Source organism: Lolium perenne, chromosome 4 (genome assembly GCF_019359855.2).
Source record: "Lolium perenne isolate Kyuss_39 chromosome 4, Kyuss_2.0, whole genome shotgun sequence".
Taxonomy (NCBI): domain Eukaryota; kingdom Viridiplantae; phylum Streptophyta; class Magnoliopsida; order Poales; family Poaceae; genus Lolium; species Lolium perenne.
This window is the reverse complement of record NC_067247.2, coordinates 28,863,484-29,007,662: the sequence shown is the minus strand read 5'-3', so window position 1 is coordinate 29,007,662 and position 144,179 is coordinate 28,863,484. Positions and strand designations below refer to the sequence as shown.

General features: G+C 45.9%; 6 protein-coding genes, 1 long non-coding RNA gene and 1 other non-coding gene across 8 annotated transcripts; 5 read left to right on the top strand and 3 right to left on the bottom strand.

Annotated features, from left to right (window-relative positions):
- Window positions 1-20,152: 20,152 nt before the first annotated feature.
- LOC127292033 (uncharacterized) lies at window positions 20,153-21,409 on the bottom strand. Its single transcript, XM_051321381.1, has 4 exons — window positions 21,204-21,409; window positions 20,964-21,085; window positions 20,750-20,853; window positions 20,153-20,671 (listed from the first exon to the last, which is right to left on the bottom strand). The coding sequence occupies exons 1-4, from the start codon at window positions 21,256-21,258 to the stop codon at window positions 20,545-20,547; spliced, it is 408 nt and encodes a 135-aa protein (XP_051177341.1). The 5' UTR covers window positions 21,259-21,409; the 3' UTR covers window positions 20,153-20,544.
- A 12,735-nt stretch (window positions 21,410-34,144) lies between these two features.
- LOC127348294 (uncharacterized) lies at window positions 34,145-35,290 on the top strand. Its single transcript, XR_007879725.2, has 3 exons — window positions 34,145-34,317; window positions 34,433-34,797; window positions 34,919-35,290. It is a non-coding gene; the product is annotated as an uncharacterized lncRNA (long non-coding RNA).
- Window positions 35,291-51,261: 15,971 nt separating this feature from the next.
- Window positions 51,262-52,434, bottom strand: LOC127348292 (uncharacterized). Its single transcript, XM_051374366.2, has 4 exons — window positions 52,278-52,434; window positions 52,069-52,202; window positions 51,841-51,965; window positions 51,262-51,662 (listed from the first exon to the last, which is right to left on the bottom strand). Exons 1-4 carry the CDS (start codon window positions 52,330-52,332, stop codon window positions 51,566-51,568), a joined length of 411 nt encoding a protein of 136 aa, XP_051230326.1. The 5' UTR covers window positions 52,333-52,434; the 3' UTR covers window positions 51,262-51,565.
- Window positions 52,435-57,599: 5,165 nt separating this feature from the next.
- Window positions 57,600-59,854, top strand: LOC127292032 (large ribosomal subunit protein uL18c). The gene is made up of 3 exons (XM_051321380.2): window positions 57,600-57,868; window positions 58,475-58,636; window positions 59,522-59,854. The coding sequence occupies exons 1-3, from the start codon at window positions 57,677-57,679 to the stop codon at window positions 59,669-59,671; spliced, it is 504 nt and encodes a 167-aa protein (XP_051177340.1). The 5' UTR covers window positions 57,600-57,676; the 3' UTR covers window positions 59,672-59,854.
- Window positions 59,855-72,276: 12,422 nt separating this feature from the next.
- On the bottom strand, window positions 72,277-73,771 carry LOC127346649 (uncharacterized). The gene is made up of 6 exons (XM_071828898.1): window positions 73,762-73,771; window positions 73,464-73,654; window positions 73,174-73,368; window positions 72,920-73,093; window positions 72,726-72,817; window positions 72,277-72,367 (listed from the first exon to the last, which is right to left on the bottom strand). Exons 1-6 carry the CDS (start codon window positions 73,769-73,771, stop codon window positions 72,277-72,279), a joined length of 753 nt encoding a protein of 250 aa, XP_071684999.1.
- Window positions 73,772-95,419: 21,648 nt separating this feature from the next.
- On the top strand, window positions 95,420-95,494 carry TRNAP-UGG (transfer RNA proline (anticodon UGG)). The gene has a single exon. It is a non-coding gene; the product is annotated as a tRNA-Pro (tRNA).
- A 3,869-nt stretch (window positions 95,495-99,363) lies between these two features.
- LOC127292030 (mannan endo-1,4-beta-mannosidase 4) lies at window positions 99,364-101,247 on the top strand. The gene is made up of 3 exons (XM_051321379.2): window positions 99,364-99,836; window positions 99,962-100,186; window positions 100,287-101,247. Exons 1-3 carry the CDS (start codon window positions 99,474-99,476, stop codon window positions 101,142-101,144), a joined length of 1,446 nt encoding a protein of 481 aa, XP_051177339.1. The 5' UTR covers window positions 99,364-99,473; the 3' UTR covers window positions 101,145-101,247.
- Window positions 101,248-125,849: 24,602 nt separating this feature from the next.
- Window positions 125,850-131,163, top strand: LOC127292029 (cation/H(+) antiporter 19-like). The gene is made up of 2 exons (XM_051321378.1): window positions 125,850-126,085; window positions 128,733-131,163. The coding sequence occupies exons 1-2, from the start codon at window positions 125,864-125,866 to the stop codon at window positions 131,013-131,015; spliced, it is 2,505 nt and encodes an 834-aa protein (XP_051177338.1). The 5' UTR covers window positions 125,850-125,863; the 3' UTR covers window positions 131,016-131,163.
- The last annotated feature ends 13,016 nt before the right edge of the window (window positions 131,164-144,179 follow it).

Below are 144,179 nucleotides of genomic sequence, written 5' to 3'. Positions count from 1 at the left end.
TGTTAACAAATACTTTTTATATGCATAGAGGAGGTAAACAACATCTTTTTCTTCCTCCACTTGCTCTAGTTGCTGTAGCACTTTTGATTTGCAAATTTCCTTACTTAATTAGAGTTTTCAAAAAATTTCCTGGCCAGTAATAAAAACTTAATACCCAAAAATGTGCATTTTTCAAAGTTTTCAAAAATTCACAAAAATTATACCGTTGGTCCTATTTTTCGACGAGGCACCTGGGAGCACCAGAGGATGACCTGTGGGGCACCCCAGGGTGCCACACCACAGGCCGGCGCGGCCAAGGAGGGGGCGCGCCACCCTGTGGTGTGGGCCCCTCCTTGCCCCACTATCTCATCTCTTTCTCCCAGCATCTTCTCTCTCCCGAAAAAACTCGAACCAGCTTTCTCTCACTCGCGTTTTTGCTCAAGAGCTCAGGATTTTTCGATCTCTTTGCTCAGCCCAGATTTCTGTCTGAAATTTGGCACATTTGCTCTCCGGTATGTGACTCCTTCGCCTATCCAAGTAGAATTTTGTTTGGTTGAGTATATCTTGAATATTTTGCTGCTGTAGGTAACATGTTTAGTGAGCTTGCATGCTTGTTCTAAGTTGTATAAACTAGTTTTGATGCATGATTAGTACTCTAGCAAGTTCCTATAGTAGTTCCCCTTGATTATATGTCACCAAATCAAGTTTTATATCACTTGTTGAAAAATTTCAGAAAAGAAAGATGAAGAAGTTCAACTTTGGAGAATTGTTCAAGAGAGGAACAACCAGCACCGGGAGGCCTTCTAGGGCCGCCACCCGGCTTAGGCGATCGTACAATGAGGATATCATCGCGCCTAGCTTCGCGCCCGAAGAGGACAACGGGGCTCCTAATGCTTTATCTTTTCCATGCTATGATTTTCTGAGAAATGCAGGGATATTGGATGATTTCTTCACCCTTGTCAATAGGGCGGGCTTAACCACCTACGTGGAAGACGAAAGGGAGCAATACTATATGCTCACCAAAATTTTCGTCGAGAGCTTCAGGTTCAACAACACGCAATACGAGCCGACAGTCGCATTCAAGATCTATGGTAATCCTGTTACTATGGAATTGGAAGATTTTTGTCGTGCATTGGATATTGCCCCTGTAGGTACAGCAAGGAGGATTGATGACAACCCCCGGGACTTGTTGGAGCTCTATCGAGGGATCACCGACGATGATTGTAGCACCATTCAGCGTGGCAAGATAAGGAACATTCAACTCCCCGCCATTAAGTATTTTGCATATTACATTGCTACTAGCATTCTTGGTAGGGAGAACACTAGCAATATTTCTAGTTACCATCTTGCTTTCTTGAATATTGCACTTACTGGTCGGACATCTTATCACCTTGGTTCTCTTATTGCTCGCCGCCTGTCTAATAGGGGGCCTATTTTTGGAGGAACTATTGCATTGCGCGTTTTAACATATTTAAGACTTCCCCTTGATCCTAATGATGTGCCATTGACCCCTAGGAGACTCGATATTGCTGCTATGAAGAGTCATCATTTTGTTACCGCTGATTCTACTTTAGATAATATGGTCTATAGAATGTTGTTTGCTGACGGGGATGAGAAGGAAATCCCTCTTCCCCAACCAGGTTTGTTCAGTATTGACAGGCAATCATGGTCGTGCACTAAGGAGGAGGTGGATGAACATATGAAGATACAAGATTTCCACCAGCAGCATGACTCCGAGGACGCCGAGGCCTCCCACGACTACACCGTCACGTATCCGGGTGCTTCTTCTAGCACATGCCCGGAATATGATCCATCTTCGTCGTACTACGGAGATACTACCTCATGGTCTCGATGGGATTGAACTCCACTTAGGCCAAAAGCCTAAGCTTGGGGGGAAGTATACTGGCATCACTCATTCCTTGCATATTATGGTTGCTGGATACTTGTACATACTTGTTTAGTCTCTTTGAGTGGTTTTCTAATGAGAGGGAGATGATATTTGGGGAAGTGCTGCCTGAAAACAGATTCTGGACTGTTACTAGAAAAATTCGTGTGCACAGCCAGAATGTTATTTTGAGCTGCCAATTTTTGTGCAGGTTCCCCAGGTTGTTATCTAACTTTCATTAGTTGAACACTTTTCGAGCTGAGCAACGTAAGCTTTTTGTAAAAATCGATTTCTGTACTGCTGTCAGGTTTTGGCAGATTTCTGCCATCTCGCTTTTCTGTGTTTCTTCTAGTTTGCTATTTCTTGTTTTTTCTTTGTTTCTTTCCCAAAATACAAAAAGACCAAAAATATTTCTGTTGTTTCTCTTCACTATTTGTTTGTTTTGGTTTCTTGCATTTGTTTCGCTTTATTTGCTATTGCTAGTTTGCTATGAGAAAACCCAAAAAGATTTTACTTTGTTTGCTTGTTTTCTTTTGTTCTTGTTTCTAATTCGAAAACACTAAAAATATTTGCTGTTCTTCTTTGGTTTGTAAAGTTCTTTATGAGTTCAATGGTCCTCGGTGGCTGGAGCATGGTTTTCATTTCATATTATCCAAGCTACACAAGTGAAAGGCAATAATGACGATCTACGACAATCTGATTGTGGTGAGAGGTTGGTATGAACTCTATTTGTTTTCATTTTTGTACATATACTCATCCATGTGAGCATGCTTGGTTGGTTCATGTGAGGTATATGTCATTTGAGAAAGTCTAGTAGTTTATGATCTCTCATGTTTGGCTCCAATTTATTAATATGAGTAGCATGTCATGGATGTTTGTTGCATTGTTTTATTCATAAGTAAGTATGGCATTGTGGTATCCTCCTCTGAATAATTCATTTATATCGACTTGGCACATGCTCACGCATGCATATGACTGAACCAAAGTCAATTAAGCCTCGATGATTTATATTGCTTCAGAGTTCTTGTATCACTTTTATGCCTCCGTTAATTTATTTTGCCGCAAGCATGATTATGACAGTTACTGCTCTCTTGATTTGTCGCTCCCTAGTCTTTTGCTAGCCTTCACTTGTACTGAGCGGGAACGCTGCTCGTGCTTCCAAACACATGAAAACCAAGTTATTCCAGAGTGTCCACCATAAATACCTATTCATGGCATTTCAAACCATTCCAAGTAAATTCTCATGCGCTACCTTTAAAACCTTCAAAACGCTTCTCAATTTGTGTTTATGTTTCATAGCTCATGAGGAAGTATGTGGTGTTTAGCTTTCAACCTTATCATTTACTTTTGACGGACTCTCATATGGACTAGTGGCACATCCGCTTATCCAATAATTTTGCAAAAGAGCTGGCAATGGGATTCCCAGTCCCGAATTAATTAACTTAAATAGACACTCCTCCATGGTATGTGATTGTTGGATGGCACCCGAAGGATTCGGTTAGCCATGGCTTGTGTAAGCAAAGGTTGGGGGAGTGTCATCATCATAATAAAACTAAAATAAAAAGGCACTCCTTCATGGTATGAGATTGTTGGCAGGCACCCGAGGATTCGGTTAGCCATGGTTTGTGTAAGAAAGGTTGGAAGGAGTGCCACATAAACATGCAAATAATTCATGGGAGCCGCTCTTGAAAGTCCGGTTGGCAAGGTACACTGGTGGAAAAAAGGGCTTTGGTCGCGGTTGGCAACTGCCATTAGTCGCGGTGGCGCAACCGCGACCAAAGCAGCGCGACTAAAGGCCCCCCCCTTTAGTCGCGGTTCCTTACGAACCGCGACTAAAGGCCCGTCCACGGGGGCCGCAGGCGGCGCCAGGCGGAGGACCTTTAGTCGCGGTTCTTCCGGCCAACCGCGACTAAAGGCCTCCGCAGGTTTAGGTTTTAGCCCCCTCCCCCTAAATCTGGTTTCTTTTTAATTTGTATTGTTTTATTTCTTTTGGGTTTTAATTTTGAAGGAGTTTCACATATTCTACGGTACTGTATACATACATGCATATGAATGTACAATTTCAAACAAATTTGAAATTAGAACCAAAAAGAATTCAAGAGGAATATACAATATATATTCAATATCGGATGACCATATACAATATATATTCAATATCGGATGACCATATACAATTTTGAACAAGTTAGTTACAAATTCTGGTGCATATAAAGTTCTACGTCATCGTAATAGAGTGGTCGGAAGCGAGCTTCTGGACTAAGCGTCTTCCGGAGGTTATTCCTCAGGATGTTGTTCTCACACGTCTGGTCCCGCTCATTGCAGTATCTCCGGATCCTCTCACAAACATAGTATCCACATAGATTGGTCCCCGGTGGCTGAATATCCCCAGTCGTCCGCACTGCCATTTTAAAATGTAGCTCTTTTTTGAATTCACCGACCTTGGTATCTACGAACCGTCTCCAAACCCTACGAGGCAAAGAAAATTAAATAAACAAGAGAGTTATTAATTAGTTACTTGATATTAGGAAATGATGAACGAAATAGGCCGATCGATATAGAGCGCAAATGAATGAAAATAATTACTTTTGCATCATTTTTCTCATGTCGCCCCAAAGCGCCGGATCCATATTCAGAGAGTCGTGGACAAGAACTGAGGAGGTCTGAACTTTAATTACCATAAGAATCCAGTGGAACCTGCGGACACGATACATGCACAGTCATGCATAACTCATCGATTAGCCACATACCATGCATGGAGTAAACAAAAGAGAATGTGCTCAAGACAGAAACACTCACCCAAAATGGTAAGGAAATAGAATATCACTTTTCTCGTTGCTTTGTTTTCTAATAAACCGCCACAGGTCATCCTCCACGTCGGCGGGGTGGTGTTCTAACACATATGAATTAACGATTTGTGGGTCAATGAACCCAACATCATGGATGTTCCTTATTCGCATTTCCCGCTTCTTCATTCTGCATAATAGCGTACACAACAAGATAGTTAGGACGGTGCGAGGTGCAATGAACGAGATGGGGTAGAAATTAATAAATCACTTACGTAACGTAGCAACCGATGATAGATTTGTCGAGGTCGCGCAGATTGAACAGCTGGAACAATTCACTCAGATGACTTTGTACCCCGTAATGTTTGAAGTGATGCTCATATCTAACTTCCGCATAGATATACTCTTTGGCGTTTTTATGTTTTATGTAACCCTTGTACCAATTTAGCAGACCTTTCATTTGTCGAGGTAGATCCTCTTCCTGCGCAGGCTCGATGAGAGGGCCATTCTTCACATATGTAAATACTACGTCCTTCATTGGCGCCTCATCAAGGCCTAGCAGTGCACGAAGAGTGATACCTAACTCGGCCGCTTGTTCTCTGGCACTCGTTACAGTCAATCCATGTGCTGCCGCAGCTGCTATGATATCGGGGGCATCCGGATCGGCGGCTTGCACTATGAGCGGGGCGATCGATTGTTTACTTTGTTCCCCGAGCTGGGCAACTTCTTTCCCCCTTTCTAATTTTGACTCGGCCTCGTCCTCCAAGGCTTTCTTCTCCGCCAACTCTTTCCTGTTCTTGAACGCGAGTGCTTGCCTACGAAGTTCACGTAAATAGTCGTCAGGCAGATTCTTCGCGGCTTGGGACGGTGTGTTCAAAAATGACTTAGCCCACTGCTTTTGCTTGTCAGAATATACTGGCTTGGGCTCGCCCTCTCTTTTCTTCTTGCACTCCTCCTTCCATTTCTCATCTTGAGCAGCCACGGCCGCTGCATTTTCCTCGACACTAAGTTCCCAAGGCCTCGGGATGAGAGGCTTCGGTGATGGCTCGTATCTTTGTTTTCTTAGGTACATAAGGGTCCGGGTTAATAACCCAGGACTGCTTCTGCTTCTTCGCCGGAGGTGGATTGGGGGGCGGTGTCTGCTGATCACCCGCCGGACGAGGACTAGGGGGCGGCGTCTGCTTACCCGCCGGACGAGGACTGGGGGGCGGCGTCTGCTTACCCGCCGGACGAGGACTGGGGGGCGGCGTCGGCTGACGTGAAGGAGGTGTATTAGGTGAAGCACCACCACCACCGCCGCCACCGCCACCGTCACCGCCACCGCCACCGCCACCGCCACCGCCACCACCACCACCGTAGGGGGGTGGACTTGTTGGCGCCTCGCCTGGAAACTTGATAAACTTCTTCTGCCATAGAATGAACTGGCGCTTGACATCTCCAAGTCTTTTCACCCCTTCAGGTGTAGCAATGTCAATGTCCAGGTCCTCAAACCCTTGGACTATCTCCTCCACCGTCACACGAGCATAGCCATCTTGAATGGGGTTGTTGTGGTGGAGTGCTCCAGGTGGCAAAGCACTGCCGATGGCTACCTTCATGGACATGTTCCCGATAGGATAATACAGATGACATGCTTTCATCTCCTTTATATCGTCCACGGGGTAGCGAGGAGGCTCCGGTGCAGTAATTTCGACCACCAGAGGCTCCGGTGCAGTAATTTCTATCGTCGGTGCACCAACCGGTGAGGCCTCCGTGGAAGCCACGCTGCTTCTTCTCCGCTGCTGGCTTCCGAGATCCATTGGATGATCTTCAGCATGCTGCGCCCGAGCTACATCTCTTTCGGCGACTAGTACACTCACGGTTTTCTTCATCACATCCATTTCCGTTACCAACTTCGCCACAACATCTGCATCCCGATCCATCTTTCTCTTACGGCTTCTGTAACCGTACGGGTCATCGTTCTGGGGGAACCCTACTTTCCACGGAATGGGCCCCATGCCTCGTATACGTCCTCCGTGTTCAGGATTCCCGAGGGCTTTTGTCAGGGCGTCGTTCTCTCTGTTGAACCTGATCCTCCCTCTTGAGCCTCCCTCATTGCCTCAATAAGCTTTTTGGTGGGTGTAATTATTTTGCCCTGGTAAACACACTCCCCTGTCTCCGGGTTCAGCGATCTCCCATGCCCGTACCACCAGCTTTTGGCCCTTGGGTCCCATCCCTCCGTACCTGGACGGATTCCTCGCGCCCTCAGCTCGTTCTCCATTTTCTCCCACTTAGGCTGCCAAAAGCGATACCCTCCTGGCCCCATTTTATGATTGTACTCCTTCTTGGCCGCATTTTCCTTATTTTTTTTCGATAGTTCAAGGAACTGCTCCGATTTCTTTTGCTTCACAAATTCTGGCCAATCATGTTGCAGTTTCTCATATTGTCCTTTGAAATCCGGAGTCTTGCCCTGGTTGACAAAGTCATGGGCTAGATTTTGCTTGTATTTCCGGAATGCGTTGGCCATCCTAGAAAGAGCGAACTGTTTGACTAGCTTGCGCCTCTTCTTGTTTTCCGCAATCTTGTTACCCTCCTCATCGTATTTGCGGTATTCCGGAGGTAGAACGAAATGTTCCATAAGCTTGTTGAAGCAATCTTTTTTTTCTCTCTTATCGACAAAAGTGAAACCAACACGTGCCTTCTTTGGCTCATTCCACTCCTGGCGGGTGATCGAGACGTTGTCTCTAACAACGGCTCCGCATTGGCTGACAAACTTGGTGGCGTTCTTGCTGGGCTCCAGCGGCCTGCCGGTTGCTTCGTCGACAACATCGATGGTGCATGTTTCTCCTGCTTTCATCGTCTTGGTTGCGCCACGCTTTGACGACGTACTCGATTTTTTCGACGATCCGGCCGAGGGCTAAAATAAGAAAGAGAGTCGCGCGCGTTAGTACACACATATTTATTCAAATCAGTTAGTTTCTATCACCAGACGCTCAATATGTATATATATATACCTCGACGCCGGAGGTGGTTGCTACTTCCAATTGAAGATCGTCGTTTATCGACGTTTCTTCGGCATCATCTGCTTGCTGACGGCGCCCTTCATCTTCACACTCAAGGTTCAGATAAGAAGAGATATCATCTTCTTCTTCTCCGGTCGGCACATATGGAATATCGCCTTTGATGATGCCGAACATATGGTCTTCAGCGTCCGGATCATAGTTGTCCAGAATTGGGTCAGCTCTATCGTCCGCCATATGTCAGTCTTGAAAACATGTAGTCAAAACAAATTAATTGTGTATATGCCAGCATTATCACATCTCTTCTACATATAAAGAGAGACGGCGACGAGGGAGGCGAGAGAGGGGGGACGCAGTGACCGCGTGACCGAGAGAACGGTGGCGGTGGCGAAAGGGCGGTGGCGAAAGGGCGGTGGCGGTGACGAGGACACATAACCCTCGCGGTGGCGGTGGCGCGTTGACGGCGTTGGCGTTGGCGCGTTGAATAGAGGCGGTAGCGTTGACGGCGTTACATTTTTATGAATAGGTAGCGTTTGACGGCGTTGACGGTGTTGGCGACGGTACGGCGGCGACACCACGGCGACAACGACGAAGGAGTTATAGTTAATTATATAGTTAAAATTAAAAATAACAAACATAATTACAAAATTACAAAATTTTAAGTTTTTTAAGTTCTTTTTGTTAAGTATATAGTTAAAATTTAGTTCTTTTTAAGTTCTTAAAATTTAGTTCTTTTTAAGTTTATAGTTCTTTTTGTTAAGTATATAGTCCCGAAAACTTTTATGATAAGTTCTTTTTAAGTTTATAGTTCTTTTTGTTAAGTTTACAAAATTTAGTTCTTTTTAAGTTTATAGTTCTTTTTAAGTTCTTAAAATTTAGTTCTTTTTAAGTTTATAGTTCTTTTTGTTAAGTATATAGTCCCGAAAACTTTTATGATAAGTTCTTTTTAAGTTTATAGTTCTTTTTGTTAAGTTTACAAAATTTAGTTCTTTTTAAGTTTATAGTTTTTTTGTTAATTATCAAATTTTACCGTTTTCTAAAACTAATTAACTAGTTAAAACTAAAAAAACCTAAAAAACTAAAAAAAAAAGGCGGCCGGCGCCCCACACGATCTCTCTGTACCGCGTGGCCGCGCGTGCATGCGCGGCAACACAGGCGCCGGCGCCGGCGGTCGAGAGCGGCGTTGGGCGGGCGAGCGAGGCGGCGCCGCGCGCTGCCGTGGGCGAGGCGCGCGGCGTTGGCGCAGCGAGAGGCGGGCCGGCGCGCGCGGCCGGCATGGCGAGAGGGGAGGAGCGGGCGGGGAGACGCGCGCGGCGACGGCGAGAGGGAGGAGCGGGGGCGACGGCGCGCAGCAACGTACGGCGGCGGCGGAGGAGTTCGGCGCGGCGACGAGGGCGTCGAGGAGGCGCGGCGGCGAGCATGGACTCTGCAGAGAAACGAGGAGGCGCGGCGGAGAAGAAGAGGAACTAGCGCGTGGCGCCGCGCGCGTATTTATAACCCCCCTTTAGTCGCGGTTGGGGAGGCGACCCGCGACTAAAGGGTACCCTTTAGTCGCGGTTGGCCAGACCAACCGCGACTAAAGGGTTTTTTCGCCGGGTTTTTCGTTCCCGCGCTGAAGGACCCTTTAGTCGCGGTTGGCGAGGCCAACCGCGACTTAACGTCTTTTTTCAAATTACTTTTCTTTTCAATTCAGAAAATAAAACTAATTCATTTCAGAATCATAAAATACAAATAATATATCAAAAAATTCAGAAAAATAAAACTAATTCAATTCAAATTCTTAAAAATACAAATAATATATCAAAAAAATCAGAAAAATAAAACTAATTCAATTCAAATTCTTAAAAATACAAATAATATATCAAAAAAATCAGAAAAATAAAACTAATTCAATTCAAATTCTTAAAAATACAAATAATATATCAAAAAAATCAGAAAAATAAAACTAATTCATTTCAAAATTTTAAAAATACAAAGTATATATCAAAAAAATCAGAAAAATAAAACTAATTCATTTCAATATGTTAAAAATACAAATAATATATCAAAAAATTAAGAAAAATAAAACTAATTCAATTCAATATGTTAAAAATACATATAATATATCAAAAAATTCATAAAAATAAAACTAATTCAATTCAAAATGTTTAAAATACATATAATATATCAAAAAATTCATAAAAATAAAACTAATTCAATTCAAAATCTTAAAAATACAAATAATATATCAAAAAATTCATGAAAATAAAACTAATTCAATTCAAAATCTTAAAAATACAAATAATATATCAAAAAATTCAGAAAAATAAAACTAATTCAATTCAAAAATTTAAAAATACAAATTATCAAAAATTCATAAAAATAAAACTAATTCAATTCAAAAGTTCGTTGGCCCCCTCTTCCCGCCTCTTTCCGCCGACCCCCTCTTCCCTCCTCGTCTTCCCGCCATTTCTTCCCTGTCTTCCCGCCTCTTTCTTCCCGCCAATTGTTTCCCGCCAATTTCTTCCGGCCTCTTTCTTCCCGCCAATTTTTTCCCGCCAATTTCTTCCCGCCACTTTCTCCCCGCCTCTTTCTTCCCGCCTCCTGTCTTTCCCGCCTCCCATTTTTCCCGCCATTTGTCACTACATATAGGTAGCCCAGAAGCTTGGCCAGCATCACATCTCTACAATCTCTCATCACTCTCTCATGGCTTCCACCGCACCCACTCTAACCTACCGGCGGGTGGAGGAGCTTTGCGCCTCGAACTACCCTTGCCCTCCGGGCTACCGCGTCCCTCAGAAATTTGGAGCCTAAGCGCCGGCGGCGTGCCGGTCCCTCCCGTCCTCGAGTGCTGCGCGCCGGGCGGCCATCACGAACCACTACTACCTCGACCTCACGCCGGAGCAGCGGATGAATCCCCGCTGGCATCCCGATAACCAGCATACTTGGGACGCCTTCTTCATCAATCGGCGTGAGAGGGCGCTCGCCAGGTATGAGGAGGACGGTCGCCTCCCGGAAACTTCCACGAGGCCGGCCGTCGGCTATGGTGGTACGGCGGACTCTCGCAGAGCGTCATGGACTACATCACGGCTGGCGATATCCCCGCTGCGCTACCCTCGATTCGAGCCACGAGCGCCGCCCGACGACGGCAGCACGACGGCAGCGACGACGACGCCGGCAACTTAGAAGGCGACGACTACCGGTACAATGGCGGCGGCTACGAAGACTACGAGTATGCATATTATACGCCTAGGCAGGAGTATGACTAAATCACTCCAAATTTCATGTATTTATGATTATGACTTAGTCACTCCAAATTTCCTATATGCAGGAGTATGACTTAGTCACTCCAAATTTCATGTATGCGGGAGTATGACTTAGTCACTCCAAATTTCATGTATCATCGGTGCTATCTCGAGTCAATTGAATCATTCGAAAATGGACACCAAACACATCACGGGTAATATAATTCACATGATTCATTCAACAAAGTTTGGTACAATAAATTATTACACATCATTTCTTCCCTTGTGTCCCCGCTTGCTTACGATTGTGCCGTATCCATGGAGCATCCTCATCATTTAACTTAATGCTTGGGTCGGTGTTCACTTTGAAGGGCGGAATTTCAGCAAACATATTATAATCTTCGACATGTCCGTCTTGTCCTCCACTCCCACGATGTTTCTTTTCCCTGAAAGAACAATGTGGCGCTTTGATCATCGAACGATGTACCGATCGTTTTCTTATCTTTCCGTTTCCTCGGTTTGCTACTCATGTCCTTCACATAGAAAACCTGAGCGACATCTTTCGCTAGGACGAATGGTTCGTCAAGATAACCAAGATTGTTGAAATCCACCATTGTCATTCCGTATTGCTGGTCCACCTTTACCCCACCTCTGTTAGCTTGAACCATTTGCACCGGAACAAAGGGACCCTAAAGGAGGGTCCATAGTCAAGTTCCCATATCTCCTCTATGTAACCATAATATGTGACCTTTTGCCCATTCTCGGTTCTTGCATCAAAGCGGACACCACTGTTTTGGTTGGTGCTCTTTTTATCTTGGGCGATCGTGTAAAATGTATTCCCATTTATCTCGTACCCTTGGAAAGTCGTTATAGTCGAAGATGGTGTCTTGGCCAACATGTACAGCTGATCTACAACCTTATTGTCACTCATTAAATGTTTTCTCAACCAACCGCCGAAAGTCTCCATGTGGGCCTTCCTAATCCAGGATTCGGGCTTCCCAGGGTTGTCCGAGCGTAAAATATTCTTGTGTTTCTCAAAGTACGGAGCCACCAAGCTGGAATTGGTCGAAGCGTGTGGTGTGCTTCGATCGAGAGAATGGCCGTCCATACATATCATTGAATTCCTTCCCATCGTGCCTTTTCCACTTAGTCTCCCCTCGTGCAGCGATTCAGGAAGCACAATCGGCTTAAGGTCAGGAACAAATTCAACACAAAACTCAATAACCTCCTCATTTCCATAGCCCTTGGCGATGCTTCCTTTCCTCGGCCTAGCACGGTTACGAACATATTTCTTTAATACTCCCATGAACCTCTCGAAGGGGAACATATTGTGTAGAAATACGGGACCGAGAATGGAAATCTCATCGACTAGGTGAACCGGGAGGTGCGTCATAATATTGAAGAAGGATGGCGGGAACACCAACTCGAAATCGACAAGACATTGGATCACATCGTTACGTAACCGTGGTAGAACTTCCGGATTGATTACCTTCGAGAGATTGCATTGAGGAATGCACATAGCTTCACAATGGCTACTCGAACATTTTCCGGCAGAGAGCCCCTCAAAGCAATCGGAAGCAATTGCGTCATAATCACGTGGCGGTCGTGAGACTTCAGTGTTTTGGAACTTTTTCTCCGCCATGTTTATTATTCCCTTTATATTGGACGAGAATCGACGGGACCTTTCATACCGCTCGTGCATTCAAAAAAGATGACCTTCTCTTCTTTGGTCGAGCGTAGCTGGCACGACCTTGAAACCGTTACGTATGCTGGTAATCAGTGTCTTTCAATCTTTGCTGGTCCTGACGTGCTTCCTTTGTATCATTTGACTTCCCATACACGCCCAAGAAGCTTATGATGTTCACGCAAATATTCTTCGTAACGTGCATCACGTCGATTGCGTAGCGGACTTCTAGGACTTTCCAATATTCTAGCTCCCTAATATAGATTTCTTCTTCCACATGGCTACGTGCCCGTCGGCTCCCTTCGGAACTGATTGTCCGCCAGGACCCTTTCCAAAGATGACTTTCAAACCCTTGACCATATCAAATACCTCGGCACCGGTGTGTTCCGCAGCTTCGGCCGGTGATCCGCCTTGCCGTTGTAATGCTTGCCTTTCTTTCTTCTTGGATGACCTTTCGGAAGAAATCGACGATGCCCAAGGTACACGTTCTTCTTACAATTTGGCAAATGTACACTTTCGGTCTCATGTAAGCGGTGCGTGCATGCATTGTATCCCTTATTTGACAGTCCCGAAAGGTTACTAAGAGCAGGCCAATCGTTGATGGTTACGAAAAGCAACGCTCGTAGGTCAAATTCCTCTTCTTTGTGCTCATCCCACACACGGACACCAGGTCTGCCCCACAGCTGTAAAAGGTCATCAACTAATGGCCTTAGGTACACATCGATGTCGTTCCGGGTTGCTTCGGACCTTGGATGAGCACCGGCATCATAATGAACTTCCGCTTCATGCACAACCAAGGAGGAAGGTTGTAGATGCATAGAGTCACGGCCAGGTACTATGGCTGGAGCTCTGCTCGCCAAAAGGATTCATGCCATCCGTACTTAGACCAAATCTTATGTTCCTTGCGTCAGCTGCAAAATCTTTGAACTCTCTATCGATCTTTCTCCATTGCGTTCCATCTGCGGGGTGTCTCAACTCCCCGTCCGACTTACGGTTCTCTTTGTGCCATCGCAACAACTTGGCATGCTCTTTGTTCTGAACAGACGTTTCAACCATGGTATTATAGGAGCATACCACATAACCTTGGCGGGAACCCTCTTCCCGGGTTTCGGCCCTCAACATCGTCACCGGGGTCATCGCCTCGATCTTATAACGCAATGCGATGCATACTAGGCATTCATTCAAATTCTCGTATTCACCGCGGTAGAGGATGCGATCGTTGATGCATGCATGTATCTTCGAACCTCTAAACCTAGAGGGCAGTACAACCTTCTTTGCTTCGTACGTAGTGGCGGGCAACTCGTTATTCTTTGGAAACATATTCTTCAACATTTTCAGCAAGTTTTCAAATGCCGAGTCAGCTACACCTGCACTGTGCCTTCCATCTCAAGCAAATCCAGTGTGCAGCCCAGCTTTTTCAGACCATCATCGCATTCGGGGTACGGCGCCTTCCGTGATCCTCTAACATGCGATCCAAATTCTCCCTCTCTTTTTCGGTTTGGCAGCGTCTCCGTGCATCGGCAATGGTCCGACCAAGATCATCAACGGGATCATCACGTGCCTCTTCTTCACCTTCCCCTTCACCTTCCCCTTCACCTTCAGCATCCTCCATGAAAGTATCACCGAAATGAGCAAGATAGCTTTCATCGATGAAATCATCCCCTTCTTCATCTTCTTCCATTATAACCCCTCTTTCTCCATGCTTGGTCCAACAATTATAGCTTGGCATGAAACCGTGCCGAAGCAGGTGCATGTGAACATCTCTTGAGGAAGAGTAACCCTTCGATTCTTACATTTAACACATGGACAGATAACAAAACCCCCACCTTGTTCGCATTAGCCACTACGAGGAAATCTTTCAAACCCGCACTGAACTCGCCGGAGAGTCGGTTACCGTACATCCATTGTCGATTCATCTGCATTATTATAATATAAAATATATAATTAACCATCATGCATTTGTTAAACTAACTAGCTACAAACAATATAAATTAAACAATGAACTACACACACATGCACATTTTATCAACGACACATCAAAGGTTCAAGTTGCTAACCGCGATCGAGGAGGAAAAAATAAATGAGAAAGCTCAAGTGTGGCTCCAACACTTCATATCATGTTTGTTTCATGCTCTTGGGGCATTTCATCAAACACCTTATGTGCATAAGAGGAACCAAAAGCAAACCTAACACCCACTTGTGAAGCTTGTGAAGAGAATGGCACCAAATGGCTAAGTGTTGGCTGCTGGATGGGTATATATAGGGGAGGGGCTTTAGTCCCGGTTGGCCTGGCCAACCGCGACTAAAGGCCTTCGGGCACCTTTAGTCGCGGTTGGCCTGGCCAACCGCGACTAAAGACCCCCCACGTGCACCGGCTGGCCACCGAGCGCCCTGGGCCCAGGCCTTTGGTCGCGGTTCTCCTCCCGAACCGCGACTAAAGGTACCATTAGTCGCGGTTCCTGCAGCATCGCGACTTATGGGGCTCACCCGAAGCCTGTTTTTCCACCAGTGGTAGTTGGTGTACCCATTACCATTCGTTGACAACAAGAAACACCTCTCAAAATAATTTTACTCCTATTTTAGAAATGAAAAGCTCTAGCGCATGTTAATCCCTGCTTCCCTCTGCGAAGGGTCAATCTTTTACTTCTATGTTGTGTCTCCATTATTTCTTTGAGCACTATCTTGAGAGCACAACTGTCATTCTTAGTATAATATGCTTGTCTCAAAATATGATTGATTGTGGTATAACTTTGATGCTTTTATCTTTGACAATCACTACTTCTAGTCTTTCTATGAACTCCAGAGGTGCCTGGGCATTTATGTTTTGCCGATCAAATACGGGCAAGCGAGATACCACTTTATCATACTCTCTTATGAACATTGCAATCCTGCTTATATACATGATTCATGATGCTTATTATTAATTGTTGGTACCTCTCCATGATTGACATAGCTGTTAGATGATCCTATTTGCGTATATCTCATTATGAACTGCTTAAGTATTAGCCATAGCATGAGAATATATACATCATATGAGCAAATGTGTTCGTGAAAGTTCTTTTATCGCTCAGTTGTCAACTGAATTGCTTGAGGACAAGCAATAAGCTAAGCTTGGGGGGAGTTGATACGTCCAAAACGTATCTACTTTCCCGAACACTTTTGCTATTGTTTTGCCTCTAATTTGTGTATTTTGGATGCAACTAACACGGACTAACGCTGTTTTCAGCAGAACTGTTCTGGTGTCTCGTTTTTGTGCAGAAATCCAACTTTCAGGAAAATCCTCGGAATTTATGCAGAAGGCCCTATTTTCCCAGAATACTGACGGAGCCAGAAGGACAAATCAGGTGGAGGCCCGAGGGCCCCACACCATAAGGCGGCGCGGCCTAGGGGGGCCCGCGCGGTCCTATGGTGTGGCCCCCTCGGCCGGCCTCCGACGCCCTCCTTCGGACTACTTATTGGCCTCGACCTAAAAACGCACGGGGGGAAGTCGAAATCGCCAGAAAGCCTCCAGAACGCTGCCACATCGCGAAACTCCGTCGCGGGAGCCAGAAGTCTCCGTTCTGGCACTCCGCCGGGACGGGGAATTGGAGGAGATCATCGCCATCATCACCGCCAACGCCTCTACATCAACCAGCCATGTTTCCCCCATCCATGTGTGAGTAATTCCCCCGCTGTAGGCCGAAGGGGATGGTAGGGATTGGATGAGATTGGTCATGTAATAGCATAAGATTGTTAGGGCATAGTGCCTAGTGTCCGTAATTGGTACTTTGATGATATTGTTGCAACTTGTTATGCTTAATGCTTGTCACTAGGGCCCGAGTGCCATGATCTCAGATCTGAACATGTTATTGTTTCATCATGATATTCATTGTTTATTGATCTTACCTGCAAGTTGTATACACATGTCGCTGTCCGGAACCGATGGCCCCGAAGTGACAGAAATCGGGACAACCGGAGGGGATGGTAGTGATGTGAGGATCACATGTGTTCACGGAGTGTTAATGCTTTGCTCCGGTACTCTATTAAAAGGAGTACCTTAATATCCAGTAGTTTCCCTAGAGGCCCGGCTGCCACCGGCTGGTAGGACAAAAGATGTTGTGCAAGTTTCTCATTGCGAGCACGTACGACTATAATTGGAACACATGCCTATTGATTGCTTTGTACTTGGACACCGTTTTATTATTATCTGCAAATGCCCTGCTATGATTGTTACATGAGTTTCTCTCATCCATGCAACGCCCGTCATCCGTCCCCGTGCCTACAGTATTTTAATCCTGCTGTTTACTATAATCACTACTGCTGTCTTTGTTACTCTTTCTTTGTTATTTCACTACTACTCTGCTATAAATCGCATTATCGATAAACTCTTGCGAGCAAGTCTGTTTCCAGGTGCAGCTGAATTGACAACTCCGCTGTTAAGGCTTCCAAGTGTTCTTTATCTCCCCTTGTGTCGAATCAATAAATTGGGTTTTACTTCCCTCAAAGACTGTTGCGATCCCCTATACTTGTGGGTCATCAACGTACAAGTATACATAGACGATGTCGTTATAACAACAAAGAAATGGTCAACATTGATCGAGGATCTGAAGAAAACCTTCGACAACCTTGACAAGTTATGCCTCAAGCTGAATCCGACAAAGTGCTCTTTTGGCGTTCCTGCAGGAGAACTTCTCGGGTTACTAGTGTCAGCAAGAGGAATCGAAGCCAATCCAGAAAAAATTCAAGCCATCGTAACAATGTGGAAACCAACAAAGCTGAAGGAAATACAACAGCTCACTGGGCGAGTCGCAGCTCTAAGCAGATTCGTCGTCAGGCTAGGAGAAAAGGTGTTGCCATTTTACGCTTGAATCAAACAAGGCGACAAATTTCAGTGGAATGAAGAAGCAGACAGAGCTTTTGAGGATCTCAAGCGCACAATCTTGAAACCACCAATCCTGGTGGCGCCTAAGGAGAAGGATCCTCTCCTGTTATATATAGCAGCCACGCCTCAGGTGGTCAGCACAGTCCTTGTGGTCGAAAGAGAAGAAGAAGGAAAACTCCGCGGAGTGCAGCGGCCGGTATATTTCGTTAGCGAAGTTTTATCGCCTTCAAAACAGAGGTACCCGCAGTATCAAAAGTTGGCATATGGAGTGTTTATAACCGCAAGAAAATTGCGACACTATTTTTCGGCACATCCGATAATAGTGGTCAATGAGGCGTCCTTATCCAACATACTAAACAATCCAGAAGCTACGGGTCGTGTCTCCCTTTGGGGAATAGAACTTTCCCCTCGGGACATCACATACGAGAAAAGAAAAGCAATAAAGTCACAGATTTTACCAGACTTCATCGCAGAGTGGATGGAGTTACAAAACACGCGACCTCCAGATTTGTCGAGAACTTGGACTATGAATTTCGACGGGTCCAAAAGATTAGAAGGAGCAGGAGCAGGCGTCATATTAGTAACACCTCAAGGCGACAAGATGAAGTATGTGCTACGGATGACGTTTCCAACTGCATCCAATAATGAAGCAGAGTATGAAGCATTGATACACGGGATGAAGATGGCGAAAGCTTGTGGCGCAACTCGATTAAAAATCTTTGGCGATTCACAATTGGTGGCTCAACAAGTGATGAATCAATGCGACGCAGTCAATGATAGCATGATAGCATACAAGGAAGTATACAATGAGCTCGAAAAGCTGTTTGATGTATGCGAGGTAAATCATATTAGTAGGCTCAGCAACGACGAAACCGATGTTCTCGCAAACATCGGGTCGCAGTGTCTCGCAATTCCACCTAGCGTGTTTTCGGAGGATATAGCTGAAAGATCAACCAAGGTGAAGAAATAGCAAAAGGAGAAGGTCGAAAAAGCCTCGGGGGCTAAAACAGTACCATCGGAAGAAGAGGAAGAACCACACGTGGTAATGGTGGTGAAGATTCCCTGGATGCAGGCTTACATAGCGTACATCTTGAGAAAGGAACTGCCCGACGATCCAATCGAGGAAAGGCGAGTTATCAGGCGTTCTAAAACCTTCACTGTGGTAAAAGGAGAGCTTTACAAACGAAGTATTTCGGGAGTGCTACAAAGATGCGTCATACCCGAGGAGGGAAGGCTAATCTTGAAAGATGTACACGAAGTAGTGTGCGGACATCACGCAAGCAATCGAGCTATAGCAGCCAAGGTTTTCAGAGCAGGGTTTTATTGGCTAACAACAATCGAGGATGCAAAGGACATAGTACGTACTTGTGACGCGTGCCAAAGGTTTGCTGCAAAACCGCACTCTCCGGCAGCGGAGTCGCGCACCCGAGAGAAATAAAAAAAACTCAAAAAAGATGACAATATAGCGACAAGAAGCGTGAAAATGTTGAGCCTACAACCAAGTACAAGTCCTTGGCTGTAGCCTCGGGGGCTACTCCCATCGGGAACGCTGTTCGCGTATCCCGATGAAATTATAAAAAGTATGATGAGCATATTTCGAGTTGTACAAATAACTCTTCATATACTCCCATCGGGAAGGCAAGATAAGTCATCCGTTGACTCGACAAAATGTGCTATTCCAACAGACGAAAAAGCACCCGACAATATATTCTCAGAGCGCCTCAGTCGTGAATAATCTCTGAATGCCGCAAAACTCTGCGAAGGTAAGTCCCCGGATCCGTCCTGAGCGGCGTGGCACCTTCTCTGACATCGTTTTTCTACTTTTTCCGTATCAAAAGATACGAAGAAAAATCCTAACGGACGCGTTAGGTACCCGATTAAACATGACTGGAACTCGACATATGGTAAGACCTTAAGCGGCACATGTCGAGTTACGCCAGTATCCCGAGATCATGTCCAGGGACGTGATCTTGAAGTAGGTTTTTGCGGATTGCCACTAAAGAAGTTAACTAGTACATGATCCGTCAAATGAACTAGCCCCAATTACCGTTATCCCTGTACAATATATGACCGTTTATTTAAAGAAATGTGATAACTCGAAGAAGTTATATGATGATTATAAAGTTGGATATTTTCTCTGATTCTTCGATTCAAGCAAAATCTCGGGGGCTACTGATATAGGTATCCCCAATGGGCCTGCCGAAGATAGTACCCGGTGTTTACTGAAGGCACACAGGTCGAAGAATACGAAGTTCGGAAGCCCAATTTGTTAAGGAAAGATAGAGTTGTATTAAGAAATATAGAGATTTGTAACTTTACGGGTTGAACTCAGAGAGTCTCCCAGAATCTGTAAACTTGTGTAACACGGTATCCTCGGCTCTGCCTCCTATATAAGGGGGAGTCGAGGGACAAAGAGAGAATCGAATCCATTGTCAATAGAACGCTAGTTTATTAATCGTCGAGTACTTTTTGGCTGAAACCGTCGAGATCTACTTGCCCTCTACTTCCAACTAAACCCTAGTCTACAATCCGTAGGCATTGATAAGTTAATCCCTTGTCACCAAGAGTGAGCGTTCGTCAAGGTTTAGTTAAAATAGTCATTGCTTATTGTTTAGTCGTTGTTTTGTTAAGTCAATGTCGAACTTGGTTTAGTCGAAATGTCATGTCTAGTGTCAACGTCTCAGTATAAATGGAAATCAAAGTTAAAGTGCAAGTTTGATCGAATTTTGAGTGTCGATGCTGAATTCGAAGTGTAAAAATTTGATTGAAGTTTGCGGAATGTGCCCTATTTTACATTATCTACTTCAGCACAGGTTCCCTAAAATACACCATATTGTAAAACAAAACAAAAAAAAAAAAGCTTTCTAGAGGCACCTCTTTTAGTTGTCCTATTTCACATCATCTATTGGAGATGCTCTTAGATGGGCAGTCCTTTATGCGCCACTTCCTAGTAGAAATATACATTATTTACCTTTTTTACATACACATCACTCACATATGTGTTTGCAAATATACTGAAGTACGTATTTACACGGAGGACAAGTAGCGAGCCCGTGGCACATCAACACGGTGCACACAGTGGGCCGTACAGATAGTCCATCAGCGTAGCGTGGTACTAGTCTGTAAATCCAGTCAGACGTTGCCGGTGGCGATCTGGCCTCCGGCGGCGACATGGAACTGCGGCGTGTAGCTGTGCGCCGTGCCCGGCGCCTCCTCCAGCGGCGGCTCGTTCAGGAACGCCCAGTTGCTCCTCGTCCACCTGCACACGCCACCACGTCAGAATAAAGTAGAGTGTCATCACGGGCGACTGGTTGAGTTATTGGTCACGGCCACGTACCAGTCTCGGCTCTTGCCGGGACTACCCTCGGCGTCGTCGGCGGCCGCGTCACGAGCCACGGGAGACATGCTCCTCTGTTTCGAGCTCCCCAGCGGGCTCTTCTCCTGCATAAGCAGAACAAAACCAGATTGATGCAACCAATTCAGAGATGTTCAATTGGCAAGATTTCATAAGAGCAAACGGCCGGGCCATCAGTTTTGGAAGTAGTGCATACCATGGTTGGACGAGGGGAGGCAAGCGGCGAGGTGACGCCTTCCTCCGGCGCCGGCTTCCCCTGCTGCCGCCAGAACGCCTCCACCTCCTCCTTCGTCAGCGACCGGCTCCTCATTCTACGAGCTGCTTTGTTACGCATACGTGCAGCATGCATACAGTTAGTTTTTTCACGACTAGAGCAACAGAAGTACATCCATGGCTGCAAAGCAGCAACTGAATCGTGTACTCGCGTACAGCGTACCTTTGGTGTCGTCGCCAAGAATAGGCGAATCCCAGCCGGCCATCAGAGACCCCATCTAGCAGGAATCCTGTGATAGCTAGCAACTTCTTCTTTCGAAGCACAAAGAACAGAGATCAAAATATTTCGGACAGATGACAGAAGCTTGCAGCTTGTATGTAGAATTGGTGAGTACTGAGAAATGAGTAGTGATAAGCATCATCGATCTTGTCGTCTTATATATGTATGCAGCGGGGCTTGAACCCTTGACTTCGGAAGGGTTAAGGCGGTGTACCATACCGGACCAGCAGTGAGCACACAGATTGTCGATCTTATCCGGACTGTCGTGAAGTGGCACTGGGCTTGTGCAGCGGTTTCAGTTCGAAAACCTGGGGCCGAAGTTGTCGCTGTGCTTATCTACCATGCAATTGGCTGCTGATCAAAGCGTCACTATCAGATTCCATTAATTTATCATATACTTAAGTTTAGTTCTACAAGCGATCGATCGAACAAAGGATTGCTGACCTTTTTTTGAGGAAGTTACCACGCATACATTAATCAACATTTGGTTACAACGCAGCAACAACACGAACAACCCAGAAGCACCAGCTGGGCCTACATTTTGCACAAAAGACCTTGCGAAAAAAGAAAATTACATTGAAGCCCTGAAGATCTCTGTGCAAGACGCCGATGAGCATCTCCCGCCGCCGCCGCCGTCGAAGACACCGGAAGGGAAGGAGAAGGAATCCACACACCAAAACTCGGAGGAGCACCCTCGCAGACACCGCTGCTTTGTGGACCTCAAACCGCACCCACCGCGCCCGGCGGGATTGCCTCCTTTGGGGAACGTCGGCCGGGGAGAACCCCGTGCTCATCCGAGTCGCCACGCCACCGGAGCCGATCGACAAGGTCGATGGAAAACCAGCGCGTCGCCCGCCCGCAGCCACACAGCCCGCGTCGGCCAAGCCAGTCTCTGGATCCTGCCGGCAACTAGTACCGGCGATACTCCTATACAAATCCCCTCGCACCCCACGCCGGAGATGGAGAAGATGCCGGCGAAGAGGGAGCGGAGAGAGGGGAACAAAAGTCCCCAGCCGAGCCGCCGCCGCCACCTCAACGACTCCGCCTGGACACACACACAGGCCGGCCAGATCTTCGATTGACAAAGGCAGACACCACCTCACCAACCTCAGATCTGGAGGCATATTATTGAAGCCCGCCACCGCCGCCGCCGGAGCAGAGAAGCAGGGAGGGCATACTCTAGCACCGAAGACTGTACCTAGTCTACTGCTATACAAACCCGGACGCCGGATCCGGCCACTCCTCCACCACCGACGAGCACGAGGCCCTCGGGACGGAGAAGCAGCCGGAACCGGCGCCGGAGAGTTGGTCGCCTCTCTGGTCGCCTCTCTCAGTTACTGTGGAGAGAGATAGGGACGAGAGAGAGAGAGAAAGTAAGATAAGGATTGCTGACCTGATTCAGTGTTGGAGCAGATTGGTTACACAAACAATATGCATGCATCCTTATCCAGCAGCGTTGTCATCGCCATCCTCTCGCCGAGGTCCCGGGGCTCCGTAAGTGGAGCCGAAGCTACTAGAAAATGGACAAATATACGAGCATCTGGAGGGGCTCGCCAAATGCTCTGCCACACCGCTCTGCTAACTTTTTTTAAATGAAGTTAATCCAAACACTAACCACCACACTAACCTACACCCAGCTTAACAGGAGATCCGAACAACTGCCGCACCTACTAATGCCAATACATGAGACCACGTAGCCACACGAATAGACACGGTACACCTACACCATATCGATAAAGATATGTCATGTCCCGGCAACTACTCCCATCGAAAATGCTGAACGCATACCCCATAGAAATAAGAAAAGTAAAGACAACTATGAGTAAAAGGGTTTCAAGCTTATACTTTACTATAAATACTCAAGCACAATCTCGGGGCTACTCCCATCAAAAATGCTGGTCGCGCATCCGATTGAAAGGAAGCTTCGACAATTCAAGTATAATGTGAAGTACAAAATATTATAGTTTCGAGTACATGTTCAGTGGTAACCACTTACGAACATCATCTCGTCCTTTACTCCCATCGGGGCTATAAGCACCCAATAAAAAAACAACCTATGAACTTTGGGTAATGCATTAGCCAAACAAGACATCCGGACCGTGTCCGTCGTGATAACATGTCCGGAAGTCGTGCTTTTCAGCATGAAGATAAGATTATCACGATCCATCCCGCGAGGTGTAGTATCGCCCAAGACTAAGATATGCTAGAAAATTATCCATGTCGTCGTCGATATCATCAAATATCCCGACGGACATGTCAGGTACCTTAAATACTTTTATTGGAATTCATAACTCGATAAGACCTTCGTGGCCCGGGCTAAATTACACCAGTTATCCAAATTCATGTCCGGAGACTCGAGTTTGAAGTAGGTTTACTCAAATTTGTTCAGACAATTAACTCATTCCCGATCCGTCGGATGCATCAGACTTGTTTACCAATATCCCTACGATTATGTAACATTTAATATCGTTTGAAATGATAAATCAATTACAGATTCAAGTTATGAGGAAAGAAGTGAAAGATTTAGACTCGACTCGAGTCTACGACTCAAATAGAGTCTCGGGTCTACTGACATGGGTATACCATATTAGGTACTCGACGTTATCATCCCTGGTGCGGATCCACGAAGGAATACACGAAGCCAATAACAATATAGCATGGAGTCGAAGCCCGAGAACTATGTTAAATAGGCAGGCTAGGCCCATATCGGGTAAACAAAGACACCGCCATGTAACCAACCCGAGTGCAGACTCTGAGACCTAGCTCACTATGTAATAGGTAGGAGGAGCCACCGGGGAAGAAATCTAGATAGACAACCGCACAACACCTATGTAACCCTAATTCATAATACAATATCGGCAACTTTGCCCTTGGTCATACTTTTTGTCGGCTACCTAATTTGGATGATCGGTCTTCGAAATCACCAGCGCTCTTCTTTCCTAAAAACTCAAGTCCATCATCTTTGGGCATTGCCAAGGTTACTGAAAGTGCATGGAGCCCACATGTGTGGTTTTGGTAATTAATGACAATCCCTATGGACTAATGTTTGCATTGAGTTATATTTGTAGGAGTTGTCCATAGGCAATTCTTGAACCATATGTTGGCTTTAAGGTTGCAATAAGAAGAATTTGATGAAGGATATCAAGTGTCAAGTATGTCTTGAAGATGAAGATGAAGTGAGCCCTCAAGTTACTTCAAGACATCAACATGATGAAGAATGAAGAAATGAAGTGCAAGTTCAAGATGAGCCAACTCGAAGAGATCATAAGCTTGAAGCTTGCCATGGAGAAATGAAGTGCTAGTTCAAGATGAGCCATCTTGAAGAGATCCTTTGATTGACTCTTGCCATCCATATGGTGATCATGGATATGTGAAGTTGCGCCGAAGAAGAAGCTCTCCCATGGTGGTTTATGGGGGAGCAATCTACAAGACTTCGTCAAGCAAGCACAAGCAAGAAAGGCGTTCCATCTTGTTGCGGTCAAGATCGTCATCATCGAGCTCAAGTGGAATGCGCAAGTATAAGGTTTGCTCTTGATAGGGTTTCTTTCTCACCGGTCTCATAGTGTTGTTGGACACCGGTTTATAGTTTAGTTGCCGTACTATCAAGAGGGCTCTCGAGTGAGTAACTCGATCGTATCCTTCGGAGAGATCAAACCTTTGCATCCTTGCATCATCTTTCTTGGTTGTTATTTGTATCGTATCCATATGGTGTTTTAGAGCTTGTTCTTATTCTCATGACAAGCTCTAGTTCATCGAAAACGGATTCCGCATGAATCACTTGTTGCGTTTTCGACATTGGAGTTTTTCTCGGTTTCTCATATTGAGAGGTTTCACTCTAAAATACATAGAAAAACCTACCCCACTTGTTATTAAGCTTTTCACTCTTTGTGGGGTAGCTCTTGACATCTTCTTTACAACAAAATTGGTTTCACCCAAATCCGAGTTTCCTAACTCAAGTTGTTGCATTTTCGAGGTTGGAGGTTTTACCGGCATGTCTTTTTTAGATAGGTCAAACCTTTCATCATTTATTTCTATCCTACCTTACTGGACTATGATGGTTCCCTGCATGATCTTGTAGAGCTTGTTACTAGCTTCGAAACGAGCCCAAGATCATCAAAATCGGAGTCCGGATGTAAAAGTTATTCAAGTTTCCGTGAAACCGTTTTTTGGCCGGAAGTTGGCCGGAAGTTCCGGCCACACTTCCGGTGAACTTCCGGAAATGACGAATCTGCATGCAGAAAACATACCGGGAGCATTCCGGGGGCGCCCTACTTCACCCGGAAGTTGGCCGGAACTTCCGGGGGGCGGAAGTTCCGCCCCAAATGACCGGAAGTTCCGGTTTTGACGAGTTTTCTGCATAACGGGCAGGTTTCTCTTGCCCTATTTAAGGGGGTATTCTTCCCCAAAGTTTCCCAACCGTTTGAGCTCGTTTTTGCCTCCATTGTTGACCTTCTTTGAGCTTGCTATCTCCCTCTCCCTCCCATGAATCTTGCATCTATTTGAGAGAAAGATAGAGGAGATCTAGATCTACATCTTCACCAATCAAATCCCTCTCTTTGTTAGGGGAATCCACTAGATCTAGATCTTGGAGAAATTTGGTGTTCCTCCTCCTATTTGTTCTTCCTCTCTTATTCCCCCAATAGCTTTTGTAGCTTTGTTGGAATTTGAGAGAGAAGGACTTGAGCATCTTTGTGGTGTTCTTGCCATTGCATTAGTTGGTGCATCGGTTTGAGTTCTCCACGGTGATTCGTGGAAGTGAAAGCAAGAAGGTTGTTTCTCTTGGGTCTTTGGACCCTAGACGGCTTAGTGGCCTTTGTGGCATCTTTGTGGTGTTCTTGGGGACTCCAATTAAGTTGTGGAGAATCTTCAAGGGCAAGGCCTTTGTGGCATCTTTGTGGTGTTCTTGGGGACTCCAATTAAGTTGTGGAGATTCTTCAAGGGCAAGGCCTTTGTGGCAATTTGTTGGGAGCCTCCAATTAAGTTGTGGAGATAGCCCCAAGCTTTGTGCGGGTTCGGTAACCTCCCTAAGGTTACATAGTGGTTCGAGGAAATCCCTTTTGGTGGGAATTCTCGAGGAGAATACGGTGGCCCTCGTGCATTTGGAGTGACTTGTCCTCCACACCGCTCCAACGGAGAGTAGCACTCGCAAAAGTGTGAACTTCGGGATACATCGTTGTCTCCGTATCACTTCGGTTATTCCTATACCCGAGCTCTTTACTTATGCACTTTACTTTGTGATAGCCATCGTGCTTGAAGTTATATATCTTGCTATCACACAAGTTACTTGTATTGCTTAGCATAAGTTGTTGGTGCACATAGGTGAACCATAGTATATAGGCTTTGGGCTTGATAAAGTAAACGCTAGTTTTATTCCGCATTTGTTAAGCCCATCTCGTAAAAGTTTTAAATCGCCTATTCACCCCCCCTCTAGGCGACATCCGTGTCCTTTCAGTTACCCCTTGTCAAATGCCGCTACCACACTGCCTCCGTTGGCCATCTCATCCTTGTCGTGCCAGCCTCCGGTCAGCTCCTCCAGGTGGGCTTCTCGCGCGTGGTACACCGAGCTCCCTCGCTGCTCTGGCCTCCCACGTATGGAAATGTATGCCATGCCCAGGACTGGCCCATAGGACGGGGCAGAGGGGCGCTCGCCCCGGGCCCTCAACAGTTAGGGCCCGAGTCCAAGATTTGTTTGTACACTTAGTACACTTATATTTATACTCTTTAGGCAATAGAGTTTGGAATAATTCTAGAAAATATAGAAGGTTGAAGTTGTATCTTCCTATACTCCGACTCCTTCTCAAATGTGCAGAACAACGCCGACCCTCATAATTTTTTCTCTTCTCTGATTATTTCTATTTCTCGCAAACAATACACGTGTACACAAGTAGCTATTGGTAGAAATAATAATCATGGTATATAGTTCGTGCGATCAATAGAAATAAATAGTTTCATACATCTTCACCAATATTCTGAAGACCATGGATCTTTCAAAACTAAATATTATTTTGTTTTTTATTGCATTACCCTAATATTTATCTTGCTGAATAATATTTTTTTTTAGTTTTTGTGTGTGTGACCAAGTGGTGAAGCTTGACTGAGATTGTTAAGGGGCCTAGAAAACTAATCATGCTTAAACTTTAAGTAAGATATATAAATTTAATATAAATGAATATCTTTAAGGAATTTTTCAGAGTAGAGGGGCCACCGCCCCCTGTCCTAGAAAAGCTTAGCCACTATGAAAAGGGGTTCTTGGTGTCGTTTCGCCCTAGAGCCACAGAAATCTATGGACCGGCCCTGGCCATGTCGTCGACTACATTGCCATGTAGGAACATTTACATATCTCCTCGCATTCGTTTGTTTTACCGATATGTTTAAATTGTTTTTGTTATCTTTTCACTAAGTTAGAATGGCTGAGCGGAACACTTAACCTAGACTACTATGTAACCCGGCAGAAAACTAAGTTTCACTTATCATGGACATGTGATGCTAATTCGACTTGCACTGACTCAATCAAAGAGTCAAGCGAGACGGATTGAACCAAGAATTTAGGCACCATGGGTAAGTTATCATGTGGTAATCCTCAATCAATGAAATTCTTAGAGCTAAGGCTATATGCTTAGCTAAACACTTATGCAAATACAGTTTTAAATCTCAATTTTATTGCATGTCAGATACATCATATATATACATGCATTGGTGAAAGAAGAGAAAGATACACAAAACAAGACAATCTGTAGTATTTCTTGGTTACGACTTTGTCTCGGTGAGCAAATGAAGGTGGAAATTTCTTTCAAGTCATCATCTTCGCGAGGTTACTAAATTTCTCCACTTATCATTGCGGAGACATGAATGAAGACAAGACATATCTTCGAAAGCATAGTAGATTTATCCATTTATCCTTGCGAATACATGAATTGAGAAGTTAAAGGTGCGCTTCCTTTTTATTTTGCAACGATGTTTCTTCCATGCTGTTGCGATAATACCAATAGAAGTTTTGTAAATAATTAATAAGAAGGTGAGCAAAGGCTAACAAGAAAAAAATTAACAATAATTTAAGTTCAAATAATTAGTAATCATACTAGAGAACACTGAGGAAAAGCGATCGAGAACACGAGGTCGCACACCTTTGCTTCTCTTTATCTTATGCAGTGTTACTAAACAAGATCGTTATGACCGTGTGTATAGAATAGAGATGTAGTTAGCTGTGGTTTAACATAGAAATATCAAAAGAACGAACACGCATACAAATTTTGATGTACGTAGAAGCATAGTTGCTCGAAAAAAGTAGGTAGATGCAGTTCATATCGTTAACATTTAATCATCGACATTATAAACCAGTGACAAGAAGGAAGCGCATATAACTGAAGGCTTTGTATTTTTTTTGAGAATGATCAGTGGGTTTTCCCACTGTATATTTTTATTTATTTTATTTATATGAAAGAAAACAAGAGTCTACAACATAAAACAGTTGCTTGAGAGAAGCAACAGAAAACAGAAGGCAAGAGGCTCCAGGCCCAAAGGAAAAAAGCAATCTAAAATTTTCCACCCAAAAAACTATGCCATGATAGGACTTTTTTGCTTGATGAACTAGAAGGGCAAGCTCATTTTTAAACTTCTTCCGACATCTGTAGACACCAGGAGGAGCAACCTTGAAGATAAAGTTGCGTGTGATCCAAATAGACCAAGTGACCAGCATGATAATCTCCATGAAGAACGGCTTGCATATAGACAATTTCAAACTAGACAAGACTTCTTGGAGATCAAATTGTCCAGATGGAGGGGGAACCCAGAGAGGAGAGAGGTATTGCCAACATAATATAACAAAGGGGCACTGAAAGAACAAGTGATCCCTTGTTTCCAGATGTTGCTGGTTGAACATGACACAAAAATAGTCAGCCATCACAAAATTCTTTCGTTGTAGAAGGGCTCTGGTGTTAAGCCTATTGTGAATAAGAAGCCAAAAAAAGACCTTATGTCTCTGTTGACAACATCCTTTCCACATCCAATTCAAGTCTGGAATGGCCACCACATCTCCCATGAGCCTCTTATAGACCTTTGAGACTTGTACTGAAGAATTGCCCAACATAGTCCAAGATTTTGTGTCTGCACTTGGCAATAATTCTTGCAGCAGTGCTTGGAACAAATTCAATTGAACCAGTGCTTCCTCAGAGATAGGCAAGTGAAACAACTCTGGAACATGAGGAAAAGCAAGAGCCTCCTTAAGGGAGATGGACTCATTCTTGGCAAAAGAGAATAAATGTGGCCATTTCTGTTGCAAAGGGACATCTGTCCAGCTATCTTTCCATAAGAGAATTGAATTACCCTGTACAAAAGAGCATATATAAAAATTCTTATATGTGGGCAAGGTCTTCAGACAATCTCTCCACCAAAAGGAGATATCCCTGGACCTAGCAGGTGGTAGTGTAGTGGTATAATAGCTCCCAAGCAAGACTAACCCAAGGAAAATCAGTATGATTGTAGAACTTGTGGACATGCTTCATCAGTCAACAGTCATTTTTAACTGCCAAATTAAGAACCCCAAGACCCCCCTGTTTCTTGGGCTTACAAACAAGATCCCAGGGTGCTAGAGGAGGGTTTTTCTTTTGCAAGTCCTTTTCTCTCCATAGACAATGTCTCCTATATTTGTCCACTTCAACTAGAATCCACTGATAGACTTTTAGGGAGCAGAGATAAAACATAGTCAAAGAAGAGAGAACGGATTTTAGCATCCTAAGCTTACTGCCATAATTGATATACATATTACAAGCAGGTAGCCTTTTTTGAATGCACTGAATCAGTGGAAGAAAACACTCCTTCTTTGGCTTAGTAGTACTTAGAGGCAGACCCAAATATGTGAAAGGCATATCACCCAACTGACATTGAAGAGCAGTGGTAAAAAGATGCACCCTGGACTCTTGAATGTTAATAGGAATGAGATTGGATTTTGCATAGTTCACTTTTAAACCAGTGGCATTCCCAAAAGTCTGTAAAACCTCAATGAGATGCTGGAGCTGAATAACATCTGCTTCCATGATAATAAGGGTACCATCTGCATATTGGAGAATGGGGAAGGAGGGTGAGCACTGCAAATTTAAGGGCCTCTTCAGTAACTTTTCAGCCAATGCGTGATTGATCAAGGACTGTAGTACATCAGCAGCAAGAACAAATAACAAAGGGGATAATGGATCTCCTTGCCTAACACCTCTTCTGCATTTGAAAGAGCTACCAGGAATTCCATTGAGGAGCAGAGGAGGCGGAATTAAACACCTGCTTAATCCAAAGACACCATAAGTTGTCAAAACCCTTTGTTTGCAGAACATCCAGAATGAAAGTATGATCCACTTTGTCAAAGGCCTTTTCAAAACCTAGTTTGAGAGCAATCACTTCCTTTTAGATCTATGAAAATGGTGCAAATACTCATAGGCCCATGCCAAACAATGTGGAATTGTCCTGGATTTGATAAAACCATATTGGTTTTCATGAATCAACCTCTGAATAATGGTTTGCAAACTAATGGCTAGCAGCTTAGAGCATCTCTAGCAGATCCCCCAAACCGCAAACCCCAAATCCGCCTATCCAGGCCACCCCAAACGCATTACGGAGGCAAAAAAATGGCCGCGCAGTCCAGACGTGCCAAATGCAGCCTCCATAACAGCATATTCAAGAATATGCTGTTATGCGGGCCGCGTGTGGCGCGTCTGGACTACGCATCCCTTTTTCGGCCCGCAACCAAAAACCGCAAACACAGGGTTTATGCAAATTATTCGATAATTCTCAAATGCAACAACATAACCATGGAAAATAGATTATTCAAAGTACACAATCATACATGAAAAAGGGCACCAAAAGAAGACCAGACATCACATCATGAAAGAGGGAAGTGATCACACGTCACCGTCGTTTGCCGGCGCACCGACATAGCCGCCGCCGCTCGCTGTAGCGTCTCCACCTCCGGGAGTCATCGCGGCAGCCATGGCAGCGCATGTAGCTTTCCTCCCCCGCGCCAAGATCTGCGTCTTCGTCAGCTTCCACCACTCACGGGTCTCCTCATCCATGGCGGCCGGGTTCATCAACATAGTGGCATTCTCCACCACGATGAGCTCGGCAATGGCACGGTGCTCCTTGGCGCGTTCTCTCTTCTCCTCAATGTTGGCCTTGCGCTTTGCATCCTCCAGGAGTGTCGCCCACTTTGCCTCTTTCTCCCTTGCCTTCGCCTCCATCATCTCCTTCTTCACCACCATAGTTTTGATCAACAACGCCTCTTTGGATTTGACCATCACATCGATCTTGACAGACAATGAAGCGGCCTCTCCTTGTCTCTTGATATTCTCTTTAGTCGACTTGCATCAATCCGGCCTCTTGTCCTTGTTCTTCTTGGTCTCAATCACGTCATCCTCCTCCACCTCTTCCAAATCGATAAGCTTGTGCTTTGGCGGTGGCGCCTCTTGTTCCCTCAACTTCCATTTCGGATTGTGCTCAAGTAGGGCATCGGAATGAGAGAATTTGAACGGTACATGCTTCAAACCCGGCATCTCCCGAAACCTTTGTTGCGCGATAGCTTCCCAATCGTCGGTGTTGGCACCGCTCGGTGGCGCGTTCCTCACACCCTCGATGCAACCTGCCCACCGGCTGCACGCCGTCTTGATGGTGTCCCATCGGCCTTGGAGCGAGAGGTAGGAGTGGGTGGGTGTAGTAAGGAGAGGCGACATCAATTGGAAGAATTTATCCTCGATGCGTTGCCAATACCTCTTGCCAACACTTTCCGTCTACTCCCTCCTTTCAATCAATAATACCCACATGTTTTCCAAGATTCATATTTGACGTACAATTTGAGCAACAATATCTCAATTGTATTATACAAAATTGTTATCGTTGAAATTTATATTAAAAACACATTCTTACGGTACCAATTTTTGTCTAATAATCCATGTAAATTTCGAACTAATCTTTGATGGAAGATAAATAATGGAAAGCGTGTGTCCCTTATTCATAAAAAAGATGGAGTGTCTTATTTATGTATTTAATTAAAAGCTAGCAACTCATTTATCACTCTTATTTGAATTCCATCATTAATATCCAATTGATTTGGTAAAGTCAAACATATATAATACTCCATTTGTTTAAAAATAGGTGTCTCGGTTTTTTTCTAGATATGGTTGTATCAATAGCTAAAATACTATACATTTGTATCTAGACAAAACTGAGATTAGTACTATCCATTTACTTCCATGTATTGATTTCATTCCAATTACTGTTAGTTTTTTCGTTCCTTTCCTCGCATGCATCTAAAGGTATAATTGCTGCACCCCCGTGGGGCTCTCACAGCGCACCTAGCTTCTCAGCCGTCGGATCTTTCGTGCCTGACAAATATCGTTCGTTGATTGTTGGCTCAGGACTGCTAGATAAATCCATGCAACGGACGTGACCTACTCTTCTGAGGCTGTTCGTGGGCCCCACCAGCGTCCGGGCCCAGCCGTCGGTAGCCGCAGGTATGCTTGTCTTCGGTGCAGGAAGGGTTGGGCCGGACAAAAAAATCCACCCCCAGTAAGACTAAAAGGGCTTGTTGCCCAATCCCCGTACAACCCTAGCCCCCAATTCCGTCTGTATCTGCTCCCCCAATTCCTGCCTCCATGGCCCTAACGCATGTGCCGCACCTTGCCCATGGCCACCTCGCAGTGTGCGCCCCGCCCTGGTTCCTTCGTCGCACACAGAGCCGATGCTGCTCCAGCTCGCTGTCGTCCCGCGCGTGAGCGCGCGCTTGCGTCCTGGCCTAGCCGTGGGGAGAGGGACCGGCCTAGGGAGATGAAGAAGGCAACCGCGACCTGCGATTTCATGGCCTGCTCCACCTCTTCGGCGTCATCAAGGACGCTGGCCAGTGGAACAACCTACCCTCCTCCGCCCTCCACCTCCTTTTCAAAGGAGAACTGTAGGTTCTCTCTCCCCGTCCCCCCTCTCTCTACACATCTCTCTCTGTCAAAGAAATGTTGCTGGGAGGAGAGCAGGTCGCCCCACACGCTGGTGTGTCTCATCTCCCTCCTCAAGGTTGAGGTCAAAGTGGAGGAACCCTAGAAAATCTCATCTTTGTTTGTGCAGATCCAGTTTTATATGGGTATACAAGGTGTTTGATGAAATTCCTAGCTAAGATAAATGTACACAATCACTGCAGCTATATCCACACATGTTTCGCTTATTTTTATATATTGCAAATTTACCATGCAGCCTGGTAGATGTTTAGAATATTATGATTGTTTAAGAAATTTTTAGGTCTGAGGCATATATTCTATTTGAGCACTGATTTTTCCAACTCTGGCAACCTGTAGTTAATCATGTTCTCTCATATGTTTAGTTATTATTTCGTTCTTTAACAAAATTAAGATATCTATAATATCTATAAAGTTCATCCCCACTAAGCATTTAATGTTTGCAAGCTCAAAATTTGTTCCTCCACGTCACCCCAATTATCCCCGTCCTTCAGACTTTGAATATGCGGTCTTGATTTACCGTCTTAGTCCTAATCTCATGCGGTACCAGGTATCATCACTCGGTAATAAAAAGAAGAAAACAAAACTCGGAGCGTGCACGTCTGGCCGGTTAGTTCTCCACCAGAACGGAAATCCCTGTTAGCTCAACCGGCCCAGCCCATCTCCGATTTATCCCTGTCTTCTTCCTGGACAGCCGCACTAAGCAAAGAAAAGAAATACTGTTCCAGCCGCCGCATTAATCGCGTGCCTCCCGATCTTCCACCGGAAACTGTTGGATGCCTCCAGCCAGATAATAGCGGATGCATCTCGATTTCCCATGAACCTGGCGTTTTTACTCCTCCCTCTATTGGATGGTAACGCCCGATGTCCCGACATCTCCTACGACGTGTTCTATGGATTTTAATGGCTTCAGTCGGATGACTCTTGAGGTCGATCCTGTATTTTAACCCCTTGGTTGCCTCTTCTTCAGACCCCTCATTCGCTCCTCTCCAGCAACATGCTCGCTGTATCCGTTACCTGCTGGTGTTGCCGGATGTATTCCCCAAGTAGCAAGAAGCGCAGAGATTCCAACATAAGTGAGCCGCCCCTCTTCATGCTCTTATCCTTCCTTCTCCTCTCAATCTCTCTCTTTCCAGCGGGTGGAGGTGGATCGCCGTTCATTGAACAGTGTAGAAATTGTTCTATTACCAGGTTCATGAAGAAAGGCTTGGGCGCCCTGTGCCGTTGAATCTTTCTCTGGATCTATCTCTTGTGCCATCAAATTCATAGGTGATTGTCCCTTCATTTTACCCCACAGTTCATTGCTAATGTGTGTTTTGAACAACGTTGTTTGCTAATGTTAGTGTTTGCCTCCGGAAAAGTTACTATCTCATATTCCCTACCAACACTGCTAACACGTTACAAGATTTTTTTTGACTATTTCTACGTACAGCTTCTTCATTTCTTGCCGACTGAACGAGCAACACTTTAGTTGTAACGACCGACTGACAGCACGGATATTGTTCTGCTTCAGTTAAATTAGTTTGCTCCAGCAAGCACCTAGCGTTTCACCGATGGTCAGTCTCTCAAAAATGCATTTGCTAACACCCCCATGTTTAGTTCATCCCTACATGTCTTTGTTTCAGCCTAATGTTCATTTCTCTTTAAATTTGCTTTGTGGGAAATCTGAATTGTCAGGAAAATCTAAATCGCTTGCGGCCTGGACCAAAATCTACAAGCCAAACTTTCAGTCCAAGAATGATTTTCTCCTTATTAAACCCGTCTATGAATTTTATATAACAAGCTTTTGCCTGGCTGCTCTTCAACAACAGACATGCTTCAGCTGTCCACAATCAGGTCACCGAGGAGACTCACTGCGTGCTTTGTGATTGAGAAGAACCTGACACGCATGTCGCATGACAATATGTACTGGAATTGCACCTTCGGTACTTAATCTTGGGACTTCGGCGCAACTGGGCTCGCTCTTGATGTTAGCATAGATATACTTATCACCTTACTAGAGAGGCCAAGTATCAAATTGTTCTCCTTTGACAAGGAAAGAATTTTGAACGCACGGGTATTTATGTCACTGGACTGGAGAATTTCCCACTATCTCAATCCACACGTTTTAATCCTTACTGCTAGATACTGATAACCTTGATCAATTGGCTCAGTTCATCACATAAAAAAAGACGACTTAATGTTTTGAATTCAAGTGCGTTTGTGCTATTTTTTTAAAATATGATTCCCAAAACAAACGTACAACCAAAGGCATATAAATAACTATATCCTTCCACTTCATAACAATATATGCAAATGAAGATTTATTTCCATTAATTGTTCATACCATTTTTTGGAATACAAGAAAATCATCTCTAATGCCCGCCGCAATGCGCGGGGTATCAACTAGTTGTATATAAATGAGAGTTCCTCATATCTAGGTGCTTGCTATATAAGAAAGTGGCAGAAGCATATGCTGCTATGGAGATGTGGAGCAGAAAACAGAGAAAAGATTTTACCTAGCAACTACATGCATTTTATGAAAGGTTTAGTCTTGATGGTTGCATTGAATCCAGAAAATATCTTAACTTTAGGCGGTTTGGCCATAGGTGAGGAGTATTGAATCATGAGTTGGTTATTGCTGCAGGATAGAACCTTGAGAAAAAAGCTTGAGCCATTTAGTGTCATTTAAAAAAAACATGAGTTTTGCCACATACCCGGTCGAGTCAATGTTTTATTATTCACCATTCCATGTAAGTTCGTGTCTTGATGATATTCTGGTAAGATTGTTATTATTACACTCATGAGTTTTAGTAAGGAGGAAAAAATAATTTCTTCGATTTCCTTTTTATCAATACAAATTCCTCATTATGTGCACTTATGATCAATGAGTATGTTATCCTCTAGTTTCTGTTTCGATCGCTGGAGTGTGGCTGATCCGATCGCCGAACTTTTGGCGATCCTTTTGTGTAGCGGGAAGACGATTTTTTGAAAATATCGACGAATGCTGGGGTGCGACTCGGAAAATGTTGTCCCCACGCCCTTTTTACATCTAATCCGGCGTTTCTTATATCCGGATTTTCGCCCGGAGGCCTCAAACGGTTGGAGATGCTCTAATCACCAAGGCATGCGCCACGATATACATAACCGGGCGGTTGTCCAAGGAGACCTGCGTGGGCATGCTCTCCGCCAAGGACACTCGCGAGCTCACGGTCGTCGCGGCCAACGTCACGTCGATGGTGCTCGTCCTTGCCGATCTCGTCCACAACCTCCAGGCGTGCCTCAGCATATACAGGGAGATGGACGGTATGCTGGCGGCCGCGCTCCACGAGTTCCGTGCCGGGCATATGTCGACGCGGCGTCCGAAAAGCTAAGCGCTGCCTCTGATCTGCCCGACGAGTGCGACATTCTCTTGTTCCAGGGGAGCGCCATGAAGAATCCGATGAGCAAGGAGGATGACGATGCCATTTTACTGTCCAATATCGCATACGCCATCAGCAGGGCGGTGCTGTATCCCGCAGGTCCTCAAAACTAGCTTTTTTTTATTTCTATCTGCTCGATCACCGGTCGCATAAAATTTATATATTAACTCCGAATTTTCTATAAAAAAAAACTGTACTGATCCTACAGCGTGCCAAATCCCATGCCCGAACAAATCAATGGAATTTGGAAGTTGACTAACGTGCGTATTCAGATCGATGTACCTATACTTCCACGAGCCTGTACCTATTTGTAGGTAAACCAGCCAGTTCAAGTACGTGTTCGTTTGCGGCTGACTGGCCAACGCGAACAATATGTGCGAGCACAAGGATATCTCAGTGAAAACCTGAGTACAATTACATATATCGAAATGCAAATAGAACGTAGTAAACACTCGAGTACAATTAGGTATAAAGCACGAGTATAGTCACATAACAAAGCAAAGTACAACTCAATAAACAACAGAGTACAATTACTACAAGAGTGAGTACATATGCAGAAATATAACTACACACGAACGAGTACAAGTACAATTGCACATATGAGCGAGTACACGTATAAACGTACACACATGAGTAAGTACAAGTACAACCACATGGACGATGAAGTATATGTACAGACAGTCGCGCTCACAAGCAAGTACTGGTACAGAAATACAGTTGCGCAAACGAGCAAGTACTGGTACAATCAAGTACAATTACTGAGTAAAGTGAAAAAATGCATAAAATACTCTAAAAACAGAAGTACTTATCAGTTCAAGCACGAGTACAGTTAGGTACACACCATGAGTATAGCATACTAGTATTGGAAGTACGATTTTCTTTATTATCTCAAAACCTATCAACATGGATCTAGTTCTGAAGATCTCAACATGAGGATCACAAAAGTGAAAACGGTTTGTAATTTGAACTTACGGTTCTCAAGATATTTCATTAAAAAAACGAATCAAAATTAACAGGAAAAAAGGTGAGACAACCCACCCTCCCCTGTCCTTCTCTCCCTCGTACCCACATGGCTTCCCCTTGCGAAACATGGCGAGCAGGAAGATCAATTTTAAGGAAATTTCTGGCACCACAGCGTGTCACTTGTCGCGTGCGGAGAGAATGACCTTCCCTTCATAAAGGTCGGTCTTTTTTCAAGGATTTCGACCGATTAGCTATAGCAATTTAAGCTTAGGAGCAACGCATTGTGCAGTGCGGTGCATATGTTTATCCTCAAAAATTGTACTTGATTGTACCATAGGTCAGGGCAAAGGGCGCTCGCCCTAGGCCTTCAGGAGTGAGGACCCCAGCCCAAGATTTCTTTACTTACTTGATATATATACTTATATTTATGTTGTAGAGTTTAAAGTAATTCTAGAAAATACAAATGCCTAAGCTACAGTTTACCGTGCCTTTTACGAAAAAATTATTTTAAATTTTACGCTTTAGGATGTAAAGTTTCGAATAATTCTATAAAATATACAAGGTTCAAGTTGCAGCTTACCGAGCCTCTACTCCAACGTCTTTCAACAAAAAAAAACATAGTTCACTCGATCAATAGAAATAAATATTTTCAATCGTCTTCTTCAAGATTTCGAACACCATGGATCTTTCAAATGTAAATATTCCTTAGTTTCTTATTGTATTATCCTAATATTTCTCTTGCCCAATACTAATTTTTTTAAGTCTTTTATGTGTGACGGAGATAGTTAAGGGCTAGAACACCAATCATGCTTAAACTTTAAGTAATATACATAAATTTAATATAAATAAATATCTTTAAGAAATTTCGAAGTAGGGGGGCCATGGCCCCCTGCCATAAGAAAACTACGTTATTGTGAACAATGGGTTCTCGATGTCGTTTCGTCCTAGGGGCTCCGATATCTATAGACCAGCCCTGTTCACGTGTATGGTTTACCGCTTCGTACACATGCGCGGTGCATCCGCGAGAGCACCGGCGATCGACGTGTAGCCTCCGCTACCGTCTTGTGCAACCACCGCTACCATTTGCAATTTTACATGGCTGATTATGGCACGATCGATCGTGGACGGCACCGACACGGTCCAAAATGAGACGCCGTCTATGACTTGCTACCGAGTGCATCGGTGTTTCCATTGCGTGCCGGCCTTCGTTTATGAGTGCGCTTATACGTAGAAAGCTAGGTCTCCCTAAACAGAAATTTTAATCGCGTGTACGTTCGGCCAATGGTATATGGCAGCACGTACGAAGCTCTTGTGGTCATTCGTCTCACTTAACTCGTGTTGTTCTTACTCATCGACGTGCACCTTTGATCTTGTCCATGGACGCCCAAATCTTGATTCTATGGATGAACTCCACAGTTTGTTCTTGAAGTGCATGTTGATCGATGCAATTCGTGGTTCCCTTGGGAAGCTGGTTCATAGCCCTCACATTGTACGGTTTGTTAACCGATTGATCGTCACTCTTCTATGTATACACGGTGTTTGATAAATTTACTACTCCCTACTATTCATATTAAGTTTTGCGACTTCAGTTCAATTTAGTCTAAATTTAAATTAAAGCTCCGACACTTTTTATGTATCGGAGGGAGTAGGAAAAAAGTGTCCGTCTTTTGCTAACGTAGCATCGGCTACAATTTATTTAGTCAAAATTTTGTTCTGTATTATCAATGATAACAAAAGTACTGCTATACAAGCATTGATCTATGGACTTTTCCTGACATTTTCTGTTCCCATATTATTGTTAGTTGGCATGGTTATTCTTTCTCTTATTTAAATCTGACAAGATAAATGAGGTATGCCTGATGACACTGCATATTGATGTATATTGACCGTACCATTTGCATGGATTGTTATGTCTGGATCGATCGTGGACGGCACCGACACGTTCCAAAATGGGACGCTCTCCATGAAAACTCTCTTCGTTCATAAATAAGTGTATAGGCTGGTTTTTCATGACAAATTACGAAGTAGAGTATTAAAAAGATAGAAGTACATTTTTTTGTGGACAAAGTTTAGAGCTAGATGTCCAATTATTTGAGAACGGAGGAAGTATGCTTCTTTACAACAAATTGGCATGCTTCGGAAAATCCAACGATTACATCACTTCCCAGACCATGGATTCTACTAGGGTCGCGTGTGCTTCCTACTGCCAACTTGGTTGCTCCGAAATCTAAAAATAAATCTGTGCACAAATTACAATACTACCGATGTAAGAGCAACTTCAATAGTATAGCCGGTTGTTGGCTATAAGCAAGATGTCATATCATTTATAGCTAATATGTAGCCAACAATTATAATAGTTGGGAATGTACTACTTTCTTAATGATAACCCACCTTTCATACACACAACTTACAATCTCTCTCTTCTTCTTTATCCCCCAACTAAATACCAATATGTTATTTTAATTTTTTAGTCAGCTGACTAAAATTTATTGTACTTGCTCTAATAATATTTTTCTTCTTATTAAAAAATATGCTTCTTACTAAAAAAATATGCTTCACACAGACTTCCCATGTAACTCAGCTTTTATGTGTCCTTTTAGTCCTCTTCTAACGAAGAATCAATTCTGAAGAGGAAGTTAAGGGGAGCATTATGGGAGCGGTTACTGGGAGCAGTTTTTAAAGAAAAATATGCATGCGCGTGCTTCACGGGAGTAATTATTGGGAGCAGTTTTACAAACCAAGCATGTAATCAATCCCTCTGATTACGGAAAGAACCACGCGCGCAGAGCTGAGAATACTAGGGTCAAACACCTTTCAAACCTACCGTAAAATTCTGGTCCGATAGGGAGCAAATATCGGGAGCCGATTACTAGCGGTGCCCTAAATTTAATTACTCTGGGCTCCCCTCCCGAGTTCCAAGTGCTCCAAGTCATTGTCGCCACCGTTAGAGCAACAATAATAGTATAGCCAGCAGCCAGCTATAACAATTTGCCACATTATCTATAGTCAACTTATAGCTAGCATGTACAATAGTAAGCTATAAAATTGTAGTATTTTTATATTACATGACCCACCTTTTAGTCTCACATAGTGCCTAGGAGCACGTGCTAGAGCTGACTATTAGTAGATAATAGCCCACTTCCCTTCTCTCTCCTAATCTCTCTCCTCCAACTAAGCAAACTTATTATATTTTTACTCCCTCCGTTCCTTTCTATAGTGCCTATAGATTTTTGGCACGGAAATTAGCGTAAAAGTATTTTTTACACAAGACCCCCTGGTTGAACGATTTGAGATCAGACTAAAATTAGGGAAATCGATAACTTCCTAACTTACCGTAGCAAATCCTACAAATTTGTCTGGTTGACTCTCCATATATGTGAAACCAGGTTTAATTAAGGAAAGGAAAACATTGCTTCCTAAATCTAAGCAATCCTTGGGGCCATGCATTAGGAATCTCAATTAATTGTTTTCTATTTTGTATGGATTTTTTCATGCATGTCGTGTGAGAGTTGACCGGTGGAGGGGTTAATTGAAAAAAAAACAAGCTACAGTCTTATATTGTGAAACAAATGCCAAAAATCTATAGGCACTATAGAAAGAAACGGAGGGAGTATCTCTTATAGCCAGCTGACTGTACCTTATTGTACTTGCTCTTACTCGCTTGGGAGGAGGTTGAACCAGCGGTTGAGCGCGGATTTTGGCGTGATAGTGCGCCTCACTGGCGCACTTTCTCGGAGATGTGCGCCCACCATGCGCGAAATTGGCTCCTATCATTGGGGGAGTAGGTGGAGGTTTGGAGGCGAGAAAGCTGCAGGCGGCGCCGATTTGGTTGTGGCGGTGGTGGGAGGCGGAAGAGGCAGAAATGGATGGGAGCCGGGTGCCACATCTAGCCCCTCACTCCCGCCGTAAGGTATTACCACATTGCGTTTTGCTATGTGGGTCTGGTTGCAGCCTCTGAGGGCATCTCCAACCGGGCGACCAAAACGGATGCGCTGGGCCGTCCGTTTTGGGCCGTTTGGGTGGCCGCGCGGACGCGCGGACGGAGCCCCGCGTCCGCGCATGCGTTTGGGTCGCGCCGTGCGCCCAACGCAGCGGCCACCCATTTGGCCATTTTGCATATTTCTTTGAGAAATAGGCCATCTGGCCACGCATACTTATAAATAGTATCTAACAAATATAGAATAATATCTTGAAATTATAGAATAATATCAAATAAACTGTTGCATGATGAAGAAATGAAATGTGGCATAGTTCGAAGAAATATAAAAATTACAAATTGAGATTGTGAACTCAATTTGGGCGCTCTAGGATCTCCTTCTGCCTCTTCTCGAACCAAGCTCTATTCGCCTCGCTCATGTTGGTCAAGTCGGCGTTCATGATCAGGTTGTCCTCGGCTTGCCGTTTGAGCTCAACTTCTTCGCCTTCAACTCCACCTCTTGGGCCCTTGCCATTGCTATGAGCTCAATTTCTCTCTCTTTGAGCTCAATTTCTCTAGCTTTGGTCTTGGCCTTGACCTCTTCAATCTCAAGCTTCTTCTTTTGGACATCGAAGTAGTTCTTCTTGTCCTCATCTTTCTCCCGGCGCCTTCTCGCATCCCTCTTGTCCGTGGACACCTCTTTGTCGGCATGCATCTCCTTCAAAGTGCCAAACAATAGCATGGACGAGGCATCACGCTTCAAGTCGGCTTTGGTTGCCTTGTGGCCGCGAGGACGACTTGCACGAGAAGCGGAGCTACCGCAAGGCTGCCCACCATCAAGGTCAATGACCGTGGGATCTTTGGCGGTCTTGTTGCCAGTCAAGGTCGCCATGTACCCCTCGAACCCCTCCTGGAACTTGGGGGTGCCATGGAGTTGCTTCCAACAATGAGGGAAGGCAAAGGTCTTGTCTCCATTGTTGGCTTTGTACCATTCCAAAGCTTGCCACACCTAGAGCAAAGCAAGACAACAATGATAAACATATGTGCAAACATTGGATGACTAAGTTGAGGTTTAAGAATCATACCAAGTCCTTCACACCCATGCCACTAACGGGGATCCGCTTCACGTGTTCATACGCCGCCTGAAACTTGTTGCATTCCGTTTGAATTGCTCCCCACCTCTTTTGGAGCGATAGCTCTCAAATGGCTCCTGTCCGTATTTGCGATGATCATGGAAGTAATCATAGATCCGGCGCCAGAATGCGGTCCCCTTCTGCTCGGCACCCGTCAATGCATCTTGCCCGATGGTCAAACATCCATCGACGAGCACCTTGTCCTCCTTCTCCGTGTAGTTGCTGGTTCTTTTGCTTACGTGGTGACCTCCAGCTTGTGCAGCTGCGGCTTGCTGATACGTCTCCGACGTATCGATAATTTCTTATGTTCCATGCCACATTATTGATGATATCTACATGTTTTATGCATACTTTATGTCATATTTATGCATTTTCCGGAACTAACCTATTGACGAGATGCCGAAGGGCCGATTCTTGTTTTTCTTGCTTTTGGTTTCAGAAATCCTAGTAAGGAAATATTCTCGGAATCGGACGAAATCAACGCCCAGCATCCTATTTTTCCACGAAGCTTCCAGAACACCCGAGAGTCACCAAAGGGGAGCCCTGGTGGGCCCAGGAGGTAGGCCGGCGCGGCCCAGGCCCTGGCCGCGCCGCCTTACCCTCTCACCGCCTCTTCGACTCTCCGACTCCGCCTCTTCGCCTATTTAATCCCCCTCGACCTAAAACCTCGATACGAAAAAGCCACGGTACGAGAAACCTTCCAGAGCCGCCGCCATCGCGAAGCCAAGATCTGGGGGACAGGAGTTTCTGTTCCGGCACGCCGCCGGGACGGGGAAGTGCCCCCGGAAGGCTTCTCCATCGACACCACCGCCATCTCCATCACCGCTGCTGTCTCCCATGAGGAGGGAGTAGTTCTCCATCGAGGCTAAGGGTTGTACCGGTAGCTATGTGGTTAATCTCTCTCCCTATGTACTTCAATACAATAATCTCATGAGCTGCCTTACATGATTGAGATTCATACGATGATGCTTGTAATCTAGATGTCATTATGCTAGTCAAATGGATTTTACTTATGTGATCTCCGGAGACTCCTTGTCCCACGTGTGTAAAGGTGACAGTGTGTGCACCGTGTGGGTCTCTTAGGCCATATTTCACAGAATACTTATTCACTGTTATGAATGGCATAGTGAAGTGCTTATTTATATCTCTTTATGATTGCAATGTGTTTTGTATCACAATTTATCTATGTGCTACTCTAGTGATGTTATTAAAGTAGTTTATTCCTCCTGCACGGTGTAATGGTGACAGTGTGTGCATCGTGTTAGTACTTGGCGTAGGCTATGATTGTGATCTCTAGTAGATTATGAAGTTAACTATTGCTATGATGGTATTGATGTGATCTATGCCTCCTTTCGTAGCGTGAAGGTGACAGTGTGCATGCTATGTTAGTACTTGGTTTGGTTATGTTCATCTGTCATGCACTCTAAGGTTATTTAAACATGAACATCGAATATTGTGGAGCTTGTTAACTCTGGCATTGAGGGTTCGTGTAATCCTACACAGTTAGTGGTGTTCATCATCCAACAAGAGAGTGTAGAGTCTAGCATCTATCTATTTATTCTGTTATGTGATCAATGTTGAGAGTGTCCACTAGTGAAAGTATGATCCCTAGGCCTTGTTCCTAAATACTGCTATCGCTGCTTGTGTCCTGTTTTCTCGCGTTTCTACTCGCAATATTACCACCATCAACCACACGCCAGTCCTGGGCAGCAAAGCACTTTTCTGGTGCCGTTGCTACTGCTCATATTTATTCATACCACCTGTATTTCACTATCTCTTCGCCGAACTAGTGCACCTATTAGGTGTGTTGGGGACACAAGAGACTTCTTGCTTTGTGGTTGCAGAGTTGCATGAGAGGGATATCTTTGACCTCTTCCTCCCTGAGATCGATAAACCTTGGGTGATCCACTTAAGGGAAACTTGCTGCTGTTCTACAAACCTCTGCTCTTGGAGGCCCAACACTGTCTACAAGAATAGAAGCTCCCGTAGACATCAAGCACTTTTCTGGCGCCGTTGCCGGGGAGGAAAGGTAAAAGGCACTCATACTCCGGTTCCAGGTAACAGTACTTTTCTGGCTCCATTCTGTGCGTGCTCGAAGCTATTTCCTTTAGATCCTGCAATTGCATCTTTTTGTTTCTTGTTTACACTAGTTAGGCATAATGGAAAATAACAAAAATATGAGAGATCTTTATGAACTTTATCTTGAATTAGGACATGATGTGTTTGAAGAGAGAATTAAAAAACCCATGGAACTTTATATGCATGCTAATGGGAATGTTATTAATATGAATGCTTTGAACACTATTGTTGCTAATGCTATGGAAAATTCTAAGCTTGGGGAAGCTGGTTTTGATGAGCATGATCTTTTTAGTCCCCCAAGCATTGAGGAGAAAATTTACTTTGATGATACTTTACCTCCTATTTATGATGATTATAATGATAGTAGCCTTTTGGTACCACCTGTTATGGAGGATAAATTTGACTATGATTACAATATGCCTCCTATATTTGATGATGAGAATAATAATGATAGCTACTTTGTTGAATTTGCTCCCACTACAACTAATAAAATTGATTATGCTTATGTGGAGAGTAATAATTTTATGCATGAGACTCATGATAAGAATGCTTTATGTGATAGTTATATTGTTGAGTTTGCTCATGATGCTACTGGACATTATTATGAGAGAGGAACATATGGTTGTAGAAATTTTCATGTTACTAAAACGCCTCTCTATGTGCTGAAATTTTTGAAGCTACACTTGTTTTATCTTTCTATACTTGTTGCATTATGCTTCATGAACTTGTTTATTTACAAGATTCCTTTTCATAGGAAACATGTTAGACTTAAATGTGTTTTGAATTTGCCTCTTGATGCTCTCTTTTGCTTCAAATACTATTTCTTGCGAGTGCATCATTACAACTGCTGAGCCCATCTTAATGGCTAAAAAGAAAGAACTTCTTGGGAGATAACCCATGTGTTATTTTGCTACAGTACTTTGTTTTATATTTGTGTCTTGGAAGTTGTTACTACTGTAGCAACCTCTCCTTATCTTATTTTATTGCATTGTTGTGCCAAGTAAAGTCTTTGATAGCAAGGTTGATGCTAGATTTGGATTACTGCGCAGAAACAGATTTCTTTGCTGTCACGAATCTGGGCAAAATTCTCTGTAGGTAACTCAGAAAATTATGCCAATTTATGTGAGTGATCCTCAGATATGTACGCAACTTTCATTTAATTTGAGCATTTTCATTTGAGCAAGTCTGGTGCCTCAATAAAATTCGTCTTTACGGACTGTTCTGTTTTGACAGATTCTGCCTTTTATTTCGCATTGCCTCTTTTGTTATGTGGGATCGATTTCTTTGTTCCATTAATTTCCAGTAGCTTTGGGCAATGTCCAGAAGTGTTAAGAATGATTGTGTCACCTCTGAACATGTGAATTTTGATTATGCACTAACCCTCTAATGAGTTTGTTTCGAGTTTGGTGTGAAGGAAGTTTTCAAGGGTCAAGAGAGGAGGATGATATACTACGATCAAGAAGAGTGAAAAGTCTAAGCTTGGGGATGCCCCGATGGTTCATCCCTGCATATTTAAAGAAGACTCAAGTATCTAAGCTTGGGGATGCCCAAGGCATCCCCTTCTTCATCGACAAATTATCAGGTTCCTTCTCTTGAAACTATATTTTTATTCGGTCACATCTTATGTGCTTTACTTGGAGCGTCTGTATGTTTTTTATTTTTGTTTTTGTTTGAATAAATGCTTGTGTGGGAGAGAGACACGCTCCGCTGGTTCGTATGAACACATGTGTTCTTAGCTTTTCATTTTCATGGCGAAGGTTGAAACTGCTTCGTTAATTGTTATATGGTTGGAAACGGGAAATACTACATGTAGTAATTGGTAAAATGTTCTGGATAATGTGATACTTGGTAATTGTTGTGCTCATGTTTAAGCTCTTGCATCATATACTTTGCACCTATTAATGAAGAAATACATAGAGCTTGCTAAAATTTGGTTTGCATAATTGGTTTCTCTAAAGTCTAGATAATTTCTAGTATTGAGTTTGAACAACAAGGAAGACGGTGTAGAGTCTTATAATGTTTACAATATATCTTTTATGTGAGTTTTGCTGTACCGGTTCATCCTTGTGTTTGTTTCAAACAACCTTGCTAGCCTAAGCCTTGTACTGAGAGGAAATACTTCTCGTGCATCCAAATACTTGAGCCAACCACTATGCCATTTGTGTCCACCATACCTACCTACTACATGGTATTTCTCCGCCATTCCAAAGTAAATTGCTTGAGTGCTATCTTTAAATTTCTAATCCTTTACCTTTGCAATATATAGCTCATGGGACAAATAGCCTAAAAACTATTGTGGTATTGAATATGTACTTATGCACTTTATCTCTTATTAAGTTGCTTGTTGTGCGATAATCATGTTCCTGGGGACGCCATCAACTACTCTTTGTTGAATATCATGTGAGTTGCTATGCATGTTCGTCTTGTCTGAAGTAAGGGCGATTTACCACCTTTATGGTTAGAGCATGCATATTGTTAGAGAAGAACATTGGGCCGTTAACTAAAGCCATGATCCATGGTGAAAGTTTCAGTTTTGGACATATATCCTCAATCTCATATGAGAAAATTAATTGTTGCTACATGCTTATGCATTAAAGAGGAGTCCATTATCTGTTGTCTATGTTGTCCCGGTATGGATGTCTAAGTTGAGAATAATCAATAGCGAGAAATCCAATGCGAGCTTTCTCCTTAGACCTTTGTACAGGCGGCATAGAGGTACCCCTTTGTGACACTTGGTTAAAACATGTGCATTGCGATAATCCAGGTAATCCGAGCTAATTAGGACAAGGTGCGGGCACTATTAGTATACTATGCATGAGGCTTGCAACTTGTAAGATATAATTTACATAATACATATGCTTTATTACTACCGTTGACAAAATTGTTTCTTGTTTTCAAAATAAAAGCTCTAGCACAAATATAGCAATCGATGCTTTCCTCTTTGAAGGACCTTTCTTTTACTTTTTGTTGAGTCAGTTCACCTATCTCTCTCCACCTCAAGAAGCAAACACTTGTGTGAACTGTGCATTGATTCCTACATACTTGCATATTGCACTTGTTATATTACTTTGCATTGACAACTATCCATGAGATATACATGTTACAAGTTGAAAGCAACCGCTGAAACTTAATCTTCCTTTATGTTGCTTCAATACCTCTACTATGAATTTATTGCTTTATGAGTTAACTCTTATGCAAGACTTATTGATGCTTGTCTTGAAAGTACTATTCATGAAAAGTCTTTGCTATATGATTCATTTGTTTACTCATGTCATTACCATTGTTTTGATCGCTGCATTCATTACATGTGCTTACAATAGTATGATCAAGATTATGATGGCATGTCACTCCAGAAATTATCTTTGTTATCGTTTACCTGCTCGGGACGAGCAGAAACTAAGCTTGGGGATGCTGATACGTCTCCGACGTATCGATAATTTCTTATGTTCCATGCCACATTATTGATGATATCTACATATTTTATGCATACTTTATGTCATATTTATGCATTTTCCGGAACTAACCTATTGACGAGATGCCGAAGGGCCGATTCTTTGTTTTCTGCTGTTTTTGGTTTCAGAAATCCTAGTAAGGAAATATTCTCGGAATCGGACGAAATCAACGCCCAGCATCCTATTTTTCCACGAAGCTTCCAGAACACCCGAGAGTCGCCAGAGGGGAGCCCTGGTGGGCCCAGGAGGTAGGCCGGCGCGGCCCAGGCCCTGGCCGCGCCGCCTTACCCTCTCACCGCCTCTTCGACTCTCCGACTCCGCCTCTTCGCCTATTTAAGCCCCCTCGACCTAAAACCTCGATACGAAAAAGCCACGGTACGAGAAACCTTCCAGAGCCGCCGCCATCGCGAAGCCAAGATCTGGGGGACAGGAGTCTCTGTTCCGGCACGCCGCCGGGACGGGGAAGTGCCCTCGGAAGGCTTCTCCATCGACACCACCACCATCTCCATCACCGCTGCTGTCTCCCATGAGGAGGGAGTAGTTCTCCATCGAGGCTAAGGGATGTACCGGTAGCTATGTGGTTAATCTCTCTCCCTATGTACTTCAATACAATAATCTCATGAGCTGCCTTACATGATTGAGATTCATACGATGATGCTTGTAATCTAGATGTCATTATGCTAGTCAAGTGAGTTTTACTTATGTGATCTCCGGAGACTCCTTGTCCCACGTGTGTAAAGGTGACAGTGTGTGCACCGTGTGGGTCTCTTAGGCCATATTTCATAGAATACTTATTCACTGTTATGAATGGCATAGTGAAGTGCTTATTTATATCTCTTTATGATTGCAATGTGTTTTGTATCACAATTTATCTATGTGCTACTCTAGTGATGTTATTAAAGTAGTTTATTCCTCCTGCACGGTGTAATGGTGACAGTGTGTGCATCGTGTTAGTACTTGGCGTAGGCTATGATTGTGATCTCTAGTAGATTATGAAGTTAACTATTGCTATGATGGTATTGATGTGATCTATGCCTCCTTTCGTAGCGTGAAGGTGACAGTGTGCATTGCTATGTTAGTACTTGGTTTGGTTATGTTGATCTGTCATGCACTCTAAGGTTATTTAAACATGAACATCGAATATTGTGGAGCTTGTTAACTCTGGCATTGATGGTTCGTGTAATCCTACACAGTTAGTGGTGTTCATCATCCAACAAGAGAGTGTAGAGTCTAGCATCTATCTATTTATTCTGTTATGTGATCAATGTTGAGAGTGTCCACTAGTGAAAGTATGATCCCTAGGCCTTGTTCCTAAATACTGCTATCGCTGCTTGTTTACTGTTTTACTGCGTTTCTACTGCCTGCAATATTACCACCATCAACCACACGCCAGTCCTGGGCAGCAAAGCACATTTCTGGTGCCGTTGCTACTGCTCATATTTATTCATACCACCTGTATTTCACTATCTCTTCGCCGAACTAATGCACCTATTAGGTGTGTTGGGGACACAAGAGACTTCTTGCTTTGTGGTTGCAGAGTTGCATGAGAGGGATATCTTTGACCTCTTCCTCCCTGAGATCAATAAACCTTGGGTGATCCACTTAAGGGAAACTTGCTGCTGTTCTACAAACCTCTGCTCTTGGAGGCCCAACACTGTCTACAAGAATAGAAGCTCCCGTAGACATCACTTGCGTGAGCTCCTGACCGAACAACGGCTCGTCGTCGATGTTAATGCTGCCGGGACAGGCAGTGTTGCCTGATGTGTGTCAATGGGAGGTGGCTGAGGAGCCTGCTCGGTTGAAGCATAGGGCATGGTGGTCGGCATTGCCTGCATGTAGGACGAAGGGGCCTGCATCGGAGGCGGCGCGCGCTCGGCCGACAAATCGTCGAGCAGGTTGCGTGCTCCGGTCATCGCTGCTGATCCCATGTGCTTGGGGCCTTTGGAGTTCGCCGGCGCACGGTTCAGGTCAATGGACGAAGGAGACGGCCCCGTGAAGGACTCGCCCACCTCCGGTGATCCATCCCGTGACGGGTACGCGTACCGCGCCGACTGCGCCCCCAATTCCTGCGGGCCGGGCGTGTACCCAAACGGGGCAGTCGGCAGGGGTGTCGACCTTGGAGGAAGGGGCCGGGTCACGGACGACGCCGAGCTCCCCCCCCCACAGGCCGTGCTGGCGCCCGGGAGGATCAAGTGCTGAGCGAGCGCTGCGTGGCCGTAAAAGAGCATGGCATGCTCTTGCATGACGTTCGTCTTCGCCTCCGTCTTGAGTTGGAGGAGCTGCTCCGCCGCCCGCTGCCGCTCCTCCGCGGCAGCGACATCCCTCTTCTGTTGCTCGAGCGCCCTGCGGCGGTCGCCCCGCTTCTTGCTCTCGATCTTCCTCTGCTCCGCGGTGAGGTCGAGCTTCGCCTTCTTCGTCGCCAGCCCGGGCTCCACGACCACCGGAGCATCCAGTTCAGAAGCCTCCGACACGAGAGGAGCGGCAACGTCCGCGAGCTGTGCCTCGTCTCCGATGGTGGCGGTGCTGGCGGTGGCGGGGGCAGTCGGCAGGTTGGCCATCTCTAGGTTTTGGGACTGGAGTGGAGTGTTTCTGTTTTTGGAGACAGACAGGCGGGCCAGGGGCGGACAAAGGGTGGACGCGAGCGACCAGCATTCGGTGTCCGCGGCCACGCAAACTCGTCCCAGATTTGGGCCGGGTTTGGATCTTCCCGGACGCCGCGGCCATCCGTTTTAGGGATGGGTCCGCGCGCTGGGCCGCATTTTTGTTCGATCCGGACGCGCGGGCGCGGTTTGGGTCGCCCCGTTGGAGATGCCCTGAGCGGGCCATATTTTAGGTCACAACCGGCATAAATTGAGATGCGGTGCGTGATGGGGTATCTGCTAATGAGGCCCGCTTTACTCCATGTTGTATCCTGGGCTTTTCCTGATTATGGACTCCACTGAAAGGTTAAACACGATGGCATTCCGGTGCGCCAGAGGCACCAACAAATCAGTGAGACTGCAGTCCATCGGTCACGACCTGGCTGACCATCGTGGCGCGATCCGAACCATCCGTGAGATTCACAAAGAGTACACAAGATTCACAAAGAGGCACCAACAATTAGTATTGGCCGCTGCGCCATAACCGTGAGATTCACAAAGATTACAACGTAATTTACTTGCTACACGCATGATAGCTACCGCTCATACGGTTTGGGGTGTACTTAGACGAATATCAAGCTTAGCTAGCTAGCTAGTTTAGCAGGTCTCCGCTCCGCATCAGATCGACCGGCGCACGTACAGAAGGTGGCAGTACTGCCACTTATTAGTTAAGCACGTGTACGACTGTTGGTTCGGCGTCGCCGGTTATGGTGAGTCGTGGCACGAGCACGATAAGTAGGGTCAGACGGCGGCGGTGGCGCCTTGCCCAACGCCTCCTCCTGCGCGCTGTGGCGGCGGCGGCGGCTCGTTGAGGAACGCCCAGCTGCTCCTCGTCCACCTGTGCGAATGAAAGGGCACGCACACAAATATGATACCATCATGTTAAATATGGAAATTTCAATGCTGATCGCTGGTTGACTTGATTTCGGAACTTTCTTTTGGGGTGGTGACGTCTGAATAGGACTTCGGTATATGTACGTACTATATATGTACAAATGCTGAAGCTAGATACGTACCAGTCGCGGCTCGTGCTGGGGCTATCAGCAGCGTCGGTGTCGCCGCCGTCGGTGCGAGTCATCTCCGGCGGCGATGAGCGGACGTGAGACAGAGTGGACGGACGCAGCGACCTCGGGCTCTCCGGCTGACGAACACATGCGAGCAGAGGAGAAACATAATCACTACTTAGCCAGATCAATTGACGAGCCCAAATCCGACGCAGGCGATTTTATAAAATCGGCAACTACGTGTGGAGATGAAGCAAGCGGCGGCGGGGTGACCTCGACGGTCCCGCCGTCGTTGTCGACCTCCGGCTTCTTGTGCTGCCGCCAGAAGGCCTTCACCTCCTCCTTGGTCAGCGACCGGTTCCTCATGAAACCAACTGCATATCGATCATAGAAATCAAGATGAATATTAATGTGAACCATCGATCGGTGCACTTTGGAATCGGGAGTACCTTTGTTGTCGTCCTGGAGCACGTGTGAGCTCCACCCAGCCATCAGGGAACCCATGTCGATCTACCTAGCAGTAGCAGCTGGATTGTTCTTGTGTCGAAAATTGCCAGGGAAAACGTAGATCGACGAACACACGAGTCGTCAGGATCTCCCGCCTGGACATTTTATAGCTGACGCGCACGGATAAGCTTGAACTATCCGAGCGTGTACCGACGTTCGTAGGTGGATGTACTACACTACACATCATCGCTGCCCAGTGCTGCGTGTCGGCCATGCACCCACGCCGGCCTCCGAGTCAGTGTGCATGCACTGCCATATGCGCATGGCTTCAGTTGTCATGCATCATCCTATCAGTCGAAGCTGTAGGTCATCGTTATCGGCAGCTTTCTATCCGGACCCTTTGTAGTTTGTACGCTAGCTGCGCGTCCATTGCATGTATGCCTCGTACGAGGACACGAACACGACCAAAGCTCGATGAGTTGGTTTTCTCGGCCTGAACTTTTAAGTTAGTAAGAGCAACTCTAGTTAGACACACCGGCTGATATGTGGTTTTATGCCGTATTTTGGGCTAGGCTAGACACCACATTTATTTAGATCCTCGCGCGTGCGGTTTTGGAGGGCACCTCCCCAAGCAAAAAAAAAAAAAAAAAACCTAGATCCTCGACCTCTTCTTGCCGCTGGTGCCGGCGGTGGTGGTGGCACCCGACCACCGAATGTGGGCGGGCTCCTCTCGTCTCCTCTTCGCGCGGAGAGATGGTGGTGCGGAGGGCTGCGATGGTGGAGGCAGGCGGCTCGGAGTTGGCACGGTGGACGGACGAGCAGCTGATGTTTTATGGTTGCATACGAGCTCCTACGGTGGTCGTTTGTACTGTGTTTTACCGATACATGGTGGAGGCAGGAGGCAATCTACATTTGTACTGTGCTTGTTTTCTTAAAAAATTGTTCCATGGTTACAGTCGAGCCTTGCACTGCGACACCACTACCAGTGGTGACACACTAAGCAATGGCGCACCGCTGATATATCTGGGCCTTTTTTGAAAATAGGAAAAATATGCCAAAAATCCTGCCACACACACTCCGCTGATCGCTTTTTAGTTTTTTTTCTAAAATAGAATAAATTGATAAAAAATCCTTCTAGATGTTCACGTGTTATGTCATTTTGTTGCAAGAGAAATTAATAAAAATGAATTTTGATTTTTTTGCAAAATTATGTCATGTATCAGTAAAACACATTTTCTGGTTGCGTATGACCTCCGATGAAAAACTTTTCATATGAAAATGTATCTACACAAAAATTTACATCTGATTTCAACCCCCTATGGATGTTTAGCGAGTTTTTAGATTACACAAAATCAAAAAGAAAACAAGAATTTTTCAGCGTTTAGTTTTCAAGCAAAAAAATCAAAAAGAAAAAACTGGTGGTGGCATACCAAGCCTTGTGGTGCGCCAATGCTAATCTTCCCCCCTCCAAAATTCAAAATAGCCCGCGCCCATATATTCTTACCTCCACCCACCTTCCTCCTTCACATATTTCCTACATCCTCTTCTCTTTCACTCCTCCTCCTCTCCTCTATCATCTCCTCCTCATCCCTACTACTCCTCCAACTCCTTCCTCCTCCTCCACTCCCTCCTCTTCCAACTACTTCCTCCTTCTCCACTCCGGCCTCATCCTCCAACTCCAGCATCCTCCTCCACTTCGGCCTCCTCCTTCTCCACCCCCTCATCCTACAACTCCGGCATCCTCCTCCAGGCCCTCCTCCTCCAACTCCGGCCTCCTCCCTCCACTCTTTCTCCAACTCCAGCCTCCTCCTCCACTTTCTCTCCAACTCCGGCGTCCACCTCCTTCTCCTCCACTCCTCCTCCTCATCTCCTCCTTCTCCTTCTTATCCACTCTTCCTCCCTCCTCTTCTCCTTCCCTTCTCTTCGGACGCCGACCCTTTCCCCCTCTCCAGCTGCATGCAGAGCTTCCCGTCACAGAGAACGTGCCAAGATGCATACTAGAATGAAATTTGAAAAAAATCGTGCCAGATCTAGATCCAAATCCAAATTTCATATGTTTACGAATAACGCATTTTTAGCAGTGGCGCACCTCAACGAAATAGCAGTGGCGCACCTCCTCCTCTCCTCCACTGCTAACGAAATTAGGTGTGCCACTGCTAGCCTATCCCTTAAGGTTCTAGCCAATTAACTTTTAGGCTCAATTACTCAAGGAAGATGGAACCGGTATGTATATCAACACAGTGCGCGATATGTAAATGTGTTCACCATATATCATTTGCCATGGTAGATATCTATAATTTCTACGAATAATATCAATAGAGTAATTTGTTCAGATTCTATGTTGGCAATAACTTGCACTTTCAACCAAACAATACTAACACTAACTAATTTTCAAATTAGATTGCTTAATTTTAGGCCTGAATTTAGTAGATGGACTTCAATAGGCTTGAGCCTACCCTTCTGCGGTTATTCCTTCTTCTTACCAATAAATCAGTACATATGATGAGAGGTCAAAGTTTTCTTAGCATGGAAACAAAGAACCATAAAAATGCAGCGACACTCAATCCATCACTAAGAGGCCTTATCTCATAGGTTTGCAGCTAAGTCACGAAAATTCAGTGTAACGCAAACAACCGGATCGACATGGCTTCACAAAATAAAGTGCTATAAAACTACCTTACTAGTTTGCCTCAGTTCTCTTATATTACATGGTGTGTAACTTAAATGGTCTAGAACTTTGCTCAGATTGCTTTGTGTATGCCCTTTATTTTTCATCCTTGGTTCGCCACCGCCTTATTCCAAATATACCATATAATTCTCATGGAACTACATAAATTTTGCTCTTCTACCAGTGTTAGTCGTCTAAACCAGCTACAACGGTAAATGATCCACAATTGGTCATGTGTGTACCAATGTATACCCAAAAGTTTCTGCGAAATTATCACGTCTATAGTCGACAAATGTATTGCATGTGGTATTTCTTAGTCTGCGTATGTCAGTTGTCTTGTCTAAATCTAACACAAACTTTGAATTTCTTATATCATTAGCGTGAAGCATGGACCATTTTGTTTTTCACCTTTGTGTATTGTGTTGGTTAGAATTTGAGCACCCAAAATTTAATTCCTGGATCCGCCTCTATGCATGGTACAAGTTAAGTTCAAATATTAGATGGAACCGTTGATTTAAGTTTTTTTCTTTTTCTGAAAATAAGTAGTACAAGTTGCAACTCATATCTTTCTATTCTTAATAGGTGATCCCATTTTCCTGCATATGCAAGGTATCCACCTCATTAAGCATCATTGAGCAATCATAACCTGCCACCTAAGCAATTCTTCCACGTCATCTGGCCCCATCTTAGTCATCCTTGTCAGCAACAATTATCGCTAACCATGCCAATCAAGCGCACTCCCGGAAAGATAGAAGCTATTCTCGAATTAAAAAAAAGCCCACACAGTTAAAGCCTACATCAGACCACCACTATTCGTCTTCTTCCAATTTCAGCAGCGGAGGAACGGGATGATCTCTTCCTCTTCCCCACGATCTGTGCAACATCCATTAAGTTCGTCCGCAGTAATGGCGGAAACAAATCGTCCAAGCTTGCGAGGCAAGAGAGCGGTCGCCGATCTGTTGCCTTTTTATTCTCCCGTATCCATCAGCCTCACGCCCTCGCCACACAAGGAGCCGCCCTCAGCCTGCACTCTAGCGACCTGGCCGAGGATCCTAGCCGCTCCACCATGGCCAAATGGCCAAAGTGTTTCTTCGTTAGCAGTAGGATGTGCAACAGCTTTGTACTTTCTGTGAATGATGTACGCTAAGTATTGTGAATTGGTATCTTATATATTTCACTTTGCAGATTGGATCTATTTAGGTAGTCGTTTTGGCTATGCACCTTCTGATCTACCATATAGCAACAAAAAAAAATCAGGTTCTGTCCCTCAAACCCGCTTGAGACTATCCTTTTGTTTCTTAATTTATTCATCTCTATTAAATTTGTATGGATAAGCGATGCATCTGCACTAGAGTGACAGCTTCTTACTAGATGTTGTGTCTCGATCTGTTATTATAGATTTAGATTTCCCTCAATACAAAACTTTTTGAGTAGTTCTATTCATATTCACTCATCATCGGGCATACGTATACATTATACATTACAGGATGTCAAACGGAATCTACATTAATTTGCCTCTCCATCTTATGTTATTGAAGCTCTTATTCTAATCAGCATGCGAATGTTTTCATGACGAGTTACGGACACACACATATCAGAGCCTCCTTCGACATTTCATCGATGTTAGAGCAAGTAACGAAGAATTTTCACCCTCAGTTGAAATCGACCTATGAGTACGGATGAATGCAAATTGCGTTGGCTGTTAACTCCCTGTTTGGGCCTCCAACTGTGTTGGACAAATTACTGCTCTTCCACCTTTTCTTCGTTTCCATGGTGTTTCGTCCGGAAGGATAAACTAATGAGCTACTGATTCAATGAATGCCCCATGTCTTCCATTATAGAGTTATAAAATTGACGATGAATGAAGGTATCTGATTCATTTGCAATTATGTTGTTTTGATAAATACAATCTACCTATATTTAACAATATATGCTGGTTGAACTCTTCTAAGTGAACACTTAGAATTCAACATATGAAAGTTTCTTAAAAAGGTAAATTGGTATGTCGAGGATTCAATTTTTTTTGGTAAGATAATATTTATAGTAAATTTATGCAGATGTTCCTGCAGCAACGCGCGGGGAATCATCTAGTATGCTAAATGGGAAACTTGAAAAGGAGGTCGAGCTACATGTAATACTTTATTTTAAAACACTAAAAATTAGTATTTTAAAATAAATCTTAGACAAAAATTTCGAGGTTGCTAATGAGGTATGCTACAAATGTGCAAGATCTCAATGCGAACAAGTTTGTATTCTAAGCTACACATAAATGACAAAATCTGCCAAATTTTAGAGTGAATAGTACGTATTTCAACACTATATAGGTTGTCAGATCTTGTCATTGTTGTATAGCCCAGAATATAGAGTAGTTCACATTAAGATTTTCCACGTTTATAGCATACATCATTGTTACCTCCAAAATTTATTTAAAACTTTAAAATACAAATTTGAAGTGTTTGAAAATAAAGAACTACATCTAGCTAGGCTCCATTGTGTCCACTCCCTTTGCTAAATGCAATTTACTACTCTCTAGTAACATTCTTTCTCACATATATGTCGGGCCGAGTTCAAACAGTCGATCTTCTGAAAACAAAATCCGTAGAGTACAAGGTTGTTTCTGTAATTCTGTCCAGCAGCTTAAAGAAAGACGACACAGTGGATAGGATAAGGCGAGCCATTAGGCGCGTGAGACGACGAACCCCAGTGCCGAGCAGAGCAGCGAGCAAGTGAGCCATGCTAGCCTCACCGGCGCTCGCCGGCGCCACCCACTCCTTCCCCGCCTTCGTGTCAGGAAACCACCTCCCGTCCGCCTACGCGCCCTCGCACTCGCCGGCGCGGCGGGCCTCCCTGGTTGTCCTCGCCAAGGCCAAGGTGTCCACGCCCCAGGCCGACCGCATCGCCCGCCATGTCCGCCTCCGCAAGAAGGTAGTTTCTTGCTCTTTGCTAATGCTTGGCCACAGGTTTCATTGGAAGAACGCGGGTTCTCTGCGTGTAGTTCATAGGGCAATGCCATGTCGTTAACATGCTCGACGAAATGTCTCTACATTGTTGTGGCAGTAGCTTAAACGTGGGTGTCTTTATTATTGGTAAAATTGTGCAAGATGTATGATTCCGCAGTTGAGCTCTGGCTAATGCATGTAGTTTACCAATTACCACACAAGTGTCTTCCATATAGTTGTACAGAGAAGTGTTTGTACCAATGACTGCCATTGGGTACAGAGATAGTCAAGAGGTTGTAATGTAGCTAGCGCATCTATAATAGGCCACTCAAATTGTATCTAGCGCTATGCCAGCTCAGATTTAGATTTGTGAGGTAGACGCTAGAGAAGAGATGGCTAACTTTTATCTTGCACGAAATGCAAGCTATGCAGTTGGCACGAAAATTGAGCTTTTGAGATATGTATTGGAAAAGTTAGCGTAGCACGCGACGCAAGAAAAAAAGACAGTTCAATGGGTGATGAAGGGCGTGACGTGCATTACACTGCATAAGCTTTGTCAGTGGAATCAGGCCTTTGTGTCATCTCTTTTCAGGTTAGCGGCACCACGGAGAGGCCAAGACTCAGCATTTTCCGCTCAAACAAGCATTTATATGCTCAGGTGATCGACGATACAAAGTCGTGCACTCTGGCTTCAGCCTCAACAATGCACAAATCTCTTTCAAAGGACCTCGAGTACTCTGCTGGGCCAACAACTGTAAGTTGGTTTTGAGTTATCCATACCTTTTTGTTTCATACTGAGCTAATACCACTGCTAAAAATGCAAATGGTTGGTTAACTTGTTTTGTGGTTCTATGCTCCCTTTCACAGAATTGCAACTGTATAGAACTCTATACCATATTTAACTGGCAGCTACTTTGAAAAAGAAAACTTGTGTCACAGTGTCAGTAAGGACTTACTGTCAAACTGGCTGTTCATCATCATCTCCTATAATAAATCTCTTTATAATCAACCAAATCCAGGTTCATCTTTGATGCACTATTCTCTCTGTTGCCTTATTATTTATAAGTGGGTGATGCGAATCATGGTTCATGAGTAAACTTTTGCACTAGATGATTGTACAATTGTTTGCAGTTTGATATTCTTTCGATCAATGAAACAGTCTTGCTCAGATTATTCCACCCTGTCAAAGCCTGGACTCAGTGAGATCATGAGAGCCATATTAGCTGGGTAGTAGCTTCTAGAAAGATTAATGGTGTACTGATGTATCTCTGAAATAAGCTTATAGAGGTCGCTGCTCTGCACGCAAAGAAAATGAAAAATATGCTTATACCTTCTGTTGTTTACTTTTGCTGATTTTAGGCATCCACTTTTTCAATATACCTTCTATTGTTTACTTTTGCTGATTTTAGGCATCCAGTTTTTCAATGATAGGTAATGCTTCCAGGCTATACTCATACCACCAATGCTCTTCACGTCAATATATAGGCCCATCATGCTTTCTGGACAAAAATATTAAATTAGTCTGTTGCAATTCTGACTAAAATCAACAAACTGAAATATGCTTCTGCAGCTGTTTCTTTGCTGAAAGACAATGCTTAGTTTCTGCTGAAAGCTAATTATTGTAATGCTTGGTTTGCAGGAAGTGGCACAAAAGATTGGCGAGGTGATTGCCAAGTCTTGCTTGGAGAAGGGAATTACCAAAGTTGTTTTCGACCGAGGGGGTTTCCTGTACCACGGCCGCATCAAAGCACTTGCTGACGCTGCTAGAGAGAATGGACTTGAATTCTGAATCTTCTGTATTTCTGTTGATATTTCCAGGATCGCATGTAATTTTCTCTTTTTTCGGTCCCACCCGTTGAACTAAGATCTTTTTGTAGTTTGAGTCGCTCTGCAGACATGGCCACTCTTTAATTTTCTGATCTTTGTACCAACATTGAATCAACTTTGCAAATGGAAATTTCGTTTTGTATTTTGTTCTGCACTTGTGCTTCTGCGATCTTCTGAAACCGAACACATATGGAGTATTCAGACTTCAAGTTTGGTAACAGTGCTGCATCGCTGTGAAATTCACCTGCTGTTTCCTGAAACTAGGGACAAAAATCTTTCAGATGAGAAAAATACGTGGTATGTATCCTTCTGGTAGCTGATAAGAGATAATTAGTATAGACCGAGAGGTCACCTACACTACCCTGACAACATTCAAGCATGATTACGGCTGTAACTATGGTGACCGTGAAGTTTTAGTCTACAAGAGCAACACACTGATAGCTTAGTATAAACGTGTTGATTGCACATTGCAGGGATCTGTTACGAATAAATGAAGACAACATCAATCTGTCATTTTCTTATCTTGGTCGGTGATTAGTTGTGAATCATAGAAGGTCGTGCTGGTAGTGTCTTTCTCAGTAATTGTCGGACAATTCTGCGAAAAGGCGTGTTATAAATTCCATGCTGTTTTTCCTGTTAAAAGAATTTCTACAAAAGCGTGTACCTTCTACAGTTCCCAACTCTGCGCCTGACATGCGGCCCCATATTGCTGGGATGAATACGGCCCCAAGCTGCAGATTGTAGTTACTCTTATTTTTTAAAGAGAAAATGATCTATATTTTATCCTTTAAATATTGGTTAAGTTTAGGTCCCTAAACTATAGAACTGACCAACTTGGCCATTAACTTCTAAAACCAGATAAATTTGGCCCCTCCCTGCATAAACTCTTTGATTGATAGCGTGTCCATGTTTCACATAATAATATTAGAAAATGAAATCTGAACAAAAATTATTTTAGAGAACTTGAAGAGCAATAACATTTAAAACGTAATTTGTTTTAAAAAATATTTACTAAAAATCAGGAGAAGTCAAGAAAAAAAAGGAAGTAGAATTATAAATCAACACTGGTCCACAAATAACTTTTACGGATGTTCCTGTTTTTCTACTATATCCATTCTAAAATGTTTGCAGGAACTTTCAATAATTTGGATTCAACATTCTCCAAATTTCTTTCTTTTTGCGAAAATGATGACCGGTCTATAAGTTATCATCAACATCCATACAAGAGTCCCAAACTAATAAAAATTTAAGAAGGTCACTCGGGAGCCCATTAAATCATTTTGCCATTCACCGCTACTTTCTCGAAATATGATCAATTTTTTATACACAAATATATCATTTTCTATGTTGCTCACTGTCTGTTTTTGTCCTACTTGTAATTTTTGTTGTTATGAAAAGGGATGCGGAATAGCAGTGCCAAATGCATTGCAATCAGAAGAGAAACTTGAAACTACACCAACGAACACGGACACCGACATGATCCTAGGAGATAAGCTGGAAAGACAACTCCACCAGTGCTAGGCACATCGTCAGAGCGGGGATAGGGCAGGGAGGACCTTATTATGCTTTCATGTTGTCACCGACACCTGACCATATTTTGAGGAAGACACTGAAACTTTCTAGAAAAAACAAGAAATGGAAAACCTCCTCCTAGCGAGGGACCGTGGTCCCACTCACCTCAAGGCCGTGAGGGCCACTAGAAGCGGAACGGAACGACAGCGTCACCCGCGAGGTGAGTTTGGGAACCCTAGATAGGCTTTGGATCGCCTTTCGCCCCATATTTCTTAATATCAAAATATTCATCTTCCTAAAATTATAGTGCCATGTTTGAGAGATAACTACCACATCATCAAACAATTTTAAATGAGGGGTAAGAACAACAATGGTCGAGAGGCAAAGGTTTGACTTTTTTCCTTTGAAAGTGCTAGTTGAGAGACAAGTCATTCAGGTAGAAATTATTGTTCTCGTATCGCGTTTATCACGTGATATGACATTTAATTTAGTTTAATAATTTCCTCGTGGTGTCGTTTTTGTTAAGATACTGCAATTTTCTTGTGATGTTCTTCTAGGAGATACGGCGACCGCCCAGGAAGGATCAAGAGAATGGTAACAATTCTCAACTACTTTCATTAATTTGATCTTGTATTCATGTTCAAGTACATGCCACAAATATTTAAAAATATTGCATGATGCTTCTGATGCCACGAGTAAGTTAGGTACAACAACAAAAACTTGCTCTACTTTTTTATTTAGCAAAATAAAGTTTGCTAAAAGTTCCATGGGCCACAGGTTCATTTTTCAGTATTGTTGCTCAAAAATAATCCAGTAAACGGAGCTGAACGAAGAGTATAGTTGCCATTTTACTAGTATATTTTTGATACCGACAGTTTATATCCTATTTTTTTCGGGTTCCCTCCCGAAACCCTACCGCCTCCCGCCGCCGCAGCCGGTGGCGCCGCCGGGCAAAGACCATGGGGCGTGGCGGCGGCGGCCTTTCCTCATGGCGCGCAGCAGACAGCGGCCGGGATCTTCCCTCGACGCTGCGGCGGCGGCCGCCCTGACTCCCGTGTGGATGGCTCGGCGGCGGCGGTCGGACGTGGATGGCGGGGTGCCGGCGGCCAGACTTGATCTGTGCTATGGCTCCCCCACCTCCCGTCGGCGGCACGCCGGTGTTGGATGGTGGTGGGCAGCGATCTGCGCCATCCCCTCCGCCTCTCGCCAGTGCATGGTGATGATCTCGGGATTCTCTCGCGGCACGAGGTCGCCCGGGGCAACATCCTTGGGTTCGATGGTGGAGGCGGCCCTCTTCTTCGCCGGAGATGGCCGGTCTGTGGATGGTGGTGCCGGGTCTTTTCGATCTGTCACCGCGTACTGGCGGTGAGGTGGAGAGGCATGGAAGCCGGCGACGATTTTCGCCGGTCGACGACTGGCGTTCGGCTACGGCGGTGACCATGGCGTGTGCGGTGTCTCCGAACAACGCGGTCTGTGCTTGGTGTCTCCGGCGGAAGGATGGTCGCCGGCGCGAGGGCTCGACCTGTATAAAGGCGGCGGTCCTAGGGTCTCTCTTAGGCGAAGATGAAGACTGACCTGAGGTTTGCTCTTCTCGATCAGGATGGAGTGTTGAGTTCCGGAAGGCTCCACCGGCGAACGTAACAATGCTTTTTGCCTGGAGTTTGCTGGATCGGTGGGTATTCGGTCGTGCGCACCCATGCTTTTATTCCGACCGTTTGGTTCTGGAGGGAGCGACGTGAAGATCTTTTTCTGTGTTGACCAAGTGACTATGGATCCATGATGAATGTCGGAAGAAGAGAATTTCATGAAGGCCGGATGAGAGGACTAGCTAAGGGAGATTCAAGTCTCCGTACTGATGAGGGAATTGCTTGGTGTTCCGGGCTTCACAGCAGCAGTATGAAAGTGGGGGCGACAACACATGTGAAGTTCAGATTCCTACATTTCAGGGTGAAAACCCAAGGTCTAGCCTTAACTGGTTGTGCCTGTGGCAATGACCTTGTTGGAGGCATTGCTTTGAGAGCGGAGACTATCTTCAGGGTGAAAACCTAAGATCTTTGATCGGGCGACGACGGTGTTAGAGCAATGTTCCCTTCTTGAAGGCGTCGTTTTTGGAGAGTATGTATTTCAGGTGTTGTCTTGGCGGTGGATGTATTGCTGTTGTTAGGCCCGAGATACTGTAGCGCGACCTTTGTTTCTTAGTTTTTTGTTGTTGTGTGCATCCGTAGTATCATTAGGCTGGTGCGTTGTTGCAGAGGCTGGATGTAATTGGTATCTTTTGATATTAATATATTCTCTTTATCGAAAAAAAATCCTATGCAAAGATCATCCAATAAAATTAAGGTGAAAAGAGTTGTTCAGAGTGAGATCGACGTGATATGCAATTTAATTTAGTTTAATTACTTTCTCGCGGTATCGTTTTGGTTATGATTTTGCAAATTTCTTGTGGTATTCCTTCCAGATTGGATGACCGTCCAAGAAGGATGGAGGAAACGATCACAGTTCATAGCTACCTGCATTAATTTGATTCAATTCATCAACCTTCCGAGGTCCCGCGCGCGGCGATCGATCGATCTTGCATTCATGCTCTAGCACATGCATGCCACAAATACTTAAAAATATAGTAGGAATACGATGCTACTGATGCCACGAAACGACCAAAACTTCTACCTTTTTATTTAGCAAAGGAAACGATTTCACAACCATTATTATGTTGATCAAATTAATGGTCAATTTTTTCTCTAAAAATGTAATACCCTAACATATATATCGGTTTGGAGGGAGTAGCATAATTTCATTTTATTCATATATTGTTTATACCGACAATTCATCCAATCACCGAAAAATTGAGGTGAAAAGAGTTGTTCAGAGTGAGACGGGTCTGAAATGACCAAGTATATGTGTGCACTGACAGGAGAGATCCACGTAAAAAAGAGATGGGTGATGTGTCCGAGCAAGCCATCCATCCGTAGACAACTCCGACGGCAAACTCGGCACGATCATTGGCCTCAATAATTTCGTCGTCACCGGCCGCGGCCATAGAGATGGCCAGCTATCTCGATCGTGTACAGGACCAACTGCCTTACACAGATGGCACGAAACAAGTAATATGAAGAAACTAGTGCACATACACCTCAGCACAATCACATCAAACAATAAACATAAAATATACATCAGAGGATGTCACTCACGGTTACGGATTCCGTGTCCATCCGTATTTCGCATAGTAGAAAAGTATTTATTGCATACATGGAAGGTACCCAGTTACTCTCTCCGTTCCATAATTCTTAACATTGTCTTAGTTCAAATTTAATCTAAACCAACGATACAAAATTATAACGGGAAGATCTTGTATTATACCCCGGCCGTACGAATATGTTATGTAGTTCTAGTTGCAGTAGCAGAAGCATTCACATTGAACTACAGGAGCAAGGTCTTTGTCATTCATCGCATTTAGTTGGGTGCTTTTCTGAGCTGTTTTCAAGATCTCATTAGATGGTGAGACCGAAAACGATCGATCAGCTTTTTTTTTCTTTTGGCATCTGGGCTTGTACCATTGCGGCTCCTGACTGAAGTCGTGCGGAAGAAGCTTGTTTGACTGATTTTACCTCCGGTGCGGTGTCAACTCGATCGTGCAAACGTGATAAAATGGTGAAGATGGTTCTCATTTGAAGAAAGTTCACTTTTGGTCATTGAATTCTAGTGAAAATTCACCTTTTCTCCTAGAATTTCTATTTGGTTCAAGATGAACATTGAACTCTCGAAACCATTCACTTTACATCCTGATTAAGCTAAAAAAATATCTTTCATCGGTGGCAAAAATCTCAAGGCAATGATGCAAGGGTAGAGAGGCATGATGATCTCATAGGAAAAAAGCAAGCAAGCAAGCCTTCGTGGCATGATGTTTCAAGTGAATTGGGAGAGAAAGAAATTAAACAAAAGACTGGTTTAGGGACACGAGGGTTTCAATTTTTTGCACTACGATGTTTGGTTCGACATCTCCACTAGTTTGGGATTGTCTGGTTTAAAACCAATTCAGTTGCTTGACTGTTTCTTCTTTCCACGCTAGTGATTTTCTCAACTCAACCGACGAGGGATGAAAAGTGAACCATTAATTGTAAGAGTTCAAGGTCTGTTCTTAACTAGAAATACTTTTTAGGACAACAAGTGAACTTCCTCGAGAGTTCAAGGACTATAAGTGGACTTTCTTCTCACTTTACACAAAGTTTGAAACATGACCGACCATTCGATGGTAATTAAGTGCTGACCTGATAAAGGTTAAACGTTGCAGAGGTGGTTACACATGCATCGGTCGATGGGGAATCGATATTACTGCGTAGCTACCGTGCGCACTAGTAAATTTTAGAGAAAATCTCTGTAAAAGCGATAGAGAGAATTACCTCGGTGAGGAGATCCCCTCTTTAACGCATCACGAAGGATGTTTTTGGTAGCCTGTAGGTATTTTCGGCTTCAAAAACATGATCTGACTCATCTTTTTTCCATTTTGTTTGGTTGCTTTCTAAAAACTAGGTTGAAGCCACTATGTGTGTGTGTGCGCGTGGGGTGGGGGTGGTGGGGGGGGGGGGGGGAGTGGGAGGGGGATTGAAATAGATGTGTTGAAGATCATCAATGAAAGGAAACAAAAGACTGAATTCGATCCATCTCCTCCATTTTCTTTAAACCAAGAGGTAGTCCTCCCTTTTTTTATTTCATTTCAATACGACTTCGTTTGTGTTCATGTTTTCACTTTAGAACTCCAATGAAGTGAATAGAAAAAAAAATACCCCTGTGATACGCCTTCCTTTACCTATTTCTAGGGGGTGGGAGGTGTTGTATAGGAGGTACTCAAAGATTTTCTCTTTTTAATTTTGAGGCTTTATACAGAAACGTAAATGTGAGGAAGATCAAATTAGAACCCTAAATGATGCAAACACAAGGAAACACAAGTAAAACAAGTAACAAGGTAAATGTGGTAAAATAAAAAACGCGAAGAGGTTCCGTCGTCAGGTGGTACGTCGCCCGTTCGTCCATCGTCGCGCTCCCACCATCGTTGTTTTTCTCATTTTTAGCCCCTCCTGATTTCAAAAGTCAGTCTGCATTACCTCTTCTCTCCCGAGCGAGGAGACACCCACTCGATCCAAATCCCGAGCGAGTCGCCATGCCCCCGACCTAGGGTTCCACCACCCCGCCGCCGCCCCCTCTGCCCTTGGCGTGCCACATCCCTCAGGCCCCAAGCCGCCGGCCGTTCTACCACCTACGCACGAGCGAAGACACCTCCTGCAAACGAGGAGTAGTAGGGGCGGGGGCGTCCTCGCCGCTAAAGCTATCGATGCGGAGGCGGGCGCGAGTGCGACGGAGGCGATTGGGGAGGAGAGCCCACGCCAAACCCGATGCTGGCTAAGGCGGATGAGGCTCCGGTGTACGGCTCACGAGGGGAGCTCCGAGAAGATCCACTCCGACCTCTACGATGGAGGAGCGGGGCCCCCAGCGGCAACGAAGCTGTCATCGTCACACAGCCAAGAGCAGAGAGGGTGGCATAAATGGCGGTGGGGATCGCGCCACACATTACCCATCCTCCCTTCACCTTCACGCCCGTAACCCTTCTTCCTCTTCGGAAATAACCCTGATGTCAAGGGTGGCTGTTGCATCTCCTCTGTCGGCCATCGAGCTCGCTCCAATGATGACACATAGCGCTGATCAGGTACGCTGCCGCCTCCAGATCGACTTCCTTGGTCGATGACAGGCTCCCATCTCCATCCCTACACCTGCGTAAGTCCCCATCCACCTCCCTACTTGCCAATTCCCTTGAACGATTGGTTCAGAGCCCTTAGCTCCTCTATTCACTGTCGTCTCTGACTATTTCAACAACAGATAAAGCCTTGATGAGCAACCTCGTGCTTTTGTTAAATTTTTTTTTTTTTGAGGAAATCTTTTGTTAATTTCTCGACATGGCCTTGTTTTCAGATAAGTGTGACAAAGGAATCAACAAGAGGATGTGTGTGGATGTACATGCTGGAGAGGACCGGTACTGTATCTTCCCTGCTCCACATTTTTCTGCTCAATGCCATGATGATCTGTGTGATTTGAACTGCAGTGAAGTTTCAGTTGATGCCTCCGGGATGGTTGTGATGCAAGATGCAGTGATCTCTAACTATGGGCATACTCACCTTTACTCAAAACTTTCTGATTTGGGTCATTGGCCTATTGCTCTGCCCAATGTTCTTAACTTCATATATGCCCTTGGATAATGTGATATGTGTTGACTGGTGGAATATAGATCTATAGCGCACTAGAATAGGCTCCAGGAAGAAGAAAAGACATGATAGGAAAGACCCAAGGGTTTACCGTAGGTGCTGAACCTTGTGGTTGGATGCCATTTCTCGGTTGTCACCATCAACTACCGAGGAACTGCTTATTATGATGAAGTCCCCGAGCCTATCAAGTTCGCCGCTAAGGTGCCGAACCTGCACATGCACAGTAGGGGAAGTGCCTGGCGTGCTCTATCCCTATTTTCAGACTAATATGACAGAGAAATTTGAAAGGTGGTCTGATTCTATGAATTCAAATGGAGTTGATGTATCTGGTTTAGCTACTGAACATGTGGAAGGCGAGGAAGGAAATGGAAATGTTAAATTTCATGCTGGTGAGTTAGACCTGTGTACATTTTTTTCTTGATTGCGGCCGTTTTTCTAATTGATGGGGCATTAACAGTATGTAATTGTGTGATGACAGTAGTGCCAAAACTTGATGTGCCAGCGGGCGTGGAGGCAAATGACCACAAGAGAAGGAGTAGTGACCGACAGCAGTAGCAATGCCATATGAGCTACATCCGATGGGTAACGGGCGCCCCGACAAATGCAAATAATATTATCACAGTGGTCAATGTATTTGCAATGCAAGTAACATGGTCACATATATTTATTACTGCCTGCTTCTAGAAATTTCAATCACAAACATTAAGTATTTTGCGTATTAAGCCTTGGCCACGTATTTACGTGCATCCTGATTTGGTGCATTGTATTCGTCAATGAAGTTGAGCAAAACTTTGTTGTTTTAAATACATTTGTACTTCCAGTTCTTTTGAATCAAATACAGATTGCTAATAACTTGCTGCTTTACAAGCATGATCATGACTGTAGGAACTACATTGAGGTGATTGGTAAATGCTGATTGAAAAACTTTGCTTCTTTTTCCTGTAGAAGATGCGGTGAGAGCTAAGGGACATAATCATAGCATCACACTACTACAAGGGGTCTGCGGTTGGGAACTATGGAGCTGAACATGTGTAGGGACAAAGGGAATGTCTTTCTCACTAGAGATACATGAGAACCTAGCTGCTGAAGGTCACAACGTTAATTCACAAATTATGATCCTTGGAATTTAGTTTTTCTTGGTCGATGATTGATTTGCTGTCGTATTAATATTGTCATCACTGTTGCTGCCACTGTTTGTGCTAACTCAATATTATTGCTGCTACATTGAGCGACTCTGTGTTGGTGTTCTGGGGAAAAAAAATACAAATTAGTAGGATCTGTGCACAAATTTATTTGTAGTTCACACTATTTGGGTGCAGGATAATAATATGTTATAGATGAACATAGCACATCTATATTCTGAGGGGTCTTTGTAGTTCACAGCAAAATAGCTTGGTTTTTGTGATATTACAGAGTAATTTTCCACTTATTTCTTTTTTTATTTTCCAAGTCTACTTCTTTGGACCTGGACCTTTTTACGCAGGATGAAAACTGAACACTCTTTCAAAGTGTCACTAGAACTCTAAATATCTAATTCGAAATCGCTAAAATAAGCCAGGGGGTGTAGTTCACTTTGGATTGTGTACTTTTTTATTGCGCCTCAACAAAATGGTGATGAACACATAGAGGAGGGCTACATTCAGACCAACTAATAATGAAACCAGTTTTGAAGAGAATAATAGGCATTTTGATCAAATGCATTTCTATCCTCATAGAGAAAAAATGGATTATGACACATAGTACATGTTGCTGCACATACGCAGATTTGATATCATTTTACCTAAATTTCTTTGCTTGTTTGGCCTGCTAATTTGGTTGCTTTACTAATTATATTGTTAACATCACTTGGATATATGATCGATATAATGCTTGTGCTCATGTACTTTGTTCTGATGCCTTTGCTTACTAATCTCAAGCCGGAAGTACTGCCATCGAATTTTTCCAGTGTCTCTTCATTTTACCTTTAGCATGAGCATTTTACATATATTCATGTAATCATGTGTGACTAATGCAGATTGCCCCCAATATCCATGTTGAGTATGTATCTCTTTACATTCAGGAGTGAACTATATGGTGCTTATAGGGAGAAGAAAGTATTCACTGCTAGCTAATTGAATTTGCATGGTGTGGATGCAGTTTTATTAGGGATATCATTGGTGTGATCATCTAGATTTGGTAAGATCACGAGATAAATGCTGTTTTATCAACAAAAAAATCAATAGGACTGAAGTGAGTTATAATTATGCTAACTACACTAGGAAGAGAGATGGCTCTAGGATGCGCCTCAGTCACTTTTTATTTTTAGTTGACATACAAAATTTTGCTACTTCAATAGCTTGCAATTAAATTGTGAGTTACTACATGTATTTAAGCACATCAAAATTATAACAGATGCTTGGTTATGTTCGGATCATCTCTTATGCTATTAACTACATCATTTGTCACCACAAGTTGTTTGACGGGAAGGGGCCTCAGGCAATCACTGCTACCATGCCGAATGCGGTGCAATTATCAATATTGCAAGGCTCTCCTTCTAAATTATTGGTATTAATGTTTATGCCTAGATATATTATAAGGGTGGAGATGGAGAACCACGGAAGAAAGTATAAAACACACAAAAAAGAGAGCATGGCGATACATTGTTTTCAAGACAAGTGTAACTTGGCAAATGCCATGAAGAGAAAGCATAAACCGCCAAAAAGGGAGGATCGAAAACACATTGTTGTCAAGTAAATTGTATCCTCAGTGAACATATGATGGCACGAGCGCGACATCGGCAATCTCGCGAATACAAGTGAAGTAAAATCATAGTAAATACGAGATAATTGTTAGTTTGTTCCTTCCGTGTGTGTAACATCAAACTATATATTTTTATCAAAATACACTTAAGAAAATAGGAATCTTCTCTGTTTTGGAATATTGTGCGATTATATATTTCTATGCATGTGAATTTTCATGTGCCAACATAAGTACGGTAAGAAATTTTTTGAAAGACCCGTGGCAGCGCACGGGCATTCAACTAGTGTGGTAAAAAGAACGATGTAACCGTAATGAAGACAAGAAACGTAAACGTGAGCTCGCGCTTCCTAGAGGACCGAGGTGCTTTACTAATCGTGCCAGCCACAACACCAAGAACGGACAGGCATCAATCGGACCAAAATATACTGCCGAGTGACTGGCTGAAGATTGCGACCAATTTTGGCTTTGTTGGTTCGGTTGGATGGTTGCCGAGAGTAGTATATATCTGGATGGACAATTGCGTTGCCACCTGCACGGCAGGCGGAAGAAGCGTATGTATGTGTGCCGGCAGGCACCCATCCTAATTCTCTCCCGAAACGTGCCGGCCGGCTTGACACGGTCCACTAACTTACATACTGACACTCGTAGTCGTAGTACTTCTTTGGAAGCCAGCAATCAGTACGCGATGAGCTTGATGACTACGATGGGCTGTGTCCGTGGTCCGGCGGCCAAGTCATCCATTGCTAAGGGCATCTCGCCTCCGTTTAATTGCTACCACGAGGTTGAAAAATGCGTCTATACTTAGTTCATCGGTCTGATGCATAGTAATCGGGCTATCTATAGACTATGGAGACGTAAAAGCGGCTTAAATATGTATCTCGGATGTGTCTCTGCGGATGCTGTACGGCCACAACCTGAATACCAAGGGACCACTCACTACGGGAGAAACAGGCTTTGCCGTGCGAGGTTTTGGACGGCAAAGAGGCCTATACGCACGGCAAAGGCTTTGCCGTGCGTGCACGCACGGCATAGTTTGCACGGCAAAGTCTTCGACGGCAAAGCCGCCTTTGCCGTGCGCATGGACGGATTGCACGGCAACGCCCTTTGCCGTGCGTCGCCATCTCTGCCGTGCGCTGCGGACGCTGCCGTGCGAGGCATCTTTGCCGTGCGTCGCCATCGCTGCCGTGCGCCGTTTCTTTGCCGTGCGTCCTGCTTCTTTGCCGTGCGCCCTGCGTTGCCGTGCGCAACAATGTTTGCCGTGCGAAGCTTTGCCGTGCGCCGTTGCTCTGCCACGCACGGCAAAGAACCATGCAGGCACGCCCCCCAGGAGCTCCCAGGAGCACAGTTGGGCGACACGTGGCCCCTTTGCCGTGCGTGTGCACACGGCAAAGAGACCAAATGTCCTTTGCCGTGTGCACACACACGGCAAAGGGGCCTGGTTTTTTCATTTTTTTGCTATTTTTCAATTATCCCTGCATTTCAAATATTGCATTTCACAAATATAGCATATATAACATATATATCAACATAAGATCACCAAACACATCAACAACACCACAAATACATCGAGCACACATAGTTCATGCATACAATCCGTTACATAGAGTCCACATCGAACACATATAGTTCATGCATAGCAATGTCCATTATTACAATCCATAACAAGTGCGAACAATCCATTGCAACGACGACGAGTGCACGAAGACCATGCCATCAACCTTGTCCTCCTCCGCTTCCGCCGGCCTCATTGTCATTGCCTTGTGACATAAAATCTATAAGCAGGTTGATGGAATGAACATTTGCATTTGCATATTGAACACTTGAACAAGTACAAGTAGCGGGTTGGGCACAAGAGGACTCACCGAGGTTCATGCTCCGGATGATGTTCATGTTGTTGACGGTGATAGGTGTCCCCGGGGTCTGAGTGGGCGGTGGCGGCATCCACATGGAGTAAGGTGGAGGAGGAAGACTCCCCGGTGGAGAAGACAGAGCCGTCGGCTCATGAGCCAGCTCATCCGTGCTCGCTGCTGCTGCATCATCTCGCCCTGCTGTTGCATCTCTTGCATCATCGTGTGCTGCTGCTGGTACTGCAGAATCTGCTGCTCCATCTGCGCCCTTTGCTCCTGGGTCGCCTGCTCCTTCGCTGCCATCTCCTCCTACGTTGTGTTGCCGCGATGTCATTAACATTTCAATGGAAAGCATGTAAAGGAAATGTAGAGACCCGAGGAAGAACATACCCGTAACCGCTCGACGGCTAGATCCGAAGCCCGTGGCCGGGGCTCTACCTCGGCTGGCCGCTCTTACGACCACGACGGATGCTGGCGGAGAGAGGGAACCCTCGCTGGGTCGACGCACCCGTCACCAAACCATAGGCGGCCATGCTTCAAGCCTTCTCCCGCAAGCACCGCGACCTCGTGGTCAAAGTCCTCGGCCTCCGGATTGGCGTCCTCGCCGTGCTTCGCTTGAACTTGGAGACATACGCCGTGCACTTTGGGTCTCGGATTGCGGGTTAACCCACAAGGACCCCGTCTCGGGATCGGCGTCTTCCTTTGCTTCATCTTCTTTAGCACGGCAAAGACGTTAGGCTTCGCTCCTGTCCTGACTTCCTGCAAAAGAGAACATGTAATTGAGTGAAGTGACACACCCTTGCGGAGTTAACAAATATATAACATGAATTCAAAGACTGAAGGAACCATTAATTTGCTCACCTCCTTCTGCAGGTGAAGAGAGATGGGGATGCTGCCTTGGATATGCGATCCACCTCGCATCTCTGCCCGCTTCGCCTTGCCCTCCTCGTGCTTCTTGAGGTACTGGGGGCATGTCCACCACATGACCATCGCACGAAAGCACCTATCGTCGTTGCCGACGTACTGAGGAGGGTTCTACATGCACAAGATAAACCCATTATGGTAAAATAAACTACATGGCGATAAAGAAATCAATAACACATAAATGCAAATACCTGCAAGTACTGCCACGGCTGCATGAGCGTGTCGCGAGCGTCCTCCTTACTCATGTGGACGAAGCGGTCGGCGTGCCAGTCGCGGACGCATTGAATACGTGCCTCGTAGTGCATGCCAGTCACCCTCTTCCTTGCAAGCTGGTGTAGGACATCATCGCACGCATTCTCCTTGCCCTCGGCCCTCTTGAAGTATTTCTGCAACCATGCACATAGGTAAAACAAGGGGCATTAGTGCAATTATTGTGAACCAAGGAGAGTGTATGAATGGTAAGAAGTCAAAAGTCACGTACCCAGAATTTGGCAACAACCATATCCGCCGCGGTGCCGCGGCCAAGAGGATCTTCCGCGAGGCTGTAGTGCGCCCACCTCCAAGCTACGTCGCAGCCACCAGTAGGGAAGTTGACTATCCCAGGGAAATACCACCTAAGTAGGCCCCCAAGGATGTTCGAGTACCCACGTGGAGGTCTCTGCGTCGGGTCTTCTAACTGGAACGAGCTGCACCATGAAACGACAACATCAATATGTATGTGATAATAATTTTGATAATGACAAAATTGCGATAACGAAATGCCAAAAAATAACATGTACCTCCTTCCATAGGGCACAAGAACAACGTGCCTGTAGCGCCAGCTTCTCCGCCGAGGGAGCTGTGTTATCCCACGCCGATATGGCTTCCTATCACGTGGCCTCGGCCTCTCCAAAGCTGGAACGCACCGGTAATCCTCCGGCTCACACCACTCTAGGCTTGGATCAGGATCGAACACTAAGTTCCCCAACCCCTCATCCTCCGAGAGGTCCTCCTCGTCCCCCTCCTCCTCCTGGTCCTCCCCACCCCCCTCCTCCTCCTGGTCCTCCCCACCCACCTCCTCCTCCTGGTCCTCCCAACCCCCGTGGTGCTCCTGGTCCTCCTCCTCGTCATCATCATCGGCTGCGGGAGGGGGGCTAGGACTAGGAGTGAGTACCCGCGTCGCATTCTTCCTACGCGGCCGCCCTGTGGGAGCGACGGAGGGGGCTAGGAGGGGGGGTAGTAGCTCGGCCCCGCCTCGAAGTCCCTACACCTACCAAGTCCTTGAGCTTCTTTTTAAGACCGCCACCCCTTTTTTTTGGCGGCATGCTTCAATCACCTGCAAACACAAATGAAGAGAGTGGTTTATTAGTACGCAATATTGTAAAGAGATAAATATTAGTGAAAGCAACAGAAATATAAGTAGATGAACATTAATGAAAGCAACAAATAATGCAAAAGGATGAACATTAATTAATTAGTGGAAGCAACAAATAGCTACCATAGAGTTCTCTCAAACATAGCACGGAGTTCTTACAAATAACCTAGCTAGACAATCTCTATTACACGGAGTTATTACAAATAGGCTAGCCTCACAATTACTACTACATAGATCAGTAGCCTGTGTCGCCATCCGTGATTGGACCGCGTGTCTCCTCATCGTCATCAGGCTCGGCGAACCAATAATCATCAATGAAACCTGGAGGTGGTCCATCCGCATCGAGGTCAATCCCTGCTTTGAACGCCTCGAGCAAACTCAGGTCTTCCGGGGCACAGACATCCTCAGCTTCATCTTCTGCATTGTCTCCATCCATGCCCGCGTCTTCTTGTTCATCGTCTACGACCATGTCATCGATAGTCGGCAAGCCGATTGTGAAATGGCCGGGGAGCCCTTCTTCCTGATAAAACTCGACACTCCTTGCTGAGGGGTCTACGCGGAGGTAATCGTCCTTGTTTGGCGGGGGCGGCCTATTGCGTGAAGGCACCGTCATCACAACATCCCATCCATGTAGACGTTTTGTCGGGTTTCTGCACGCGTACGGGAGATAGAATACTTGAAAGGCCTGGGTTGCCAAGATGTACACATCCTCTCCCTTATAAACGGAGTTCCTTTCAACTTCGACCAACCCAATTTCAGGATCCCGTCTCACCCGACGTGGGTCAAACCAATGGCATTTGAAGACGACGGGATTTAGCCCTTTGTGAAACCCGTAATTCAGCTCGTATATACCCTCGACTCTTCCATAGTAATGGAGCCCATCATCACCTTGACATACCACCCCACTATTTATTGTCTTCGCGTTGGGCCGGCTTGTTGTGTATTGATGGGTCTGGAAGCGATACCCGTTCACGTCATAGGAGTTGAACGCTTCTACGGAATGGTCAAAGCCCCTAGCAATTTTTCTTAGCTCTGACTTCATCTCTTTGTCAGTTCTTGCCTACAAGTTTAGCACAAGAAGTTTAGAACGAGAAATGACCGATAAATGTAGGAAGTGCTAGCTAATTTGGATAGAATAGTACCAAATTACAAAACCAGCTCTTTGAAACCGAAACCGCCTCCCTTATCGAAAATTTGCTTGGATTCTTCCGGGGTAGGCTCCCTGTGGGTATTCTTCCAATGTATAGCCTTGAATTTCCTATACCGATGAAAAGAGGAAGAGTTAGCCACGAACATACGAGTGAACGTTTGCGAATAATTAAATGGTTCGCACTTACTCGATGTACGGCTTCACTTCGACCATGGTGTTTAAGACATACGAGTGGATCAAGGTCCGCTCAGGTAGGTCCGTTCTGTACGGCTTCGAGCCACTTGACTTGCCACCAAGCCCCACGAAGATGCTAAGCTTGGGTACTTCTTCATTGTTGGCGGCATTTAAACGGAGGACCGGGTTGTGCTTTGTGGGAATGTTGGGATCATAGTGCTTAGTGGTGAAGTTTGCCACCTCCACGTTCAGGACTGCCTCGGCTATGGATGCTTCGATCTTGCATTTATTGCCAGTCATTTGACGAAGCTTTTGTGTTTCTCTCTCGGGACCAAACTGCCAACGGCCCCAATTCGGGCCCCCCTTTAAGCACTCCTCCGCGAGGTGCAGGATCATGTGTTGCATCGGATTAAAAAACCCTGGAGGAAAGATCTTCTCGGATCGCAAAGCAACACGGGTGCCTCTTCATCCAGCTTCTCAATCACTTTAGTGTCTAACTCCCTAGCACAAATGCGGCGGAAGAAAAACTCAACCTCGCTAGCACTCGCCAAGTCTTCTCAGGGACATAGCCTCGAATCATCACCGGCATTATCCGCTCAAGCCATATGTGGTAGTCATGACTCTTCAGTCCTTGTACTCGCAGCGTTTCAATGTTCAGGCCCCTCATCCAGTTGGCTGCGAACCCATCGGGGAAAAACAAGGAGTCCTTCATCCATTGGAAGACCTCCCTTTTTTGGGCCTTTGTGAGGCGTAACGGAGCGTGTGGCTTAGTCCAAGTTTTTTTGGCACCATTAGGTGGCTGCATGTTCAACTCCGGCCTATCACACCACCTTTCTTGATCAATTCGAGCCTTTATGTTATCCTTCGTCTTCTCAGTGTCCACAATCGTGCTCCAAATGGCTTCACTGATATTCTTCTCGGTGTGCATTACATCAATGTTATGCGGGAGCTCGAGAAACTCAAAGTAAGGGAGCTTCCATAAGCACGGCTTGTGAGTCCATTGGTGTGTCTCCCCATATCCTAAGAAACCATTCCCATCAGGGCTAGGCTGAAGAGCATCTAACTCGGCCTTGATTTCCGTTCCGGTCTTCGGAATTGGCTTCGGGCCACGGACAACACGGCCTTTCTTGAAACTCTTTACATCACTCCTGTATGCATGCCTCCGCTCAAGGAACTGTCGAGCTTCATCAAAGCATGAATACTTGCCTCCCTTGTTTAGCCAGAAGAAAGTCACGGCCTGTCTGCACTGTGGGCAAGGCCACTTCCCATGTGTACACCACCCGCAGAACAAAGCACGTGCTGGCAGGTCATGCAGGGACGTGTGGTACCACACATACATATCGAAGTACTCCTTCTTTGATGCGTCATATGTTCGGATCCCGCGACCTTCCCAGCCACGAACCAAGTCATCCACCAGCGGTTCCAGGTACACATTCATGTTCTTGCCCGGGTATTTGGGCCCTGGGATTATCATCGACACAAACATGTTCTCTGATCTCATGCAGACGCCAGGGGGGAGGTTCATGGGAATAACAAACACTGGCCAACAACTGTATACTGCAGCCGACATACCATATGGATTGAACCCATCAGTTGATATCGCAACTGCTACGCTCCTCGGGTCACCTGCTTTCAATGGAAATTTCTTCACAAAGTTCTTCCATGCAGTACCATCCGACGGATGTATCATCTTGTCGGTGTATCTGTTTCCTTCCACGGCCCACCTCATCTGCTGGGCAGTATCCTCGGTCATGAAGAGCCGCTGGATCCTCGGTAGAACTGGAAGATAGCGGAGGATATTCTTGGCAACCGTGGTCTGCCTCTTCTGACCATCACCATTGCGGTCTACCTCAAAGTACCTAGAGGAATTGCATTTGATGCAATAATTTGTGTCAGCGTGCTCCTCTCTGAATAGCATGCATCCCTTTGGACAAGCGTGTATCTGCTGAGATGACATCTTAAGGTCACTGAGCAATTTGGTCGAATAGTAGAAGTTTTGCGGCAAGAGGTGCCCTTTCGGCAGAAGGCTGCCTACGATGACCAGAAGTTCATCGAACCCATCTCTGCACAAGTTCCTATGGCACTTCAAGGCCATAAGGCGAGCGATGGCATCTAGTTGGGTAACCTCTGTATTTTCATGTAGGGGTTTCTGCGAAGCAAACAGAGCCTCATAGTACTCCTTTGTGTTTTCCTCCGGGTCCTCACTTGTCTCCGCATCCTGAGGTGTCTCCACCTCTACATGAGAGCTTTCAGGCACATTACCATTAGCCAAGTTTTCTAAGCACCTATCAAAACCAGTGTCATATTCCCCCCTAGGTTGAATCTGCCGCACCTCCTTCCTAGCACGTTTCTTTGCCTTTTCTCCATGGTAAGTCCAAATCTGTAGGACGGTGTGAACCCAAACTTGATCAGGTGCATACTCATAGTTTCCTTGTCCTGTGCCTTTCGGTTAGCGCACTTACTACAAGGGCACCAAACACTTATAGGTCTGCTAGGGATGGCAAACGCCCTATCCACAAACTGCTCGGTCTTTTCTCCCCATTCATCAAGATAGTTCCACTGACTGATTCTGCCATCGTACATCCAGCCACGATTATCCATCCTCTAATCAGCAACAAAACAGACGAACATAGCATTTATATATCAAATAGGAAATAAATGCATCATATATTTATTTATTTTACGCGTGCATCAACCTGAAACTCTACTAGGTGGGCTCCTAGCAGCCGCCGGATCCGCAGATTGAGCACGTTCTCCCAGCTCTACCCCGATCCGAGACAGAATTTGGCAGCACCTCCCCGCTGCTCTCCCGATACACGTCTCGGCAAAAAGCCGAGAGGGGTGTGCATCCGGAGAACAAGGGGAGGCGCCACCGAAATCCTGTCTCGGATCGGGTAGAGCACGGAGAACGTACCCAACTACGCATCCGCCGGCTGTCCCGATAAATGCCGTAAGAGTTACGGTTCATAATATGCGAGACCACTAATGCATATTTATCCGCGTAACCCTTACGGTCGGGAAGAGACGCCTAGGTATCGCGACAGACTTGGTGATCTAGACACAAAAAAAAACCTAGGTACAAGAGAGGCGAACGGATTCTCACCCTCGAAGCGTGATCGACAGCCGGCGAAGAAGATCAACAACCCTCCGGCAAAATCCACTCCGGAAAAAAGGTCCCTCTAAGCAACGCTCATCAAGCACCACGACAACACAGGCCCCTGTGTCCACCTCGAAACATCGTCTGCATAATGAGAAAAACTACAACAATTAGCATGCATATTTATTTTAACTACCTACATAGCTAACCTACAAATAATTTCTAGCACTACATCACTACCAACAAATAATTACAACTACAACTAACCTAAAGAGCTACTCCCTCCGGTCGATTACAAATAATTTCTAGCACTACATCATTACAAATAACTAGGACAATACCCGTGCTTCGCAACGGCTGGATAATCAAGCGGCGCTCCAAGATGATTGATGCGCTTCTCTCATTCTCTTACAAATAACTAGGACAATACCCGTTACAACTACAACTAACCTAAAGAGCTACTCCCTCCGGTTGATTTTGCAGTTCATCATTTCCAAACAAATTTTGAACAAAAGCCGATCCAAGATGATTGATGCGCTTCTCTCATTCTCTGTCCTTACAATGATGTACATGTCCAGTAGCAATAAAAAGGGAGATGCTACAACTAACCTGTCGATTTTGCAGGGGCCGAGGTGGAGGAGGGGGGCAGCCGGCCGAGGTGGAGGAGGAGGGCAGGGCCCGAGGTGGAGGAGGGGGCAGCCGGCCGAGGTGGAGGAGGAGGGCAGGGGCCGGGGCGGGCGAGCAGCACCAGCACAAGGCCGGCGCGCGAGCAGCAGCTGCCCGAGGTGGAGGAGGAGGGCAGGGGCCGGGGCGGGCGAGCAGCACCAGCAGCAGGCCGGCGGGCGAGCAGCAGCTGGCCGGCGCGCGAGCCGCCGAGAGCACCCGGGGCGCGCGGCAGCAGCAGCCGGGGAGGGGCCCGCGGCGGTGGCGGCGTGGGCGACTCCGGCGGCGCGGGTGGGGCTCGGGAGGGTGGGGAGAGAGGTGAGGCGTGGGCGGGGCAGCGGACGGCGGCGGCGGAGGTGAGGCGTGGGCGGCGGCGGCGTTGGAGGAGATGCAGAGAGGTGGCTAGCGCGCGTGTGGAGGTGGAGGCTGTGGTCGGCACGAGATGTGGTTAATTATTGCCTCTTTGCCGTGCAAACGGTCTTTGCCGTGCGCGCGATGCCCTTTGCCGTGCGGCAAAGGCTTTGCCGTGCGCCAGGGCGCTTTGCCGTGCGCCCTTGTCCTTTGCCGTGCGCTAGTGCACGGCAACGTTTTTTTTTTATTTTACCATTTCAATTTTCATATGTGAAAATTTTATTTTATTTCAAATTAAATTAAACCTGTTTTTCCAACATGCATGAGTACTTTTTAATAATGTTCTTACCATGTTTTCTTATAACTATAGGGGTGCAAAACTCGATCACCTAAATCCTAACAATAACTGTCGGTGCACACACAATACCGCTGTTTTGAGGTGACGAGGGGGAGAACAACCGCCGGAGGCTACCATGTGCCAAAGGGTCCCAATCTTGGTTCTCCATGTGTATATGTCCTAAACAAAGCTAATAGAATGAAAAAGTACATTGGTGCACCCTAGCACGGAGAAATCTAGGGGGGTAGACCCGCCGGGGCACAGCGTTCATTGTTTCGGGGGGAGGAGGGGGAGAACGACCGCCGGAGCACCGGAACCCCACAAAACCTTGCATGTGGACCTATGATATGTGTCAAAGTGTGATGCAAGGTGTAATGGTGCAAAAGTAGCTCCCCTAAACCCTAAACTGGGGAGGCTTCGAGCCCTAAACCCCTCTAAATCCCTAAACCACGACGCCGGAGCTGCAGAACCATGCATCATAAACAGCTAACCCTAACCCTAAACCCTAAACCTATACCTAACCATAAATACTTAACCTTTAACCTAAACCCTAGCCCTAGCCCCTAAACCCTAGCCCTAACCCTACACCTAACCCTAACCAGTAGATCAGGCACACCGTCGATCGTGTGATAATGGCTCTAGCTGCGGGTATATATGTGCCAAAGGGTCTCAATCTTGGTTCTCCATGTGTATATGTCCTAAACAAACCTAAAAGAATGAAAAGTTACATTGGTGCACCCTCGCGCGGAGAAATCTAGGGGGGTAGACCCGCCGGGGCACACGTTCCGCTGTTTTGGGGGGGAGGAGGGGGATAACGACCGCCGGAGCACCGGAACCCCACCAAACCTTGCATGTGGACCTATGATATGTGTCAAAGTGTGGTGCAAGGTCTAATGGTGCAAAAGTAGCTCCCCTAAACCCTAAACCCTAAACTGGGGAGGCTTCGAGCCCTAAACCCCTCTAAATCCCTAAACCACGACGCCGGAGCTGCAGAACCATGCATCATAAACCCTAACCCTAACCCTAAACCCTAAACCTATACCTAACCATAAATACTTACCCTTTAACCTAAACCCTAGCCCTAGCCCCTAAACCCTAGCCCTAACCCTACACCTAACCCTAACCAAGAGACTGTGCACACCGTCGATCGTGTGATAATGGCTCTAGCTGCTGGTATATGTGCCAAAGGGTCCCAATCTTTGGTTCTCCATGTGTATATGTACTAAACAAACCTAAAGGAATGAAAAGTTACATTGGTGCACCCTCGCGCGGAGAAATCTAGGGGGGTAGACTACTGGGCACACGTTCCATTGCTTTTGGGGGAGGAGGGGAGAACGACCGCCGGAGCACCGGAACCCCACCAAACCTTGCATGTGGACCTATTCTATGTGTCAAAGTGTGATGCAAGGTGTGATTCACAAAATGGTGCATGGCATGGATCCCGGTCTGACATTCCTCACCTTCGGGCGATAACACTTACGATTCCTGGACGTGTACGCTGAAGTGTCCCGCCGCGGGTATATCGGGGGCTAGACTGTGCCAAAGGGTGCCACACATGGTTTTCCATATGTCCATGGACTAAACAAACCTAAACCTATGAAAAGTTACATTGGTGCACCCTCGCGCGGAGAAATCTAGGGGGGTAGACCCGCCGGGGCACGCGTTCCGCTGTTTTGGGGGAGGAGGGGGATAACGACCGCCGGAGCACCGGAACCCCACCAAACCTTGCATGTGGACCTATGATATGTTTCAAAGTGTGGTGCAAGGTCTAATGGTGCAAAAGTAGCTCCCCTAAACCCTAAACCCTAAACTGGGGAGGCTTCGAGCCCTAAACCCCTCTAAATCCCTAAACCACGACGCCGGAGCTGCAGAACCATGCATCATAAACCCTAACCCTAACCCTAAACCCTAAACCTATACCTAACCATAAATACTTACCCTTTAACCTAAACCCTAGCCCTAGCCCCTAAACCCTAGCCCTAACCCTACACCTAACCCTAACCAAGAGACCATGCACACCGTCGATCGTGTGATAATGGCTCTAGTCAGCTGGTATATGTGCCAAAGGGTCCCAACATTTGGTTGTACATTTGTATATGTACTAAACAAACCTAAACCAATGAAAAGTTACATTGGTGCACCCTCGCGCGGAGAAATCTAGGGGGGTAGACCCGCCGGGGCACACGTTCATTGTTTTGGGGGAGGAGGGGATAACGACCGCCGAGCACCGGAACCCCACCAAACCTTGCATGTGGACCTATGATATGTGTCAAAGTGTGATGCAAGGTGTGATTCACAAAATGGTGCATGGCATTGATCCCCGGTCTGACATTCCTCACCTTCGGGCGATAACACTTAACAGATTCCTGGACGTGTACGCTGAAGTGTCCCGCCGCGGGTATATCGGGGGCTAGACTGTGCCAAAGGGTGCCACACATGGTTTTCCATATGTCCATGGACTAAACAAACCTAAACCTATGAAAAGTTACATTGGTGCACCCTCGCGCGGAGAAATCTAGGGGTAGACCCGCCGGGGCACACGTTACTGTTTTGGGGGGAGGAGGGGGATAACGACCGCCGGAGCACCGGAACCCCACCAAACCTTGCATGTGGACCTATTCTATGTGTCAAAGTGTGATGCAAGGTGTGATTCACAAAATGGTGCATGGCATGGATCCCCGGTCTGACATTCCTCACCTTCGGGCGATAACACTTAATGCATTCCCCGGACGTGTACGCTGAAGTGTCCCGCCGCGGTATATCGGGGGCTAGACTGTGCCAAAGGGTGCCACACATGGTTTTCCATATGTCCATGGACTAAACAAACCTAAACCTATGAAAAGTTACATTGGTGCACCCTCGCGGAGAAATCTAGGGGGTAGACCCGCCGGGGCACACGTTCATTGTTTTGGGGGAGGAGGGGGATAACGACCGCCGGAGCACCGAAACCCCACCAAACCTTGCATGTGGACCTATTCTATGTGTCAAAGTGTGATGCTAGGTGTGATTCACAAAATGGTGCATGGCATGGATCCCCGGTCGACATTCCTCACCTTCGGGCGATAACACTTACCGATTCTGGACGTGTACGCTGAAGTGTCCCGCCGCGGGTATATCGGGGGCTAGACTGTGCCAAAGGGTGCCACACATGGTTTTCCATATGTCCATGGACTAAACAAACCTAAACCTATGAAAAGTTACATTGGTGCACCCTCGCGCGGAGAAATCTAGGGGGGTAGAACCCCCCGGGCAAAAGTTACCCATTTTTTGGGGGAGGAGGGGGATAACGACCGCCGGAGCACCGGAACCCCACCAAACCTTGCATGTGGACCTATGATATGTGTCAAAGTGTGATGCTAGGTCTAATGGTGCAAAAGTAGCTCCCCTAAACCCTAAACCCTAAACCGGGGAGGCTTGAGCCCTAAACCCCTCTAAATCCCTAAACCACGACGCCTTGAGCCGCAGTAACCATGCATCATAAACCCTAACCCTAACCCTAAACCCTAAACCTATACCTAACCATAAATACTTACCCTTTAACCTAAACCCTAGCCCTAGCCCCTAAACCCTAGCCCTAACCCTACACCTAACCCTAACCAGTAGACCAGGCACACCGTCGATCGTGTGATAATGGCTCTAGCTGCTGGTATATGTGCCAAAGGGTCCCAATCTTTGGTTCTACATGTGTATATGTACTAAACAAACCTAAAAGAATGAAAAGTTACATTGGTGCACCCTCGCGCGGAGAAATCTAGGGGGGTAGACCCGCCGGGGCACGCGTTCCGCTGTTTTGGGGGGAGGAGGGGGATAACGACCGCCGGAGCACCGGAACCCCACCAAACCTTGCATGTGGACCTATGATATGTGTCAAAGTGTGATGCTAGGTCTAATGGTGCAAAAGTAGCTCCCCTAAACCCTAAACCCTAAACTGGGGAGGCTTCGAGCCCTAAACCCCTCTAAATCCCTAAACCACGACGCCGGAGCTGCAGAACCATGCATCATAAACCCTAACCCTAACCCTAAACCCTAAACCTATACCTAACCATAAATACTTACCCTTTAACCTAAACCCTAGCCCTAGCCCCTAAACCCTAGCCCTAACCCTACACCTAACCCTAACCAGTAGACCAGGCACACCGTCGATCGTGTGATAATGGCTCTAGCTGCTGGTATATGTGCCAAAGGGTCCCAATCTTTGGTTCTACATGTGTATATGTACTAAACAAACCTAAAAGAATGAAAAGTTACATTGGTGCACCCTCGCGCGGAGAAATCTAGGGGGGTAGACCCGCCGGGGCACACGTTCCGCTTTTTTGGGGGAGGAGGGGGATAACGACCGCCGGAGCACCGGAACCCCACCAAACCTTGCATGTGGACCTATGATATGTGTCAAAGTGTGATGCAAGGTGTGATTCACAAAATGGTGCATGGCATTGATCCCCGGTCTGACATTCCTCACCTTCGGGCGATAACACTTAACAGATTCCTGGACGTGTACGCTGAAGTGTCCCGCCGCGGGTATATCGGGGGCTAGACTGTGCCAAAGGGTGCCACACATGGTTTTACATATGTCCATGGACTAAACAAACCTAAACCTATGAAAAGTTACATTGGTGCACCCTCGCGCGGAGAAATCTAGGGGGGTAGACCCGCCGGGGCACACGTTCCGCTGTTTTGGGGGGAGGAGGGGGATAACGACCGCCGGAGCACCGGAACCCCACCAAACCTTGCATGTGGACCTATTCTATGTGTCAAAGTGTGATGCAAGGTGTGATTCACAAAATGGTGCATGGCATGGATCCCCGGTCTGACATTCCTCACCTTCGGGCGATAACACTTAATGCATTCCCGGACGTGTACGTCGAAGTGTCCCGCCGCGGGTATATCGGGGGCTAGACTGTGCCAAAGGGTGCCACACATGGTTTTCCATATGTCCATGGACTAAACAAACCTAAACCTATGAAAAGTTACATTGGTGCACCCTCGCGCGGAGAAATCTAGGGGTAGACCCGCCGGGCATGCGTTCCATTGTTTTGGGGGAGGAGGGGGATAACGACCGCCGGAGCACCGGAACCCCACCAAACCTTGCATGTGGACCTATGATATGTGTCAAAGTGTGATGCTAGGTCTAATGGTGCAAAAGAAGCTCACAAAAACACTAAACCCAAATCAGCGGAGGCTTCGAGCCCTCAACCCCTCTAAATCCCTAAACCACGACGCCAGGAGTCGCAGAACCATGCATCATAAACCCTAACCCTAACCCTAAACCCTAAACCTATACCTAACCATAAATACTTACCCTTTAACCTAAACCCTAGCCCTAGCCCCTAAACCCTAGCCCTAACCCTACACCTAACCCTAACCAGTAGACCAGGCACACCGTCGATCGTGTGATAATGGCTCTAGCTGCTGGTATATGTGCCAAAGGGTCCCAATCTTTGGTTCTACATGTGTATATGTACTAAACAAACCTAAAAGAATGAAAAGTTACATTGGTGCACCCTCGCGCGGAGAAATCTAGGGGGGTAGACCCGCTGGGCACGCGTTCATTGTTTTGGGGGGAGGAGGGGGATAACGACCGCCGGAGCACCGGAACCCCACCAAACCTTGCATGTGGACCTATGATATGTGTCAAAGTGTGATGCTAGGTCTAATGGTGCAAAAGTAGCTCCCCTAAACCCTAAACCCTAACCGGGGAGGCTTCGAGCCCTAAACCCCTCTAAATCCCTAAACCACGACAGGAGCTGCAGAACCATGCATCATAAACCCTAACCCTAACCCTAAACCCTAAACCTATACCTAACCATAAATACTTACCCTTTAACCTAAACCCTAGCCCTAGCCCCTAAACCCTAGCCCTAACCCTACACCTAACCCTAACCAAGAGACTGTGCACACCGTCGATCGTGTGATAATGGCTCTAGCTGCTGGTATATGTGCCAAAGGGTCCCAATCTTTGGTTCTACATGTGTATATGTACTAAACAAACCTAAAAGAATGAAAAGTTACATTGGTGCACCCTCGCGCGGAGAAATCTAGGGGTAGACCCGCGGGGCACACGTTCCGTTTTGGGGGAGGAGGGGATAACGACCGCCGGAGCACCGGAACCCCACCAAACCTTGCATGTGGACCTATTCTATGTGTCAAAGTGTGATGCAAGGTGTGATTCAGAAAATGTAGCAGGCCTTGGATCCCAGGTCTGACATTCCTCACCTTCGGGCGATAACACTTAACAGATTCCTCGACGTGTACGCTGAAGTGTCCCGCCGCGGGTATATCGGGGCTAGACTGTGCCAAAGGGTGCCACACATGGTTTTCCATATGTCCATGGACTAAACAAACCTAAACCTATGAAAAGTTACATTGGTGGAACGTCGCGCGCGGAGAAATCTAGGGGGTAGACCCGCCGGGGCACGCGTTCATTTGTTTTGGGGGAGGAGGGGGATAACGACCGCCGGAGCACCGGAACCCCACCAAACCTTGCATGTGGACCTATGATATGTGTCAAAGTGTGATGCTAGGTCTAATGGTGCAAAAGTAGCTCCCCTAAACCCTAAACCCTAAACTGGGGAGGCTTCGAGCCCTAAACCCCTCTAAATCCCTAAACCACGACGCCGGAGCTGCAGAACCATGCATCATAAACCCTAACCCTAACCCTAAACCCTAAACCTATACCTAACCATAAATACTTACCCTTTAACCTAAACCCTAGCCCTAGCCCCTAAACCCTAGCCCTAACCCTACACCTAACCCTAACCAAGAGACCGTGCACACCGTCGATCGTGTGATAATGGCTCTAGCTGCTGGTATATGTGCCAAAGGGTCCCAATCTTTGGTTCTACATGTGTATATGTACTAAACAAACCTAAAAGAATGAAAAGTTACATTGGTGCACCCTCGCGCGGAGAAATCTAGGGGGGTAGACCCGCCGGGGCACACGTTCCTTGCTTTTGGGGGAGGAGGGGGAGAACGACCGCCGGAGCACCGGAACCCCACCAAACCTTGCATGTGGACCTATTCTATGTTTCAAAGTGTGATGCTAGGTGTAATTCACCAAATGGTGCATGGCATGGATCCCCGGTCTGACATTCCTCACCTTCGGGCGATAACACTTACCGATTCCCGGACGTGTACGGTGAAGTGTCCCGCCGCGGTATATCGGGGGCTAGACTGTGCCAAAGGGTACCACACATGGTTTTCCATATGTCCATGGACTAAACAAACCTAAACCTATGAAAAGGTATATTGGTGGAACGTCGCGCGGAGAAATCTAGGGGGTAGACCCGCCGTCCCATTGTTTGGGGGGAAGGAGGGGGACGGCCACGAGCACCGAACCCTGATATATGTGGGGGATGAGCATGGAGACTAATTTTGTATTTCACATAGTGTAATAAATAGTCATCAAAAAGAAAAACTAATTAACAAAATAAATATAAGTAGTAGATGAAATAAAATAGTTAGAAAAACAAAAAAAAAGTATAATGGCGCACGGCAAAGGGAGAAGCGCACGGCAAAGGACCCTTTGCCGTGCAACTTGTCTGTCTGCACGGCAAAGTTTGGCCGCACGGCAGTGCCCAGGCCTTTGCCGTGCGCTGTTTCTTTGCCGTGCGGCTTGCAGGGACTTTGCCGTCGCAAAATCTTTGCCGTGCGCTTCTCCAATTCTTTGCCGTGAGACACTTCTTTGCCGTGCGCCATTTCTTTCTTTGCCGTGATATGTTTCTTTGCCGTGCGCTGCGCTAATACTTTGCCGTGCATTTTTTCGTTGCCGTGCGCTCTTCCTGCTACGCACGGCAAAGAAATCTTTGCCGTGCAGCAGCTCACGGCAAAGTTTGGCTGCACGGCAGCGCCTGATTTTCCCGTAGTGACTATTAGAAGAGAGCATAATAAGTAAATGCCGACGCCATCTTTTACTTTTTGGATGGTCGGCGGCGCCATAAACTCGATAACCAGCACCGCGGAGTCAAGAAATTCAACTAAATACGCCGCGTGACCGCTCGCTTCTTCCACGGACCCGCCTGGCAGCGACGTATGTCGATGTGTCTTCTCAGGTGCACCAGTGCTAGCGATGAGGCGTCGCTTCGGCAGTTTGCATCACGTTAATGGCGATGACTCGCTTGCCGAACGGCTGCAACCCACCTCTGCCGAAGAATTTAATGGCGATGTCACGCGTGTCGCGCCCCTCGGCTGCCTCCGGTGTATATAAAGAGGGGTGCGCGCTCGACTGCCCTATCCCATCTCATACACACAAACCCTAGCCGCCGCACAACTTCCACCATAGCGCCGCCTCGCACCTGTCCTCTACCTTTGCCATGAGCAGCGGCGAACGCGGCTAGACTAATGCGCCTCCACCTCCGTCTCCACATCCGACTCCGCCTCCCCTGACCTACAGCTCCAACGACAAGAAAGAAGATAGCGTGGACAACGTCATCAACATGGCCATAGAAGTGAAGTTCATGGCTGACACGGAGCATGAGGCAGAGGAGGACCAGGCAGCCCATGCGGTGTTCGACATGGAGCAGCAATGTCGCAGGGAGGCGGCGGCCGCAGAGGAGGAGTCCGATGACGACGATGACTAGAGAAGGAGGAGAAGGCAGCAAAGCAGAGGGCCTTAGTCTTGTCCTTCGAGACGGTGAAGAAGGCCGAGGATGCCGCCAACGAGGCGCTGCGGCAGCGGCTATGGGAGGACGCGACGGCCCACCGAGCTCTGGCGACCACGCGGCGGATGGAGCGGCGGGCGGCAGAGAAGTTGATGAGGAGGGAGCGAGGTAACGAAAGGGCCGGGGCGTCAACCGCCCCGAGGGGCGACAAGTAGTCTAGGGCCTTGTCCCTTCTTGTTTTATTTCATATGTACAGTTGAATGTAAAATTTGTTGAAAAACAATATGAGTCGTCCGCTAGAAGCACACCCAGAAGCAAACAAACGCGGTAAAAAAAGATAATTTTTATGTTTGCGTTTTGACGCAAACGGAAGCGCGTTACCATTTTAAGCGTTCAAAATGTGTCGCCCCCCTTGAAGATGCCCTAATGCAACCGCCGGTAACACGTGGGTCTGTCTGACACAAGGCCTGGTGAAAGGACACGGATGTCGCCTAGAAGGGGGGTGAATAGGCGATTTAAAACTTTTACGAGATGGGCTTAACAAATGCGGAATAAAACTAGCGTTTACTTTGTCAAGCCCAAAGCCTATATACTATGGTTCACCTATGTGCACCAACAACTTATTCTAAGCAAAGGTTCACCAATGTGCACCAACAACTTATGCTAAGCAATACAAGGTACTTATGTGATAGCAAGATATATAACTTCAAGCACGATGGCTATCACAAAGTAAAGTGCATAAGTAAAGAGCTCGGGTATAGAGATAACCGAGGCACGCGGGAGACGAAGATTTATCCCGAAGTTCACACTCTTGCAAGTGCTAATCTCCGTTGGACAGGTGCGGTGGCTTAGTGCTCCCGAATGCCACAAGAGGCTCACCTTGAGGTGTGGTTGCTCGATGCACACCAACGCCACAAAGGTCTCACCCCAGGATGCAGTACTCACACCACACACCGAACGCCACGAAGGCGCCTCACCTTATTCTCCGGTGACCCTCGCCACAAAGGCCTAGGTCACGGTTCCACTAAGGGATTTCCTTCGAGGCGGAAACCGGGCCTTACACAAAGATTGGGGCACACATCCACAACTTAATTGGAGGCTCCCAACAAATCGCCACAAAGGCCTAGAATCCGTCTAGGGTTCCTAGAACCCAAGAGTAACAACCTTCTTGTTTTCACCACCACGAATCACCGTGGGGAACTCAAACCTATGCACCAAATGCAATGGCAAGAACACCACAAAGATGCTCAAATCCTTCTCTCTCAAATTCCAACAAATCTACAAAAGCTATTGGGGGAATAAGAGAGGAAGAACAACGAGGAGAATACAAAATTCTCCAAGATCTAGATCCCAAAGATTCACTCACAAAGAGATAATTTGGTTTGGTCAAAGTATGGATCTAGATCTCCTCTCTCTTTTCCCTCAAAAGGGGGCAAGAATCATGGAGGGATAGAGAGATAGGGCAAGCTTCTCAAGATCAACAATGGAGGAGAGAGAGAGAGAGAGTAGAAGAAGCACCAGCCCAAGGAGGAAGAAGGGGGGTATTTATACCCCCAAGAAAATCGAGTCGTTGGGGCAAATCCAGGGCCAGATAATCCGGCCTAAGTTGGGGCCGGATAATCCGGTCCCCCCAAAAAGTCCGGCCCAGGGGAAAATCCGGTCAAAAGTCCGGCCAAAAATCCGGCCTCATGCCAGGGTATTACTGAGCCGCATCGCCTCGAGTCCTTAGCCAAATTTCAGGGGCCGGATATTTTGCAAATATCCGGCCCGGAAAATCCGGCCTGCTATAAACTTAAGATTGGTAGCTCCGAATAGAGTGAAACCAATTTTTTTGAAAATATGGAAACTAGTGGGGGTGATTTTCTATTATATTTAGAGGTGCAATACCTCAACATGAAAAACCGAGAAAATCACCAAACTCGAAAACGCAACAAGTGATCTATGCAAAATCCGTTTTCGGTGAACTAGAGCTTGTCATGAGAATAAGCACAAGCTCTAAAACATCACATGGATAAGACCCAAATAACAACCAAGAAAGGTGATGCACCAAACTCGAAAACGCAACAAGTGATTTATGCGAAATTCGTTTTCGATGAACTAGAGCTTGTCATGAGAATAAGCACAAGCTCTAAAACATCACATGGATAAGACTCAAATAATAACCAAGAAAGGTGATGCAAGGATGCAAAGGTTTGAGCTCTCCAAAGGATACGATCGAGTTACTCACTCGAGAGCCCTCTTGATAGTACGGCAACTAAACTATAAACCGGTCTCCAACTAACTATGAGACTAGTGAGAAGAAACCCTATCAAGAGCAAACCTTATACTTGTGCATTCCAATTGAGCTCAATGAAGACGATCTTGACCTCAACAAGATGGAATGCCTTTCTTGATTCTGCTTGCTTGACGAAGTCTTGTGGATTGCTCCCCCATAATCCACCATGGGAGAGCTTCTTCTTCGGCGCATCTTCACATATCCATGAACACTATAAGCACAAGCTCTTAACCTTGCGCATTCCACTTGAGCTTGATGATGACGGTCTTGACAGCAACAAGATGGAACGCCTTTCTTGATTGTGCTTGCTTGACGAAGTCTTGTGGATTGCTCCCCCATAATCCATCATGGGAGAGCTTCTTCTTCGGCGCATCTTCACATATCCATGAACACTATAAGCACAAGCTCTTAACCTTGCGCATTCCACTTGAGCTTGATGATGACGGTCTTGACCGGAACAAGATGGAACGCCTTTCTTGATTGTGCTTGCTTGACAAAGTCTTGTGGATTGCTCCCCCATAATCCACCATGGGAGAGCTTCTTCTTCGGCGCATCTTCACATATCCATGATCACCATATGGATGGCAAGACTCAAGCAAAGGATCTCTTCGAGATGGCTCATCTTGAACTTGCACTTCATTTTTTCATGGCAAGCTTGAAGCTTATGATCTCTTCGAGTTGGCTCATCTTGAACATGCACTTCATTATGTTGATGTCTTGAAGTAACTTGAAGGCTCACTTCATCTTCATCTTCAAGACATACTTGACACTTGATATCGTTCATCAATTTCTTATTATTGCAACCTTGAAGCCAACAAATGGTTAAAGCATTGCCTATGGACAACTCCTACAAATATAACTCAATGCAAACATTAGTTCATAGGGATTTTCATTAATTACCAAAACCACACATGGGGGATCCATGCACTTTCAATCTCCCCCATTTTGGTAACTGATGACAATCTCTTTGAGAGGGTTTATATAAGGAATTTAAGTATCAAACAAGTTGAATATATAGAGCAAACTCCCCCATAATATATGCATGTGTGAATGATCTTGACTTTCATTGCATATATTGTCATTCAAAGCCTAGTGGAGTTTCCTCTAACTATTCAACTATGCAAAGCAACAAGATGCAATGCAATAAAGGCACATGCTTAAGCACAAAGCAACGACATAACCAAATTCCCTTAAACCCTATAAACTTCTCCCCCATTGGCACCAATTGCCGAAATGGGTGAAAAATTTAGAAGGCCAATATAGTGAGAGTTCCTCCATAGCGTGTCCATTTCACATAATTTGAGTGGAATCGAATGCACGTATCCAATGACGAATATTCTGAAGGAATCACACTATAGAAAGGATCAAAGATTAAAAAAGATAACAAAGTCAAGAAGCTTCAACAAATGAAGCAAGCAACCAAATGAACCACAAAGAAGATACCAAAAGAAAGATAGATATTATGATAAGATCAAGAAGATTTCTCTAAATAATATGAGGAAGTTCCCCAAGGTTTGTGCACAAAACTAGACAATTTTCATTGGAGTATAAAGTGCACAAACATGGAATCATCACTCCCATAATATCATTCAAAAGCAAAAAAAATACCAAGTGATTCAAACTCTAATGTTCACCACAAGATAGTGCTTTAAATCAAATGAGGAAGCTCCCCAAGGTACATGCATAAATTAAAATGTTGCATTTGAATACAATATGCATAACATGGAATCCTCACTCCCTCATTACCATTTAAAACACAAACATTTTCAATAGATCATAGATACAAAAATAAGCTTAACACTTGCAACAAACAAATGGTTGAGCAACAAGTACGAGGCACCATAATAAAAGGCTCAACCAAGAGGATATGTGAAAGGCATGATAAAGCATATTATAAGACTATTACAAGGATGAGAAAAAAACATCATCATAGTCTTCAATGAATTATATTGCTTAGCATGACCAATCAATCACGCAATAAATAAATAAGATATCAAAAGGAGATGTATCATCTCTTATGTGTATAAGTTTCTCTAAGTGGGCAATATCACAAAGATATTTATCCACAAAGAAACATGCACACACAAAATAGATACGCAAGAAATATAGCATGATATCCAAAATGACGTCATGCAATATACCAATAAGAATATTTGCTTAATAGCATGGCCAAAGGCTCAATTTTATATTATTGTACATTCATGAACTTCAACCACAAACATCTAAAACATCACAAATATCAACAAGGGATAGAAGATAGTTGGGATGCATTAAGAGAGGCAACAAGTATCACAAACGAGGATACCAAAAGAAATAACTAAATTTGCACTTTCATCTATATTGCACACGTGAGAGCCTTGAGAAATTGATATGCAATAAAATTGCTAGATAGGCATAGTTGGGATGGATGAATCATGAGCATGATTTAATATACTTCCCAAAAAATGCACTCATCTCAAATTACTCACATTCACAATAAAGAGGTTTCATTAAGAATTTTTTTTGCAAGAAGCACAATATTTGCAAATCAAGAGATTCATGCCAAGATGCAACCACATGGTTGGATGCTAGAAAAATATGCATGAGAAGATACTTGTTACCGAGATAGCATTGGTATGGATGTAGTAGATATGTGTTCGTTGACCATCCTAGTTTGACTCAAGTTACCCTTGAGTCACCACTTCTTTCCAAGAGTGAGACAGGCATCCAATGCATATCCATTGTACAAAATGGTCCCCAAACTAATTGGGTCCGAAGAAGTTAGACACACTACAACATATAGGAAAAATTCCACAGTACTATGTGCATATAGATATGAAATTAAATTTCATGCACATCTTAATCAAATTAGGATTCGATGGAGTTTACGCTATATATTGGATCAAAGAAAGTAACACATGCCATAAGATATACATATATTAAATATGCATGCACAATACTTTCAAGAACCAAAGAAAGATATAATTTGTACAAAACACCAAATAAATCAAGAGACAATGGTTGTCCAAATTATATCAAAGAATCAAATCAACACAAGATTGACTCCAAAGAATTATCTCATTATAAGAAGCTAATTAAACCTAAACACAAAGGAATGAGATAACCAACTCCCAAGAGAGCAAGTTTCCAACAAATAAACCAAACCCTCGAAACTTTTTATGATGGCACATTACCAAAAAGACAATTTATGTCTCCCAATACCAAATTTTTGATAATGATCAAGAGAAGTTTAAGCATTATAACAAATATAGGAGAGCTCCCCCAAGATTAGTGCATTATCTAGGATTTAGAATATGGATACAAAATGCACAAAACTAGGATCATCACGCTACCTATATCTACTAAAAATGCTAAGGAAATTTGAATAGATAAATTAGATCCATAAAATGCAAGGAAGACACATGGGAGTCAAAGCACAACAAATTCATGGCAATAAATAAGGCAATTCCACTTGAGCTTGATGATGACGGTCTTGACCGCAACAAGATGGAACGCCTTTCTTGATTGTGCTTGCTTGACGAAGTCTTGTGGATTGCTCCCCCATAATCCACCATGGGAGAGCTTCTTCTTGAGCGCATCTTCACATATCCATGATCACCATATGGATGGCAAGACTCAAGCAAAGGATCTCTTCGAGATGGCTCATCTTGAACTTGCACTTCATTTCTTCATGGCAAGCTTCAAGCTTATGATCTCTTCGAGTTGGCTTATCTTGAACATGCACTTCATTATGTTGATGTCTTGAAGTAACTTGAGGGCTCACTTCATCTTCTTCTTCAAGACATACTTGACACTTGATATACTTCATCAATTTCTTCTTATTCAACCTTGAAGCCAACAAATGGTTCAAGCATTGCCTATGGAAAACTCCTACAAATATAACTCAATGCAAACATTAGTCCATAGGGATTGTCATTAATTACCAAAACCACACACGGGGGCTCCATGCACTTTCACCTGGGCCCACAGTAGTGTGGGCCGTGCGGCCTCGCAAGGCCCCAAATATTTGGAAACCCAATATTTCTAAGTTAGCGTTTTACAAATGCTAAATAAAAAACAATCTCGGCCCAGCTGGTGTGAATTGTCAACCGAACAGGACCGCAACTCGCTGCTACTTATCCATTGGGGCGTTCCCTCGCACCCAACTTTACTTCCGACAGCGGAATAGAAGTACGCACGCAACCCAACTCCGGCAGTTGAAGTATAGGGCGTTTTTAAAGGCAGTATTCTGCCACACGAGCCAAACTATGTGTTTTCCAGGAAGGAATTTCCAGATGATGATAACCTCGCCTCGGTAACTCTATCGATTACTCTGCTCAGTAAGAGTTGGACCGCAACTAGCGTTATAGATCCTCTATCTAATCTGGGCTCTCTGATGAAACAACGCTGCGGTTCGAGGCTTTATCGATCGGGTAGATCCATATGTTCTGAGGGGGAGACGAGGTGTAGCGCAGTCTGGTCAGCGCATCTGTTTTGGGTACAGAGGGCCATAGGTTCGAATCCTGTCACCTTGATGTGGTATTCACACAATGGGGCCGTAGCCTATCCGTGGTCGGGAAGGCAGGCGAAAAGCGCGCACAAAAGAAAAAGAAGGACTGATATGGAGGAGGTTATTATAACATAATTATTGACGTTCATGTACTTACTGGGATAGCTTTGAATCCTATAAGCCTTTGACATTTCGAAAATATTTTCCGAGTTTCAAAATCCTGAATGGTTTGAATGATCAAATCTATTAGATTTTTTTTGAGCCGCCGGGTACGATCAGGTTTAGAAACTACTCCCTCCTTGCCAAAATGTGGTGCGTATAAGATTTTTTGAAAGTCAAACAATGTAAAATTTGATCAATCATGTAGCAAAAAGTATTAACACCTAGAATACCAAATTAACACCATTAGATTCATCACGATGTATATTTTGATATGATATATACTTGGTATTATGGATATAAATAGCGTTCACAAAAAAACTTGGTCAAAGTTCACAATGGTTGAATTTTGTAAAACTTTATATGCACTATATTATGGCAATGAAGGAGTACTCCCACCGTTTTTAGATATAAGCTATATCATTTTTTGAGAATAATTTCAGAATAGGTGTTGCATTGCACCACTTGTCTGGATAATTTTTAAGGGATTAGTTTGTCTTTCCTCATCTTATGCTAAATTCTCTATTTTCTCACGTTAATTGTTTAGTGGTAATCCTGCCCAAACCTGGCGTAGTTTTTGTTTCCCTTAATGTGTGTTCTTTAATCTCCGTGTAAAAAACTAGTTCACGAAACGGAGGGAGTACATCCTTTCTCTTACCATTTTTTTAAGATGGTCTTACCACAAGTTCGGAACATACGGATGCCAAGAGTATTTATTTAGTTTGAAATCCGTCTAAGAAATATATATTATAATTATTTCTTAGTTGGTTTTTTTTGGCGAGGTAGGACCCCATTTTAGAGTCTTGCACAGGACCTCGAATTTTGCCGGCCTGGCCCTGTGTGACACCATGCATACTTGCTTGAAGCAAACCCAAAATAAATCAAGACACTTTTTTTTGCTTATATTCTATGTAAATCTGGGATAAGTTTTTAGTGCCGGCGGGGATTATATAGATTTTCTCGTATTATGTACGCAGACTCTGTGTATGGAGGTAGCAGCTAGTTCGACTTCGACGCCGCGTCGTACGACCAAATGTCCACCGGCCGTGCCCCGAGCGAAGATTCGCCCTCGTCTCCAATCGCGCGCGGTAGTGTCCGATCGAGCCAACTCCAACCTAGGTTAGGTACCATGCTCCGAACCTCGCCGGGCAGCCACTCGCCGTCGCCGTACGTGTCGACCGTGGCGCTCAAAACCGTGCCGGCAGCCACGTACGCACGCGCGTCGAGACAAAGCCGCCACGGACAACTCCTCTCCCTGTCCGTCGACACATATTACAGTTACGTCACTAGCCAGCCAGCTAGTGTGTGCATCCGTGTATGTTTGGTTCGGAATCCTGTTAGGGCATCTCCAGCGGCGCGACGCAAACGGACGCTCAAAAGTGGTCGCGAGCGTCCGTTTGCGTCACCCCGCGGACGCCAAATTGATCGCAAGGGGGGAAATGTCCGTTTGCATCGGGGGCTGCCTCCAGTGGTCCGACGTATTTTGGACATGCAACTTTTTTTTTTGTGCTACTTTTATAGTTGAATGATCAAGTTAAACGCGAAAAAGATGAACTCATGATGTCATGTTGGTCCAATCGAATAGATTATAGCCTAAACAATTAACCGGATACGTCAATCGACTAGATTCAAACATATTTAACATACAAATAAGAATAAATTTAAAAACATATAAACTAAAACTATTTTTTGGCCTTCTTCTTCGAAGGCCCTGCGTCGTCGTCGTCGTGGAAACTCCTCCGCCTCTTGCTTGTCACCTCGTCGTCCGAACTGGAGGACGACGCGCCCGTCGAGGACTTGAAGCTGGAAGAAATGCCGTCTTCGTCATCGTCGTCGGTGAACGGACGACGACGCGCCACCCGCGCCAGCGCCCTGGACTTCTTCGTTGCCGCCGCCTTGTCGTCCGCCTTGGTGTCGGAGTCCTCCTCCTCCTCCTGGCCCTCCTCCTCGTCGTCGGCGTCGCTGGCAGCGCCGCCTTCGTCCTCCTCCTGGCCTTCGGTGCCATTGCCGCCTCCCTCCTCCTCGTCCTCACTCGGTGTGGAGGTAGGGTAGCTGGGCGTGGAGCCCAGATCGCTTGGCGTCGCCGGCGATTCCCACCAATGCAGGAATCCGGGCGACTTGCCCTCGCTGTCCGAGTCGGACGGCAGCGTGTAGTCGCGCATGGCGTGCCGGTGTTGGAGAAGAAGAAGAAGAGGAAGAAGAAGGAGGCGGTTGAACTTGAATTACCGTAGACGCGGGGGTTATGATGTGCGCGGATTAACGGCTGCGCGTAAAACGAAGAGGCCGGCGGTTGCTCTTCCGCGGCGGTTCGGCGCTCCATTGCGGCGGTTGGTCGCCGGCGGTTGTGAATTGGAGGCCGATCGAACCTAGGTCGCTGCCATGAGGGTCCGTGGGGACGCGAGCGGACGCTTGGAGCGACCGCCGAGCGTCCGCCGCGACGCAAACCTGGCGCATATTTGGGCCAGGTTTGCGTCTCCGCGGACGGCCCGGTCACTTTGCGTCGCCCCGCTGGAACAGACCCCAGACGCATTTCCGGTCACGGCGGACACAAACGATCGCTCAGCATCCGTTTGCGTCGCGCCGCTGGAGATGCCCTTAGTTCCGGCCGACTGAGGTGCGGGCTTTATACCAGTCGCGGCCCTTTCCAAAGCTGTCTTCTCCTCTTTTCTGTGAGCCCGGAGATTCCTACCTACACGTCAAATAGAGCTCGATCCAAGCTACACGACGATGAAAGCAATATAATTAATGAAGTCCCGCAGTATACTTCCCCGGTTTTGCTAATTTCTGGTTGATTCAGAATTAGTCTAATTTTAAAAATATTAATTCTCAATCGAATCCTAGATAGATCATATGATTGAACCGTGATTCATGCAAACATGAGTTGCAACGTACTCCCTCGATCGGTTCCATTTTATTCAACGCGGGCCTAGTACGAAATGCTCAAGTGAGTGGCAAGGAATCGCGTCGATAAGGGAGTATGTTGCAAAACGGATTTTTCTAATTGCATGTAGGGTTGCAACAAAGAAAAACTTCTGGACATGGGTTGCAATTGAGAACAAATCTCAACCTGTTCGATTAATTGCTTCTTCATTCCTACTTGTCATATTCATGACATTACCTAGCTGAGTATTATTAGCTTAATTCTCTAATTGCACATAGGGTTGCAACTAAGAAAAACTCCGGTCCCGGACATGGGTAGCAACTGAGAAAAAGCTCGAATATGAGTTGCAACTAATAAAAAAGATCTCGTTATTGGATTTCTTCGTGATTATATCGTACTAGTCATCCATGACATTACAATGACTGAGTATTATCTTAATTCTCAATTAACTCAGAGTTAGTCACACCCATACTTCCTCCGCTTTTACTTACTTCGCGTTCTAGCTAGGTTTAGTCAAACTCAAAATTTGTCAAGTTTAATCAAGAATATAGAGAAAATATCTAGATTCACGAGATCAAGTGCGTATAAGACTAGAACGCAAGTAATTGTGATGAAGTGGTAGCATGCATATCCATGCTGATTTTGAAAAATAAAATACTGTACCTTAATTAAGTAGGGTGCTGTGAAAATGGGTTTCATGAGGAGGGCAAGATTAATTACAGCAGACCAGTCACCCTCAAGGGCGCTGTTCATCTGAGGTCACGTAACGTCTTGGTTGTACACGTATGATCTGAGGTGTGCACGTTCTAGGCATAGCTTCGGCCTCTACTAATACGCTCGCCGGCCGCGCACAACCTCGCCGGCGAAACTGCACGCGTTTGTTTCTGCGAAGACGCCGTGCGTGTGCAGATCAAAGGTGAGCGGCGTGCATCCGTAAGCAGCGGCGGAGACAAAGGCGTGATCGATGAAGACGCGAGCGCTGGCTGCCGCCATCAGCCTCCTCCTCATTATTTCCTTCGTCCTCGCCGTGCCGTGGTATGTCTTGATCGCCGCCGCGGCCGGCCAGGCCGGCGAAGACGGCATGGTGCGGGTGGACGGCACGCGCTTCGTGGTGGGCGACGGTGACCGGACGGTGTACCTGAGCGGGTTCAACGCGTACTGGCTCATGGAGATGGCGTCGGACCCGTCGCAGAGGGGCAAGGTGGTGGCGGCGTTCCGGCAGGCGGCGGCGCACGGCCTCAACCTGGCGCGGACATGGGCCTTCAGCGACGGCGGCGACAGGCCCCTCCAGTCGTCGCCGGGCGTCTACCACGAGGACATGTTCCAGGTGATTAGCTAGCCGGCACCGATCGATGATCGATATGTCTCGACGGTGACGTTACGTGCCGACAGATGCAAGGCGCGCTAGCTCGAGTGCAAAATGACAAGTTGTATTGCTGGCTTCGTGTGCAGGGGCTGGACTTCGTCGTCGCCGAGGCGAGGCGGCACGGGATCTACCTCCTCCTCTGCCTCACCAACAACTTCGACGACTTCGGCGGCAAGCGCCAGTACGTCCAGTGGGCCAGGGAGGACGTTGCCGGAGCCGGAGCCGGCGCCGGCGGCGGCCACAACCTCACCTCCGCCGACGACTTCTTCAACTCCACCCTCGTCAAGTCCTACTACAAGAACCACGTCAAGGTACGCGATTGGAATGACGTCCTACGTGTAAGTTTCACCTTCCATTTTCGTCACGGTTTCATGTCTGAAATGTCACTTTCTCCACGTACGTGTCATGCAGACGGTGCTGACGAGGGTGAACACGGTGACCGGCGTGGCCTACAGGGACGACCCGGCCATCTTCGGGTGGGAGCTGATGAACGAGCCGCGGTGCAACGCCGAACCCACCGGCGCCCTGGTCCAGTCATGGGTTGAGGAGATGTCTCCCTACCTCAAAACCATCGACGGCAACCACCTGATCACCGCGGGGCTGGAGGGCTTCTACGGCGACGGCGCGCACGAGAGCAAGGCCCTGAACCCGTGGAGCATCTACTACGGCACCAACTTCATCGCCACGCACCGGGCGCCCGGGATCGACTTCGCCACCATCCACCTCTACCCGGACGTCTGGCTCTGGGGCACCACCGCCGACGAGCAGGCCGCCTTCTTCCGGAACTGGACGGCGTCGCACGTGCAAGACACCGAGCAGCATCTCGGCATGCCGCTGCTCGTCACCGAGTACGGAAAGTTCATCTGGGAGGACCAGGAGGGCGGCGAGAACGCCACCACGAGGAGGGACCGGTTTCTCGGCACTGTGCTCGACGTGATATACGAGTCGGCGTCGGAGGGCGGGCCGCTCGTCGGCGGCGCGTTCTGGCAGCTGCTGCTTGATGGGGATGGCATGGACGCGCTCAAGGACGGGTACCAGATCGTTCTCCCGGAAGATGAACGTGCCGCAAGTATTATCAGTGAGCACTCGGAGAAGATGGCGGAGCTCAGCGAGCATGACGCGGTGGAGGCTCGTGGTCGCCGGGGGAGGAGCGAGCCGAGGAAGATCTGCGGTTTTGGCACCAGCTGGGGCAGTTGCAGCTGCATGATATTCTTGGTTCGTTTTGGCTCTTTGTTTAGATCAGTTTCTTCGTTGCTCGGTGCCGTGTAGCTAGATTGTACTAATTGTACATACAAAGTTCCATTTTTGTGTACGTGCCGTGTGATATTCTCCAAAGTTCAATGAAACTAGACTCAAGAGTTGTAAACGAAAATTAGAACCCAAATTAGCTAGAATTCAGTGTGAGTCTGGGAAATTAAAGCTTTACTAGATGTCAAGATGGGTAGAGAAAGAGAGAGAGTATGACTCAAGCCAGAAGCCACTATGAGCAATTGGATATAATTACCAAAAAGAAGTTCTTAAAAACATAACAATACGAGATCTAATTTTGAAGCCATTGTCGAGACGAATGCAGTGTAAATAGATCATGAATTGGAAAAAAGGTTTGGATATAAATCATTTTAAAATTTTGGATTCTACCATTATTGTGATGATGTCAGTGTGGGATATTAGATTACTGCTTGCACGCATGCCTTGCTCCTATAAGAGAAAAGAAACACACAAAAATTCATTTGCAAGGGCACATTGTCTTGCGCTTTTGGATAGACTATCCCATCAATTAATTATTCTGATATATTACATTCCCATATTCGCAATAAGTGTCACTAATTTAGTGTGCTAAATCAACGACACTTATTATGGATCAAAGGAAATAATATTTATCGTGTATCATGTTGAATCACTTTGGTGAGAAAAGAATTACAATTGTTTCCATGGAACATGCAAATGGTAGTCTCATCCTCATCCTCATCCTCTGATTTGGTCTGTTTGGGTGTCCGCACGGACATCCGTTTGATCCATGTCCACTTGGGCTCGTAGTTACCCCCAATGCGACCACCTATATTGTCTGTGCGGACCTAATTTTTTAGCAACCTTGGTTATTTGGCCAGTTGGCAATACAAACATCAATTATTGTACAAATAAAAATTCAACAACATGAAAAGATTATAAAAATTGTTTGTATATTGTTAAAAAGATTAAAATTCAACAATTGAATTTGTTATATATACAAGGGGCCTATGGTGGGTTTCCTACATGGTTCCACATGTGGCCAACCAAATCATTTTGATGTCGAAAGTGAGTTCTTGGTCATGGATTTCATGATGCACATGGAGTAACTATTGTAACGATGTCTTCTTCCCTAGGGCTTAATCAACTCGCCATGAAATTCCCAATCTTGATCGTAGACAGATCATGCTTGGACTCAGCTATCGTGCGGTGCATGATGACATAAGAATGTTCAATATAAGAGCAAATATCCATATGAAATAATCCGTACAAGTAATTGATAAATCATGACTATGCAAATAACAAATAAACTTATCGTGCAGATTAGTAACGTAGATAAACAGATTACATCTAAATAAGATAAACCGATCACATCTACCACGGAAAGTAGAAGAAGAAACTCTAACAGAAACTGAAAGAGAAACGACAAGATCACATACTTCGCAACAGCGTCGTTGTCCCTCATGTTGAGGTTCTCGAAGAAGTCGCTGAGGTCCGGGAAGAAGTTGTTGGTGTGGAGGAACTCGTCGTCCGATGACGGCGTTGTGATTCCAGTAGTCGCGCCGGAGCGCTCCCCAAAAACTTGATTGCCCCTCACCCGTACAGGTTCACGAGAGGCAGGGTTCCGGAGGTGTACTGTCCCGGCAGTCGGTGCATGCCGACGTACGGGATGAGGAAGACGAAGGTGGCGGCGCAATGAACTGGAAACAGGTAGTCGTGTATGCATCTCACACCGGCGGCTAGGGTTGCGCAGGGTCTTATGTAGTGCAGTCCGGGAAGGTCGTGGGGCGCAGCCCGCGTCCGAGTCGGCACACCCACGATCTAGAAAAAAAGGAAGGCAAAACAGCTGTGTTAACGTCCGTTAATGACTCGTAATTGATTACAGAATTAATTTCCAAACAGCAAAAAGATAATCTCGGCTCGGGCGAGATTCCCGCAACCTGCGGCGCGTCGTGATGAGGCGAGGCATGGCGAGGCAAGGCGGGCGGCAGAGGAGGAGGGGTGCGCGAGAGCTCTCTCTCTTCTCCCTCACTTACTAGGGCTAGAACAACCCAAATTATATACCACTCCAACTCTCTCCCAACTAGCAATGTGGGACTAGACTTTAGCCCCCACTAGTGCTGCCACTGATTTTTGGAATGGGCCATGTGAGTTTCAGAATTTTATAATGAGCCACGGGCCAAAGGCCAAATGCCCAAAAATTTCAGCAATCCCCCACAAACTCTCATTGGCACATCTCATCAATAAGTTTATGGAACATTGTTTTATATATAGGTATGTTGTGGAGACTGTTAAGTTGAACTTCCACTTAAAGCATCATATTACACTAGATTGCAACTTGGATAGTGGACTATGCCTTGAACTACAAGTTTTCTACGCACTAGCTTCATACAAAGCCTAGACCGATACTAGGCTGCCGCGAGGCTTCCTCGCGGCTTGGAGCTTATACGTCATACTCCAGGGCCTTTCATGAGTTTACTAGAGAGCACAAACTCTCATAGATTGCAACGTTTAACAAACAGAATCATATAGGTGTGTTCTTCAAAAGATGTTCTGCAGGACAACATCTTTGCTAAAATAAGCCACAAAGAACACATTAAGATAATTATCAACCTGCCATGCAGATTAGGAGAGTATTGCATCTTACGGAGTGGTAAAATTGCTATAGGGATATATACTCTCCTCCCAGCTTACCAACAGCTTGTCTCACATCTCTAATTCACGGGATCTCCGATCACATAGAGTGTGTTACCACCGTGGGCAACTCATAGTGTGGGCCTCATACCCATCTCCCTCGATGTATTTTCTATCATATTTCATGATAGTCCCTTTGTGTAGGGGTCTGCCAGGTTTCTAGACATATGGATATAATCCAACGCTATAACTCCAGAGTTTCTCATTTTTCTGACAGTTTTCAGTATCCTCTTCACATGTCTTGATGACTTCATATTATCCTTAGAACTGTTTACTTTGACGATCACAGTTTGATTATCACAGTTCATAGGAATAGCGGGTATTGGTTTCTCAACCACAGGTAAGTCCATCAAGAGCCCACGAAGCCACTCTATTTCAACAGTGGTTGTGTCTAATGCTGTGAGTTCTGCTTCCATAGTTGACCTCGTAATGATGGTCTGCTTGCAAGGCTTTCAGGAAACAACGCCACCTCCAAGTGTAAACAAATAGCCACTTGTGGCTTTAGTCTCATCAACATCAGATATCCAATTTGCATCACTATAATCCTCAAGCACAAAATTCTCTCAAGAGCATGCCAATGAACATCTCCAGGTCTAGACACAAAACGGCTGAGTTCACTAACAACCAAGGAGATGTCAGGCCTCATGGCGCTAGCTAAATACATAAGCGAGCCAATGATCTGCGAATATCGCAATTGATCTCTAGCAATTCTTTTATTCTTAAGAATTATCACACTAGGATCATAATGCGTTGGAGAAGATTTGCAGTCGCTATACCCGAAGCGACTCAGGATCTTTTCCACATAGTGGGACTGAAGCAATGTAATCCCACCATCGTCATCCTTCAGCAGCTTGATGTTTAAGATCACATCAACTACTCCCAAGTCCTTCATCTCAAAACAACGAGATAGGAACTCCTTGACCTCCTTAATCACAGTAAGATTGGTCCTGAATATCAATATGTCATCGATATAGAGACAAAGAATAACTCCCTCGCCCCCACCATGGCGATAGTATAAACACTTGTCAGCTTTGTTTACAACAAAGCCTTCAGCGGTTAAAGTTCTTCCAAACTTCTCATGCCACTGCTTAGGCGCTTGCTTAAGCCCATACAAAGACTTCAGTAATTTACACACCTTTCCTTCTTGACCATCTACTACAAATCCATCAGGCAGCTCCATATAAATTTCCTCTTCAAGCTCTCCATTTAGGAAAGCAGTCTTAACATCCATTTGATGAACGAGAAGACCATGTGAGGCATCCAAGGATAGTAGCACTCGAATGGTGGTCAATTTGGCAATAGGTGTGTATGTATCAAATAAATCTTCACCTTTTTTCTGGGTATAACCCTTGGCCACAAGACGTGCATTGTACTTTTCAATAGTACCATCAGGCCTAAGCTTTTTCTTGAACACCCATTTACATCCTACAGGTTTGCACCCATAAGGACGATCAGTAATTTCCCAAGTTCTATTGGCTAAGATGGAATCCATCTCGCTACAGACAGCTTCCTTCCATTATTCAGCATCCAGAGATGCATAGGCTTCTGAAATAGAAGTGGGAGTGTCATCCACGAGGTACACAATGAAATCATATCCAAAGGACTTTGCAGTCCTCTGTCTCTTGCTCCTTTTGGGAGCTTCATTGTCATCCTCCATAGGATTATCAAAGTGTTCTATAGCCATGGTAGGTTCAGGAAATAATTTCTGAGTAGATGAACTGGGCATCTTCTAAATTGATGAGCTAGACGTTTCTTTCATAGGAAAGATGCCCTCAAAGAAAGTCGCATCATTCGACTCCATAATTGTACCAACATGCATGTCGGATACCTCACATTTTACTATCAAAAATCCGTAGCCAATGCTATGAAATGCATATCCCAGAAGAACACAATCATGGTTTTTGGTCCAAGCTTGCGCTTCTTGGGTATCAGCACATTTACTTTCGCCATACAACCCCAAGTTCGTAGGTAAGAGAGTTTCAACCTTTTCCTTTCCCAATCCTCAAAAGGGGTAATGGTTTTGTTCTTTGTGGGGGACACGGTTTAGGACATGACATGTAGTCAATATCGCCTCCGCCCACCATGCCTTGGATAGACCCGATGTATCTAACATGGCGTTAACCAAATCAGCTGGAGTACGGTTCTTTCTTTCGGCCACTCCATTTGACTGAGGTTAGTAGGGAGGCATCCTCTCATGGATAATACCATGTTCCGCATAAAAAGAATCAAACTCATTGGAAAAATACTCTCCACCACAATCAGACCTTAGACGCTTGATCTTTCGATCAAGTTGGTTTTCTGCTTTCAGCTTTAAAGATTTTGAAGTGATTAAGAACTTCATCTTTAGATTTCAGGAGGTACACATAACAATATCGAGTAGAGTCATCAATTAAAGTCATGAAGTATCTTTTCCCTCCTTTTGTCAATTCACCATTCATTTCACAAAGATCTGAATGTATAAGCTCCAGCGGTGCCAAGTCTCTTGCCTCCGCAGTATTATGAGACTTACGTGGTTGCTTAGCTTGCACACATACTTGGCACTTGGATTTCTTGACAATAGAAAATTTAGGAATTATATTCATATTAGCTAGCCGCGTCATGCACCCAAAATTAATATGACAAAGTCGTGAATGCCAAATATCGGACTCACTATCATTGCAAACAAGATTAATAATTTGAGTACATAAGTCTGACAAAGATAAGCGGAACAAGCCTCCGCACACATAACCCTTTCCAACAAATTGTCCACATTTGGAAATTACAACTTTATTGGACTCAAAAACTAACTTAAAACCATCTCGACATAAAAGCGATCCGCTAACTAGATTCTTATTAATGGAGGAAACGTGTTGCACATTCTTCAGCTGGATGGTCTTTCCCGAAGTAAACTTCAGATCCACCGTACCAACACCACGAACAGAAGCACGTGAGCTGTTCCCATCATCACGGAGGAAGTCCTTGCGACCTGATAAGAAGAAAACATAGAGACATCAAAACATACATGTGTATTGGCTCCGGTATATATCCACCAATCAGGAGAATTACATACTGAAAGGATAGTATGAGAAATACCGTACCCAACATCATTCATCTCAGTATCAACGCCAATAACAACATTTGCAAACTTGCCGCTGTTCCCGAGCCGATCATGGCGTTCTGGGAAATCAGGAGCCCAATGTCCAGGAGCGCCAGAAACATGGCAGTTCCCTTTCTTCTTATAAGGAGTCTTCCTCTTGAAGTTGGTTGAGTTGGAGGCTTTGTTCTTCTCGTCAAACTTGCCTTTTCCATTGTTCTTATTCTTAGACTTGTGAGATTGGAAGTTCTTCTTCTGTACCACATTGGCACTAGAACCTCCCTCAAAACAATGAGAGCGTGTGTCCTTTGCTCTCGCCTTCTGTTCCACATGAAGCGAGCCAATGAGATCCGAAACGGAAAACTCCTGTCTCTTATGTTTCAGAGAAGTAGCAAAGTTCCTCCACGAGGGAGGAAGCTTGGCAATAATGCCACCGGCCACAAATTTTTCCGGTAAGGTACACTTAGACTGCTCGAGTTCTTTGGCAAGGGACTGAAGCTCATGAGCTTGCTCAACCACGGAGCGCTCATCAGTCATCATGTATTCATAGTATTGCTCCATGCTATACAATTCAGTGCCAGCATCCGAGACCCTAAATTTGGCCTCGAGCGCATCCCACACATCTTTACTATGGTCGAAAGCCATGTACGGGTCAACAATGTTTTCCCCAAAAATATTGAACAAGGCCGCCTTAAACATGGCGTCGACCTTCTCAAATTTTTCCTATTCCTCTGCAGAAAGAGGCCCCTCAGGTCTAGCATCTGTGGCGCTAAAACATCCTAGGTTTGTAAACCATAGAACTGCTTTTGTGCGCCACCTCTTGTAATGCATACCATCAAAGAGGGGAGGTCGAGTAGCGGCAGCAACGCTGCTTGAACTGATTTTCCTATAATCAGGTTTTTGGATTGTTGAATATAAGAGCAAATATCCGTATGAAATTATCCGTACAAGTAATTGATAAATCATGACTATGAAAATAAGAAATAAACTAATCGTGCAGACTAGTAAGGTAGATGAATAGATCACAGCTAAACAAGACAAACCGATCGCATCTACCACAGAAAGTAGAAGAAGAAACTCTAACAGAAACTGAAAGAGAAATGACAAGATCACATACTTCGCAGCCGCGTTGTTGTCGCCCATGTTGAGGTTGTCAAAGAAGTTGCTGAGGCCCGGGAAGAAGTTGTCGGTGTGGAGGAACTCGTCGTCTGATGACGACGTCGTGATTTCAGTAGTCGCGCCGGAGCGCTCCCCAAAAACCTGATTGCCCCTCACCCGTACAGGTTCACGAGAGGCAGGGTTCTGGAGGCCTACTGTCCCGGCAGTTGGTGCACGCCGACGGACGGGATGAGGAAGATGAAGGCGGCGGCCCAATGAACTGGAAATAGGTAGTCGCGTATGTGTCTCACACCGGCGGCTAGGGTCAAGATAAGCTCGGCGAGATTCCCGCAACCCACGGCGCGGCGCGTCGTGATGAGGCGTGGCGAGGCGGGCGGCAAAGGAGGAGGAGTGCGCGAGGGCTCTCTCTCTTCTCACTCACTTACTAGGACTAGAACAACCCACCTTATATACCACTCCAACTCTCTCCCTACTAGCAATGTGGGACTAAACTTTAGTCCCCACTAGTGCTGCCACTGTTTTTTTGGAATAGGCCATGTGAGTTTTATAATTTGATAATAGGCGATGGGCCAAAGGCCAAATGCCCAAAAATTCCAGCAAATAAATCATCACCTCCCACATGGTGTCAATGATCCATGTTAGGTAGTATATATACCAAACAATAGACGAATGAGTCTGGAGCAAAACAAATGCTTGTTCCACATCATTCCTGGCATGCTTTTGCTCTTTAGCAAATCTGGCGTGTTTATTGTCTATGGGTTTCCTGGTTATCATCACAAATGTAAACCTAGGTGGATAGATCCCATCGGTAAGATAGTAATCCTTTTAATATTGAACTCATTGATCTCTAACTAGATATCCTTAGAATGGCCTTCCCCAAGCCTAGAGAACACGCTGATATCATTATGTGAACTAGCCATCCTGAATAAGAAGTGGCAAATTCATACATCTTATGAAGCCACAACTTCAAATATGATTGTACACTCTCCAACATGTCCATGTGTAACATATTTTGACGGCTAGTGCCAAACACATGTTAATTAATACTCAATAATATTATTTGAGCCCACAACTTGCTCTGGAATGATAGGAGAAGACAACCAAAGACCAAACATTTCTTGGAAGTTGTGACACTAGCTGCAGGAAGCTCCTCACCCTCTTGTGGACTGCTCAGAAAAACTTTGGATGTCAAGTTAAAATACAATAACTTTTGTACTAACCATTTATACTACTTTATGATAGATATATTAACTTTGATATTGCCTCATATATTTAAAACTGTTAGTTAGCATAGTGATACGTCCAATTTGCATCACTATTTTATATCATAATTTGCTGTTATTCATTGATATATTTCATATTTGGAGATGATACTTATGTTATTTCATCTATTTTGCATGTTTCATGACTATTGGAGGATCGCGCACCGGAGTCAGGATTCTGCTGGAAAAAGCGCCGTCAGAATGCAATATTTCGGAAGATCAACAATTGACGAAAGTTATATGAAAAATCCTATTTTTCCAGAAGATGACGAGAGCCAGAAGGAGGAGCCGAGGAGGGCCACCATGGGCCCCCCTCACAGGCCGGCGCGGGCCCTGCCCTGGCCGCGCCGCCTTGTGGGGAGGGGGGCCCACAGCCCCCTCTGGCCTCCTCTCCTTCGCGTATTTCTTCGTCCCGAAAACCTAAGCTCCAGGGAATAAGTCGCGAAGAGTCACAGCTGCCTCTGCGTGGCGGAGAACACCAGAGAGAAAAGAGCTCTCCGGCAGGATGAGATCCGCCGGGGAAATTCCCTCCCGGAGGGGGAAATCGACGCCATCGTCACCGTCATCGAGCTGGACATCATCTCCATCACCATCATCATCATCATCACCGCCGTCTCCACCGCTGCACATCGTCACTGATGTAACAATTTGGGTTCGATCTTGATTGTTTGATAGGGGAAACTCTCCCGGTGTTGATTTCTACTTGTTATTGATGCTATTGAGTGAAACCGTTGAACCAAGGTTTATGTTCAGATTGTTATTCATCATCATATCACCTCTGATCATGTTCCATATGATGTCTCGTGAGTAGTTCGTTTAGTTCTTGAGGACATGGGTGAAGTCTAAATGTTAGTAGTGAAGTATGGTTGAGTAATATTCAATGTTATGATATTTAAGTTGTGGTGTTATTCTTCTAGTGGTGTCGTGTGAACGTCGACTACACGATACTTCACCTTTATGGGCCTAGGGGAATGCATCTTGTACTCGTTTGCCAATTGCGGGGTTGCCGGAGTGACAGAAACCTAAACCCCCGTTGGTATATCGATGCAGGAGGGATAGCAGGATCTCAGAGTTTAAGGTTGTGGTTAGATTTATCTTAATTACTTTCTTGTAGTTGCGGATGCTTGCAAGGGGTATAATCACAAGTATGTATTAGTCCTAGGAAGGGCGGTACATTAGCATAGGTTCACCCACACAACACTTATCAAAACAATAAAGATTAATTAGCCGTATGTAGCGAAAGCACTAGACTAAAATCCCGTGTGTCCTCAAGAACGTTTGGTCATTATAAGTAAACAAACCGGCTTGTCTTTTGTGCTAAAAAGGATTGGGCCACTTGCTGCAATTGTTACTCTCGCACTTTACTTACTCGTACTTTATTCATCTGCTACATCAAAGCCCCCTGAATACTTATCTGTGAGCATTTACAGTGAATCCTTCATCGAAACTGCTTGTCAACACCTTCTGCTCCTCGTTGGGATCGACATTCTTACTTATCGAAGATACTACGATACACCCCCTATACTTGTGGGTCATCAAGACTATTTTCTGGCGCCGTTGCCGGGGAGTGAAGCGCTATTGGTAAGTGGAATTGGTAAGGAAACTTCTACTGTTTGTGATGATTTTATTTCTGCCTGCTGCCATAATTCATTATGGAGAGATCTTCTCTTGAGTTTTTATTTGGAAAATCTGCTACTACTGTAAAGATAGTGGATGAGGCGCCAGGTGAGGAAGAAATACCATACAAAATACCTATGAAAATTATTGAACGTGTAGTGGATAACCGTTATACAGGGGATGGAACTGTCCACCCTGGAGATCATTTACTGTTCTTGCATGAATTATGCGGTTTATTCAAGTGTGCAGGTATTTCTATGGATGAAGTGAGGAAGAAACTATTCTCTATATCGCTGTCTGGTAAAGCGGCGCATTGGTATAAATTACTGGATAATGGGGATTCTCTTGAATGGAATGATATTGTGCCCCGGTTTTATTCTAAGTTCTATCCTCCAAGTGAAATTCACAAGGATCGGAACCGCATGTATAATTTTTGGCCTCATGATGGAGAGAGTATTGCCCAAGCGTGGGGGAGATTGAAGTCTTTAATGCTCAAATGCCGCATTCATGAGCTTCCTGGTAATATTATTATTGATAATTTATATGCAAGACTTTCTTTTGAAGACAAGACCTTGCTGGATACTTCTTGTTCTGGATCATTCACACGCAACAAAGAGGAGTTTAAAAGGGACCTTCTTAATCGGATCCAGGAAAATACTGAAGGATGGGTGAACGACAAAGATAGAGAATCAGGTATAAATTATGATTACAAATGCATTGAAGCTTTTATGGATACTGATAAATTTCGTAATATGAGTGCTACTTATGGTCTTGATTCTCAAGTTGCTGCAAATCTTTATAAAGCTTTTGCCTCTCATTATGAATTGCCTAAGAAGAACTTTGACAAGTATCATGAACCGTATAAAGATAAAATTGATTCATCTATAAATAAATGTGTTGTAGTTGAAACTGTTGATCATGTTATTCCTGAAGCTTATATTGAAAAAACTCCTTTCCCTGCTAAAATGAAGGAGTATTCTGTTATAAATAGTGCGGTTCATAAAAGTGAAAAGAAACCTATAGAACCTGAAGAACAAATAAAAGTTGAACCTGCTGTTGCAATAGTTAAAGATCTTGTGACTGAAAATGTGGAAGATGGTCATATTATTTTCTGTGAAGACGCTTCTAATATTGTTTCACATCCTAATAAGTCTAAGGAAGCTAGTGTTCCTATGCTATCTGTTAGAATTGGAGATCATTGTTATTATGGTTTATGTGATATTGGTGCAAGTATTAGTGCTATTCCATATGAGCTTTACACGGAGATTATGCACGAAATTGGTTCTTGTGAACTTGAAGATATTGATGTGGTTATTCGGCTGGCTAATAGAGAAACTATTTCTCCAATTGGTATTGTTCGAGATGTGGAAGTTCTATGCGGTAAGATTAAATATCCTGCTGACTTTTTGGTACTTGGTTCTGCTGCTAGTAAATATTGTCCTATCATTTTTGATAGACCTTTTCTAAATACTTGTGGAGCTATTATAGATTGCAAGAAAGAGAAAATTTTGACTAAATTTGCTGGTGAATCTTATGAGTTTAACTTCTCTAAATTTACCAAAACTCCTTATAAAGCTGATCTGCCTAATAATGATTTTAGAGTTGAACAGTGTGCATCTATTGCTCTTGCTCCTAATAATCCTTTGCAGCAACATTTGGAGAATAGTGAGAGTGAAGTTTTTAGGGAAGAAAGAGATGAGCTTGATGAAATTTTCCTTCGTCAACCTATTCTTAAGCATGATTTACCGGTAGAAGATCTGGGTACAACACCACCACCAAAGGAAGATCCTGTCTTTGATTTAAAACCATTGCCTGATAATCTTAAATATGCTCATATTGATGATAAGAAAATATATCCTGTTTTTATTAGTTCTAAGCTTACAGAGTTTGAAGAAGAAAGGTTATTGGAAATATTGAAGAAACACCGAGGTGCTATTGGCTACACTCTTGATGACTTGAAGGGGATTTCTCCCTCTATTTGCCAACATGCCAATAATATGGAAGATGATGCGAAGCCTGTTGTTGAACCTCAGCGTCGTCTAATTCCTAAGATGAAGGATGTGGTAAGAAATGAGGTATTAAGACTTCTTGAAGCTGGTATTATATATCCTATTGCTGATAGTAGATGGGCTAGTCCTGTGCATTGTGTTCCTTAGAAAGGAGGAATGACTGTTGTGCCTAATGATAATGATGAGCTCATACCTCAAAGAGTAGTTGTAGGGTATAGAATGTGCATTGATTATCGAAAAGTTAATAAGGTTACTAAGAAAGATCATTACCCTTTGCCTTTTATTGATCAAATGTTAGAAAGGTTGTCTAAGAATACTCACTTTTGTTTTCTTGATGGTTATTCTAGGTTTTCACAAATTGCTGTTAAAACTAAGGATCAAGAGAAAACCACTTTCACTTGTCCCTATGGAACTTATGCTTATAGACGTATGCCTTTTGGTTTATGTAATGCCCCTGCTACTTTTCAAAGATGCATGTCTGCTATTTTTCATGGCTTTTGCGAGAGTATTGTAGAGGTATTCATGGATGATTTTTCCGTCTATGGGAATTCTTTTGATAATTGCTTGCGGAACCTTGATAAAGTTTTGCAGAGATGTGAAGAAACTAACCTTGTTCTTAATTGGGAGAAATGCCACTTTATGGTTAATGAAGGAATTGTATTGGGACATAAAATTTCTGAGAGAGGTATTGAAGTTGATAGAGCTAAAGTTGAAGCAATTGAGAAGATGCCCTATCCTAGGGATGTTAAAGGTATTCGTAGTGTTCTTGGTCATGCTGGGTTTTATAGGAGGTTTATTAAAGACTTCTCCAAGATTTCAAAGCCTCTTACTAATCTTCTTCAAAAAGATGTACCTTTTGTTTTTGATGATGATTGTAAGGAAGCTTTTGAAACTCTAAAGAAAGCCTTAACAACTGCTCCTATAGTTGAACCTCCTGATTGGAACTTTCCATTTGAAATTATGTGTGATGCTAGTGATTTTGCTGTAGGCACTGTTCTTGGATAGCGAGTAAATAAAAAATTGAATGTTATTCATTATGCTAGTAAAACTCTTGATGCTGCTCAAAGAAATTATGCTACTACTGAAAAAGAATTGTTAGTTGTAGTCTTTGCTTGTGATAAGTTTAGATCTTATATTGTTGATTCAAAAGTTACAATTCATACTGATCATGCTACAATCAGATACTTAATGCAAAAGAAAGATGCTAAGCCAAGGCTTATTAGATGGGTACTTCTATTGCAAGAATTTGATTTACATATTGTAGATAGGAAAGGTGCTGATAATCATGTTGCTGATAATTTGTCTAGATTGGAAAATATTGCTTATGATCCTGTTCCTGTTAATGATAGTTTTCCGAATGAACAATTGGCTGTAATAAAGGTGAGCTCGCGAGACAGTCCTTGGTATGCTGATTATGCTAACTTTATTGTTTCCAAGTACTTGCCTCCAACCTTTTCAGCTCAGCAAAGGAGGAAATTCTTTTATGACTTGAGGCATTATTTTTGGGATGACCCACACTTATATAAAGAAGGAGTGGACGGTATTCTGCGAAGATGCGTTCCCGAATATGAACATCAAGAAATATTGAGTAAATGTCATGGTAGTGCTTATGGAGGACATCACGCTGGAGAAAGAACCGCGCAAAAGGTTCTACAATCAGGTTTTTATTGGCCAACTCTCTTCAAAGATGCAAGGAAGTTCATCTTATCTTGTGATGAATGCCAAAGGGTTGGTAATATCTCCAGACGCAATGAAATGCCTATGAATTATACTCTTGTTATTGAACCGTTTGATTGTTGGGGATTTGACTTCATGGGACCTTTTCCCTCTTCAGAAGGTAACACTCATATACTTGTTGCTGTTCATTATGTTACTAAATGGGTGGAAGCCATACCTACAAAAAGTGCTGATGGTGAGACTTCTTTAAGAATGCTTTTAGATATTATTTTTCCTAGATTTGGAGTTCCTAGATATATTATGACTGATGGAGGTTCTCATTTTATTCATGGTGGTTTTAGAAAAACTCTTGCTAAATATGGTATTAATCATAGAATTGCTTCCGCTTATCATCCTCAAACTAGTGGGCAAGTAGAACTATCAAATAGAGAAATTAAATCTTTCTTGCAAAAGACTGTTAATAAAACTAGAAAGAATTGGGCTAGTAAATTGAAGGAAGCACTATGGGCTTATAGAACTGCTTATAAAAATCCCATGGGAATGTCACCTTATAAAATGGTTTATGGAAAAGCTTGTCATTTACCTTTAGAACTAGAGCACAAAGCTTATTGGGCTGTTAGAGAACTAAATAAAGATCCTAAACTAGTCGGTAAGAAGAGGTTGCTACAATTGAGTTCTCTAGATGAATGGAGAAGTGAAGCTTATGAAAATGCTAAACTCTTTAAAGAGAAAGTTAAAAAATGGCACGATAGAAGATTATCAAAAGAGAATTTAATATTGGGGATAAAGTCCTATTGTATCGGTCTCGTCTCAGATTCTTTGCAGGAAAATTACTCTCGAAATGGGAAGGACCATATGTTGTTGAGGAGGTGTATCGTTCAGGAGCGATTAAAATTAGCTCTCTCCAAGGCAATGCCACACAAGTGGTGAATCGACAAAGACTCAAGCATTATATCTCAGGTGATTCTTACAATGTAGATGTTGATGTTATTCGAGTAGAAACACCGGAGGCTTTCATCAAAGGTCAAATTAACAGACCGCCAGAACTCGACTTTGAATAGGTAACAGTACTGGTAATGAAAAGTTCACAATTTACTTTCCGAACAATGTTTTTGGTATTTTTGGAAAATATGAAAAATTACGAGATCGAAACGGAGTGGAGGAGACGCACGAGGGCGTGCCCCGATAGGCCGGCGCGGGTCCCAGCCAGGCCGCGCTGCCCTATGAGCTGGCCGCCTCGTCGCCTCTTTCCGACTCTGGTTCGACCTGGTACTTTCCTTATGATATACAAATTCCTGCTATATAATCCCCCGGACCCCTGGAGGTCCGTATATCGTTTTCTCGACGTGTTTTGTTTCGAGCTGTTTCTGCCAGGATCTGTTTTCAATCTAGAAGCACCATGGTCTCCAAGAACAAGGGCAAGGGGCTTTCGGATGAAGATATTCAAGATCCCGAGTGGAAAGAGGTGGACGAGAGCGTCAAGGAAGAAGAAGAAGAAGAAGTGGAGGAAGACTCGCGCGCGTACCCGCGTGCTACCATCGCAAGCATCGAGGTGGTGGATAACCCTTTTAGTACAAAGAGGAGCGCAAGAATTCGCACTGGAGAAAGGGTTCCACGTCATTACCTAGCTCCAAAGACATCTTCTTCAGGCACTTACCATCCCTTCCGCAATCTAATTTACAATAGTCAAATTGAAAGAACTCCCAAGGCAGCATTGCCTAGCAATTGGGATATAGATCGTTCTAACACTGCAGGAAGGATTAAGCCTGAGGTTGAAGAGTGGGGAAATAACTCCAAGAGTTAGGACTCGCCGTCGGACATACTTCTTAACCGCGTCGAGCACAATTCAGAGATGATCCGCAACCTCATGTACAAGATTGATGAGCTTCAGGAGCTTGTTGAGAAGCTTGTCAAGAATTCATCACCACCATCGCCGAAGGAGTAATTCATCATTGGTATTGGCATCCCCTTGGTTTGTTCCAAGCTTGGGGGAGTGCCGCGGTATCACATCATCACTACCTTTTACTTTTTACTATCAAGTAGTGTCATATCATGAGTAGGGAAGTTATCATATAAGATGGGTTGCAGTGTGGAAGTATCTCTCCTTTAGTTGGTTGTCTATGTATCCCTTGGTGTGAGTTATCGTTATGGAATATTAATGAGAAGTCTTATCATTTACATATCGCACATCTTATTTTAGTTTGCAATTCTTATTATATGATTGATCTTGTTATTAGTATTGGTATCACTTTGGGAGCATTGAATAAATCTATTTGGTTTTGGCAAACTTAGCATTGGTCAATAGCAACAACACTTTGAGGTTTAAGTAGAAAAGAGAAATACATGTAGTTGTTTCATTGTCCTCCTTTCTTGTTAGCTCATAGCTTATTATTCTGAAGTTAAAATTGTTTGTGCTTACAAGGAAGATGCATGATTGTTTCTATCACATGTATATTTGTTTGTTTCCCTCGACTCTTATGCTTGCTAATTAACCTTGCTAGCGAAAGACCTGTACTGAGAGGGAATACTTCTCGTGCATCCAAACCTCAACCCAAACTTATGCCATTTGTGTCCACCATAACTACCTACTACATGGTATTTCCTGCCATTCCAAGTAAATACTTCGTGTGCTACCTTTAAATAATTCAAAATTTATTATCTCTTATTTGTGTCAATGTTTTATAGCTCATGAGGAAGTATGTGGTGTTTTATCTTTCAATCTTGTTGGGCAACTTTCATCAATGGACTAGTGGCTTCATCCGCTTATCCAATAATTTTGCAAAAAGAGCTGGCAATGGGATTCCCAGTCCCAAATTAATTAACCTAAATAGACACTCCTCCATGGTATGTGATTGTTGGACGGCACCCGAAGGATTCGGTTAGCCATGGCTTGAGAAAGCAAAGGTGGAGAGGAGTGTCATCATAATAAAATTAAAATAAAAAGGCACTCCTTCATGGTATGAGATTGTTGGCAGGCACCCGAAGGATTCGGTTAGCCATGGTTTGTGAAAGAAAAGTTGGAAGGAGTGCCACACAAAAATAAAAATAAAATGGGAGCCGCTCTTTGAAGGTTTGTCTGGCAAGGGGGTTAGAGTACCCACTACCAGTTGTTGACACCAACAAACACCTCTCAAAATGTTACTTTCATTCTCTTTATATGATTTCAAAACTGAAAAAGCTCTAGCACATGATTTAATCCCTGCTTCCCTCTGCGAAGGGCCTGTCTTTTACTTTATGTTGAGTCAGTAAACCTATTTCCCTCCATCTTAAGCAAGCATTTGAGTTGTTGTGATCAAACCATTATATTGTGATTTACCTTATCAAGTCTTTTACTCTTCCCTGTTTAGTATAAATTTTATCTGAATGAATATAGCTTTGAAAGTTATCAATGATCATGAGGAGATTATTATGATTGAGTATGCAAGTTGTGCCATATAAACTTTAACATAAGAGCGCTGCTCGATAGATAAGTATAACCTGTTAACTGTTCTTTGACCAAGAACGAAGTTTGCCATCACCAACTATGATTTCTTATGCACCTTTATTTGTGATTACCTTATACTTGTTTCAAGTTGAATTATATGAGGAAGTTGTTTACTAGAATGTCTTGTGTGAATAAATATGATGCTTCTTGTCCGTATTTTATTTATCGACTCTTCACTCCATAAACATGTGTTCCTGTTTACCGAGTTCAGTTTCGCTTGGGGACAAGCGAAGTCTAAGCTTGGGGGGGTTGATACGTCCAATTTGCATCACTATTTTATATCATAATTTGCTGTTATTCATTGATATATTTCATATTTGGAGATGATACTTATGTTATTTCATCTATTTTGCATGTTTCATGACTATTGGAGGATCGCGCACCGGAGTCAGGATTCTGCTGGAAAAAGCGCCGTCAGAATGCAATATTTCGGAAGATCAACAATTGACGAAAGTTATATGAAAAATCCTATTTTTCCAGAAGATGACGAGAGCCAGAAGGAGGAGCCGAGGAGGGCCACCATGGGCCCCCCTCACAGGCCGGCGCGGGCCCTGCCCTGGCCGCGCCGCCTTGTGGGGAGGGGGCCCACAGCCCCCTCTGGCCTCCTCTCCTTTGCGTATTTCTTCGTCCCGAAAACCTAAGCTCCAGGGAATAAGTCGCGAAGAGTCACAGCCGCCTCTGCGGGGCGGAGAACACCAGAGAGAAAAGAGCTCTCCGGCAGGCTGAGATCCGCCGGGGAAATTCCCTCCCGGAGGGGGAAATCGACGCCATCGTCACCGTCATCGAGCTGGACATCATCTCCATCACCATCATCATCATCATCACCGCCGTCTCCACCGCTGCACATCGTCACCGATGTAACAATTTGGGTTCGATCTTGATTGTTTGATAGGGGAAACTCTCCCGGTGTTGATTTCTACTTGTTATTGATGCTATTGAGTGAAACCGTTGAACCAAGGTTTATGTTCAGATTGTTATTCATCATCATATCACCTCTGATCATGTTCCATATGATGTCTCGTGAGTAGTTCGTTTAGTTCTTGAGGAGATGGGTGAAATCTAAATGTTAGTAGTGAAGTATGGTTGAGTAATATTCAATGTTATGATATTTAAGTTGTGGTGTTATTCTTCTAGTGGTGTCGTGTGAACATCGACTACACGATACTTCACCTTTATGGGCCTAGGGGAATGCATCTTGTACTCGTTTGCCAATTGCGGGGTTGCCGGAGTGACAGAAACCTAAACCTCCGTTGGTATATCGATGCAGGAGGGATAGCAGGATCTCAGAGTTTAAGGTTGTGGTTAGATTTATCTTAATTACTTTCTTGTAGTTGCGGATGCTTGTAAGGGGTATAATCACAAGTATGTATTAGTCCTAGGAAGGGCGGTACATTAGCATAGGTTCACCCACACAACACTTATCAAAACAATGAAGATTAATTAGCCGTATGTAGCGAAAGCACTAGACTAAAATCCCGTGTGTCCTCAAGAACGTTTGGTCATTATAAGTAAACAAACCGGCTTGTCCTTTGTGCTAAAAAAGATTGGGCCACTTGCTGCAATTGTTACTCTCACAATTTACTTACTCGTACTTTATTCATCTGCTACATCAAAGCCCCCTGAATACTTGTCTGTGAGCATTTACAGTGAATCCTTCATCGAAACTGCTTGTCAACACCTTCTGCTCCTCGTTGGGATCGACATTCTTACTTATCGAAGATACTACGATACACCCCCTATACTTGTGGGTCATCACATAGTTACAGACATAACAATGTTTTCTAACATTAGACGTATTATTTTAATAGTTCTATCCTATATCAATGAAAATATATGTTCATTAAATTGAAACATTATTGTACATGCTAGATTTTTTATTTGTTGACAACGTCCATTAATTTCGTTGGATGTTCAGCTAAAGCTCAACTTTCTAAGTGCGAGGTACTTTTTGACCATATATAGCAAAAGTTCATCATAGTTTTGTCCTAGTATTCGTGATATGGTCTCGCAAATATCTTGATAGAAATTTCTAGTGTATGAACTTTTTTACCTAGTAATCGTGCATGCTTAAGGGTATCTCCGGGGGCTCAACGCAAATAGACCTAGGTGGTGCGAACATGTCCTCACTAAAAGGGGGCACAATTCAGCGGTACGACCCAACCGCAGACCGGTCCACGAGGTCACATTCCCAGCCGAAAGATGGGCTCTAAATGTGGTCTCCTCTTGTCCTCCCCGCCCCCTGCCAGTGGCATAAAAACCACTCCACCCCCCAAAATTGAATAGACACTGCTTGTCGGAGGCTACTTCTCTTGCTGGCATTGTGTGTACACCCTAGGCACCGCCGGAGGAGCTTAGGCCTTGCAGCCATCCCCGTCATCGTCCCATGCTTTCTTCCCCGTGGCCACTGCTACAAGATTCCACCCCTTCGCCGGGGGTGGTTCATTTTGGTGGATGTCTTCTTAGATCTGGCAAGGACAGGTCAACTTCACAAGCCATAGGCTCGGACGTGCCGGTTAACTACGACTCGCATGACCTATTTGGCCGTTTTCTCAGCATTTTTTGAGGTACGAACTTCACCCCTATTTTCATGCTAACATGTGCCCGCATATACATCGATCTAGAAACAATTTATAACCTTTATGTTGTACATATATGGGCAGTAGCTTGATCAAGTTCTACAAAAAACATTTCTTGGATACACATCATTGGATGAGGAGTGTGACCTCATTGATACCAATATTTTAATGACCGCGACAACCCTCGTCCATAAGCACATGGAGAAGAAGCCCCAGAGGTTCAAGGGCTCCAAGAGGCCACGTAAGGCCAATTCGAAGCACAATTCAGAACTCGACCATGTCCGACTCTAGAATGACTACTTCCATTCTACCGATCCACTATCCCTCAGTATATTTTTCGACGCCGCTTTCGGAAGTCAAAAAAAAGGTTTTCATGATTATTCTCAACGAGGTGAGGGATCATTGATCCATACTTCAAATGCAAAAAAGATACCTCTAGTAAGATTGACTTCACTTCTTACGAAAAAATCTTTATGTATATTAAAGTGTTTGCGTATAGTGTTGACTGTGATCTTGTTGATGAGTGCATGCACATGATACACCACATGCATTGTCTGGATGTGAAACTTCTGTGAGGCAATGGTTCAGGTGTTGGACGTAGATTACCTAAGAGAGCCAAATATTTCCGAAATTGCCAAGCCTTTATCGATCTATGAGTCAAGAGAGTTTTCAAGAAAATTTGGAAGCATATATTGCATTCATTGGGAGTGTATGAAATGTCATTTTGCTTGGCGGGGGCAATATAAAGGACATGTTGATGGGTGCACTATCGTACTTGAGGTTTTCGCATCACAGGATCTTTGAATTTGGCATTCTTACTTTGGCATGGCAAGTTCGAATAATGACATCAACATGCTTCAACGCTCTCCGGTATTCTCTAGGCTTGCAGGAGGATATGCTCTAGAGTTTCACTATGAGATTTACATGCATACAACAAGGGATACTATCTAGTTAATGGTATCTATCATGCATGGTCTACATTTGTGAAGACAATACGCAACACTGGAGAAGAGAAATATCGGAGGATTGCGAAAAAAGAGTTGTAGCGAGGATGTAGACATTTGTTGTGCTCCAATCTCGACGGCCTATTGTTCGATGACTCTTGTGTTATTATGCAGAACAAGATCGTTGAGAAGGAACATGATGATAGCCTCTTTGACAAAGGGTGGCAATTTCAGGGTGATTGGTTGAGCGGTCGCCTGGGCCAACATCATATACCAATTTTCCGCCAAACATATAAAATTGATTTTCAGTAGCTGCGTGTACAATCTAAAAATACGGAACTACTGCTAGGTTTATACACTGATTAACCATCCAAGATCCAAATCGGTCAGGGAGCATATACATAGCTTCGAGGAATCACCTCAACATGGAAAATACAGGAAACTATTAGTTGTGTTCTGCCCTGTAAATGATCATATAATAACACTAAGCTAAATGCGGTAGTTAGATTTGAACGGAACCCCCTTTTCCCATCAACCATACAATAGGTCAATCACTTTTGACTTGTATGTCTTCCTCGCTCATTCATTCAACGCAATCAGCTCCTATGGTTAGACGAACTATACTGTCCAGAGTATAACAACTATGCTGAGTTATGTGAGCCATTAAGCATTGTTTCTTATTTTGTCACAATCAAGCAAAAAGTTATGTGGTGCTGTCAATTTAATGAGTACCTCTTATGCACTATCTTCATCAGCTCTACATATCAAACATGAACATGCAATAATTCAAAAGTTTCAGAAGAGTCCATTTCTTAACTGGAAGCACAAAACCATCTACCTTGGATTCTCATGTCCTCCGCGTTCTGAGGGCTGATGTCGATGTAGGAACCGCGACGTCTCCATGTCTTCATTTCAATCATCAAGATTAAAAATCTGCACCGGCATGAAGAAAGTTCAGAGATCAAAACCTGGACAAACATGAAGAGAGATCAGATATGGGCGCCCTACTTCTGTTCCTCCTCTAGACTCTAGTTGGGGCGTCCAAGTCGAGGTCGAGAGTCACTCACCGCCGCCTCCTCAATCTTTCACCTCTTTAATCGCGCCCATCAGGGAGACTGCAGGGAGCGGTGCAGCGGAGTGCACGGAGGCGTTGGGGCAGAGAACGCGGACGGCGGCGTACGCGAGGGCGGCGAGACAGCGTGTGGGACGACGTGGTGGCGGCTTGCGTGCGCCGGCGATCAGGCTGCCGTGCGCCAGCGAGGCAGTAGGGGAGGTGAGGGCCATGCGGCCGTGTGCGTGGGCGTGGGGCAATGCAGGGCGGCGGTGTCCTGGCGAGTGTGGACTGATGGCGGGCGATGCAGCGCGGGAGGCGCATGAGGAGTGGTGAGCGGGGATGTGCAGATCGGCGGCTTGCGGGCCGCTGCATTTGCGGGATGAACTTGTGTAGCGGTTTGATTGTTTTTGGTGCATGAGCGTGGGATCGTGGGCGTCTAACACTGTTTTTCTACTAATCTGAACCGGTGTATTAGAGAATTAGACGGCTCTGATGATTTGGATCTGCCGCTCTCGCCTGTTTTATATTAGTAGAGATAAGTCAAATTTTGTCCTACAATTTTGGCAGCGGTCACAAGGCCTCATCTACTTTTTTTTGTCAGACTAGATGTTATTTTCACGGTCTGGGTCGATTCTTTCCCAATAGAATTCATTTTCCCTTAAATTTGGCTATTTATAGAGATGTGGTATGGGTTGCATATGCCACCTAAATAACATAGCGGTACAATACATTTGACATATATATATATAAGATTCATGGCGTATAACAACACTAAATTAGGTGATACATTTTACTTGCATTTTGGTCAATTTTTTAAGTGACACATGTTACAACCTATTACCCTAGTTTTTACATGATCTATAATATGTAAACTTGGGAAAATAATAGTGTAATTAGAGTTTTTTAAATCATGTAGTGTTAATTTTCATTGTTTGTTCTTTTTCAAGTCCCAGCGTAGCAACTTATACTCCATTACTACGGAATTACATTATCCAAAATTTGTAATTCTAGGCATACAATATTGTAGTTTTGGGCTTGAAATCATGCATAATGGATTTTGCTTTTTTTCTGTTTTTCTGTTTGTTCCACCAATAGCCCACTTATAAACCTCCTTAATGATTTCGATTTGTTTCCTTGCCATATGTCATCTTGTGAACGAAAGATGTTCTGTATGAGTTAAAATAAATAATGTTTATGCTAAACAATTATACTCATTCAGAAAAAATATTAAACTTCAATCTTATCTTATATATTTCACATTTGTTAGTTAGCATTGTTAAACACATGCCAAGGTTTTTAATTATTAATATATGTTGTGCTTTTCTATCAACAAAAAATATAGGTTTGCTCTTATTAATTTATGTTGTGCTTTTCTGTTTGTTGATATTGTCGCTTCATTCTATAAGATATCTATCTAAATTTTATCTTATTAGGAATCTGATAATTTACAAACATAGAAATAGAGAATTATAGAAATGGAGAATTATATCTGTTTCTGGTAGAAATATATGATGTATACAGTCGGAGGAATATCTTCATAGAGATCTCTAGTGTATTTTTTACCGAGTAACAGTAGGAGAGGATCCCATTTGTGTTATATTTAGATGTTAAACATGTGTATAAGGTGTGTAATGTGTTCCCCAAACTAGGTAAGTTAACAATTCATAGTATTCTACCCAAGGTTTATATGTAGCTTTTGAGGTGTTCCCTGATTCTAAAACAAACAAGAAGGAAATCAGCTTGAGGCCAACTATTCTCTAGAAGGTTAAAATGATATTACAAACTCAAAAAAAAAATCTATAGTTCGAATGTGCTTGGTCTTAGAATTTCCCTAGTGACTCGTGACAGCATATGCGCCAATCTTTTCCTCTTTTTCCATGTTAATCTTCCGTTGATCTGAGCGGTCACCGAACACCACTTCTCCCTCCCATGGTAACCTAGTATAAACCAATGGTCTTTGGTGTTAAGCAGCACAAGATCATACAAAATGGTGCACCATGGCTGCCTTGTTTCGATCCTATTTGGAAGTGATGTAAACTAAAGTTATTAGAGAAAAAATCATGAAGATTGGTTAGGCTGGAGCGGGAATGATCTTGCATAGAGCCGCACTTAAGTGATACGAAAGATTTTATCGGAGAAACCAATGTAGTCGCCCATTCACTAGGTGGTATATGGTGCCCGCTCAATAGGGTGGAGCCTAAGGATATCGGTGAAAATATGTTCATGTTCACTCAAAGCTGTAGTGAGGCTAAAATTCTGCCCTAGAGGATGTATCCTCTCGCTTTTATTTTGTAAGATGTTGATTGAAGAAACTTTTTCTAGATGAAACTTTGCGTTTGCAACAAGTACATCATACTAGGAAGATTCTACAACACATGCTTCTTGGGAATTAGAGATCTGATTTCTAAATATTCGGTAACATGTAAATCCATTCTCCACATGATTCAAAAACATGCGAGAAATGTTCTGCAAGAGAAACGCCACACCGAGCCAAAATCATAATATAAAAAGCTAAACATGCCACTATCGCATACGACTTGATGAAAACTCGCCTAGAATGCATTAATGCAGGTTGCACGATGGAGAGGCTTCTAGACATTTACTGGCGAACAAATCTATAGGAGTATAAATTTTTTTCGAACCATGCAGAAGAGAGCTGCATGTCATATGTATTAAGAAAGAGGAGAAGGCCGAGCAAGGCCAAAGTACAGTGCTACATAGAGTTCCAAAAGAAATCCCTTGACAACAATAATTTCGATGTGACTCATTGTGAGAGTGGAAAATAGATATTAATACTATCTAGTGGCGTTTGTTTATCACCTGTCTATAATAAGAATGGACGAACCAAGTGAAGAGGCTATCACAACCTCTGCCAACAATTAACTGTGCTCTTAACCTAATTATCTCCGGAGTCGAGAGCTCCATATCGATCACCTCACAGTCACTGGCTATATTTGTCCAAGGTTAACTGTATGTGTGTTTTTGCCAGAGAGAAGGACGAGGACTTGGTTACAGAGCCACATACTTACACACGTGGTGTGAGGTTAACACTGGTTTTGCGCTCTCTCCCACTTGTTCCTCCGAGGATCTTGGTCCCAGTTCCTAGCTTCTTGCCCTACATGCACCGGTGATCGACGATTGAACGCATGATGCCCCTGGGCTAGCCTGAGGCCACCACCGTGCAGACAGCGTCTCCGGTCAGAAACGACCGCGCCGCCGTGTGAGTTCGTAACAGAGATGAGGTTGGCGGGAATGGCGCCGGCCGGCGTCGCCGGCGCGGATGATGACGCGGCAGCGATGCCCTACTACGTGCCCATGAAGGCGACGTCGGAGGGGGTGTGGCAGGGGGACAACCCGCTGCGCTTCTCGCTGCCTCTGGTCATCGTGCAGATCTGCCTTGTTGTCGCCGTCACCCGTGGTCTCGCCTTCGCCCTCCGCCCGCTCCGCCAGCCGCGCGTCATCGCAGAGATCATCGTAAGTTATTTCCTCATCGCCGTGCGTCGTGCAAGCCGACGCATTCTCACCGTGATTGAGCTTTTTTTTTTTTGGGTTAGCCACAGTAATATTTCGTCCACATTTCACCGCTAGCTCCTTTTGTTTGTTTGTCTATTTACTTGTTTGCTTGCACGATCTAATTATAAAGTAGTAATTTCTTCCCTAGAAGATTCAATAGTTTGGTTAACGGAAGCATTTTCGTTTTGGGACAATCATGATGCTACTAGGATCTTGTGCGTGGCTGATAGTTCTGTTAGGCTAGCTTGGTGCTTAGGTTTCTGAATTTCAGTGTTTTCTTTTGCTTTTCTTTTGTTCTTTCGATATGGTCTTGGAAGGCCTCATACTCGGATCTTTGTTCCGTTATCTGATAATAGTGAAACCCGGAGCTATATTGGCTTCCCATGAAAAAATAAAATGATGGCACTAGGCTGAATTAATGAGCATTTGCAGTTCCATGCTAACTCATCATCATTTGTTCCGAGTCATCATCATTTAGCAAAACTGGGTATAGTTGCTAGTAGCTTTTGTGTAGTGATCATAACTCATTTAGATACAATTTTATTGCGGTAAGTATTGTATTTGATGAGTATGTTACTACAGCAGCAATAGCATTTTGATTAAGCTTTGGACCCTACAAAATACTCCCGGGTTTGTAGCTTGAAATGTTCGCCTGTGGCCCTGCCTATTCTTAGTCATCTTCTATTTTTGTCCTTGCCTAGTTTGGCACTGCCGGTGATTCACTAGTTAGTGAGTTTGGAGCAGTGCTGCACATAATTAGTACTCTCTCCATATAAAATGTTTTAGCAAGCTAAATTAGCTAGCTTATATTAGTGAACAGAGGAGGTAATTAGAAGCCAAATGCAATACTAGTAGAGCTTTACTTGTCCGCCCATGAGTAGTTTGATCTGAGATTTCTTATATCTAAGTTGATTTCTAAACGAAGCAACTTCACAAGTTAATTACTAGTAGAGACAACAAACTACATTTTTCTAAATTTGGGAAGCCAAATTGTCATATAGATGGAAAAGATACTAATTTTGGTCCCATGACTATCGGTTGAATTTTACTGTGGTCAATGAACATACAAGCATGCAATTTAGTTTCTAGTTCAATCCCAGCCAAAACAAGTGTTCCATTTATTTCAAATTATAAGGCGTATAAATTTGGTGAAAAGTCAACCTTTTCTTGGTTTGGTCCATTATATAGAAGAAAAAAAATTAAACATCTGTAATACTAATAAATTCACAATGCAAACATTTTTCATGGTAGATATGTTGATATTCATTTGATGTTATAAGTGTTGATATTTTTCTCTATAAACTTGTTGAAACTTAAAAACCTTTTGATTTATAACAAAATGTATGCACTTCATATTTGAGGACTGATGGATGGAGTATCGATCACCATGTGGGGGTGGTTTCAACTGATGGTACGCCCTTCTGTAAAAATAATATAAATATAAAATAAATATAAATATAAGAAGGTTAAATACAATTAAAATAATAAATGTGAATTAGTATATGCATGAAATTTAGGGTGTGATTAGTTTTCAGTCGACTTTGTTCTTAAACTTCTTAGTCATATGATGTCATCAAATTTCAATTGCAACCATGTTGCAACTCATAACTAGCATGAATCACAAAGCAAATTTAACATTCTGAAGCACTTTTCTTAATTGCATGTCCACTTGTACTTAAAAAATATCAGTTGCAACCACATTTGCAACTAAAACACTAAGTCGCGACTCAACTTTTAACTTATATGTATAAATCACGATGCAATTAAATGGTGTAAAATTTGAGTGAGCACGAACTAGTTGTCAGCTAGGTGAGAACTAGCTAAGAACTAGCAAAACCATAAAATCTTACAATATTCCTGGAAAATACTCAAAGACATCCCTGCTCAGTTTTAGGAAGAACAAAAAGCTCATTCTTGTAAAGAAAAAAAAAACTCTCTGCCTCTTAATACTAATGATACCAGGGCCGAATTTATCAGGGAGGTTTCGATAGGCTCGAGTCTACCCTTCATTTTTTGCAACAAAACCGTCCAATTTGCATGCCTCGACCATGGTTGATGATGGAGAACCAACCTGAGGTTGGGTGGTTAGGAGGGTGGTTGTACCCCCAGCCCACCAGAGTTCAAACCCCAGGTTTGACATCTGTGTGTCTCATAAAGGCGGAATATTCATTCAGTGGGAGGCGACGTTCCCGTCGATAGCGAGGCGCCTGTGGTAACTTCGTTAATTTCAAGATACAATCCGCCGGCTCAGTCTTCCGGAGGTGCTCATAGGGGTAGGGTGTGCGTATGTGCGTTCATAGGGGTGAGTGTTTGCGCGTGTATGTGAGCGTCTGCGTTTGTACTGTGTTTCTCAAAAAAAAAAAAAAAAGACCATGGTTGATGATGAAAGGTCAAAATTTTCTATATGATAGAAGCAAATTACTCTTGAAATGAAGCTAAACGATTCACGCAACAACCTAAGCTCTACATTGTACTTGCATGGCAAATTTTGCAACTAAAGATATCTTCTAAAATTATGCATACCCTACATTTTCAACCAAGATTCCCCACTAAATGATACTGTTGCTGCCGTGAGCTGATCACGTTTGCGATTGATGCCTAAATGCAGGGCGGCGTCCTCCTGGGGCCGTCGGCGCTGGGCCGGAGCAAGGTGTTCCTTGACAACGTCTTCCCCAGGGAGAGTCTGACGGTGCTCGACACGCTGGCCAACATCGGCCTGCTCTTCTTCCTCTTCCTCGTCGGCCTAGAGCTGGACCCTGCCTCGCTCCGGCGCACCGGCCATCGCGCCCTGGCCATCGCCGTGGTCGGGATTTCCTTCCCGTTCTCCCTCGGAGTTGGCTCCTCTCTCGTGGTCCGCGCCGCCATCACGCCCGACGCCCCGCGCGGTCCGCTCATCGTCTTCATGGGAGTCGCGCTATCCATCACGGCCTTCCCGGTGCTCGCCCGCATCCTCGCCGAGCTCAAGCTCCTCACCACCGAGCTCGGCCGCATGGCCATGTCGGCGGCCGCCGTCAACGACATCACGGCATGGATCCTGCTGGCGCTCGCCATCGCGCTTTCGGGCTCCGGCTCCCCGTTCGTGTCCATCTACGTCTTCCTCTCGGGGGCCGCGTTCGTCGGCCTTGCCACCCTGCTTGTGCGGCCGCTGCTCAGGTACATGGCGCGCCGGTCCCCGGACGGCGAGCCGGTGAAGGAGTCATTCGTGTGCGGCACAATGGCGATCGTCCTCTGCGCCGGCCTTGTCACCGATACCATCGGCATCCACGCGCTGTTCGGCGCGTTCGTCATCGGCGTCCTGGTCCCCAAGGAGGGCGCCTTCGCCGGCGCGCTCACAGATAAGATTGAGGACCTCGTGTCGTCTCTGTTCCTGCCGCTCTATTTCGTGTCCAGCGGGCTCAAGACGAACGTGGCCACCATCACCGGCGTGAAGTCGTGGGGGCTCCTGGTGCTCGTCATCACGACGGCGTGCGTCGGCAAGATCGGAGGCACGGTGCTCACGTCGCTACTGATGCGGGTGCCGTTGCGCGAGGCGGTGGCGCTGGGGCTGATGATGAACACCAAGGGGCTCGTGGAGCTCATCGTGCTCAACATCGGCCGCGACCGCAACGTGCTCAACGAGGAGGCCTTCGCCATCATGGTGCTCATGTGCCTCGTCACCACCTTCCTCACCACGCCCGCCATCAGCGCCGTGTACAGGCCGGCCCGGCAGGAGGTGTCGTACATGCACCGCACTGTGGAGCGCGACGATGCGGACGCCGACAGCGAGCTGCGCGTGCTGGCGTGCTTCCACGGCAGCCGAGGCATCCCGACGCTGATCAACCTGGTGGAGGCCTCCCGCGGCACAAGGCGGAGCAAGGTCACTATGTACGCCATGCACCTGGTGGAGCTCTCGGAGCGGTCGTCGGCGATCTCCATGGTGCAGCGCGCGCGCCGCAACGGCATGCCGTTCTCGAGCAGGCGCGGGCGGAAGGGCGGTGCCGGTGGGGAGGAGGTGCAGGTGGCATTCGAGGCGTTCCAGCGTTTGAGTACCGTGACGGTGAAGCCGATGACGGCAATCTCCGACCTGGCCACCATCCACGAGGATATCATCTCGTCCGCGGTGCACAAGCGCGCCGCCCTGATCGTGCTCCCCTTCCACAAGCTGCTCTGCCACAATGGGACGACGGTGGCCAGCGTGGGCCGGGCGTACCACCACGTGAACGTGCGCGTGCTCCGGAAGGCGCCCTGCTCTGTGGCAGTGCTCGTGGACCGGGCACTCGGCGGCATGTCGCAGGTCTCGGCGCCTGACGTCTCCTACACCGTGCTGATGCTCTTCTTCGGCGGGCCCGACGACCGCGAGGGACTGGCCTACGCCGTACGCATGGCCGAGCACCCTGGCATCGAGCTCACCGTGGCCTGCTTCACGGCCGCGGCGGCGGCGGCTGCGGCGGCGGCGACGGCGAAACAACCCGGCGCCGCGGACGAGCTCGCCGCGATGGACGAGGAGGCAATACAAAAGCACATTGTCCCCGGCGCGTCTGTCAAGTACGAGGAAGTGGTTGCGCGCGAGCGGCAGGAGGTGGCGTCAGCGATCAAGGCGTTGGGGAAAGGCAAGAATCTGGTGGTGACCGGGCGGTCGGCGCGGGCGGTGCCGCTCGTGGACAAGAGCGACTGCCCGGAGCTGGGCCCCGTGGGGAGCTACCTGGCGACGGCGGAGTTCTCGGCGACGGCGTCCGTGCTCGTGGTGCAGCGGTACGACAGGAGGAGCGACCCGTCGTCGGAGCGGGAGGCGACGGATGAGGACGTTGAGGACGCCGTGGTGCGTGCGCCGATGCCGTCCCCCGCCTACACGCCCACTACGCCGTCACCGGCTGAGCAGATTAGCCCGGACGCTGGGGAAGCCGGTACGTGACGGAGAGCGCGCACGCAATTCCGACGTGCGTGTTGGCTGGCTAGCTAGCTAGGATCTGAATAGTACTCTAATGGCGGTTAGTGTGTGCGTGGATGCCTGGACGCGTGTTTGTACTTTGTACTTGTAGAGAACGAAACGAATAACAGCAGCAGCAGCGCAAAAGAAAGAGTAAAATGCTTGGAAGGTCATCAAGTTGGCACGCATACGCGGATTGGTCACCAATTGCAAAAATGCAAAGTATCGGTCACTAAGTTGTATGTTTGTGACACGTTGGTCATTCCATCATAGAGGGCAGTAAGTCAACACCGTGGCTGACATTTTTACAAATACCCGCTTATGATTTTATTTTTCCTAAATTCTAGGTCCTTCATCAAAAACCAGTTCCAGAAAGGACCTCGCATTTACAAGAAACAAAATCCTAAGGGTGAATTTGTAAAAATAGTTAGTCACATCAGCAACTTAACGACCGCCGTAACGGAGTGACAAAGGTATCACAAACATACAACTTGATGACCAATACTTTGCATTTTCCCAGTAGGTGACCAATCTGCTCATCCGCGGCAACTTGATGACCTCCCAAGAGAATGTAGCGTACAGATAGATGTCACCTTGCTCTAGACAGTGGCGAACGACGGAATTAATTTGAGGTGGAACGAACTCTTAAAATGATGTAAAAAACAAAATAGTCATATCACATTTTTGCTATATATATGACTCTGACAACACAATCAATTAGAACAAAAAATAAAATTTAGTAGAAGTATTTACATACCAACAATGCTAGCTCAAAGGACAAAAATTATTTAAAAAAATCTTTTGTAATTATATCGGTCAAGATTTTTGAATAGGATCCGCAACTCGTTCTTGATTGTTGTCGCTGTTAAATACCTTTCAATTGTTGTTGCCGCCACTGGTAAAAGAAATGTTAACTCAATGAAGACATATTGTGCCTATCAAATTTCAAAAAATCTCTCAAATCCTCATTTCCCTGCGTATGAATAATGAATAGCTCAAGTTTGTCGTCTATATAATAAGATCCATGATAAGTCTATGTAAGAAAACAAACTTATTCGTTCTAAAGTAGAAAATGAGTCTATGGTTTTGGTACACTAGTTATTGTTTCCGGTTTGAAATCGATTTTGCACATATTTCACTAAAACAAGCATAAGTTTCTCATACAAAGTCTGTTTTCGGTGTATAACTACCTAAATAGTCCAGAAAAAACAAGTACATCTGAATGTATTCAGAAAAAAGTTAAGGTAGGATAGTTGCCATACATTTTCCTATTGGGAGCTTCACCGTTGGTTGTAGATAAAATTTGTTATGTTACTAACATAGACAACTACATATGAGATATATCCGAAGAAAGAACGGTTTGTGGGTATTAGCATCTGACTCCTCTAATTCAAAGAAACATTTATAGTAAGATTTTTAGGACTAGGATTTTAGTTACTACTTTTTCTGTAATGGTCTTGAATTACATGATTAAAAGGAACTTTTCCCAAGAATTTCTTTCCACCCTATTTGGAAAAAAAATCCCATTAACTTCAATTTTATGTGTTATTTGTTTTCTTCCTAGGCTATTAATTGACCGATAATCCTATTTCTTTCCTAATACTGTAGGATTGAAGGGGTTCCACCGCTATAATCCTATTTTGAAGGAGATATGCCCTAGAGGCAATAATAAAGTAGTTATTATATATCTTTATGTTTATGATAAATGTTTATATACCATGCTATAATTGTATTAACCGAAACATTGATACATGTGTGATATGTAAACAACAAAGAAGTCCCTAGTATGCCTCTTAACTAGCTTGTTGATTAATGGATGATTAGTTTCATAATCATGAACATTGGATGTTATTAATAACAAGGTTATATCATTATATGAATGATGTAATGGACACACCCAATTAAGCGTAGCATAAGATCACGTCATTAAGTTATTTGCTATAAGCTTTCAATACATAGTTACCTAGTCCTTATGACCATGAGATCATGTAAATCACTTATACCGGAAAGGTACTTTGATTACATCAAACGCCACTGCGCAAATGGGTTGTTATAAAGGTGGGATTAAGTTTCCGGAAAGTATGAGTTGAGGCATATAGATCAACAGTGGGATTTGTCCATCCCAATGACGGATAGATATACTCTGGGCCCTCTCGGTGGAATGTTGTCTAATATCTTGCAAGCATATGAATAAGTTCATAAGAGACCACATACCACGGTACGAGTAAAGAGTACTTGTCAGGAGACGAGGTTGAACAAGGTATAGAGTGATACCGATGATCAAACCTCGGACAAGTAAAATATCGCGTGACAAAGGGAATTGGTATCGTATGTGAATGGTTCATTCGATCACTGAAGTCATCGTTGAATATGTGGGAGCCATTATGGATCTCCAGATCCCGCTATTGGTTATTGGTCGGAGTGAGTACTCAACCATGTCTGCATAGTTCGCGAACCGTAGGGTGACACACTTAAAGTTGGATGTTGAAATGGTAGAACTTGAATATGGAATGGAGTTCGAATATTTGTTCGGAATCCCGGATGAGATCCCGGATATCACGAGGAGTTCCGGAATGGTCCGGAGAATAAGATTCATATATAGGAAGTCATTTTATAAGATTTAAAATGATCCGGAAGGTTTTATGGAAGGTTCTAGAAGGTTCTAGAAAAGTCCGGAAGAAACCACTTTGGAAGGCGGAGTCCCAAAGGGACTCCACCTCCATGGCCGGCCAACCCTAAGGGGGAGGAGTCCCAAGTGGACTCCCCTAAGGGGGCCGGCCACCCCCTCCCAAGGAAGGGTGGGAATCCCACCTCTAGTGGGAGTCCTAGCTTGGGTAGGTTTCACGTGATATGGAAGGTTTTGGTTTGGGGTCTTATTCGAAGACTTGTAGACCAACTCTTGGGTGTTCCACCTATATAATGAGGGCCAAGGGGAGGGGGCCGGCCACCCCAACAAGCACAAGGTGGCCGCACCACCTAGATGGCCGGCGCCCCCTCTCCCCAAACCCTAGCCACCCCACTCCTCCTTCTTCCCCGCACGCTTAGCGAAGCTCCGCCGGGATTCTCCACCACCACCGACACCACGCCGTCGTGCTTTCGGATTCAAGAGGAGCTACAACTTCCGCTGCCCGCTGGAACGGGGAGGTGGACGTCGTCTTCATCAACAACCGAACGTGTGACCGAGTACGGAGGTGCTGCCCGTTCGTGGCGCCGTGATCAAGATCTTCTACGCGCTTTTGCAAGCGGCAAGTGAACGTCTACCGCAGCAACAAGAGCCTCATCTTGTAGGCTTTGGAATCTCTTCAAGGGTGAGACTCGATAATCCCCTCGTTGCTACCGTCTTCTAGATTGCATCTTGGCTTGGATTGTGTGTTCGCGGTAAGAAATTTTTTGTTTTCTATGCAACGAATCCCAACAGTGGTATCAGAGCCGTGTCTATGCATAGATGGTTGCACGAGTAGAACACAATGGTTTTGTGGGCGTTGATGCTCTTGTTATCTTTAGTTTGAGTACTTTGCATCTTTGTGGCATAGTGGGATGAAGCGGCTCGGACTAACTTTACATGACCGCGTTCATGAGACTTGTTCCTCGTTCGACATGCAACTTGTACTGCATAAGAGGCTTTGCGGGTGTCTGTCTCTCCTACTATAGTGAAGATTCAATTTACTCTTCTATTGACAACATTAGTATCAACGTTGTGGTTCATGTTCGTAGGTAGATTAGATCTCTCTCGAAAACCCTAAACCACGTAAAATATGCAAACCAAATTAGAGACGTCTAACTTGTTTTTGCAGGGTTTGGTGATGTGATATGGCCATAATGTGATGATGAATATGTATGAGATGATCATTATTGTATTGTGGCAACCGGCAGAAGCCTTATGGTTGTCTTTAAATTTCATGTTGAGTAGTATTTCAAAGTAGTTGTAATAGTTGCTACATGGAGGACAATCATGAAGACGGCACCATTGACCTTGACGCTACGCCGACGATGATGGAGATCATGCCCGAAGATGATGGAGATCATGTCCGTGCTTTGGAGATGAAGATCAAAGGCGCAAAGACAAAAGGGTCATATCATATCACATATGAACTGCATGTGATGTCAATCCTTTTATGCATCTTATTTTGCTTAGATCGCGACGGTAGCATTATAAGATGATCCCTCACTAAAATCTCAAGATAATAAAGTGTTCATCCTTAGTAGCACCGTTGCCAAGACTTGTCGTTTCGAAGCATCTCGTGATGATCGGGTGTGATAGAATCAACAAGTGCATACAACGGGTGCAAGCCAGTTTTGCACATGCGGATACTAAGGTGGCCTTGACGAGCCTAGCATGTACAGACATGGTCTCGGAACACGTGATACCGAAAGGTAGAGCATGAATCATATGGTTGATATGATGAACACTTTGAGTGTTCGCCATTGAAATCACACCTTGTCTCGTGATGATCGGACTTAGGTGCGGTGGATTTGGTTCGTGTGATCACTAAGACAATGCGAGGGATATTGTTTTGAGTGGGAGTTCACCTAGATTTTTAATTATGTTGAATTAAAATTTGAACTCAATTTGTCATAAACTTAGTCTAAACTTTTGCAAATATATGTTGTAGAGATGGCGTCCCCAATCAATTTTAACCAGTTCCTAGAGAAAGAAAAACTTAAGAGCAACGGTAGCAACTTCACCGACTGGTTCCGTCATGTGAGGATCTTCCTCTCTGGCGGAAATCTGCAATATGTGCTTGATGCACCGCTAGGTGACCCTCCTGCAGAAACTGAAACTGTCGTTGCCTAATCGACGGTACCTCGGAGGAGGGATCCTCACGAGGGGGAGAAGTAGGGGCCATAGGGCGGAGTGCACACGGGACGGTGGTACGCGAGTTACCCAGCTTCAGAACACCTGCATGATGACAGGGCCTACTGCTGCTTGTCTGGAATTATCTGGGCGCTTTCGCGTTGTTACAATGAGTTGTGGTTGTGCCTCTAGGGCTCCCGAGATCCGGCTTATAAAGGCGCACGGATCTAGGGTTTACATGGAGAGTCCTAGCCGGATTACAGACAGCCTAGCTACGGTACAATATCTTGCCGTGCGCGTCACGGATCCGCCTTCCATACACGTCGTCCTGGATCCGGGTTCCTCATGGGCCTCCATGGATCCGGGTTACTCCTAATGTCGGTACGGATCCGGCTTACTGATCCTGGGCCGGACTTCTTCCTTCATGATCAACAGCAACTGGGCCGCCCGATGGGCCGCATGCCTCATCACCGTCTGTGGGCCACCCGGGCTTGCCGGATCTAGGCACTGTCGATGGTACACCCAAGAAGTATACCCACAACAGTAGCCCCCAGAGTTCTCCGAGTTTCACCTGCATGATGTATGTCTAAAATTTTAGTTTACATTTTTTGGAAACTTGAAAGTGTGTCAACAAAAAATAGGGTGTGGGTGCAACTAATTGCAGAATATCCCCTCTCGAAGTACTAGTACTTACTTTGCCGGCTGGATCAGACTTGATAGGCACTGTTTCATCGGATTCCACCATATCACAAAATTTCAAGTTCATATTCTGACTAAGCATCTAGGATATGAATTTCAGGCTCACATTCAGACTATGCATCTAGGATAGCGGAAGGAATAGCTTCCTGGTTTCTCTTTCTTCTCTCTCATCATCCAGTCTACACTAGATTTGTGCTAGACTTTGTAGCACGATAGGTACACATTACGTAGATAGCCATGCTTGTACCTTAGGTTTCCGGCATCGTTGGCAACGCGGAGAAACTTGAAGAGCTCCAACTTTGCATTTTCTTCTTTTTCCAACTTACAGCCGGAAAATGCTCCCATCCTGCGGGACTTCATCCATCGACGTTCCAAAGAACATTTCCGGGTTACTCCCAGCTTGCGAATGAGAGCCAACTTATCTTCACGCAACTACCCGGAATCTTAAAAGACTCAAACGGTTCCGCCAATTCTGGCGCCATTTTCGCGCGATTTGCGCGGTAACTTATCTCTAGCCATTTTTACCGCTAGGGTTTGGGACACGTGTCACGCATCCAACGGCGCGACGCTTGCGTTCCGACCACAGGATGCGGAGCACGAATCTCGTCCCCCCGCCTATAAATATCAGCCGTCGAGACCCCTTACCCTCATTCACCCCCCTTCTCACCTCTCTGCCGAGCGCCGCCGCGAGTCTTCTCTCCGCCGTGCCGGATCCCGCCGGAACAGTCACCGGAGCATCACCGGAGCGAGCCCAGCACCGCAGTGTTCTTCGTGTTCTTAACTCCGGCGAGCCACCGCGCGGAAATCTTCGTCGCCGGCAACTCCGACCACCGCATCGCCATTACGGTAAACCTTCGAGCTTCACTTTCGCGCCGTAGTTGGTAGGGGTGAACTTGGAGAAGACGATGTGGGATCCGACTAAAGAAAATTTCCGCCAAACCTTTTTCTTCAGATGTCTTCAACGACTCCGCCTCCGACCTCGGATCCAATCATGGCGACCCCAATCTCCTCCGCCCCTCCTCCCTTCGTTCCAGTCAGGCTGGATCCTTCAAAGGATTCCGGCAAGGAAGCTGAGGGGACCTCTGCTCACCCGGAAAAGACCTCCGGGGCGGGTCAAACGGAGCAGCAGGCGGAAGAGGTCGCCAAGAAGTCGAAAGCCCGCAAGCGAGACTCCGAAGCTAAGGGAAAGTGGTGGCCCTGTACCACCACCGAGATGGAGCTGAAGAACCTCGAGGCGGAGGGCTTCCTGCAACCCGGAAGCTGGAGGTCAGTTCCAGATGAACCAGCTCCGGCTCCAAGGGACGACGAGATGGTGCTGACGAAGGCACTGGTGGAGCGCGGATTTTCATTTCCGCCTTCGGACTTCTTCCTGGAGATTCTGAAGACGTATGGGCTCCAACCCCACAACATATCTCCGAATAGCGTGCTCGCCATCAGCAACCACGTCGCTCTCTGCGAAGGCCACCTCCGGGTAACTCCAGAGCTTCCCCTCTTCCAATACTATTTTTCTGTCAAGAAAGAGAAGATCCGCCAGACTTCCGAGTTGGCGACTTGCGGATCCATCACCTTCATAATCCGCCCGGGCCGCGTCTACCCCCCCACCGACCGCCACGAATCCGCGAGATACTGGTCTGGGGGTTTCTTCTATTTGAAGGACGTCTCCGACCCCGCGAGTGATAAGAAGCTACCGCCTTTCAAGAACTGCCCCGCCACCGAGCTTCCGTCATGGACGCACTGCCCCCACTTCTCCGACTCGCCTCAGCTGACCCGCGCTGTCAGGCGGATCTGCAAGCTTACGGAGGAGGGGCTAACGGGGAAGGATTTAACCCTTTCCTGGTTCACAAAGCGGATCCAGCCGCTGCAACACAGGGACCGCCTGATGTTTGAATACACAGGGCGCGACGACGAGATGCGCGCCACAAAAGATAATCTTTCCGCCGACGCCATCGACAAGAGGATCCGGCTCCTCCTCAAAATCCCACGTGAACTACACGTTCACGTGTGCAACAAAGACATTCATACGAATGGATCCGGAACCGCGGTACGTCGTCTTGACTTTAATCTTTTGTTTCTCTTCGCATCCACTTTTTTGCCTAAGTGTAACATTGCATTAGCTCGAGGCGCTTGAAGAAAATGAACTCGGAACTCTCCTCCGAGTCCCATCCACCGGCAACGCGGATCCGGAAGCCGCATCGGAGGCTGAAGCTCCTGAAGCCCCACGTCCTGCGAAGAGGAAGAAGCCAGCCCCTTCCAGCCCTTATGCGAAACACCCTCGCGAAACGCTCAGCATTGCGGCTACCCGGAAAGCTGAGGCGGAAAAGAAGCGCCTCTCGCTGATTAATACCAGCAACAAGGGGCAGCCTGCCATCCAGCATTTCTTCAAGCCTTCCGGGTAAGCGTCTACTTCCGAGACCCAAGTTCTGGTTTCACGCTCGCTCTTATACTTTTATGTTTTTCCTGAAGTTCCGGAAGCCAGCCCCCCAAGGCCCCAAGGGTCCCGAAGAAGAAAGCCAAGCCATCTCCGGCTTCTTTTCCTATCACTCCTGAAGTTGAAGTTCCGCCCAAGGCTTCATCCACCTCCAAGCCGGATCCGAAAGACGTCATCGACCTTGATGACATTCCTGAGGATCCCGCTCACCAGGGCGACTCCGCCAAGGGGACCTCCTCACCCATTCCTCCGCCAGATCAGCCAAGCTCCGCTTTCGCGGGGCCTACTGGAGAAGAGCAAGAGCAAAAAGTTAAGCTCCTCCAAGTTACCAACGCAACTCGAGTCAACCTCCAACCAACTCCGTCCCTCCAAAAGCTTACCCTTGCACAACGTCACGCGGAAGTTTCCGCGATGCTGAACAAGGTGTGGGGAAAGCCGGACGAGGAGATGCGAGAGCTCGCGGACCTGGAGGACAGCCTGAAGGATTTTTTCGCCAAGCACAAGGAAGTGCGGCAGGTAATACTAGCCCCCAAGCACTGGGTGATATAGTTCCGTGTAACATGTATTAGCCAATGCTTTCCCAAAATGTACCTTTAGGCGGATTCTTCGCTAGCTCCCGAGACTTTAATATCCGACTAACTCTTTGCTGCTTCGCAGACCACGCGGAAACTGCACGAAGATCTGCGCGTGCACGTGCTGGAGCAGATCGCGGAAATCGAGTGTCGTGGTATCGTCACGGCATATGCCATAGGGTGGCTAATCGAAGTGGTTCCTGAGGGATCTCACGGCGGTATCCGGATGCGGGTATGGGCACGAGCGACACGGCGACGTACCCAGGTTCGAGGCCCTCCGATGGAGGTAAAACCTCTACTCCTGCTATGAGTGTATATGATGATCACACAATACAATGGTGCTCCTAGAGCTGTGTCCGGCTGCTCCTGAGAGGTTAAGGGGGACGATGGTCTCTCTCACAGGGCAGCTCTGTAGGTGGGTGGAAGCAATAAATGATCGATCCCCTGCACGAGAGGGGCTAGTGCGGCTTATATAGGCGCCGGCACTTTACATATAAGACCCTATAGTTTACTGGCCGGCTTGGCCAGCTCCGGCTTCCGCTCCTTCCCGAGGCGGTGACGTCAGGAGCCGTTGAGGCATCGTGGCCTGTCCCATCCGGCGCCCACGGTCAGCGGTATGGAGAGGAAGTGTCCCTGTCGCCGCCAGCCACTGTAGCCAGTACGGATCAGCGTAAGCCATGATGGCCTGTCCGGCGCGTGGCACTATTGCTCCACAGTGCCCCGCGCTTTACGGAAGATGGAGTCAGCGTGGACTTTGGGAACCCGGATCACCAACCCGGTTCCTTCCAGTGCAAGACTCGCCAGCCTCGAGTCGGTCTGAGGTACAAACACCAGTCGGATATGGCTTGTAGAAGCCGGCCCAGCTACAGCATTGGTGGCCGTAGCCAGGCCGACTAGGACCTAGAGCCAGCCGGCTTCCGGACCAGCCGGCCACGGCGCCAGCCGGCTGCTCCTCAGCCGGCCTTTGCCGCGAGCCGGCCAGTGGCCAGCCGGCTGCTCCGCGTCCATTGCCCTATCCGGGGTCTTCCCCCCGACATTAGCCCCCGAAGCTGGCAAGGTCCTGCGTTTAGAAGGACCTAGGTAGGTTTTCCTGGCTCCTCGAATATATTTGACGGCACTTGGAGGGGCCGGCTGAGAATTTCCATTCAGCCGGCTGCGCCCTCATCCGGCTCGTTCCTGCCGGCTGCTTCTAGCCGGCCGCTTTTTATACTTGTACAGTTTTTGCTTTCTCGCAAGATCTGATGGTGCCTCCGCCTTGCTGATGAATTTTGGTTCGAGTGGAACTTATTGCCCGGCTCCGGCTTGCGGCGCGCCGGAGTCTCCGCCGCCTCGAGCCCTGCGCCCGACTTGACTGGTCTGACGCCTGGCCCGGCGGTCGGTTCGTCTGGTCACATCAATGTCCCCCCGGATCCGGTGCGGTAGTGGGCGATGTGGTGTGGCCGTTTCCGATAACCGTCGTGGTCGTGGGAGGAGTTACGGCGCAGTAAATCCGGGGACGTGGCCCACGACCACCACTTGGAGGCCAACCGCCCGCGGCAGGAGGCTATAAATGCCGCGGGGGAGGCATCGAGGCGGCCACTTGCCTCTTTCTTCCTCCTCGCGCTCCTGCTCCCATCGCTCTCCTCTTCGCGCTTGAGCTCGCTGCTGCTCCGGCGAACGCCTCCCGCTGGCGAACTCCGGCGAACGAATCTTCACCGATCCGCCGCCGCCACTCCGTCAATCCGGCGCCACGGGGCCGCGCGTTTCGACGGAGCGTCCTCAGCCGCCGTTGTCGCCGCCGCGGTCGCAAGGCTCTTCCTCGCCGTTCCGCCTCTCTTGGTCATCTTCTTCCTCAACCTCGACAATGGCATCTCCCAGCGGATCGTGGAGGGGCTCCTACATGCGGGAGGACGACATCGAACGACTGGTGCACCTCCGGCGGATCCCGCAGTCGGTGATCACGCGGGTGCCCGGCGAGGAGGTGGAGCCCAAGCCGGAGCCCGGCGAGCGCGTCGTCTTCGGCGCGCACCTCGATCGCGGGCTGGGCCTGCCGGCTTCGACGTTCTTCCGGCAGTTCCTCGACAACTTTGGCCTGCAGCCGCACCACCTGCCGGCCAACGCGTGCGTCCTCCTGAGCTGCTTCGTAGCGTTCATGGAGGCTTACACCGGCTTGTGGCCCGACATCGACTTCTGAAGCCGGCTCTTCTACTTGAAGGCGCAGACCAACGACGGCCACCTGCGAGCCTGCGGCGCCGCCTCGATCTACACCCGGCCCGGTACGCCTTTCCCCAAAATCCCCACCGTTGACTCGGTGAAGAACTGGCAGATGTCGTTCTTCTACGTGCGCAACGAGGGGGAGCTCGTCGACCGGATCAACTTGCCGGAGTTCAACCCGGCCCCTCCAGTCGGCCGGATCAACTGGAGCTACAACGCCCGCTCGTCGAATCAGGACGCTGAGGTGAACCTGCTTTGGGACTTCCTGGCGACAGCCGTCGATGGTGGGCTGACTGCCGAAGATCTCCTCTGCACCATCGCCGAGCGCCGGGTGCTGCCGCTCCAGATGCGCACCCACAAGATCGGGCACATGTCCGGCCGGTTCGACCCGAACCGGACGTCCAAGGCGCCGCTCACCAAGGCCCAGGTGGCCAGCCGGGTGAATAACATCACCAAGGCGAACCTGGCGGAAGACTGGAACTACGGGCTGGCGCCCCACGACAGGGACCATCCACCGGAGCGGGTAAGCCTCGTGTCTTTGCCAATTTCCGGCTTGCGGCTGCGAGGCCGACTTCCTTTTTGTTCTGCCGACTTCCGGCTTGTTATTTGCTCATGCTTTTTCTGTCTTTCTAGCTCTTTGAGCGCCAGAACGTCGAGGACGGCGACCTGGCGACGAGGAGGTGGACGCCGGATCACGTCGATCCGGCTGACCAAGCCGGCGACCAGGCCGGCGACGACGACCTGCTGCAGGCGCCTGATCTAGGCGGCCAGGGGGAGCACAATCCGCCCCTTCACCGGAGCAGCAGGAGGACGAGGAGCCGGCGACGTCCGGCACGGGGCCAATCCCTGCCGTGCCTCTGCGCACGAGGCCGCCAAGCACCACGGCGACTTCGGCGCCCAAGGGCACGAAGCGAGCCGGCTCCACCGCCGCCTGGGAGGCGAAGGCGAAGAAGCAGCGCCGGCAGCAGCCGAAGAAGGTCCCGGAGCAGGCCGGGTGAGTTCTCTCTCTCTCTTTTGTTTGATTCCTTTTCTTTCCTTACTTTTATGCTTATCTTCTCTCTGTTTATCCGGCTAGGGCCCCTATTAAGTTTGCCCAGGGCGGCGGCTCCCGGCAAGCTCCGCGCGTTGTGTCGCCGCTTCCCCGCCAGAGGAGGGAGCAGACGCCGCAGCCTTCCTCGCGCGCACCTACGCCGCCGCCGCCTGCCGCAGGGGCGCCTTCCTTTGCCGTGCCGCTGGACTCAGCGCCTGACCGCGGCACGCGGGTCGAGCCAACGCGGCAGCCGACGCTGGACGACATGTTCCCGCGCCGGACACCTCTTCTGGACCCAGCCGCTGGGGCCGGGCGGGGCATGCCGCCTTCAACCGGAGCCGGAGCCGGCAGGGCTGCTCCTCGAACCGGCGTTGGCAGGGCTGCGCCGCTCGCGGCCGGAGCCGGCACCAGGCCCAGGCGTGGTGGAGCTGGATGAGAGCCCGGAGGGGCGCCCTCAGCGCCGGAGACGATCGCGCCGGCTGGGCCATCCGCTGCGCCCGGAGCGACGCCGCCGCCGCAGCCGACGACAGAGGAGCCGGCCAGGCAGGAGCCGGCGAGGGACGAGCCAGCGCGCATGGAGGGCGCCGACTCGCGCGCGCTGGTGAGGACGGGGACCCCATCGGCGTCGCCGCAGGGCCTGCATGTGGCCAAGGGCGCACTTCTTCTTTAGGTGCCGTCCGCCTCCGACTCCAGCCTCGGCTCGGCTGCCACCATGGAGCAGGCGTGGCTCCGCGCCGACTCCTACGAGGTGACCAGCCGGGAGGGGAATCCCGGCCAAGCATCGGTGGAGATGTTCTTCTCCAGCCTGCAGGCCAATCTTAAGGCCAGGGCAGCCGATGCCGCGGCTAACGTTGCCAAGGTGGAGGAAGCCGGCAAGGTAAGCCTCATTTGTTTTTGATCTGATTACTATCCTGGTAGCCCTCCGAGGCATGGGCCGGCTGCTTGGAGCCGGCACGGGTTTCGCCTGTTCGACTGACTTTCTCTTTTCCTTAGGCTGTGATGGACCGGCGCACCACTCTGTATAATCACGCCGTCACCCATTACCACAAGGCCAAGCTGGACCGGGCCGACTTGGCCCGCGAGCTGGAAGCCGTCAAGGGTAAGCTCTATGCTTCTTTCGACTCGATGTCTAATTTTCTTTTTAGTCTTGGTTGGCTGACATTTCTTTCCGGCCGCCTCGCAGTTGAAGCCGCCAAGGTCCCGCAGCTGGAGTCGGATCTCCGAGCCGCTCGCGCCCAGTGCGCCGAGAGCGAGGAGGCGGGCCGATCCGCCGCCGGCAAGCTCAAGCTGGCTGAGCAGGAGCTGACGCGGCTGCGCCTGCTGGAGCAGAACCACCTCACCGAGCTCAACTCCCTCAGGACGGCGGAGAAGGAGAAGGTGGATGATCTGAGCCGGCGGCTAACGGAGGTGGAGAAGCAGCGGCTTGCGCTGC

Bases quoted from the DNA above. Each gene is read 5' to 3' on its own strand.
- LOC127292033 (XM_051321381.1), bottom strand. From the start codon at position 21,258: ATGGGGTCTCTGATGGCCGGCTGGGATTCGCCTATTCTTGGCGACGAC. The intron at 21,086-21,203 runs GTACGCTGTACG...GTAACAAAGCAG, and splicing joins TCTTGGCGACGACACCAAAG to CTCGTAGAATGAGGAGCCGG. The intron at 20,672-20,749 runs GTACGTGGCCGT...TGGCGTGTGCAG, and splicing joins CCCGGCAAGAGCCGAGACTG to GTGGACGAGGAGCAACTGGG.
- LOC127348292 (XM_051374366.2), bottom strand. From the start codon at position 52,332: ATGGGTTCCCTGATGGCTGGGTGGAGCTCACACGTGCTCCAGGACGAC. The intron at 52,203-52,277 runs GTACTCCCGATT...ATCGATATGCAG, and splicing joins GCTCCAGGACGACAACAAAG to TTGGTTTCATGAGGAACCGG. The intron at 51,663-51,840 runs GTACGTATCTAG...TCATTCGCACAG, and splicing joins CCCAGCACGAGCCGCGACTG to GTGGACGAGGAGCAGCTGGG.
- LOC127292032 (XM_051321380.2), top strand. From the start codon at position 57,677: ATGCTAGCCTCACCGGCGCTCGCCGGCGCCACCCACTCCTTCCCCGCC. The intron at 57,869-58,474 runs GTAGTTTCTTGC...ATCTCTTTTCAG, and splicing joins ATGTCCGCCTCCGCAAGAAG to GTTAGCGGCACCACGGAGAG. The intron at 58,637-59,521 runs GTAAGTTGGTTT...CTTGGTTTGCAG, and splicing joins ACTCTGCTGGGCCAACAACT to GAAGTGGCACAAAAGATTGG.
- LOC127346649 (XM_071828898.1), bottom strand. The intron at 73,094-73,173 runs GTATTTGCATTT...TTGTGCATGTAG, and splicing joins AGCCGTGGCAGTACTTGCAG to AACCCTCCTCAGTACGTCGG. The intron at 72,818-72,919 runs GTGAGCAAATTA...TCTCTTTTGCAG, and splicing joins CTCTTCACCTGCAGAAGGAG to GAAGTCAGGACAGGAGCGAA.
- LOC127292030 (XM_051321379.2), top strand. From the start codon at position 99,474: ATGAAGACGCGAGCGCTGGCTGCCGCCATCAGCCTCCTCCTCATTATT. The intron at 99,837-99,961 runs GTGATTAGCTAG...CTTCGTGTGCAG, and splicing joins ACCACGAGGACATGTTCCAG to GGGCTGGACTTCGTCGTCGC. The intron at 100,187-100,286 runs GTACGCGATTGG...CGTGTCATGCAG, and splicing joins ACTACAAGAACCACGTCAAG to ACGGTGCTGACGAGGGTGAA.
- LOC127292029 (XM_051321378.1), top strand. From the start codon at position 125,864: ATGGCGCCGGCCGGCGTCGCCGGCGCGGATGATGACGCGGCAGCGATG. The intron at 126,086-128,732 runs GTAAGTTATTTC...GCCTAAATGCAG, and splicing joins GCGTCATCGCAGAGATCATC to GGCGGCGTCCTCCTGGGGCC.